The sequence below is a fragment of the Trachypithecus francoisi genome, unplaced genomic scaffold (assembly GCF_009764315.1).
Source record: "Trachypithecus francoisi isolate TF-2019V2 unplaced genomic scaffold, Tfra_2.0 Lachesis_group13, whole genome shotgun sequence".
Classification (NCBI taxonomy): Eukaryota; Metazoa; Chordata; class Mammalia; order Primates; family Cercopithecidae; genus Trachypithecus; species Trachypithecus francoisi.
Window position 1 is genome coordinate 16,829,753 of NW_022681458.1, and position 131,116 is coordinate 16,960,868.

General features: G+C 42.8%; 2 protein-coding genes across 5 annotated transcripts in view; one reads left to right on the top strand and one right to left on the bottom strand.

Annotated features, from left to right (window-relative positions):
• Positions 1 to 53,907: 53,907 nt before the first annotated feature.
• On the top strand, positions 53,908 to 118,587 carry SERPINE2 (serpin family E member 2). Of its 3 annotated transcripts, XM_033230055.1 has the most exons (10): positions 53,993 to 54,096; positions 57,235 to 57,357; positions 91,615 to 91,895; positions 95,180 to 95,407; positions 101,542 to 101,739; positions 108,819 to 109,017; positions 110,932 to 111,032; positions 113,315 to 113,401; positions 116,091 to 116,174; positions 117,807 to 118,587. In XM_033230055.1, exons 3-10 carry the CDS (start codon positions 91,637 to 91,639, stop codon positions 117,842 to 117,844), a joined length of 1,194 nt encoding a protein of 397 aa, XP_033085946.1. In that variant the 5' UTR covers positions 53,993 to 54,096; positions 57,235 to 57,357; positions 91,615 to 91,636; the 3' UTR covers positions 117,845 to 118,587. The 3 variants fall into 3 exon arrangements, with proteins under 3 accessions (XP_033085945.1, XP_033085946.1, XP_033085944.1); XM_033230054.1 differs by lacking the exon at positions 57,235 to 57,357 and having other exon boundaries at positions 53,908 to 54,096; XM_033230053.1 differs by lacking the exons at positions 53,993 to 54,096; positions 57,235 to 57,357 and adding an exon at positions 54,391 to 54,715.
• A 6,053-nt stretch (positions 118,588 to 124,640) lies between these two features.
• MRPL44 (mitochondrial ribosomal protein L44) overlaps positions 124,641 to 131,116 on the bottom strand; it is a 12,814-nt gene continuing 6,338 nt past the window's right edge. The window contains exons 3-5 of one of the 2 annotated variants that reach the window (XM_033230057.1): positions 130,571 to 130,749; positions 126,647 to 126,857; positions 124,641 to 124,866 (exon numbers count right to left, since the gene is read on the bottom strand). In XM_033230057.1, coding sequence (XP_033085948.1) covers positions 126,686 to 126,857; positions 130,571 to 130,749 — 351 coding nt within the window. In that variant the 3' untranslated portion in view covers positions 124,641 to 124,866; positions 126,647 to 126,685. Of the gene's footprint in view, positions 124,867 to 126,005; positions 126,858 to 130,570; positions 130,750 to 131,116 lie in introns of those variants that run through there. The other variant, XM_033230056.1, reaches the window with a different exon arrangement.

Below are 131,116 nucleotides of genomic sequence, written 5' to 3' on the forward strand. Positions count from 1 at the left end.
ATAAAAACTGTTATTGGAATTATTTTTTTTTGAGAGTTTGTTCTTTTTTTATTATTATACTTTAAGTTCTAGGGTACATGTGCACAACATGCAGGTTTGTTACATATGTATACCTGTGCCATGTTGGTGTGCTGCACCCATTAACTTGTCATTTACATTAGGTATATCTCCTAATGCTATCCCTCTCTCCCCCCTCCCCACAATAGGCCCCGGTGTGTGATGTTCCCCTTCCTGTGTCTTGGATTTATTTCTAAACAGAACTAACATGGGAATCATGTGAATCATCAGAAAAATCTATTTCGGAAAAATCAGATTCATCCAATGAATCTTCGGCCAGCAACTGTTCGAGAACGATGTTAACATCACTCGTAGGAATGCTAAGTTTTCTAGGATTTGACATTTTCAGTGACCGAGAATTACTATATTTTGTAAGTGGAAAAACCACTACTAAAAACAAAATGCTATGAATAGAATGATGCCTTTTGTTCCCAAAATTGATACACTAGAGCGATGTGAAAATAATAATGAAAGCGATATATTTTGTGACAAAGTTATCTCCAAATAAATGCTGTAGCCGCAAGTGCTACCGGTGAGTGTCCTTAAAAGCAGAGTGTTTTCACCAGTTCATTGCAGAAAAAGAAGTCAGAGATTCAGAACTGGGGAAGGATTGGATACACTCTTGCTAGCCTGAAGATGTTGAGAAGGCCATTTGGCAAAGAATGCAGGCAGCTTGTAGGAGCTGAGTGCAGCCCCTGGCTGAAAGCCCACAAGGAAATGAGACTTTAATACTACAACTCTAAGGGACTGACTCCCACCAGTAACCCGAATGAACTTGGTAGTTGATTCTTTTCCTGAAGCCCACAGACAAGAACTCAACTTGACTGACACCTTGACTTTGGCCTTTGTGACCCTGAGCAGAAAACCTAGCTACATCGTGCCTAGACTTTTGACCTGCAGAACTGCGACCTGATAAATGGGTATTGGTTGAAGCCACTAAGTTTGTGGTTATTTATTACATATCAATTGAAAACTAATACACAGATAATGGTTCTTTGGTTAACCAAAGTCAAGGTTTTGAAATAGAAATGGATGTCCTCAGCCTCAGAGTCCTACTCTCTGCTCCAGGGAGGGACGGGACATGCCAGCGCAATCCCCAAGCCTCCAGAAAGTCTTACATGTGTACAGTCCCAGGGTGGGATCTAAGATAGCCAGCTTGGTCTCAGACCACGAATTATTAGAAATACATTATTTAATGTTTATATTTTCCCCAGAATCTTTCTCCTTCCATTCACTGATACATGGGAAGGCTCCTCCCTCCCTTCCTCTCTCTCTCTCTCTCTCTCTCTCTCTCTCTCTTATTATTTTCCTCACTTATGAAATATTTTCTTAGGCATAAGAATTCAGGTGGCCGGGCGCGGTGGCTCAAGCCTGTAATCCCAGCACTTTGGGAGGCCAAGACGGGTGGATCGCAAGGTCAGGAGATCGAGACCATCCTGGCTAACACGGCGAAACCCCGTCTCTACTAAAAAATAGAAAAAACTAGCCGGGCGAGTTGGCGGGCGCCTGTAGTCCCAGCTACTCGGGAGGCTGAGGCAGGAGAATGGCGTAAACCCGGGAGGCGGAGCTTGCAGTGAGCTGAGATCCGGCCACTGCACTCCAGCCTGGGCGACTGCGAGACTCCGTCTCAAAAAAAAAAAAAAAAAAAAAAAGAATTCAGGCTGTGTTCCTTCTATGTGCACCTAATATAGGTGGATGGAATGAACAGATGATGGTGTACAAGAGAGAAGAGGAAACAAAGATCAGAGGAAAAGAGAAAGAAAAAAGAAGGAAGAGAAAGAAAATGAAAAGGAAGGAAGGAAAGAAAGAAGGAAGGAAAGAGGGAAAGCAGAATGAGAGAGAGGTGTTTCAGTTATCTATGTAACAAATCACTCTACAACTTGGAAGAGTTTGAGAAACAGCCGGGAGACCAATGAGTCTGGAATGTCCTGAGCTAAGAAGAAAGTGCAAGAGGTTGGACTCAGGAGAGGCTCAAGGGTTGGAGCAGGTTGTATGACACTTTGGAGATCATTGTAAGACCCTGAGTGGGGCACTGACATGATCTGGACTGAGTTTTAGAAGGATACCCCGGCTTTGTGTCAAGGAGCAAGGGTAGAAGGAGGTAAAACAACAGTTATTTTACTTTCTTCTGATTCTGTGGGTTGACTGGCCCAGCTGGATGGTTCTTCAACTCCATATGATATTAGCTGGGGCTACAGCCATTCAGGGATGTCACTTAGTGAAGCCACTTAGTGGTTTTACCTGGTGCAAGATGGCACACTCACATAGCTGAGGCAGTGTCAGCTGCTGTCTGGGAGCTCATGTGGACTGTCAACCACAGTCCCATGGCTCTTCTCCGTGTGGTGTCTCCATGTGCCTTGAGCTTCTCCCAGCATGACAGCTGTGTTTCAAAAGGCAGGAAGTGAAAATGTTTCATCTTCTTTAGATTGGGGCTCAGAAGTTCAAGAACATCATTTTCCCTGCATTCCCACGGTTGGAGCCCACCATAATAATAGCCAAGATTCCAGAGGAGGAAATAAGCTCCACCTCATGGTGTGAGAAGTGATATATGTGTACAAGTTGTCCTAAACCATCTTTGGAGACTCGCTGCCACAGGGTGAGAAAGAGAAGTGCACACCACCACCCCAACCTCTGCTTCTACCATTGCTCTCTGACATGAAGCCAGGGGGATCCTTCTAAAACAGACCAGATCAGGTCACCCCCCCACTCAGGATTTTACAATGATCCCCGAAGTGTCACACAACCTGCTCCAACCCTTGAGCCTCTCCTGAGTCCAATCTCCTGCACTCTCTCTGTCTCACTGCATTCCAGACTCACTGGTCTCTTGGCTGTTTCCCCAACTCCCCAAGCATATTCTTATCTCAGGGACTTTGCCTTTGCTCTTTTTTTAGTGTCTGAAACGTGTTCTCTGGTTATCTACAAGTTTCATTTCCTATTTTCTTTTAGCTCTCAGATCAAGTGTCAGGGAAGATCATCCTGACCATCCTACATAAAACAGTAACCTCCATCATCCCACTGCTATGGACTGAGTTGCATCCCCCTAAGTTCACATCTTCTTTAGATTGTTTAGATGCTCTTCACATCCATCCCCAGCCCTCCCCACCATGCTAGGACACAGAAAAAGGCAAGGAAGAGAGGAAGAGAGCCCTCAGAAGGAAACAAATTAGCCAGCACCCGGATCTTGGACTTTCCAGCCCCTAGAATTGTGAGAAAATAAATTTCTATTGTTTAGCCACCCAGCCTATGGTATTTGCTATGGCAACCCAAGCTGACTAATATATCTACCAACACCCTCTGCCTACCTAGTCTCCCTGTTTTTTTTACAGCCATTATCACCATCTGGATGATCATACATTTATTCGTTATTTGTGTGTTGTTAGTCTCTCTACCACCCCCCAGACTACATGCTCCATGAGGAGAGATGTTGTCTATTATAATCACCACCATCTTGTTAATACCTAAAAGAGGCTGCTCAAAGAAGTTGTTGATTAATATTTGATGAAAGATTTGAATGAATGGGAAAATAGGGATATTTTGTAGCACGAATAAAGGGAGGAGGAGCATTGTTTCTTTACCAGCTGAAAGCAGAATATTTCTCCTCTTTCCTAGCAAAGACAGCAGGTGTTTTCAAAAAGTAGCACAGATGAAATGCTGCAGAGATAACCCCTATTTAAATACAACAACAGAGTGGAACAGGAAATAGAAGGGTATGAGAATGGTAGATGATTCTGGACAGTGTCAGACAGCCCAGAATCTCTAATGCAGTGAGACCGCTCCATTTTCATATCTGTTTTCTCACCCACAGGGACCTGTTAGTGCAGCATAGGCTAGATAGACCTATCCATGGGGAAAAGGAGGTCCAGTTCTCATTATAGACCCATGATGTGTATTTTGAATCTGCAGCAACACTAAAGGTATATGTCAGAGCATCTTTTAAGAGCTCTGAGAGTTTGTTTCCATGGCAGGCTTGCTGATGGTGCCTACTGAGACGTTGCATCATAAGTCTGTGCCAGAAGAGTTTGCTGCCAGAGCATTAACCCTTTATGGGGACTATCACTAACTCTTTAACACCAAAGGATAAGTTTGCAACAACCTCTGAGAGAGGTGAATTGGGAAGCAGCTGTCATGTGCTCCTTAGGCTGAACATATCTCATTTTTTTTTTTTTTTTGTTAATGAAGATGATTCTCTCTTTCTGGCCAATGGCTGAATAAAGAAACTGGTGTTGCAGTCCTGGTTTACCAACCAGGGAACTGATATTGAATAAATTGTTTAAAGTCGGGTCACAAAGGAATTAAAAGGAGAATCAAGATGAAGAGTTGAGAAATTCAAGCTAATGGTCTGACTTTTAGTGTCATTTTCAACAATTCCATAGCAAGAATATAAAAACTACCAACTAAGAGCCCACATTAAGGGACCATTTCTAACTTCCAAACCAGAACGTCCAGCTCAGTTTCCTCTTATCAAACCATTTCTCTGCAAATGCACCATGAACTCCTAGGAGAAACCTGAGAGATACAGAAGGTGGATCCACAGAAACAAACTTGACAGGCACTCTGCATTAGTTGCTTCGGGTCGCCATAACAAACTGCCATGACTTGGTGGCCTAAGACAACAGAAATGTGTTCTTTCACAGTTCTGGAGGCCAGAAGTCCAAAATCAAGGCATCAACAAGATTGGTTTCTCCTGGAACTTCTGAGGGATAATTTGTTCTATATCTTTCTCCCAGCTCCTAGTGGCTCTGGCGGTCCTTGGTGTTCCTTGTCTTACAGACACATCACTCCAATATCTGCCTCTGTCTTCACAAGGCTTTGCTCTCTGTATCCATTTGTCTTCTCCTTTTCTATCTCTTACATGGACATTCATCATTTGGATTTAAGTGCCCATCCAGATCCAGGATGATCTCATCTAAGCCCCATACTTTCATTACATCTGCAAAGACCCTAATTCCAAATAAGGTTACATCTTGAGGTTCTAGGGATTAGGACTTGGGCATATTTTTTGGGGGGAGACACTTGAATCCACTATACATTCTTAACCCAAACTCTCAGCAGGCCCCCAGTCGCAGCCACAAATATTAGTCATTACTTGATTCTAAAGCACAGACAGAATGGAGAGCATTGAGCCCTCTCTAATCTGTAGTACCTCGACCCCTCTCTAAAGTACTATTTAATTTTTCTTCAAAGCTCTTCTTGACTTATATCTTCCCAAACACAATCCAATAATTTCTACAAATATCAGTCATCCCCTCCTAAAAACCCACTTGTTCTTCAGACATCTCCATTTCCATACATCTGTATGTAGTTACAGAGTATGTTGAAAAGCATATGGGCTTTAGATCCTGGCCCTGTCACATGCAGCACTCTCCCCATCACCATGAGAATGGGGTACCCACCCTCTCTCAGGCTCAGTCTCCTTATCTATGAAATGGGAGTTGCCACAAGAAGTAATGGAATTGCATGTAAAGCACCCAGCTCGGTGCCTTGCTCATAGATAGTAAGAGCTCAATCAATGCTGGCTAGTATTTTGTTCTTCCAGGAAAACATATTTCATCTGTGTGTTACTGAGTGCTTATTCTAGGTATGGCATGGTAACAGGCATTATGGGAGTTTTTCTGAGGCCAAAAAAGAAACATCGTTGCTCTCAGAGAACTCACAAATGGATTTTTTCCATTTTCTGAAATTCTTAGAGGAAGGTTTAGTAATGTCCTCAAATCAGAATGCATGGATCGTGATTCTTTCTGTCTCTACAAAGGCCTTAATGTTCTGCCATTACCAATAATGGGCATTTATCCTAATTTAACATCTCTAAAAAACGAATTACCTTTCAAAAACAACCATTTCTCTCCTTAATATCTGTTTTCTGTCACAGCTTCCTGGCTACTCCTGTGAACTAAACAAGCCCATCTCCTAGTTTTCTTTGTGATTACGGATTTTCAACCATTGGGCACTTTTTAGCAATCTTCTGTTGTTTTAAGTTGTGGCATTTTGATTTGGCCAGCAAATTCCACAGGTCTAACCTGACCATGGCAAACTCATTATTAGCACTTGTACTGTTCAACAAGAAATGTCCCTCTTTGAGTCTCTCTAGTGTAATGTGACTGTTGGTCAAAATAATGTCAGGCCTCTGAGCCCAAGCTAAGCCATCATATCCCCTGTGACCTGCACGTATACAACCAGATGGCCTGAGGTAACTGAAGAATCACAAAAGAAGTGAAAATGACTGGTCTCTGCCTTAACTGATGACATTACCTTGTGAAATTCCTTCTCCTGGCTCATCCTGGCTCAAAAGCTCCCCCACTGAGCACCTTGTGACCCCCGCCCCTGCCCGCCAGAGAACAACCCCCTTTGACTATAATTTTCTACTACACACCCAAATCTTATAAAAACAGCCCCACCCCTTCACTAACTCTCTTTTCAGACTCAGCCTGCTTGCACCCAGGTGATTAAAAAGCTTTATTGCTCACACAAAGCCTGCTTGGTGGTCTCTTCACAGGGACGCAAGTGAAAAAATAATGCCCCAGAAGCAGGGCTCCTCTAGAGTTCTCTGAACTATCAACCAAATCAATAATGATTAGGCTAGTTTGGATGATAAATATATTTCCTTCTCTGCTAAGTTCATAGGAATGGCAAATCCGCATATTGCTTGTAAGATAAAGCTCATGGATTGTAATCTTGAATCCTAAATCCTGACACTGTTATGCTCTTCCTCTGTTCCCTGATCCTACAAGGTAGCAGAACGGCACCATTTCCTAGGATCACTCTAGCTGCTATTGCTGAAATCATGCCTACACTTTTAAGGCTAACACAGAGCACATAGTCAGCCCATGTAATAATTCAGCTCACAAATGAATCTTACATGGATGATATAGTGTAATTTCTTTGTTTTGCTTTTAGGGGGTAGGTGGTCCCCAAATTGAAATGGTCCTTTCTACTACTTACTGTGTTTTTCTCAATGTATGCTATTGCCTGGTCCCTGAAGGCATAGGAATTGCATATCCTCTAGTGAAATATAACAATTTCACTAGCAGACGTGTGATAGTATTGGTTAATAGGCCCATTTAGTGTTACTAATAATTCTTTGTCTACTAGGCACACCCATGTAGAGCTGGCTTGGTCATCGTGACTCATGGGTTCACATTTCAAGCTTACTCAGACAGTTAATTGTCAGATTGTTTGATTCCAAAAACCGCATGCTAAATTTCACCGAGTTATGGCACTTTGGTATTTCCTAAGTTATGGCATTTTGGTATTTTGCTGTTAAAATGCTGGAAACAATATGCCTGAAATTTTCCCCTAGTAGAATATTTAATTTTTTAATTTAGCATTTTTATAATTTAAGCTGGCCCAATAAACCTCAGAACAGAGTTAAAAAAATGTACCCAGAAGCTTGAGTTTATGAGGCAGAACAAATACCAAACAGACTTACAAGTCTTTCTCACATGGAAAACTTGACCTACTCATGTTGAGTGAGTGTACCACAGAATAAACTTTCCTTGGTCGAATATTCTGGGAAAACTCTCTGATAAATATAGGTAAATACTCTTTTTTGTTGGTCTTTAGTATGCTCCAAGAAGAGCTACAGTACACATTACTTCCCAAATACATTTGTCTAGTCAAGTCTTTTTGTACAAAATATGAAGTCTTGTACAAAATATAAAGTCTTTTGTACAAAATATCTGTTCACTAGTATTATAAGGCACATGCTTTGAGAGAGGCTAATGGAAGCTGGTGAGCAGAAGGGGTGACAAACACTTAATAAACACTTAATCTTGGTGCCTGAGCTACCCCTAAACAACCATCAGCCCTTTTGAGCAAGTCTCACAACTGCTATGAGTTACTCTTCCTTCATTTAGAAAGTTAATAGGTTATATTCTCTTCCAGCTCAAATAGTTTCTGACTTGCCTCAGAGATTCATAATACTATATTCGGTCATTTTCACTAAATGATTAACGGAGACAAAGAAAAAGACTACTACTGTATTGAACAGAATTCTAGGACTTTCCAGGCCAACCTGATTTTGCAGAACTACAGTTAGTATTCCAAGGCAATACGGTAATAATTTCCCAAGACTCATGGCATTTTCTCTAAGAGGTGTTTCAAGTCGTGAAGTGTTAAGATCACTAAAAATGTCTGCTGTTGGCTGCTTTATTAATCCAAGATTTTTCAATGGAATTATCACCAGAACCCTTAGACAATCTCACTTGTAGTACAGAAACTGAGAGAGGATAAAGAATTTTATTATTCAGTTTCTTAACCTTGGTAGAAGTAGGTCTAAAGTTAGGACCCCCAGGGTTTCCAATTTATCCATATGGTTGGGTTTTCCTTCTTTACTGCAGTGAATGAGGATGGAAAAGGAGGTCACAGACCCATCTCCTCTCCTTCTGAGTCTTCACTTCCTAGGGTTTAAATCTAATGACTCATCTTCGGTATTAGCTTAAGTGGCCTGGCAACAACCAGAACACTATTTTCAACAGCAGTTTGTCTTTCAATGGCTCAGGAAGTGGGAGCATTTTGTACAAGTCACAAATACAGGCCACCGAGCTCCCCAGTTTATGACTTGTCTTTTTAAATTCAAGATATAGGAAAAAATATTCACTTGTTTATCAACCTAAGGAAAAATAGGTTTTCTTGTTATGAATAAGAACAAAGAGTTGGCTGAAAATACCACTTCTAATTAGGTAATGAAGTTGTAATAAAGTACATTGAAAATGAAAATTAATTTCCATTAAGCAACTCACTCTCAGCACTGTTTGTTCTTATTACAGATACAAACATATGCTTTGACTTTTCTTCTGGATAATAATCTGTGCTTGAAGAATGGAAAGTTTTCTGTTATATATTTGAGTCCAGAAAAACTACCTAACTGTCCTACATGAGAAATGGTCAATGTTTGGTGGTGGATGGAAAGCATACATGAATTGATATCTAATTTTTCCAACAAAGTTTGGTGGAAATGAATATGTGTGTGTATGTGTGTGTGTGTGTGTGTGTGTGTGTGTGTGTACACAAGAGATGGAAACAACTCAAATTAGCACTTAAGCAAAAAAAAAAAAAGTAATATATTGGCTGGGAAATCTGAAATGTGTGTCCAGTTTCAGTGTGATAAGATCTGGGCCCCAGTTTGTGATTACTGTACTCTCTCCTCCCTCTCTCTCCACATACCTCTGCTGTGTTTCAATCTTAGGCTCTCTCTCTGTCTATCAGCAAGATGTCTGCTCATAGCCCCAAGCCCACCTTGTCCTTATAACTCCCAGCCCTCAGAGAAGACAGAGACTCTCTTTCCGCTTTCACAGATCACATCTCAAGGCATGGTTTTGGTGGGCCTGTTTGAGTCATGTGCTAATGGCTGAGCCAATCACCACAGTCAGAGTAATGGGCTACTCTGATTGGCCAGTCTTGGGTCATGTGCCCACCCTAGTGTCAGGGCAAAACAGGGCCCTTAACCTACCAACATGGAGGGAGGGACAACTTTCCAAAGGGAGAGAGGCTGGGAGCCACACACAAGAGACAGCTAGTCCAAAATACACAAACTTTCTGGCAATCACAGCACCAGAATGCTGAATGTAACCTCCAAGCTCAGTTATTCTCTTTCCTACACAAAGTCCTACTGAGGCACACAGCACATTTCCAAACCTCTTCCCCCCACTGACTATTTCCCTTCTCTGAGGTGCTTGCTAATTGGAGATGGAAACCCAGACACTCAAAAATGTAATAGAAACAGAAAGAGTAGTGAGACAGTTTCTAGAATTCAAGAAAAGCAAAAAGCATTCTTTATTTATTGGGAAATTATGTTTTGCTTAGATATCAGGAATTTTCTTTCATTTTTTTTTTCTTTTTTCTTTTCTTGGCCTCTGGTTTGCAATAGTACAAAATAAGGATAAAGAAAAAAATTAAACATAGCATTCTACTATCCTATTCAAATGTTCCCCAGCCTACTAGTCAACTGGTTGGAGAACTATAAAACATAGTTTATAGTCCATAGTTCGTAGGTGCAGAGCTATAAAACAAAGAGATGAATAACTGAGCTTGGAGGTTACATGTTTGTTTATTTGCCACGCACACATATACACACGCACCCTCACATACACCCTCACGTATTCACTTCTACCAAACTTTGCTGGAAAACTTAGATGAGTGAGTACCAACTTCTGGAAAACATTTGCTGAAGACTCAGGTAGAATCTATGATTCGTGATTTTTTTCTTTTTCTTTTCTTTTTTCTTTTTTTTTTTTTTGAGACAGAGTGTCACTCTGTTGCCCAGGCTCTAGTGCAGTGGCACTGATCTCAGCTCACTGCAACCTCTGCCTCCTGGGTTCAAGCAGTTCTGTCATTCAGTCTCCCGAGTAGCTGGGATTACAGGCACTGGCCACCATGCTCAGATAATTTTTGTATTTTTAGTAAAGACAGGGTTTTGCCATGTTGGCCAGGCTAGTCTCGAACTCCTGACCTCAAGTGATCCCCCCGCCTCAGCCTCCCAAGGTGGTGGGATTACAGGTGTGAGCCACTGCACTCGGACTTTTTATTCATTTTTCTTTCAATTTTGGCTTGCCCTCTGAGTCATGGTTTTCCACACTTGCTGGTGGCCCCGTCTGGAACACCTGTTTTCCTGCCCACATGTGGCCTCTTCTATCCTCCATCTTCATGTCCACAGAGAAGCTCTTCTCCCCGGTCTATAATAATGACTCACTCATCGGTTTTACCAGTCGCAGAACCCCATTTGTTTCCCTCATGGAGAGAATCACAGTTGATTTGCCTATTTATTATTGGTCCTCGATTATAAGCCTCATGAAGGCAAAGTTCTGCTTAATTTGCCAATGCCCACCAGCAACTAGCATGATGCCTGGCACTCTATAGAGGGCAAAAACTGAAAATAAAGTATACCAGAAGAAAGAGGTAACTTAGGACTTCTTGGTCCTTAGCCAGGCTGAAAAAAAAAAAAAAAAAGCGGGCAGGCTTAACCTACTAGGCACAGATAGTTTCTTCCTGGCAGAAATTGGGAATGTAATGAGATAGAGTCAGTGTTGGGCAAGCGGGGCCAGAGCCTCTGCTTCAGGCACCGTCTGTGATTCTTCCCATCTTCTGTACCCATTTCAGTGTATGCTCCCCATTCTCCATCCTGGCGAAACTTGTTCTCAGGAAAGAGCAGATAAAACTCCTTCACTGTGTCGTATGTGACTAAAAACAGCTTAATATGGTAACCCATGCCAGGGCTTCTTGAATTTTCATACAGACCAAAGCCTTAAAATCTTATCAGTCAATTTCAGCCACAGGACTGGGGAGGATAGGAGATATAAGGGGTGTCCTTAGAGTCTGGAAAAGAAGGCAAATATGCATAAGGTTGTCTATGATATCCTCAATGTGTAAAGTAATGAAGTATTATCTGTGTTTCTATACTTCATGGACTTAATCCTATATTTCCCATTATGTACATATTTTCTAACATATATACAATATGTAATGTATATGAGAGGAGTGAATGTTTAAAACTCACACTTTTAGAAGGTTCTAGGGCTAAAATGAGAGAAAATGGATTCTTCTTGACCAGACATAAAGAAGGAGCAAGGCAAATAGCCTAGCACTCTGGAAAAAATGGTCATAAAATGCTGTGGGGTAAGACACCGGCAGAGAAATGGGAAGACACAAGGGGAGAATGAGAAGGACAAAAGCCCTCTTAATCTTAGACTTCTAAGAGTGAGATTGGAAATAAACATTTTTGCCTGGGATAGATGGACCAGGATCTAGAGTGTGTTTACTTACACGTAGGAACCTATTTTGTTGTTGTTTTTATCGGGGATTGAAGCTGAAGTCGGAATAAATCCATCCTTAACCACTGTAATTTGGCTGAAAAAACTGTCTAACCAACATTCGTGGAATTCAGGTTTCTAAAGAAAGATGCTTCTTCTGGGACACACCCTGTTGGATTACAGGTTTCTAATCTCTCTTGAAACAAAGAAGTGCATTTAATCTCTCTCTGGATGTGGAGCCAAACTGGTGGGTAAGGCCCCATCATAGTGTCCTGTTAATAAAGGCACTAGGTCACCATGGTCACGTAGACAAAGTCTTTGCATAGTGGCCTGACCATATCGTGTAAGAATTCATACTTCCAGACTGGTCATTCTCAGCTAACCAGGTCTTTTGAGTCCTTGCAGATGAGCTCACTTCCAACCTGTTACCTACCCCTGCACCTCAGCTGTTCAGTACTGTGAGTAGTATTTACACTACTATGTCAACAAAATACTTGAATCCAACTTACTTAAGAAAGTGTAAATAATGCTACTAACAATTATAGGTGCTGGGCTTTAAATAACGTAACTTGCTTTTGAGTTTTTCTTTCTGGAAGTCCCCACTAGAGACTTAAGGAGGATGAAATGAATAGTTGGGTACTAGCAAATATCTTAATGCCAGAAAAAACTTTTTGACACCACAGACACCCAGAAAATCAGACCAGATATGACGTGTGGTACGTATGAAAATGGCATCGACCTGTACAAAGGGACTGAGCCCAGTGTTCAACTGGTATCTCATGTCTGGGTCATAAGTTTCCTTAAGCCAAGATGACCATTTTTCTGTGGTTTTCTGCTAGGCCTTGGATTAAAGAACAAATATAATGGTAATTTTATGCCCTTGTCCCTGCCAGTGAGCCTGTCAAGAGGATTTCTCAAGTTTCAATACCTCTGTCCTTAGCATGAAAGAACAAGTTGATACCTCAGTCAATACTGTCATTTCTTCAAGCATTTGAAATATTTTGAATGGACCACAAAAGCTTTGGATTTCTTGTATCACTTGTAACCATTTCAAATGGACCCTAATGCTTAATTTAATTTGTATTGGGGATTTCTACACTGACTGATCATATTCTCTCTGTAAAGTGGTTTTGGAAATTGTGAATACTGGAATTTAATTACACAGACATATTTTTCCTATAAGGGCTTGTTCAATTTTGGTCATAGATATGCCTCGGGTCAAAACAAGCTGCTCTGTGAAAAATCAGGTACATAAACCAGTTAGAAAGAGAAACTCCTGGCGTGAGGCTACAGCACAGACTAATGCACTCACACAACTCCAGAATGTACACAGAAAGTTCTAGCTGCATAACCCTGGAATTAGAATGAACTCTTCTCAATTCCCATTTTATAGGCAAGACTAAGAGTTTGAAAGTCTTTTCCAGTCACAGGGTTGGTTAATGGCAGAGTAAGACTGAGCTCTGCACCATGACTTTAAAAAGGAAGCATTGCCTTTACCTTATGATCCTTTTTAAGTAAAACCTGTTAATTTTCTCAATCAACAGAAACATAATGACTCACTGATTACTAGGTTCCAGGTACTAAGATTTGGTTGTGAAATAGTGTAGACTGGGTCCCTGCCCCTGTGGAGCTCACATTCACATGAGTGAGGCAGACAAATGCATAAAGTAATAACACGCTGGGATATGTACCATAAAGGAAACACTCAGGGGGCTGAGAGAGAATAATAGGGAGTATCCGCTTTACCTACCTAACAGTAACTCCTGCCTTTTGACAGAAGGGGCATTTAAGCTCAGAAATCTGAAGGATGAAAAAGAGATAGCCATGGAAAAAGTTTGGATGGCATAAGAAGAAGATTCCAGGCATTCAGAGGTGTCTTCAATGATGGTGAACATGAAACCAGTCTAAACTGCCTTCTGAAAAGGGCATGCCTATTGTTTCCAAGGATGGACCAACTGCCTGACCTCCAGATATATTTAATACCTGGTCAATTCCTCCTTCAGTCCAAGACAATGCTTCTTATATCCATAAGAAGGGAGCTCCTCTTGCTATTTAGAATGAGATGCACACACTCTTCCATCTTCTCCCCACCTCTGCTATCTATCTGTAAAGTAAATGCACCTGACAGTGGTAACTTAAGCATAGCCTTCAAATGGCACCTTGTATGGCCGATGCACCTTGTATTAGTCTGTTCTCACACTGCTATAAAGAAATACCTGAAACTGGGTGATTTATAAAGGAAAGAGGTTTAATTGGTTCATGGTTCTGCAGGCTGTACAGGAAGCATGACTGAGGAGGCCTCAGGAAGCTTACAGTCTTGGAGGAAGGTGAAGAGAAAGGAGTCCCATCTTACATGGTCAGAATAGGCGGAAGACAGTGATGGTGGAGGTGCTACACACTTTTAAACAACCAGATCTTGTGAGAGCTCACTCACTGTCATGAGAAAAGCAAGGGCTGAAATCCATCCTCATGATCCAATCACCTCAAACATTGGGGATTACAAATCAACATGAGATTTGGGAAGGAACGCAACCCAAACCATATCACACCTGAATGTGTGTTTTGAGTTAGGGAATTGGGTGCTGGCAATCCAGAGATTTCTTCCTTGTCCATGAAGAATATCTGAGCCCTGGGCCTATCCCATGGAACACGGGCCATCCAGGGGATTGAGGCCCTGAGTCTGGGTTGGATGGAGGTTGCCAGGTGGAGGTGGTAAGGGGAGGGTGTGAAGTGAACTGCGACATAAACTGCATGCTGTTTGCAAGTGGTTGCAGTTCTTCTGCCTAGCCCGTTGCCACACCACTGGGCTATACAGTAATCTGGTTCAGCCTGCTGCCATTGAACTGTAGGTAAGGTGGATACCTTGTTCAGCTTTCTGTCACTGGATTCTCTTGCCTGTATGTAAGCCTCTAATAAAACCTCTTGTTTGCTGGCTCTGGGTCTCCTTTTCTGCCTCTTGAAACTGGGGCCTTCCCTATTGAGGTTAACAGGGGTTTGGCACAACAAGTAATTGATAAGGCAGGCAGGAGGTCGGAGAAAATCCTGAGAGCACCAAGACAATGGGATGAGAGAAGGGGAAATCGGTGGGGGAAATTCCAGGTTGGCCACCCACATCAACGTGGGGCCCAATAGCTGCTATCTTTGATGGATGGGGCCCACCACATGAGTACAGGATGCCCTGAAAATGCTGAAGGATCTTAAAGAACTGTTGCAGGGGGTGGATCTGACTGAGCATGGGTCAGATGCCTGAGCGGTGGCAGCCACGGTTGGCTGGCCACTTCTGACCACTCAGAGGCTGAGCTCCTGGCACAGGCGAGGAAGAGTTCATCTATTACAGAGTGAACTGTGATTACCACGAGGTGCCAGATACCGCCGAGACCCTGGCTTGTTGGTTGGCCCGTTTGAAGGGCCACCACCTTCCCCACACCCTCAGGGAGCAGACCCGCAAGATTTGTCCCTACCTGGAAGACAACAGCACAGCACAGTGCAGGACTGCACCACTGTGGAACTGGTGGAGCTGAGGAATAGGTTCATGCAGAAGGGGAGAGTCAGTCATGGGGTGGCTTCTCCATCTATGGGACATGGGGGTGGAGGGTTTTATACTCTCTGAACTAGAGATGAATAAAATGGCACAGTCCACCCCGCCCTCAGGCAGTGCTGCTGTGGCGCTGGTAATGGGGATCAAGCCATCCCCCTCAGCTGGGGGATGCCAGTGGTAAAGCAGCCTGGCTAAATGAAGGAGATGCCCCCACCTCCTTCACAAAAGCAGACTATGGAGGAATTGTGGGAAATCCTCCAGGAATAAAGGATGAAGTATGTTCTCTATGCTGAGCATTACCGAGGTCGTCATGATGAATGTCTCCCTGCTGGCATGAAAGATGCTATTTTGCAGTCTGTACTTGGATAGCGCACCCTTGACATAACTAACTACATTTTAGAAAGAGGCTTCATTTTATATTTCATAGCATACTTTGCCAACAAGATATTTTGCTTAATAAACAAATAAAAACATAAAGTCTGCATCCAACCAATAAAAACACAAACAAATTCACTCTTCCACCAGTTCTCACCAGAGGACTCCATGACTGTAAAAGAGCAAGCTTTCAGCTCAAAACGGCTGTCTTCACTGACATCATCTTGCAGCCACTCATAAGAATTAAGCATCTGCTGCCTAGGGCTCTGCCACATCAAAGACTCTTTCTTGCGAAACAGATAGCCTAGACCAGGACTCTTTTTGCCTTCTTTGCTCCCCTGGACTGGTTCATTAACTCTTTCTCCTATATCTTTTTCCTCTTGATGTTAAAAGTTACTTTGTTATGGAATACTTAATCTGTAACATTTATATTTTACACATACTATTATGTTTGGTTTGCAATATTGACTGGTGGAGTGGCTTGAGCCTGGTGCCCATGGCTCTGACCACTGAGTGAATGGGAAGTACTAAGAATTGCCTCCTTTGGAACTCCATGCGGTTCATGACTTTTGTGACTGAAATAGCATCAGTAAAGCCTGACACTGTGGAAAGACACAAATATGCACAGACCTGGTTATCTCTAACCTTGCAACACTCATGTCAGTACTCAATCAATGGTTTGGTGCACTAGTGTCTATCCTGAGCCTCCTGGTAGGACAACCATTGTCTCAGGTGGCCTTGGTGGCCACCAAATTAGGAAAAATGAAGAAACTTGTGTGGACAAGGGGTGCGTGTTGCTGGGATGAAAGACAAGGGATCCAAAGGGAAGGAGACAGCCAAGAGGCCTGTCGGAGTGACGTGCAGACAAATGTGATATAACCTGGTAGTAGCAGGGACACCTTTTTATTAAAAGGCTTAAACAGCCTAATGCTGTTCTAGGAGACAATGGCCAAAGCTCAAGCCAGAAAACAGTGCTTCACTAAAGAGCTTCAGGTTCAGCCAACTGCCCCTTGTGCAGAGGGAATGGCAGGTGCCAGCCCCTTTAGACTAGGATGAAGGCCAAGGCTCCAGAATTCCAATAAGAGAAATGGTGGCCAGGTGTCTGGGGACCAGAGGACACAGGTAGCACTAACTACATATTGGTTCCCTAAAATTAAACAGACTGTGCTGGATACTAGAACCGAACACACTCTCACATATGTTAACATTCATCAGTTCCAAGGGTCTCTAACAGCAATAGATTGGCAGGGCCATGAAGGTCAGACAGGCTGACTAGTGTGACAAGTTGGGAGACTGCCACCAAAACTCTATTTAGTATACGCAGCTCCCATCCCAGAATACATTTTGGGAATGGCTATATTATCATGCCTGACCCTCCAAACAACTGCTGGGGGATTCTGATTGAGAGTTGGGTGGTGAAGTATGTGATTGGGGGAATGAGAAATGGACACCAGGACAGTTGCCAGTCATCTTGTGTGACGACTGAAGGACAGTCTTTGACAGAGACCACTGGACTCTACAGGATCCCCCCTTCATACAGGAGGACAGGGCCCAATTCCTGACACACCTTTGCCCCAGCCTGGGCTCAAGGCAACCTCCTGTTGCCCTTATCACATGGCCTGCCCACCAGGGAGCACATCATTAAGTAGCCGCAGAAATAGCAAACCAGCTCCTACCAGTTCAGTTTTCTTACCCCATGGTGGAAAGGCCTAGAACAAGTGATATAGGTCACACCTATTTTGTACTCTACTCCCACTCTGGGATGGTGAGTCCCCTCATGCAGGAGGCTAATCATCCTCTCATTGTGGAACCTGCAGTGTCCCAGTATCTTGCTCTGGCCTTCCACCACGTGTCAAAGAGGGGGAACAATCCATCTGGACAATAAACCAGGCATCAGGCCAGGGATGATGTTCTCTCGGAAAGACATAATGATATGGTTTGGCTGTGTCCCCACCCAAATCTCGTCTTGAATTGTAATAATCCTCACGTGTCAAGGGTGGGGCCAGGTGGAGATAACTGAATCATGGGGGTGTTTTTCCCCATACTGTTCTCATGGTAGTAAGTCTCACAAGATCTGATGGTTTTATAAATGGGAGTTCCCCTGCAGAAGCTCACTCTTGCTTGCTGCCGTGTAAGACGTGCCTTTACTCCTCCTTGCCTTCTGCCATAGTTGTGAGGCTTCCCCAGCCATGTGGAACTGTGAGTCAGTTAAACCTTTTTTCTTTATACCCAGTATTGGATATGTCTTTATTATCAGTGTGAGAACAAACGAATACACACAACTTCTTGTGTCTTGCTAAATGGCCATGTTTCTGGTACCCACTAAACTTCTCACCTTCCACCCATTGATGATGTGCAGCAAACCTCCTTGCCAGCTGGTCACAGATGATGGCCTCTCTTGAGAACAAAACTGAATATTGGGCCTGCAGAGAGCTGCCCCCTCCTCCTCCACAGGCCTGCTATGGCGCATCCAAGATCGACACCCTGGTGCTTGGAGGAGCTTCGTCATTATTGTGTTTGTTGTTCTTTTTGTATTTGTAGTTTGTATTGCTGCTGCTGGCACCTGGCTGCAATGCTCCTCAGCATACCTGGCCCGAGGAAAGTTGCAGAAAAATGGCATGATAAGAATGTGAGAGTCATGCAAAGGTATGGTGGATTGGAATGTAGGGTAAACTTCACCTGATGGCAATGACTTGAGCATGGCCTTGGAATGATGCTGTATGGCTGATTCACCTGAACATGTGTTCCAAGCTGGGGAATCCAGGAGTGGCCAGCCCGAAGATTCCTTCCTTGTCTCTGAGAAGTATCTGAGTCCCCAGCCTGTCCTGATGGACAGGGGATGGAGGCCCTGAGTTTTGGGTTGGATGAAGTTTGCTTAGGTTTCCACTACATGCCCTGCGTAAGGAGTCTTGACTCCTTCCTGATTTAATTGAGGACCCATCTTCCTGGCAGGAAAAATATATATATATGCAACAAAACATAGGATTTGAGAAATTATTCAAATAGTTTCTGAGTTGAAGAAAATTCCACTTGCCCTCATCAGTTATATTTACAACACAGTGAGCTCGTTCTCCTTATTTTACAGACTAAACTGACGTGTAACTGAAAAATGATGTTCAGAAAGTACTGTTGCATTGGGCCTGCTGATTTGATGACATGGAAAGTCCTGACCACATCCAAATCCATTGCCCTTCTTCAGATCTGTCTCATAAAAATGTCCTAGGGCCCATGAGGCTCATCTCTATTTAAATATTTTGTTGTTCCTTTGGGACATAAATAGGAAAGGTTTCTCAAAGTTTCAGCTGACCGGCCGGGCGTGGTGGCTCAAGCCTGTAATCCCAGCGCTTTGGGAGTCCAAGGCAGGCGGATCACGAGGTCAGGAGATCGAGACCATCCTGGCTAACATGGTGAAACCCCGTCTCTACTAAAAATATAAAAAACTTAGCCGGGCGTCGTGGCGGGCACCTGTAGTCCCAGCTACTTGGGAGGCTGAGGCAGGAGAATGGCGTGAACCCGGGAAGTGGAGCTCGCAGTGAGCCGAGATCGTGCCACTGTACTCGAGCCTGGGCGACAGAGCAAGACTCTGTCTCAAAAAAAAAAAAAAAAAAAGTTTCAGCCGACCACACTCAGATCCCCTCATGCCAGACCTCACATACTATGATGTAGTGTTTTGTAGATAACATGGACAGACACCCACCCTGTCTGCCTGATATAATAAATAACTTTATCCATCCGCTGATCTTGGATTTGACTGCTGATGCCTGCCTGAAGCCTGGGTACTCTCTAGCCAGTTGGTTCAGCTGGGATGATACTAATGAAGCTGTAGCTACAAACTCAGTTCCACTGGGGACTCATTAGCTTTAGCAGAAAAAAAAAGTTCCAAATTTTCCTCATAGCCCCAGCCATCTATTTTGGAAGCACACCCACTGGGGAACAAGGGGCATTCTACATCATTCTCCCTCTATGTAATCCCTCTTCTTCCCAATAAAGCTTCTTGCATGAGAGGTTTAGACTCGCCAAGCCACCTTATCTCTCAGTTATTTCTTAACTGTCTGGATTTCTTCCTCTTTCCAACATCATTGAAACAATTCCTACCAAAACCATCAGCAATCGGCTAACTGCCCTGAAATAAGGACTCTTCAGGGCCAACCCATTTCTCCAGAGAGGAAAGAAGAAAAGACAAACATAGTTCCTTCACAGAAGATAAATGAGCCCTAATGGATGCTATGCAGCCAGAGCCCTCCCAGCTGCTGGGACATCTGGGAGCTGAAAGCTGTCAGCTGAGTTGGTCTTTGGCATTTGTGTCAGCTAAGGAATTTGTTGCCGTCTTGCCCAGTTTTTTGCCTTTCTTGGGACAGCCAGCATCCAATAACTGGTTGTTGTGGCATGGGTATAAAGTCCAGCCCTCTTGCCTTAAATCATGACAACTCTGAAGGGCCATTCTTGCTCCCAAGCTCCCTGTAGGATCAACCGAAAACTTTATCATTACTGCCCTGATATGACATCATCCCTTGAGGAGACTGGCCATATAGTGACAGTGTGAGTATATTGGTCCCTGTAGGACATGAGTCCTATATAACATCACATTGGATCAAAGAGCATTATTATGGTATCTCTGGGTCCCATTACTTACCATACTTTTCATCAGCTAGAGGCCTGATAGAGCAATAGCATGGACTTTTGAAGGTGCAATTAAGGTGTCGACTTGGAGATTATACCCTGCAAAGGTGCCCCCTCCCCCAAGATTCAACATACATTCTAAATCAGTTACGATTCTATAATGTTGGGTCTCCAATATGCAGAATACACATATCCAGAACCAAGGGATGGAAAGAGAAGTGCTCTGGCCACCCTTGTGCCCAGCAATGTACATAAGTCTAGTTTCTGTGGATTAAAAGGTCCTAGTTCCCAGGGTGGAAACACCTGCACCAAAAGGCAAAGCAAGAGTCCCATTAAACTTTAAGCTACTGGGCTGTCCGAAGGCATTTCAGGTTTCTCATGCCGAGAGACAAGAAAGCAAAGCGGGTTGTCCCCATCCTGGGAGGAGTGCTGGATTCTGATCCTCAAGAGGCAGTAAGGCTGCACAGTGGGAAGAAGGAAGAATATGGTCAGCACCCAGGTGACCCACTAGAGTGTCTCTTCACACTTCCTTGCTCGATTTTGACAGCAAATGGATACATGCAGCAGCCACAGCCTGAGAAGGGCATATTGAGCAGTGTTCAGACCCCTCGGGGTTGAGAGTCTGGGTCATTTACTAAGCGAACCACCTAAACCAGCAGAAGAGACAGCTGAGGGTGAGATACACCTAGCATGGGCAGATCAGGTGTGGCTTCAAGACCACCTACAGTGATGAAGCTTGTCATTCATCCCATTCACCTTTTTCTTGTAAGTTTTCTCAGAGAAAAAGATCAACCAGAATTCTGAGGGAGTTGTTCCCACAACTTGTTATATGAAAAAATCGGATCCCAGCAGCATAGGGGGCGGACTGGAAAGCATGTTTTAATGAAGCACCTAGATCCTCCCTCTCAGGGTGGCCACCCATTCACTAATTGGAGTGGTGGAAGCTGAAGACTTTCAGTTCAGTAGCCCTCCAGAAATTATCCTATGTTAAGTAGAGCAACCCCACACCAGGGAATGCTGTCTTCTCACTTGCAGTGCATGTCCAATGACTACTTCATCCTAGGAGGGTATAAAGAACCAGTTCCTCTAAGCTGGGCGAGGTTGCTCATGCCTGTAATCCTAGCACTTTAGAAGGCCAAGGCAGGCAGATAACTAAGGCCAGGAGTTTGAAACTAGTCTGGCCAACGTGGTGAAACCCGGTATCTACTAAAAGTGCAAAAATTACCTGGGTGTGATGGTGATTGCCTGTAATCCCAGCCACTCCGGAGGCTGAGGCATGAGAATCACTTGAACTCAGGAGGTAGAGGTTGCAGTGAGCCAAGATTGCACCACTGCACTCCTGCGGGCAGTATCAAAAAGAAACAAAACAACAAAACAAACAGCCCCTTTGCCTCAAGATGTGACAACTCTGAAAGGCCATCCCAGTTTCTGAGCTCCCCATGGAATGGGACAAAGCCTTTGTCACTGTACCACAGTCCAACTCCTCCCTCTGATCAACCCTGCTTTCGTCACTCCCCTCTGAGTATTGATATTGGCCACACTCCCCAAAGAACTTTTTACACACCAATCTCTTAGAGTCTGTTTCCTAGGGAACCTAAGACTGGAGTTTTAATATTGGAAGATGCTACAATATAGTGCTCAGGGGCATTGATTTTGAAGTCTCATAGAGCTAGTTCAAATCCCAGCTTTCTGTTGTTTTAAGCTACCAAGTTTGTGGTAATTTTTATGACACTTTGTCATAAACTACAAATCTGTGAACGCTTAAGCTTAAAGAATGCTTTATTTTCTAAGCTTCTGTTTCTGCATCTATAAAATGACAATAATGTGGGTCTCAAAGGGCTATTGTTAATGAGCAAATTAGATACAATGAATTTCTTAGCACAATGCTTGGCCATAATACTCCAGAAATGGAAGCACATATATTTAAGTGCATCTCCTGTGGCGTTCCCTCTGGAGCATACCCTGTGCCAAGTATTGAGTGCAGGTAGTTTATTGCAGAGGTGATCTCAGGAAGCATCCATAGTGGAGAAGGGAAGTGAGATGCAGAAAGGAAGGAAGCCAAGACTGAGTACATTAATGTGAAAGTTACTGCTGTGGGCAGTTAAAGTTCGGTCCCACTAGGGACCTCTGAAAGACTGAATAGAACTTGCTTTTCTCAAGTGGAACCACCGAAGTAAGAATCTAAGGTATTGGCCCCCAACTTCTATTCTACATCTTTTCCCTGTGGCATTAACACTTTGATATTTTTAGTCGACCTCACCTGCCCCCAGGCCAAACACAATGCAGCAAGCAGAGAAAGCCCTTAAGCAGACAGCGAAAGGTGCATACAGGTAGAAGCCATTGGTGTGCATGAGAGTGGTGAGTGCTGAGGGTATATGGATAGGATGATGACAGCATTTGCTGTGACATGTGTCTGCACATATTATATAATACCAGAAACCTCATAGCTTTCACTGTATTTATTAACTTTCCTCTTCTCTTGGTTCCTTCACTGTCTTATATTTTGGGGGTGTAGTGAGTTGGATGATGTCTCCCCCAAAAGATATGTTCATGTCCTAACCCCTGGAACCTGTGAATGTGAACTTATTTGGAGAAAGAGTCTTTGCAGATGTCATTAACTTAAGGATCCTGAGATAAAATCATCTAGATGGACCCTAAATCCAATGACAAATGTCCTTATTAAAAGAGAGAGGCAGTGGGAGTTTTGAGACAGAAGAGGAGACGCAGTGTGACCACAGAGGCAGAGTTTGGAGTGATGTGGCCGAAAGCCAAGGAAGTCTTGGAGCTACCGGAAGCTGCAGGGGAGAATATTCTGCTGGAGCCTTCAGAGAGGACCTGCCAAGTCAGACGTCTCACTTCCAGAACTGGGAGAGAATGGATTTCTGTTGTTTTAAGCTACCCAATTTGTGGTAATTTTTATGACAGTCCTGGAAAACTAATACAGGGAGTTTCCGGGAACTTGTTTCTGACCCTTCTTCAGAGTGCCAGCAGCCTTTATAGCAATTGAGCTTTCAGGGAGTGGCTTGCACACAGACTGTCTCTCCAGTCATAACCAAGTTTTTTGCTTGGGGGACCTGCACCAACTGTATTTCCCAGAAGTACTTTAGGAGTTGAGATCCAGGAGGTTCTAGACCCTGGGCCCCGGGCTCCGGGCTATAGGTGTAGCCCTTCTGTGAAGTTCACTGTACATTTCAGAGAAGCCAGAGGACACAAGGTCTCTTCTATACTAAGAAAGCTTGAAAAAAATGAGTTAAATTAAAGCTAATCAATGAAGCTGATTATTCAAAAACACTTCAAAATTTTTCTTCAAAATGATGCACAAATTGGATACTTATTCTACAAACACTTACCCGCTTCTGCAGAATGCCAAGAATATTGCTGGGTGCTAATATCTCACAGGCAGGAATCCCCAAGGAAAAGTAATCATGACTTTATTAAATACACAGGTACTGAGGCTCATATTTCTACTCCAGGCAAAGGCTATGCCTGTGGTACGTCAGGGTGGAGAAGGTCTACTGTGGCTCTCTTCAGAGAGTTCCAGCTGTCTGTCCCTTTACTTGGTGTTCCTGATGTTCCTGAAATCCATCTGGTTCTGGATGGGCCGTCTGAGATGTACTGGGAAAGCACTGTCTCCAGGCGACATTGGATGCAGAGGCCACAATGCCCCCAGAGCCCCACTCACATTTTAGAGGATGGCATCTCCATACTTGAAATAGAAGAAAAATATGACCCTTCTCACCCGTCCTTTCTGGACCGTCTAGTACAGCCTCCTCCAAAATGCTTCCCAGACTTTTTGGACCCAGTTAATCCATCCACCTGTGGTACTCTGAGCTGAACTATCAATGCTGAACATTTAGATTGTTTCCTAACTGCTTTGTTAACTGTTATCTGCCCAAGACAGTTGATGAGCACCTGGAAAGCAAGAACATTGTCCTAGCTCACTTGAATACTAATAGTTATCCAATAATTTGTTTGAATGAGTATTGAATGAAATTCACTCAACAGTTGAAAAAAAATGAATGAATCTTGACACTTCTCTGCTCTAAGCCTCCCACTGTTTCCCTTCACACCCACAGGAAAAGCCAAGGTCAAGGTCATTACAGCTGCCCACAGGGCCCGCTGTGACCCAGCCACCTGCTCCCATCAGGACCTCACCTCCTATCAGTCTTCCTCTTGCTCATTCTCTGGCCTTCTTGCTGTTCCTTGAACACACCAAGCACACCCTTTCCTCAAGACCTGGTGAGGGTTGCTAGATACAGCAAACCAAAATACAGCACTCCTGGTTCAAGCAGAATTTTAGATAAACTGACTTAATGTATATCTTATGCAACATTTGTGATATACTTACACTAAAAAATACTTGCTTTTTATTTGAACCAGCATCTTGCATTTTATCTGGCAGCCCTATTTTCTGGTTCCTCTGCAGGGAACACTCTTTTACTAGATGACCACGTGGCTCAGTCCCTAACTTCCTTCTGATACCACCTTAGTGCAGAGACCCACCCTTTGCAGCATGTCTAAAAGGGCACACCACCATCACCAGCTCTATCCCTCTTCATCCCTGTTTCCAGACTTAGTCTTCTTAGCACTATGAAAACTGGACAGTATATTTCTATAGGCTCTTGTCTGTTTTGCTTCACTCTCAAGTCAACCCCATATGAGCAGGGACTTGTGTCATTTACTGATGTATTCAGTAAACACCTGGGACAGTCTGGCACAGTGAGCCCTTAGTGACTACCTATTGAATGGCTTTAAATTTGAATGGCTTTTAATTTTCTTTAAAAAGTTAATTCCTTGGTTATTAAAAAGTCAGATAGTGGCAAGGTGGCAGAGAAAAGAAAACTTATTTCATTTTATTTTACTTTAAGTTCCAAGATACTTGTGCAGGATGTGCAGGTTTGTTACATAGGTAAACATGTGCCATGGTGGTTGGCTGCACCTATCAACCCATCACCTAGGTATTAAGCCCAGCATGCATTAGTTATTTGTCCTGATGCCCTCCCTCCCCACGCCCAACAGGCCCCAGTGTGTGTCATTCCCCTCCCTGTGTCCTTGTGTTCTCATTGTTCAGCTCCCACTTATGAGTGAGAACATGTGGTATTTGGTTTTCTCTTCCTGCATTAGTTTGGTGAGGATGATGGCTTCCAGTTTCATCCACGTTCCTGCAAAGGACATGATCTCATTTCTTGAGAAAAGGAAATATTTATGCACTGCCAGTGGGAGTGTATATTAGTTTAGTCATTGTGGGAAGCAGTGTGGTGATTCTTCAAAGAACTTAAAACGGAATTACCATTCAACCCAGCAATCCCATTATTGGGTATACACCCAAAGGAATAGAAATCATTCTACCACAAGGACACATGAATGCAATTGTTCACTGAAGCACTGTTCACAATAGCAAAGACATGGAATCAACCTAAATGCCCATCGACAGTTGACTGGATAAAGAAAATGTGGGACATTTACACCATGGAATTTTATGCAGCCATAAAAATGAATGAGATCAGGTCCTTTGAAGCAACATGGATGGAGCTGGAGGCCATTATCCTTAGCAAACTAACACAGGAACAGAAAACCAAACACTTCATGTTCTCATTTATAAGTGGGAGCTAAACAACAAGAACACATAGACATTAAGAGGGGAACAACACACACTGGGTCCTACTTGAGGGTGGAGCAGGGAGGAGAGAGAGGATCAGAGAAAATATCTATTGGGTACTATGCTTATTATTTGAGTGATGAAATAACCTGTACAACGAACCCCTGCGACACGCAATTTACCTATATAACAAACCTACGCATGCACCCTCAAACCTAAAATAAAAGTTAAAAACCAAAAAATAAACCAAAAACATGTTAATTCTTATAGAGACTTTTGGCAGGGAAATTTCCAAGTTTAAAATGTTAGTATGATTCCCCCTTTAAGAGAATGGTTCCCTCTCAGTCTCCCCTTCATCCAGCCTGACAGACCTTCTCAATAAGAAAACATCTCAAGTGAAAATGGAATGGGCCTTGCCTCGTGGGCTTCTTCTGTGCAGTCTTTTCCCTCCTTTGTTCTATGCTGAACTCCAGCTTGAAAACATAGATATTGCTTATTTAGAAGTCACAGGAAAACATTTAAGTTCTCATCCTTTAGTTGGCAGAAAAGTCCACCGATACTTGAATCAGAAGACGTGTTGGACTTTGAGTTTTCCCTGCGATGTTGTGTGAGCCAATCTATCTGTAATTGACCATCTGAAGAAGGCAATGATGAACATTAGTGATTGAGGGGATGACCATGCTATTCCATCCCCCATGTCCCACTTTTCTACTTGGCCCTTGCCCACAGATACGAAGAGAAACTCTTCTCTGTTTCATTACAGAGTTCAGCTTTAAAGGAAATTTTAGCTATTATAACAAGCTGCCAGATGAGGCACACTATTCTCATTTCTGTTTCTTAAACATTTGAAGGATGAGGCATTGCTTGTAAGCATCTAACAGGCAATACTCTGGCTTTGGAGAAGTTGACAATAAGGAGAGGCAATCTCAGCTCACCCTGCCAGTATCCAACAGAGGACCTTTTGCCTTCTGAATCTTTGCCCAAAGCATATGCATGAGCCAGAATTGTGTTGGCTCAATCTGTACAAAATGGGCTTAGAACCTACAGCTCTCTGATACTCTAATAGTAAAGTCTTTGAGATTTTCTTCTGCCCCTACCACCACCATCACCACCACCACCACCACCACCACTACCTCCATATTAGGCCAGGTTTCATCACCATATGCTTGACATCCTGCCAATCCACACATGATTCCAGGCTCTGAAACTAATCATGATTGATCTGACTTGTTCAACAATCGTTAGTTTGTGGTACTCTAGGTTTCCGCCCCATCGGGAGTCTTCTGCCTGGCTTTCAAACCCACCATCATCTACCTTCTACTTACCTGATCAGCCCCTACCCCCATCTCTCTAATTTTTAGCTTCTTTTCTAGTCTATATTCACCTCCAGGTATCTTTCAGAGTGTTTCTTTTGCCACCTTTATACACTGAAAACCTGTCTAGCTTTCAGGATGTACTTCAGCCTTTACTTATCTCTCCTTGCCCTAAAACTCCACATTTATCATTTGAGTAGATACTTGCTGCATTTTAATGTTTTCTGTTCCTTTTCTCCCCAGCTAAATTGTAAGTGTTTTAAGATCTGGAATAAAGATATGAAAAAATGAAAACTATATCTGATTATTGATTAATTTCCAAATGGCCCCAATGGCACAGTTAGCACCACACCTAAGTTGATAGCTATGCCTTTGGTTCTCTCCTACAAACAATAAGTAAAGGAAATGTCATTGTGGGTTCAATGGCTTCCTGACACGGGACTTTAAACAAGCTTATGTGAACATTTGGAGAATCCAAAGCAACTTGACCCCAGCACAATAAAAGCTGGTCTATAGCCTCTTTGGAGGAGTCTAAACATTTACGTGATCGACACTGATTATACATCATCCTAAATTCTTGTAATAATCTTGAATTGTTAACAAAAGGATTGTTATTTCACTCTAAGGTTAAAAACAAGCTTAGACAGGTCAGAAAATGTGTCCAAGTTCACATAGTTGGTCAAGGGTGAAGTGTGGATTTGAAGACATGGTGGGCTAACTTTCGAGCCCTTAAGCTGTGGCTTCCAAGGCACCTTCCATTCATACCACAGGTATTCCAGATTTCAAGCACCAACATCATCAGGGTAGAAATGAGTAAACAGAAGTGTGGACTCAGAGCAGCTATCTGCCAAATGCTGAAACACACTGGCAGCATTGTACGCCTAAGAGCTAGTCAACAACATTATTTCTTTACATTTCCATGGATGTTTGAAAAATCTCAATTCACAAAGCCTTCAGAGAACACTGGATTTCCTCAAAATTTTGACATGCTGAACTTGATAGTGCTCAGGAAATATTAAACATCTAAATATGATTGATTGTTCTCCTGAGGAAGGAAAAAAATCAATGTTTTACTTTTCCTCTAGTTTGGTAGAGTTTTCTTTTTTCAAGGCCTTCTTTTAGATGTCTAAATGCTTAATACAAATAAGTCCTAGAAACCTATATAACTCTCTCACAGTTGTGTTAAAAAAAATAGGTGGTTCAGGCCAAGTGCGGTAGCTCGTACCTGTAATCCTAGCACTTTGGGAGGCCAAGGCAGGTGGATCACTTGAGGTCAGGAGTTCGAAACCAGCCTGGCCAACAGGGTGAAACTCTGTCTCTACTAAAAATACAAAAAAGTTAGCTGGGTGAGGTGGTGTGTGCCTGTAGTCCCAGCTACTCGGGAGGCTGAGGCAGGAGAACCTGTAGGCAGAGGTTGCAGCGAGCCGAGATCACGCCACTGCACTGGTCAACAGAGCAAGAATCTGTCTCAAATATATGTGTATATGTGATTCGGTAGTCAAAAAGTAACTTAATGGAAATTCTACTCTTTGCTTGCATGTCTCAGAGAATATCAGCAGGGATCAAATTGCTAAACCACGGCCTCTCATCCCCATTTCTTCTCTATACTGAAGTTGCACCAAAGCCTCTCATTTGCCACATCCCCAAAATTCTTTCTGACGTTCAACCCACAGCAATTCTCTCTGTTCCAGTTCTCTCCTCTCTAGTTGAGTATCCCTCTCCACCCATTCCTCTAGTCTGGCTTCACAAAACAACAACAATCAAAACCAGACTAGCAGAGTTGTTATATTCCCACCTACGGGAAATTAATAATGGCATCCATTTTGCATGCCTCTGTCTATCCACACCGTTTGCAATGTGATTTTGTAGCGCCTCCTGACAAGGGGTGGAAATGACTCCGTGCTTGCTCTGAGCTCAGACCTCAGGAGGCCTTGCATACTTCCTTTTCCTTTCTCTCTCTCTTCTGCCCTTCCTCTTTCTCTCCCTTCTCTTTCTCCGTCTCCCTAATAACCTGATATCGCTATCGAAGATAAGTAGAGGACAGCCTACTTGTCCCAGCTGAAAACATCCCAGACCAACAACCAACCAACCAACCCAAACACACGAGAGTGTGCCAGCTGTCAGCTGGTCCACTAGTTCATCACAGATGCATGAGCAGGTCCAGCCAAGAACAGAAGCAGCACCAGGCCAATCCACAGTTTCATGAGCTAATTAATGTTTAAGCTGGTTTAAGCCATTCCTTTATGGAGTGGTTTGTTACACTGCGCTAGAAAACTGATATATTTGTAAAAGAGGAGACAAATCAGAGCTAGGAGAGAGGGGAAATAGGGAATTCTTGCCTGTGAATAAATTGTGTTTGCATTGAGTGGAAGCTGATATTTATCAGTGAGAGTTTCTAACAGCAACACTAGGGTTCAGTGTTATGTTTTCTTCTTTTAGTGTCACCTACCAAACTAATTCTGGTAGAACTAATGTAAATGTAAAAACTATCCATAGACTTCCTATTGCAAATGTGGAATTTTTTCTAGCCCTTAGTTGACCATAATAATTTAATCTGCAATCTTCTCTATAATCCAAAGCAAAGGTCTTTTTCCACCACTCATGTGGCTTTTGGTCAGAGTCCATTGCTTAAGGATTTTGCTGAAAGCAATGCCTACTCTATCAAAGAAGCATTTATCACAATCTGTGAAAGGTTTATGTGTAAGCAACAGCAATGTGTATGTCACTGGGTCCTGACAGAGCTGTAATAAAATCTACATATTGGCTGTATCCACTTAGGATATAGTTCCCTTCTGAGAATATTTGTTTGCTTTCAGATATTTTGGACATAAATTGTTCTGAAGTTAGGGAATACACTTTTGAGGCATTGCCAAACAAGCTGCTTTCATTACATCCAAATTCTATCTGCATAAAAAATGTCTATAGCTAAGTTTTTAAAAAGTAGAGCTACAACATAATGATGATGATAAAACATTTTCTCAAGATTTAACAAACACACAAACTTCAAGATAAATTGGATTAGGAAATTCTATGTAATGTCACCATCTGGTTACTCCTGCAAAATGTTACAACTATCTCGATGCCAATAATCAACATTTTATTAATGCCTTAAAGCAAGAAAAGATCATTTTTTTAAAGGACCTAAGAGAATTGTTTTTGCAGTCTTTGATAGTCTCATGAAGGACAACATATTGAAGTATCTTTGGGGATGCTTTGCTTCCAACACAGAAATCAACTGTAACTAAATTAAGAAAAAGAAAAACTTATTGAAAGGATACAGGCTCTCATAATCATAAAAGGAAAAGTTTGAAACACACACACACACACACACACACACACACACACAAGCAGATTTCAGAAAGGGTAAGGAACAGAGCAGCTCCAGGTACGAAAGTGTCAGAAACTATTTAATGTGTCACCTCAGATTGCGATTGTCATGATGAACAATCTCCAGCTGTTTTCCATCTTCTTGTGCCATATTGCTTAAGATTCCAATTGCATGAGGAGAGTATCTACTTGGCCTAACTTGTGTCAGTTACTCAATCTTGCCCAAGGGAGGGCTGGGTCACCTTGATTGGCAGTCCCCCCAGGACTGCTTCCAATGGAATCAAGTGTCTGGCAGAGAAGGCGGTAGTTCCCTAAGGCAACATCAAGGTTCTGTAACTCGAAGAATGAAAAATGAGCACAGGAAAATGAAGCAATAGACGCCTACCACAGAAGCCCATGCTCAAAAGACTGGCAAATGGAATACAACTTGAAGTCAAGACTCCATCTCCCATTCCTCTACCGTCTTCCACTCTATGTGGAGACTTGTAAATAGCCTTAAAAAATACTCCATGGACAGTGCCTGGTGTGGAAGTGGGGGATAAAATATTTTAATGGCAATTTAAAAGAAAAGAGGGTATTAATTTTCGACTTAATTGGACACTAACTCTCATTATCATCACAGAAGCAGAGTGAAAAAGAAAATAGAGATTATGGTGAAGTGAAAGTGAACACAATGCAAGGCAAAGAAGAAAGAAAGAAAGTCGTTATCAGAAAAAAAAAACATGATAATTATTACTTCCCTATGAAACTACACAGAGTAGATAGACTCAGAATGGGTGTTTGCCAGTGTTAATGTCACTGCATTCTATGCCTTAAATGTACTTTCAAGGATCCCTAGGACAATCCCAATTTTTGTTTCTTTTGGGCTGGGTCTATTTGGACTATCTCTACACTCTCTTCTTTGTATCTAACTTGAGTCTTTCCTCTTATAACTTATTTAATTTATTCTTGTGCTGTTATTGGAAATGGTGGAGAATAACATGGCACAAAACTTTCTATAAATATCTTCTCATATGCTTATAGTTCCTAATCCTATTCTCAATCCTGCTATGAACCAAGCAGCATGATTCAACAACCTTCTCCCATCAGTCCTATGTACTGAGCCTTTAACAAGGTTTTGAGAAAAAAGAGGTGTCCATTTCACTGTGTTCCCAAAAGAGACAGGGGTCTGTTTGCTCTCCATTCAGAGTGGAAATAATAAAAAGAGGAAGAATCTCAGTGAACTGACTTGGGCGTTGATCACCAACCCTCCCTTAAAAATGTGTACATGTGAATGTCCTTTCACACAAATGCAATCACAGAATTTCCCTGGAGCACATTAGACCTGGAGATATGTTAGACTCTCAGCATCCCAGATTGGTGGGAAAAAGGCTAAAGTCATAACAAAAAGGAGCCAGGGCAAGGCCAGGGACAGCTCCTATCCCAGTTAACCACTTATGAAGCATACCAATATGAGAAAATAGTTAGATGTGCTGGACCTTATGCCAAGTGTTATATATGAATGATCTCATCTAATTCTCTTATCCACTTTTGCTTTAGAGTTATTTTTCTTACCTACAGATGAAGAAACTAGAGCTCATAAGGTGAAGAAATGCATTCAGGGTTACACTTGTAGGAAGTATCAGAGCCAGAATTGCCACCAGGTCATCTGGTTCCAAGGCTTAGGCTGGAAAAAGCACCATATTCTCAAGGGCCATGATACTCAATGCTGGAGCTGGAGAGGGAGTGCCCAGTCTCCTAGGGGATCTGGAGGAAGGTGGAAGGCCAGTACTCCAGGAGGGGATGGGGGGTCCCAGTTTAGTCTGTCAGGGCTTGGGCCGGCCTCACATCTCAGCAGGAAACTATATGCCAAGCAGTGTCAGAGCCTGACTGCCTCAGGCATGCCCATTGTAAAGACTGGAGACCAGTTACCCGCTGGGCCAATTCAGGCAGAGTTTGCCAGCCAATGAGAGGCAAGCCTGGCAACCCATCCACAGCTCCCAAACCCTAGGGCCCTGCTCAGTATCTGGCCCAGAGCCTAGATTAAAAAAAAAAAATTACCAAAGAGTCCCTGAGCCTGCTGTGTACTTCCTACACGAGCTACAGTGCCACTCACAACCAACACTACGTCCCAATCACTACATCCAGCCAGGTTCCTAATGAGTCCTCCATTTCCTGCTGGACCAAAACCCTAAAAATATCCCCAGCATCTTCCTACCCGTCTCCCTCTCCAGTGAGCTGAATCCTGGCCCTCAACCCAGCAGTCATTTGTCAGTAATACTGGTTCATTCCAAATGCACCTTCCCGTGATTCAAAATAGTACTTTCCATTGATGCTGTCTGCCATGACCACTCAGAGATCTTATTACCCTTAGCCATCAAACTGGACCACTTGGTTGCTATTATCAGCCCAGATTAAATCCCATCTCACTCGGTGATTAAGGTGACTGGCTACCTCCCCTGGGCAGGCTCCCTGAAAAGGTCACTCCCAATTCTATCAGTCCCAGTGACCCCAGTCCAATCTGACTCAGTTTACTCCCCCTCTCTACCAGTCCGTTGGTTTGGGAGTTTCCAAATGCCTGAAGGCCAAGCTCAAACATGTCATCATAACACAGGAAACAAAGCAGTGTGCAGTTTTATTGACTGGCTCTACATAGGATGGGGCAGGCTATCGTGAGCAGCCACACAGGTTCACAGTAGTTACCTGCATGACTGGTCATTGGCAGATAGGCTGGCATGAGCTGCAAGAGAAGGCCACCTGACTCTTGCTAGCAGAGCTAAGGATCACAAGAACTAACGTGCCTCACTCCCTATTGCACACCCTCCCACTTCTCAGCGTCTATACTGGATGTTTGCTTATGGAGGACCTGCCTCCCCTTGCCTCTGCCCCAGGTGATACGGTTTGACTGTGCCCCCACCCAAGTCTCACCTTGAATTGTAGCTCCCATAATTCCCATGTGTTGTGGGAGGGACCCAGTGGGAGGTAATTGAATCATGGGGGCAGGTCTTTCCCATGCAATTCTTGTGATAGTGAATAAACCTCACGAGATCTGATGGTTTTATAAAGGGGAGTTTCCCTGCACAAGTTCTCTTCTCTTGTGTGCCGCTATGTGAGACATGCCTTTCACCTTCCACCATGATTGTGAGACCTCCCCAGCCATGTGGAACTGTGAATCCATTAAACCTCTTTCTTTTGTAAATTGTCCAGTCTTGGATATGTCTTTATCAGCAGCATGAAAATACACAAGGTTTCCCCTGAATATCCACTAGCTTTTCCCATTTTGAAGCTGCATCTCTTCTCTGCTCTTGTTTTTGGAAAATACAGTTATAAAAGCCTTTTTTGTGGCTGTCCCCATGGACCATCTCTGTGTGGGTGGCACTGCTCCATTCAAGCACCAGGCTGTTAAAACTAATGGCTTCACTCATTCTGGGCAACACTGGACTACTCCAGGCAACCCTCACAGTCTCAACCTGGCTGCTGCCCAGTAGCTCTCAGAAACTTGAAAAAGAGGTCTATCGTTCATTATTCCAGAGGCCTATGATGATTTCTCTAGAGTCAAGGCTATGAACCTCAGGACTGAAAAAGGGCCTCAGGAGTCTATAGACAAGAGTCACCTGTACTAGTAAAATAATTTTTGGATGTGCATTTTTCTGTAAAGAGGCTGCATAGCTATGAGGATATTTTCTCTCTCACCCGCTCTTCCTAAGTCCTAGCAGTATTATTCCCTGGGATATTTTGCCACTGGCATTCCTCCATCATCATTCTTATCCAAACTCTGAGAACTGCTACCACAGCTTCCCAGTGGCCTTCTGACCTATGTTCTTGCCTGCCCCCTACAATCAGACTCAGACACTACAGGCAGAAGGCAAATAAAAACGCAAACTTGATTGGGAAGGCCTGTTAACTTGAGTGTATTCTTGTCTTCCACATCCATCCATCCATCCACTAAAATATTTTGCTTTTGCTGCCTAATTTCCTCCCCTTTGCTCTGCCCTCTAATGCAGTTCTGCTTTTCCGGCCCAGTTCCTGTGATTGTTGTGATACTGAATCAAGATGAATGTACGGAGAGGTGGTACAGAGAGATGTGAGGAAAAGGGGAGGCAATGGTAGAGCAGTGGCCATTCAGTCTGAAAGCTGGGAAAATACTAAAGGTGAAAGAGGGACAGGGGAATGAAGTGAGAGTCATACAGCTGCCATGGGGTTCTGAGAGGAGAAAAATGGTGTTTTTAAAGCAGCACTGCTATGTGTTATAAATCTGGGGTACCCAACCCTTGGGCTGCAGGCTGGTACTGGTCCGTGGCCTGTTAGGAACTGAGATGCACAGCAGGAAGAGAGTGGTGAGAAAACCAGCATGACCACCTGAGCTCTACCTCCTGTCAGATCAGCAGCGGCATTCAGTTCTCACAGAAGCAAGAACACTATTGTGAAATGTGCATGCGAGGGATCTAGGCTGTGAGCTCTTTATGAGAACCTGAGCTCTAAGATCACCATGCCTGATGACCTGAGGTGGAAATTTCATCCTGAGACCATTCCCCTCCTCCTCCACTCCATGGAAAAATGTATTCCACAAAACAGGTCCCTGATGCCAAAAAGGTTGGGGACTGCTGTTATATCCTGTATTAGTCATTGTAGTAGGTAGAATAGTGTCCCCTCTGGAATGCATGTCCACCTAGAACTTCAGAATGTGATCTCATTTGGAAATAGAGTCTTTGCAGATCCAATTACTTAAGTGAAAATAAAGTCATACTGGATCAGGGTGGGCCCTTAATCCAATTGCTATGGTTTGGGTATTTGTCCCCTCCAAACCTCATGTTGAAATTTGATCCCCAGTGTTGGAGATGGAGCCTAATGGGAGGTGTTTGGGTCATGGGCATGGATTTTCCTCATGAATAGATTAGTGTCCTCCCTAGGGGATGAGTGAGTTCTCACTCTACTAGTTCCTGAGGGGACTGGTTATTAAAGAATAACTTGGCACCTCACTCCTCTCTCTCTTGCTTCCTCTTTCACCAGATGATCTCTGCACATGTTGGGTCTTTTTCTGCCTTTGGCCATGAGTGGAAACAGCCTGAGGCCCTCACCAGATGTAGATGCCCAATCTTGAACTTTTCAGCCATCAGAATCATGAACCAAATAAACTTTTTTTTCTTTATAAAGTACCCAGCCTCAGGTATTCCTTTATAGCAGCACAAAGTGGACTAAGACACCAATACTAGTGTCCTTATAAGGCCATCTGAGCACACAGACATACACAGAGCAGGCTTTGTAAAGATGGATGCAAGATTGAAGTAAAGAAGCTACAAGTTAAGGAACACCAAGGATTGCCAATAACTGCTAGAAGCTTGGAAGAAGGAGGGAAGGATTCTTCCTTCCACCCTTCAGAGGGATCATGGCCCCAGTGATACCTTGATTTCAGACTCCTAACCTCCAGAACTGTGAGAGAACACAGTTATGGACAGTATAATGACTTTTAGGTCAAAAACAGACCACATATATGACAGAAATCCTGTAAGATTAAAATGGAACTGAAAAAATCCTATCACCTAGTGATGTCATAGCCATCATACATCATAGCCTAATCATTTTATTTTTAAGTAAATTTTGTGTAGCCTAAGTGTATAGCAGGTCCTCAAATAACATCATTTTGTTCAAAGTCATTTTGTTATAACATTGACGAGAAAAAAATAAAGTCTATTCCCAGTTCAGGCCAGTGTCTGTGCGGAGTTCCCACATTCTCCCCAGGTCTGCATGGGTTTTCTCCGGGTACCCCAGTTTCTTCTCACATCCCAAAGATATGCATGTTTGGTGAAGTGGTGTGTCTAAATGGTTCCAATAAAGTCTACAGTCATGTAGAGTTGTGTCTTAAAAGCCATCGTATTCATTTGCCACTTACTTAGTGACTCACCCAAAGCAACTTCCAGTCCTGCAAGCTCCATTTGTGGTAAGTGCCCTATATAGGTGCGCCATTTTTTAATCTTTTATACCATATGTTAGTGTGCTTTTTCTATGTTTAGATATAGTTAGATACACAAATACTTACAATTGTGTTACAACTGTCTACAGTATTCAGTGCAGTGATATGCTGTACAGGTTCATATCCTAGGAGTAACAGGCTATGCCACATAGCCTGGGTGCATAATAAGCTATACCATCCAGGTTTGTGTAAGCACACTCCATGATGTTTGCACAATGAAATCGCCTAATGATGCGTTTTTCAGAATATATTCTCATTGTTAAGTGATGCATGACTGTAAATTTCTGTTGCCACCCAGTTTGTGGTAATTTGTTACAGCAGCCCTGGGAAGCTAGTATAGTCATGTTACACTGCAGTGACAAACGTGGTGAAAACTCAGGACCTTAAAAGGGGTATTTTCTTGGGCATGTGGGGAATAACCCTTCTCCAGCTTTCAGTGTGAACTGAGAAAGGGAAACCCTGCCTTTGGAGAAGCTGGGATCTTCCCAGCACCAGAAACTTCTGCAGGCCCCGACTGACTCACGGCTAACCTTTGGGTGGGACTGGAGTTTCCTGAACAGGGAACAAGGGAGCCTTCCGCAGAGCTCTAACAGGCAGGCCTCTGAGGGCCTGTGCTGTGTGCTGTTAGGATAGCTTGGTGTTGTCTATACCCCATTATAAAGTTCTGTCTTAGTGTGTCCTCGCTGTTCATTGTCTAATTTGGTAACATTTATTTTGGTCCTGACCCCTTCTGCTGCTGCTGGGTTTGAGCTTCAGTGCAGGTGGAATGACATTCAAATAAAGAAACACTTTCTATCAAAAAAAAAAAAGGGAGGGGATTTTATTTCTGATTCACTGAAGTCTGCTGCACATCACCAGCCATCTTACACCTTGAAGAGATGCCACTTGGAAAGATGGCCTCCAACATCACTGTGGCAGATGGAGCAAGGGCCACAGCATCATACAGAATATTTTTAAGAAAGAGACCTGGAAATGGCTTACATCATTGCCACCAGAACCCAGTCCCATGATCCCAACAAAACTGCAAGGAAGGCTGGAAAACGTAGAGAGGCACGTAGATATTGGGTGAGCTCTGATATGCTTTGGCTGTGTCCCTACCCAAATCTCATCTTGAATTGTAGCTCCCATAATTCCCAAGTGTTGTGGAAGGGACTAGGTGGAACATAATTGAATCATGGGGACGACTTCCCCCATACTGTTCTCATGGCACTGAATAAGCCTCAGAAAATCTGATGATTTCATAAGGGGTTTCCCCTTTCACTTGGCTCTCATTCTCTCTTGTCTGCCGCCATGATTGTGAGGCCTCTTCAGCTACATGGAATTGTGCATCCATTAAACTTCTCTTTCTGTATAAATTACCCAGTCTCGTGTATGTCTTTATCAGCAGTGTGAAAACAGACTAATGCAAGTTTTAATATTCTCTGCCCTTTAAAAGGCACAAATAATAAGAACTATCTTTGATTGCATTTCTCAATCCAATGAGAGTGTTTTGCATTTGAATACAATATTATGGCAAGACTGAGTCTTAAGGTACTCAGAGGGTACCTTAGAATATATTAGATCATATAATCCTATCTTTCTCAGATTAGAGCACTTCCTTGTATTTCCTTTTTCTTCTAGGACAGAGAGAACAATCCTTACTATGGTCTCCAAGGTCTATCCTATGTCATCTGAACCTTGCCAACCTCTTCAGTGTTAGATGTGCTACTCCTCTCTCTGTCTTTCTCCTCCTGTCCCATAGCTCTTCTTCAGGTTCCTCCAGGGCACCACGCTACTTCCCACATGGAAGCTTTGCACACGCTGCTGCCCCACACTATTGCAAGGACACTTTCCTCCTTCTCCCTTCCTTCACTTTCTGATGTCAGTTCATTCATTGCTTACAAAGTGAAGTCTTACCTTAACAGGGCCTCTTCCCAAGCTAAATTCTATCCTTCAGTTGTTCTCATAACGTTTCTTATATTTTTTGTTCTTCTTACCGATCATACTTTGTCATATGTACGTGTGATTATTTGATCAATGTCTCTATCTTTTACTCCCATATTTGGGTAAATATTTGTTTAAAATGAATGAATGAATGAATGAATTCTAGAAAGGGCCTAGGATCTAAATATATTTGGTGACTGCCTTAAAATATTTTAAAGTAGTATGTGTTCATTAAGATGCTTTTGGCTGCAAGTAAGGGAAATAATAACTAAAAATTGCCAAGACAACAAGGAATATTTATCTTATCTAACAAGGGGGACCTTGGTAGGAGGCCACCTGGGTTGGTTATTTCAGCAGCTCAGTGACACCATCAAAGACCCAGAATCTTTCTATCTTTTGTCTCTTCCACCCTTAGTATGTTGCCTTAATTCCTCTCATGGTCACAAGATGGCTGTTGTGGGTCTGGGCATCAAGTTGAAGAATGGATCTCCTTTTTGCTTGAATTTTTTAAAAAATCCTCAACACAACCTTTCTCAGAAGCTCTCCCACCAATTGACCATCATATACATAATTGGCTAAAATTAGGTCACATTTCCACCCCTAAGCCAAACATTTGGCAAAGAGAATGAAATGATCATGATTGGTCAAGATTAACCAGGATTTTCTTTTAAGGCAATTAGCAGATGGATAGATGGATAAATGCCTCAACAAAATCCAGATTCTGCAAGCAGAAAATGGGATGGTATTTACAGATAAACAACCCTATCTCCTACACACTACTATAATCAGTGTTATGGAATAAAATAAGCCTTCCATGAATGTATTGCCAGGTTTTTATCTGAGTATATAATTTATTATGTGGATACCCATCTTGATGTGTTAAAAGGTATCAGCTAGAATGCTATATTGAGCTAATTGTCTTGATGTGGTCTGGCACTTTTTCATGACTAAGAGGCAGGAAGCATAAAATATTACCAAGCTATATGTACTGACACACATAAAAACCTCTTCACATGAGTCAATCAGAGTAAGCATTCAGAACAATGGAGACACAGGGATAAAGAGGGACCAAGTGGATTATTTCATACCTATGCTCATGACGTGTGCACCAAAACCTTGACATTCAGAAGTGTGCCTCAGTGGCAGCAAACATACATAGGACCCAGATCTTGGTTTCTAAATTACTTTTCTCCAATAAAAGTAGCCCGGGCTCCTTGGAGAAATGTCTGATTCTAGGGCTAAGGTAGAGAAAATACAAGCTAAGCCTGGAACATCTTCTAGTTCCAGAAAGCAAAAAGTGGTCAAAACACAAAAGAATATTCTGTAAAAGTTAATGGATTCACAACATTTAACTTAAAAAAAAAAAAAAGACAAAGAATGAGGGCACATCAAAGGGACACAAGAAGGGCTCCCAGTGGCCAATGCTGGAAAAATTTGAGCAATAAATGAATAGCGTGGTATTCTATTACAGCTCATAAAATAGAATAAACATAAATGAGCCCACATTTATATAAAAATATAATTCAATTAAATAAATGAATAGGGGAGAGGATACAAGTCTTTCCTACAAAAGAATTCCATCTAATATAAGTAGACAGTAGCTATTCCCACCTCCAGAAGGCAGAACGAAACCTCCCTGTGTGTGAGCTGGACTTAGTGACATGCAGCCAAAGAACAGAATATGGAAAGGGGCAAAATAGTAACTTTACAGTAGAGAAACATGACAAACACTACCTCAACCAAATTGATCAAGGTTAACTCCACCGCTGATGAGTCGTATTGATATCATGTGCCCTTGATTTGATGTGATGAGGACACTTCACCTGTCTGGTAGCCTTCCCCAGGACTCATAACCCCAATCAAATCATGAGAAAACATCAAACAAACAGGTATTAAGGGATATTGTGCAGAACACTTGACCAGTACACCTCAGAGCTGTCAAGGCCATGAAAAACTAGAATGAGAAACTGTCACAGACCAGAAGAGACTAAGGAGACATGACGACTAAATGCAATGAGTATTCTTCATGGAATTCTGAAACAGAAGAGGACATTGGGGGAAAAACTGTTGAAGTCCAAATAAAAGCTGGAGTTTACCTAGTGATAAGGTGCCAGTGTTAATTTCCAAGCTGTGAGAAGTATAAGAGAGATTCTCCATATTATCTTTACAACATTTATGTTCATGTAAAATTACCTCAAAGTAAAAAGATTTACTTTTTTTTAAGATTAGTTTTTAAAAAAAATAGGTTGACAACCACTGCTCTAAAAAATCTGTCCTCGGATTAGGCAACCACATCAATGTGGTTGGTTGCCTAGGTGCATGAAATAAATGATATTGCTACTCTGCCTCCACTCTCTCCATTACAGCATTTTCTGATTGTGCTTTGGTATAATGTAATGCCATCATTAGAGACAAATCTGCAACCCACCTCCAGGAGTTTCAGGACTTCAGACACAAACCTGTGTACCATCCTCATTCCTAGCTTCATGTCACTATCTTCTCTTTGTTCAGATTTCCATATATATCCCTGTAGTCAAAGGAGGAATAAAAGATAAATCCATATACAGGAATTGGGTCATTCATCTCTGGGCCCATAGTACACAGCTCAGCTTTAGGCTCACAGTAGCAACAACTCAGACACCACTTATTCTGAGCCAGGCACTCTTCACTCACCAAATATGCATGCCTTTCCACTTTATAACAACATGATAAAGTAGCTACTGTTCTCAACCCAATTTTACAAGGAAGGAAACTAAGGCCCAGGGAGGTTAAGCAACTTGTCCACATAACAGAGAAAGTAAATGACAGAGTGTGGATTTGAACCCAGGAAGTCTGACTCCAAAGTCTGTGTTCTTAACCTTATAATGTCAAATGGTTTGCAAAATGAGAGAGATGGAGAGAAAAAGGAAAAGAAGGTAGGGAGAGGAATAGATAGAGTGTGGGTCTCTAGAGACCATTTTGATGGAAGATGGTGCTGGCTGCTGCTCGCAGTCACAGGATTTGAGGAGTGCTAAAAGATTCCCATTGTCACTCCACTCAAATACATCTGTACCATTGAATGATACATTACTCACTCTTTGGGGGTCTGAGATAAGAAAAGTTGTCACTGAAATGCAAATATTTTAACCAAGGAGGTGAAAGAGCTCTACAATGAAAACAAATGAAAAAACACTGATGAAGGAAATTGAATAAAGCAGAAAAAAAAAAAATGGAAAGACATCTCATGATCATGGATTAGAAGAATTAATATTGTTGAAATGGTCAGACTGCCCACAGCGACCTACAGATTCAATGCAATTCCTATCTTAATACTAATGACATTCTTTATAGAGATAGAGAAAACAATCCTAAAATTTGCATGGAACCACAAAAAAACACAAATAGTCAAAGCAACCCTGAGCAAAATGAACAAAACTGAAGACATCACATTACCTGACTTCAAATTACACTAGAAAATTAGTTATACTATTAACCAAAAGAGCATTGTATCAGTATTAAAAACAGACACATAGACCAATAGAACAGAATAGAGAACCCAGAAACAAATCCATGTATTTACAACTAACTGATTTTTTTTTCACAAAGTCTCCAAGAACATACATTGGGGAAGGATAGTCTCTTCAATAAGTGATGCTGGGAAAACTGGATATCCATATGCAGAAGAATGAAAGTAGTCCCCTATCACTCACCATATGTGTATAAAGATCAATTCAAAATGGATTAAGGACTGAAATGTAAGCCCCAAAACTAACTGCTAAAAGAAAACAGAGAGAAAATGCTTCAGGGCATTGGTCTAGACAAAGATTTTATGGCTAAGACTTCAAAGCCACATGCAACAAAAATAAAAATAGATAAATAGGACTAAATCAAACTAAAAAGCTTCTACATAGCAAAGGAAACAATCAATAAAGTGAAGAGACAATTTGTAGAATGGTAGAAAACATTTGCAAACTATACATCTGACAAGGAACTAATATCCAGAATATACAAAGAACTCAGATAACTCAACAGCAAAATATCTAATCCGATTAGAAAATGGGAAAAGGATCTGATGGATATTTCTTAAAAAAACAAAAACAAAAAAACAAACATCCAATAAATGTATGAAAAATGCTCAACATCACTAACCATTGGGGAAATGCAAATCAAGATCACAGTGAGATATCATCTCACCCTAGTTAGAATGGCTGTGGTCAAAATGACACAAAAAATAAACACTGGTAACAAGGTGGAGAAAAGAGAACTTTTATACACCGTTGGTGGGAACACAAATTAATACAACCATTATAGAAAATAGTATGGAGATTTCTCAAAAAACTAAAAATACAACTACCATATAATCCAGCAATCCCACTACTAGGTATTTATTTAAAGGGAAGAAAGTCAGTATATGGAAGAGATATCTGCATTTTTAAATGTATTGCGGTACTATTCACACTAGCTGAGATAGAATCGTTCTAAATGTCCATCAACAGATGAATGGATAAAGAAAATGTGGTACACATACACAATGGAATACAACTCGGCCATAAAAAAGAATGAAAGCCTGTCATTAGTGGCAACAAGGATGAGTCTGGAGGACAATTAAGTTATGTGAAATAAGTTAGGCACAGAAAGGTGTGTACATGCAAGTTCTCATTTGTCTATGGGAGCTGAAACATCGAACTCATGGAAGGAGAGAGTAGAATAGTTGTTACTAGAGGCAGGGAGGGGGAGGAGAGGGTGGCTAGGGAGAGGTTGGTTAATGGATACAAAATTACAGCCAGACAGGAGAAATGAGTTCTAGTGCTCTACAGTGCTGTAGGATGAACACAGTTAATGATAATTTATTGCATATTTTCAGTAAGCGGCAAGAGAGGATTTTGAATGTTCCAAACACAAAGAAATAATCAATCTTTGAGATGATGGATGTGCTAATTACCTTGATTTCATTATTACACATTAATACATGTATCAAAATATCACATTGCACCCCATAAATAAGTACAATTATTACAAGTCACCTAAGAATAAAAGAAAAAAAACACTCTGTCACAGAAAAATGCAAATATTATTCGAAAGGAAGTAAAGCCAGTGTTAAAATTGATTAACTAGCCAGTCCTGTAAAATGAGGCAAGGGGCAGGTAACTTTTTTTTTTTTTTTTGAGACAGGATCTCACTCTGTTGCACAGGCTCAGTGGCACAAACACAGCTCACTATAGCCTTCACCTCCTCAGTGCAAGTGATCCTCATGCCTCAGCCTCCACCTGTGTTGCTGGGACCGCAGGTGCATGCCAGCACACCTGGCTAATTTTTTGTTTTTTTGAAAAGATAGGAGTCTCACTATATTGCCAAGGCTGGTCTCAAACTCCTGGGCTCAAACTATCCTCCTGTGTTGGCCTCCCAAAGTGCTGAGATTACAAGTGTGAGGCACAGGTGACTCTTGATATGTGGAAGAAAGGCCCAGAATTTGTGGGGCTTCCCAGGAGACAGGAAGAGGTAGAGTCCCACTTTGGAAGGCTGTGAGAAGCCTGCATGAGAACACTGAGGGGGCAAAGGGAGGCAAGCACTCAGAGGTGAGAGGAAAGAGGGTGGGGAGAAGCCCCAGAAAGCTGTGGCGGAAAGTGTGGGCAAAAGCCTCACCCACCTGGACATTCCTCCAGTGGTTGGTTGGTTCTGCAGGTCTTCATGGACAAACCAAGCCAGAAAGAGTCAGGCAAGCAAATATCTGCAATCTCACAGCCATACAGTTTTCTGTTCACTTTCCTCTGGAAGCCCCTCTTCCTTGTCCTCATTCTTACAAACCATAAAATCTAAATTAGATATAACACTAGTCTCAGAAAGACCAAATGTATCTAAGTACACTATTTCCCATTTCTTCTAGGCTACATGGGATGCTTATGAAGCAGCACAGAATGTGGACATCTAAGTTAGAATAATGATTCTAACAGCTGATTATTGAGAGTTCTCTAGGTGCTTTCTACCTACTTTTCATTTTAACTTCTCAATGAGCCTCTGAAGCAGCATTGCTACTCCTTTAATAGAAAGTAACTTGAACCCTAGAGGTATTCAGGGAATTACCAAGATTTTAGGCTGGCAAAGATGACAGCCTGGATTCTTGCACTGGCCTGTATAATTGTAAGCACAGGCTCTTACCCAGTGTTTCACGGGCTCCTCATTTACCTATGCAACCTTGGGCAAGTCATTCGGGTTCTTGGACCCCAGCTGCCTTGTATATTAGATAAGCAAGTTAACTCAGTTTTTAAAACTTTCACGTTCATATGACTTCACTGGGGATCTTATTAAAAGCTGCCAGGCTGGGCATGGTGGCTCACACCTGTAATCCCAATACTTTGAGAGACTGAGGCAGGAAGATCGCTTGATCCCAGGAGTTCAAGACCAACCTGGGCAACATATAGTGAGCCAAACACTATAGGAAGTGTCTCAGTTTGCTTGGGCTGCTATAACAAAATACCTTAGACGAAGTGGCTTACAAATAACACAAATGTATTTCTCACAGTTCTGGAAGCTGGGAAGTTCAACATCCAGGCACCAGCAGATCCAGTGTCTGGTGAGGGTCTGTTTCCTACTTTCAAGAGATCAATCTTCTTGCTGTGTCCTCACATGGCAGGGGGGGTGGGGTAAGGATCATTCTTGGGTGTCTTTTATAAGGGCTCTAATCCCAATTATGAAGACCCTGTCCTCATGACTTAATCATCCCCCAATGCCACCCATGGATGATTAAGTTTCAACACAGGAATGTTGAGGGGACACAAACATTTAGACCACAGCAGTTTGCATAAGGCAGAACCAGCAAGGAACTAAATTGGACCAATGAAGATCAAATGTGTGCTTCAGAATTAATAATAGCAGTAATCTGTGAAGGTTTTTAGACTTTACAAAGTACTTCACCTATCTTATATTCTCTCAATAGCCCTATAGTATTCAATTATCTATCTATCTATTTATTTATTTGACAGACATGAGGAAACTGAGCCTCAGAGAACTCAAATGACTTGCCCAAGATCACAATTAAGAGGCGGTGGAAACTGGATAAAAACCCGGGTTTTCCAGCTCCCAGTGTTCCGTTTTCTGAGTTCTTCCCATCATGCAATGCTCTAAGAGTTGGAAGAGGTAGGGAATGTGGGACGCATAAGGAGGAACAGAAGCTTGCAAACTGCCCAGGCACCAATTAGAATAGTAAAATTAATTGCATTTTTTGTTCATTCCACAAATATTTATTATGGACTTCTCTGTGCAAGGCACTGTATGAAAACATGAAAATATACAAGACATGGCCCATTGCCCTGAGGTTGGAACCTAAACCAAATGCTTACATCCAAGGCCGGATGTGGTTTTGTGGAATATTTAGCCCACACTCAGAACCACAAGAGCATGGTGTAAGGGGAAATCGACAGTGGCTAGGCTGAGAGGGGAAAACTGTGAAGAATGAAAATGATTTCAGTGGCAAAGAGTGGTGGCAGATTATGTCCAAAAATGGCCAAAGTAATCCCACTCCTCCCGCATGCCTTTTTGAAATGTGATTTCACCGCTCCTCTTATTATGAACTAAATTGTGCCCCCCCAAATTCATATGTTGACGCCCCAACCCCCTAATGTGACTGTATTTGAAGGTAGGGTCTTTAAGGAAGTAATTAAGGTTAAATGAGATCATAAGGGTGGGGTCCTAATCCAATAAGACTGGTGTCCTTTTAAGAAGGGAAAGAGACAGCAGAGGCTGAGCTCCATGGTTCACACCTGGAATCCCAGCACTTTGGGAGGGCAAGGTGGGTGGATCACGAGGTCAGGAGTTCGAGACCAGCCTGGCCAACATGGTGAAACCCTATTTCTACTAAAAATAAAAAAATTAGCTGGGTGTGGTGGCATAAGCCTATAGTCCCAGCTACTCAGGAGGCTGAGGCAGGAGAATCACTTGAGCCTGGGTGGTGGAGGTTGCAGTGAGCCGAGATCGCGCCACTGCACTCCAGCCTGGAGTGAGTGAGAAGAGTGAGACTCCATTTCAAAAAAAAAAAAAAAGAAAGAAAAAAAAAAAGAAAGAAAGAGAGACAGCAGCAAAGATCTCTCTCTATATATATATATATGAAAAAAAAAAAAAAAAAAACTGAAGCCACAGTGAGAAGGTAGCCATCTGCAAGCCAGGAAGAGAGGCCTCACCGGAAACCAACTCTTCTGGCACTTTGATCTCCAGCCTACAAAACTGTGAGAAAATAAACATCTATTGTTTAAGTTACCCAGCCTGCAGTATCTACTTACTACAGCCCGAGCTGTCTAATACACCTCTCATCAAGAGGTAGAGTCTACTTCTTGAATCTGAGATAGCCCTGTGACCTGCTCTGAATTGTGACAGCAGAGTGATATTGTACCAAATCCAAGGCTAGTCCTTAATAGAACTTGAGGCTTCTGTCTTCCCCACCTTGGAGTCCTGAGCTATCCTATAAAGCCTCACTACTGCTGGAAAAACCATGTAGGAAAGCCTTAGAGCTTGAAATCCAACAAGGTGAAAAAGGCCCGTGAAGATGAAAAACTAGAGAGAAGACTGAGGGTTCCAGTCCTTCTCTCTGAGAGTCCACATGTATGAGTGTGGCCATCTTGAGTCCTGCAGCTGCACGAATGAGGTCAGACAACAGGAGGTGGAGCAGAGATGAACTATCCCAGCCAAACCATGCCCATTCAACCCAATCAGTCACAAACAAATAAAATGCTTGTTATTTTAAGCCATTAAAATTTGTGATAGTTAGGGCCAGGCACAGTGGCTCCTGTCTATAATCCCAGCACTTTTGGAGGTGGAGGCAGGCAGATCACCTGAGGTCAGGAGTTTCAGGCCAGCCTGGCCAACACAGCAAAACCAATTCTCTACTAAAAATACAAAAATTAGCTGGGTGTGGTGGCATGTGCCTGTAATCCCAGCTACTCAGGAGGCTGAGGCAGGAGAATCACTCGAACCTGGGAATGTGGAGGTTGCAGTGAGCTCAGATTGCGCCATTGCACTCCAGCCTGGGTAACAAGAGTGAAACTCTGTCTCAAAAAAAAAAAAAAAAAAAGATAGTTTGTAATGCAACACTAGATAACTGATACAGGTGGAGTAAGAAAAGGGTATTCAGGTTGGAGAGAATGGTTTAAACAATGGCATGATGATGGAAAAACACAATCTTGATATAGGTGAGTAATTCTGATTGGGAAAGCCTTTAAAAACAGAAAATGAAAAGATAATGCAAGAAAGGTGGGTTGGGGTTAAATTGTAGAGAGCTTTCATTGTAGTAAATTTTTATTAAGCATTTACTGTGTGTCAAATACTCAGTTCTTTTTATGAATTAACTACACAATCCTCACATAGCCCTATGAGTGGGTTATTCTATTATTATCCCCCATTTTACAAAATGGACACTGAGGCTCACAGGTTAAATTATTTGAAAAAAAAATTACATAGTGGTGAAACTGGGATTTGAACACAGGCAATCTAACTTCAGAGCCTATGCTCATAACCTCTACAGAAGACTGACAAAACCAAGGAATCGGAACCTTTGTGATAAACGGTGGAATTATTTTAAGCTGGGGAATGGCATGACCGAAACAGCACTTTAGAAAGACTAAGCTGGCAGTTACAGATACAATCTGGAAGCTGAGAGAACAGTTAGGGTGCTTTTGGAGTGGTAAAAGTTTGAACTGACTTGCCAAAATGGAAAAGGGGTGACTCAGAGGGACTTGGGGGAAAAAATTTAAAAACTACTAACAGCACCCAAGGAATGGCTAGAAATGGGAGGAATAAAAAGAAGAAAAGGGGCTGAGTGTGGTGGCTCACACCTGTAATCCCAGCACTTTGGGAGGCTGAGGCGGGTGGATTGCCTGAGGTCAGGAGTTTGAGACCAGTCTGGCCAACATGGTGAAACCCCCTCTCTACTAAAAATACAAAAAATTAGCCAGGCATGGTGGCACACGCCTGTAATCCCAGTTACTTGGGAGGGTGAGGCAGGAGAATCACTTGAACCCAGGAGGCGTAGGTTGCCGTGAGCTGAGACCATGCCACTGCACTCCAGCCTGGGTGACAAGAGTGACACTCTGTCTCAAAAAAAAAGAAAGAAAGGAAGGCAGGAAAGAAAGAAAAAGAGAGAGGGAGGGAGGGAGGGGGAGCGAGAGAGAGAGAAAGAAAGAAAGAAGGAAGGAAGGAAGGAAGGAGGGAGGGAGGGAGGGAAAGAAAGAGAAAGAAAGAAAGAAAGAGAAAGAGAGAAAGAGAGAGAGAGAAAGAAAGAAAAAGAAAGAAAGAAAGAAAGAAAGAAAGAAAGAAAGAAAGAAAGAAAGAAAGAAAGAAAGAAAAGAAAGAAAGCGAAAGAAAGAGAAAGTCACAATTCCCATCTTTGTGCTTTGGTGACTGAGATGGAAGTCATGTCTGTAAAACACAAGGAACACAGGAGGAAGAACTGGTTTGGGGATGAAGATAATAAGTGGGTTTGACTTGTTAGGTGGGAGGTGATGGTGGGATATTAAGTGGAGGTGTTTGCCAGGCACTTGGAGATAGATGAGTGGTACCTTGGGATGGTGGCCAAGGCCATCTGTAGATACAGGCTTAGAATTCATCCAGAACTAAGAAAAGTTACATACATTTAAGATATGTCAGTTAGGCGTCCCAGGTTGCTAGCAACAGAAACCGAATCTGGCTAACAGTAGAAAACTCTCACAGAAACAGAGTTCACTGTGGACCTCTGCTCAGACGGGACAGGGTCTAGGGCAGCTCTGAGGTCCAGATAGGAAGAACTCACAAATTCATCATTCATCAAGCTGAAATGAGTCAGCGGCAACTACTTTTTCATTCTTTTCAAGATTCAAAGAACTGGGAGGGAATCCAGTGAGCTTGGTCATACACCCATCCCCTGGTTAGTGAAAGTAAGGATACCTTGATTTCCTTCCTAATAAAATGCTGCATAAAATAGCAGAGGTGTTTCCACTATCAAAAGGCGAGGAGGGGAACAGGTGTTGGTGGCCACAGATAAATCAATGTTCATTCCATTAGGAGAGAGTGTGGAGAAAAGAGGAGGGAGCTGAGGACAGTCAACTGCATGGTGCCCACCTGTTGGAAGATCTGATGAAAAAAGGAAAAAGGCAAGTTAAGGCATCGGAAGAGAGAAAATAGGCAAAGGAGTTTCCAAAAAATGGGCACACACATGAGGGTGAAATCCTGCCAAGGACTCAAAGGTGATAAAGAATGTTGAAAAACTACTGGGTTTGCCATTGGAAGCTATTGGTAACCTTTGGGAGAGAAGGAGGGCCCGAGGAAGTGAGGGAGAAAAGGAGGGGAGCCCGATGACGGGGTAAGAAGATACACGGAAGAGACCCATGGAAATAAGGATACTGTTTGGTGGTAAAAGGAAAGAGAGGAGCGGGGTTGTTGTTTGAAGGGGTCAGTATCACAATGACTCTCAGAACCTGGCTGTTACATCCTATTTAGTCACATATTACTAGAAAATAATACCCAGCCCAGGGCCAGGCGTGGTGGCTCACGCTTGTAATCCCAGCACTTTGGGAGGCCAAGGCGGGCGGATCATGAGGTCAGGAGATCAAGACCATCCTAGCTAACACGGTGAAACCCCGTCTCTACTAAAAATACAAAAAATTAGCCAGGCGTGCTGGCGGGCGCCTGTAGTACCAGCTACAGGCTGAGGCAGGAGGACGGCGTGAACCTGGGAGACGGAGCTTGCAGTGAGCCAAGATCATGCCACTGCACTCCAGCCTGGGCGACACAGCGAGACTCCATTTAAAAAAAAAAAAAAAAAAAAAAAGCAAAGAAAGGAAAGAAAAGAAAACGGCAATTAATACCCAGCCCAGCACTTAGTAATATCTTTTCTCTGAAGCTCTTGGTGAAAACTAGTGACGACAATAGCAAAGTGCAAATTGATGCTCTGGTTTAATCTGTTTCAGAAGTTACAGAAAGAGGAAATTGAATTTATTAGAAAGCCAACTTTAAAGGGAAATAAAAAGACAAATGCCTTTTCTAAGCTAAAGAAAAAAAAAAAAAAACCAAAGCAATGCAACAGTTTCAGAAACTAATTGTATAAGTGTACTGTTATTACCAGTCTCTTTTCCCCTGGTTGAAACAATCTTCCATAACAACATTTGCAACTATAATATTGTGTAACAAGCACTGTTACGGTGTAATGTCTTTTAAATAGGGGTTAAATTGGAGAGAAGTGAGTATCCATTATCTTACTATCATAACATCCGTCAGTCTTCCAGACAAAACACCATCATCCCACTGGGAGCTAAGGACAGTTTTTACTTAAACACAAGGTCATACTGTTTGGGTGCATGGGACAGCAGTGGAGGTGGGGTGGGGGATTTTCATTTATTCCAAGGCACTCAACACTGGACTTCTTCCAAGAGAGGAAACAAGACTAAATAGATCATTTGTTTTATTCTATTTGGGCATTTCTTGCGTTTCTCCCAACTGTGGCTTATGGACACAAAGCCAAACTCAGAGCCTGGCTGGAGCTGGCTAAACTCCAGGTCAAAGGAATAAACAATCTCAAGCTCTATTTGCAGATGAAGGCAAGCCACACAATTGCAGGACAAAATGAAATTCCGCTGTGAATGTGAAGTCGCAAAGAAAACAGCCAGGTAGAAGTGTTAAATGATTTGGATTTCTCAAACAAAACTGAAGTAGAGGTAGGAAGGAAACGTCGATTGGAAGTAACCATCTATGAGAAACGCATCTCAAAAAGGGTCAAATATTGGAGAATACTGGAGGAGGAACCTGCTGCTTGTGGGAACCAACTGAGGTAGGAACACAACATCTTTGGAACAGCCCCTCATGGTGAGTGTCAAAGAGCCTGGCCATTTGAGTGTAATGGAAAGTGTAGTTTGGGTTATTACTTCCGTTTCCTCTTGCTGGCATCAGGAAGGTCGGCCAACACCAGTCATGCACACTCAGTAACAAGTATAGTTGGTATTCCCAGCATATCCCACTGGCAGAATGGGTCTTTGTCTTGAATCACTTTCCTTTGGGAGACCTCATGGTCGGCCTCATCGCATGTCTAGCGAGAGAGAAAGGAACATTAGTGGCTAGGCTTAGCTTAGCATATTAGTTAGCACTGCATCCTGTCTGATTTCGGAATTGACAAGTCATGTACAGTATTGCTCAAAATGTTCCTTCGACAGTACAGGAAAGAAAAGGAAGTGAATGTCAGTCATTAAAATGTAACTCAAAGAGGTAAGTCCCAAGGACTTCCAATCTCTTTCATAGATGAAGAATTTGGACCCTATTTATACTCTAATTGGAAAAACAAAAAAGGTTTTTTTTTTTCTTGAAAAACATTTGCTCCTTCAAGACAAGAGACTGAAACTCTTCAAAATAGCTATTTTGTGCATTTCTCTCACTGATTTAACTTTTGAGTAACTTTACTAAAAATTTAAAGTTACACATAATTAACCAAAGTGTGTGAGACAGGAATCAATGTATCAATGTTAATATCCTGATTGTGATATTATACAATGGTTTTGCAAAATGTTACCATTGAGGAAGACTTGGCAAAGTGTAAAAGAGACCTCTCTGAATCATTTCTTAACAACTGCCTGCCAGCCTACAATTATCTATATTACAAATTTTAATTTAGAAACGTGATTGAGACAGAAATGGATGCAGGGATTCTGGCACATTTTCATAATAATCTGGCTTTGCCCACATTTCCCAGTTATTTCTCCAGTAGTTTCTTGAATGACTCCCTTCCATTTGGAAGAGGATACACCCAGCTTTTCAACCACACTGAGCAAGTTCATTCACACCTGTGGGCTTTTCCCCTCCTTTGAATTGTTCTCAGCTCCAGCCCACCCCACCCTAACCGGACCAAGCACAATACTGTCACTGGAACTGTTCTTAGCATGTCTAAAAGTCACTTGGCTAGTAGTTTATCCACTCATCAACAAAATTTACTAACTGCTATAAGTGTGGTATGGCTCTAGGCAATAGGGATAGAGTGAGTTGGAAACAATATTGAGATTAGTTTCTCTTCCCTGGTCTCTGGGAGTATATTCCAATGAAAGAGAGTAGAAGAAAACTAGCAAGAAACAAGGTAAAAAAAAAAAAAAAAAAATCAATTCATGATGAGGGCCATGAAGGAAGTCATAGGTTAGAGGGGATGAAGCGACTTTATCTCAAGTGGCTAGGGAAGGCTTCCTAGGGGAGAGGACATTTGAGTTGTGATCTAAAGTGTAAGGATGCAGACAGACATAGAAGATTCTGGGACAAAAAGCATTTCAGGCACAGAGAACAAGAAAGGATGTATACCGTGCCTTGTAACTGAATATAAATATTTGGTATGACTGTAAAATAATTAAACATGCTCATTTTGTAGGCTGTTTGCTCCTTATTTTAGGACCAAGCCTCCCATAACCTGTTTCCCTCTATGAGAGACTGAGAACACTGTTAGGCTGGTCCAGATTTTACACTTTAAGAGCAACCCCTTCCCCAACACACAAGTGCACACTCTAGCACGGCCACCTACATGCCAAGGCGTGACTGCAGGCTGATCTTCCAAGTGACTCTCATCAGTAGCTGTACCCTTAATTAAGGGCTGTGTATAGGGAGATTTACATTTCTTCCTCGCTGTTGGGGCCATCTGCCAGCTAGCGAGGATTCTACACTAACGGCAACATAAATTATTGTCATTAAAGTTGGGTCCTTGGGTCCCCAGAAACCTAACTAGCCGCAAAGGAGGAACCAACTAAGAGAGATCCAGGTAACAGAGCCCGGAGCGGGACGGTCATTTGTTGCAGGCCCCTGGGGTATGCGCTTGTCTACCGCGCACCGGGTCCCAGCAGCCGTGGTTACTGGCTGAGAAGGGCTGAGTTCCCAGGACGCTGCGGGTACCTCATACTGTCACCATAGCCAGGAATCCAGTTTTCTGGATCTCTTCGTCTGTATTTGCCTAAGGCGACCTGCCGCCGCTCCTCTGTCCCCTAGGCAGGGAGAAGTCAGCTCTAGGACACCCTGCAAAACGACTCGAGGGGTTATCTGCCCCTTCCCGGCCGCGTCCTGGCACCGTTTTCCCCATCACCCGGAGGAGTGAGCACTGTCTCAGGGCGCCCTCTGTCTCTTCCAGGGGGCAGCCAAGACGACATGCCCTGGGTCTCAGGGACGCGGTACGAGCCCCGGTATCCCCCCGCCACCTCACACACCCCCATCCGGGAGACCCACGTGCAGCCGGGCCCGGGCTGGCGCGGCACCTCGGGGTCTGTGCGTCTCCCCGGCGCGTTCCGGGCGCAGCCCCGCGACAGGGACCCCTGGGGGAGCGGCATCCGAGAGGTCGCGGGCGGAGAGGGGGCGTCCCGGAGGCCGGGCGCGGGGACGCTGAGGCCCGCGGCCACACAAAGGAGGCGGCGGGAAGGCGGGGCGAGGCGGGCCGGGGGCGGGGGCGGCAGGAAGGGGCGGGGGCCCGCGCGGCGCCGCCGATAAAGCCCCCGCCGCCGCGGCAGCCAGCTCGCGCTGTGGGGCTGCCCGGGCTGCGCGGCGTCTGCAGGCGCCACCGCTGCCTCTTTCCGGCTGTGACCCTCCTCGCCGCCGCTTCGCTCCGTCCTCTGACTCCCCGCGCCGCCGAGACCAAGCTCCCGCTCCGGTTGCGGCCGCACCGCCCTCCGCGGCCGCCCCCTGGGGATCCAGCGAGCGCGGTGAGTACAGGCTGCGCCGTGACTCCCGGGCGCGGCCGGCGCTGCCCTCGGCGGGGGACGCTCCCCGGGGCTCCGCGCGCCGCCGGCCCCGCGCCCCGACCTTGCCTCCGGCCGGGAAGCTGCCGGGCCTGCGGGGCCAGCGGCACCCAGGGGTGCCGACGTCGAGGAGGAGTGAACTTTCTCAGCCTCCCGCGGGCTGCCTTGGCCGGGGCTGGGTGCGCGCCGGGCATCCCGGTCCCGCCCGCGGGGAGCCCCGAGCGGGACCCGGGCAGGGCAAGGCGGGGCCGCCCCGGAGTGGCTTCCAGAGGTACCCGCAGTGGGGGGCCCCGGGGCCGGCGTGGCTCCTGCGCGCCCATCCAAGCCGGCCCTGACCCTGAACCTGAGGTTTCCAGCTGCTTGCCGGCGTCCCCCTACCCCGGACTTAGGCTGCGCGCCGCCGGATGGGGAGAGACTGGCGCACTCTTACTTGTTACCTCTGCCTGTGCAGGGGGAGGTGACGCGTGGTGTGGGGAAAGCCTTTAACTTGGCCTCTGGCAGCCGGTTTAACCCGAGCGAGCAGGTCTTTGCTATTTTCATCATCTGTAGAAACGGGAGTTGCGAGGCGGATGAGTGACTGCAGGTAAAGTGAAAGTATGGTACTCAGAAATTCTGGAAGGAATTAGGCGTTTAATGTGTCCACAAACTGAGCGGCGAAGGAAGGCTTCTATTACATAAGACAGCACTCCACCTTCAGGTATTATGGAAGATGCTATTGAAGGTTTTAGTGTTTTAATGAACGAAACACATTCTTTGTGTGTGTGTGTGTGTGTGTGTGTGTGTGTCTGGAGAAATCTCGAATTCTGCTGTCTTGCTTTGACTACTTTGCAGGAGACGTTCTTATATTTAGCATCAGCATAAAAAGGTGTTCGAAGGTGTGAGATTTCCTCTTTCAAGCCAAGAAGCCGTTTCCTTGCCTGAACTGTTGTGGAACAATATATGTGATAAGTGTGTACTTTGAAGATTTTATATCAGAACTTGAGCACAGATAACTGGAAGAAATGTCTACATTGCTAATTTATATATCCTAAACCACACTTCAAAAATTGAAGGCAGTTTCAACACTATCTAAAGGTCTAAATCAGTAACTGTTTGCTATTTGCAGTATTTCAATAGAAAAAATTTTGGCTATGCAAAAGAAGGTACTAACCTAAGTAAGCTAAGGTTTCTTTTAACCCCCAAATTTTGATTCTTTGTTAAAGTAATGTTTGAAAATATTGTACCATGCAGGGCAATTACTGAAGGTCATGAAAATGTCATCGTGTTTTATTCTAAAACAAAAATGAATCTATGCAGAAAATTTCTGTGTCCCATGAACTTCATATTAGTTTAATTTTAAAATTACTGTCTCCAAAAGAAACTAATTTTCACTTCCACACAAGGGTGATTAAATACCAGTGAGAGATTGTTTGAGGTGATAGAGTTGGAAATGAGATGTGGCCAGTGGTGACCTGGCCACATCTCTGGGTGCATCTCCGCCTTGCTGTCCTCTTCCAGCCAGTTCCTTTCCCATTGCATGGGGACTTTGGCTCTTGGGCTATTTCTCCACCTCTAGACCTAAAGTCCATGCGGGGGACGCTCTAGATGTGCACTTCCTTGACTGACTCAAATCCAGTGTCTTCCATGTACTCCAGCTACTAAGTCCTCTAAGTACCTCCGAGTCTTGCCCTCTCTGAGATGCTCAACTTCTGAAAACTCTTAGTGCCTCCATCCCGCAAGCTCTTTCCTTCTGGGTTGCAAACCGGACTCCCACTGTAATCTTCCATGCATCGATCTCCAATCCTTTTCCTCCTGCGGGTTTGGCAGATGACTTTGTAGCCCATTCTACCAAGAAAATAGAGGACATAAGGGTCTCCTCACGTCCTCCCCCATCTCCCCTGTACAGACTTTTCTGTGTTTACCCAGTCATCCAATAAATCTTCTTAAGCTTCTACTGTGTCTCGGTACTTTGCTGGATACTCATAGGTGGTAAATAGAGCAGATCCTTGCTCGCTTGAAGCTGTCATTCTTGTGGGAGAAAACCAACTAAAAGCAAACACAACATACTGTAAATGTATGATAAACGAATAGGGTAGAATTATAAAGAAAAATCAAGTTAGACTGAGAACTTAGAGCAATTTAGAGAGATGACATCCTTGGGGCAGTGACTAATGTCTCCAGCTGTGTCCTGAATCCCAACTCCCAATGCCTCTCTCTCCTTGTGAATGTTACTGCTTTCCTTACTTTTATCTTCAGTCTCTCCCTATGAGCTTTTTTCTTTTTTAGTAGTATTTTAAGAATGCCTTAACCTCCCTTGTCCCTGCATCCTCAGCTCACCTGTAATGACCACCACGTCTCTCTAGGCTTCTTAAACTGGTCTCCCCTTCCCATCCAGCAATTTGCAAGCCGGCCAGAGTCTCCTCACAGTTCAAGGCCCATGACTTCCTGAACAAGCAATCTTTTTTTATTTTTATTTTTATTATTATACTTTAAGCTCTGGGGTATATGTGCAGAATGTGCAGGTTTGTTACATAGGTATACATGTGCCATGGTGGTTTGCTGCACCCATCAACCTGTCACGTTAGGTATCTCTTCTAATGTTATCCCTCCCCAACACCCCCCTGCCCTGGCCATAGGCCCTGGTGTGTGATATTTCTCTCTCTGTGTCCATGTGTTCTCGTCTGAACAAGCAATCTTATGGATGCCCACTAGGCTTCTCCGTGGCATTTGATGAGGTTCTTCCATTCCTTTCCGATGGTTTTTTTTTTTTTTTTTCACCCCTGGTTGCCACCTTCTGGTTTTCCTTCTTCCTCCCTGGCATCTCTGCTACCTCTTGAGGTTACCCAGGGTTCACTGTCATCCCTCTTGTGCCCTGTGTATTTGGGTGAACCATGTTCCCACAGCTTCAACTGTCACCAATATGAAGTGAGTCCTAGATTGGCATGTAAGCTAGCTTGAGCATGCTCCTGTGTTCCAATCAGTTACCTGCAGTCTGGTGCACTTACCCATGCCCTTTAGACCAAAAAAACACCCCACAGTAAATCCAAAATTGATTTTAGTTTTCACCACCCACCCCATATTTGTTTCATCATTAGCCAAGATTTGTCCGTTTTTTTTTGGCAGTGGCGCCACCATTCATGGAGGTGTTGGAGCAGGAGCCTCACAGTGATGCCGGGTTCCTGCACTGCCCACATCCAGGCCGTCACCAGATCCTGTTGCTTCTCTATGCTGTGAAATTCCACAAAGGTCCGCTCTAGTCACGCTGGCCTTGCCTTGCTTTGGAGTCCAAAAGTGGCAAAATGGTGGCCGGTGTGCCACTTCCAGCAGTAGGCAGCGGTGTTGTTGGCCTGAACAAAGCATATACAACTTGAGTTAATATTTAGACATCTGGAGATGCCACTTGGATGTATAGCGTCTCTTAAAAGCTAGAAGACCTGGATTAGGCAGAGCGCAGTGGTTCACACCTGTAATCCCAGCGCTGTGGGAGGCTGAAGCAGGCGGATCACTTGAGGTCAGGAGTTCAAGACCAGCCTGGTCAACATGGTGAAACCGCGTCTCTACTAAAAATACAAAAATTAGCCGGGCGTGGTGGTGTGCGCCTGTAATTCCAACTACTTGGGAGGCTGAGGCAGGAGAATTGCTTGAACCCAGGAGGCAGAGGTTGCAGTGAGCTGAGATGGCGCCACTGTACTCCAGCCTGGGTGACAGAGTGAGACTCTGTCTAAAAAAAAAAAAAAAAAAAAACCTGGAATAGGATGCTTACATTTCCATGTGGCAACACTCAGCTGCTGCTGGCTTTCCAGTGCCTGTCTACACTGGAGGTCAGTTGCTTTCTGGTTCCCCTGGACCTGTGACCCTTGCTTATAGTAGTGTTCTGACTCCCATGGGCTTCAGAGCTAGAGACCCTAGGCTGAGATGACCATCGACGGCCTGGGAATGTCTAGTGCTTACTGCACAGTGTCGTGCACCTCCTGTTGCATCCCTTCTAACTCTCTTCCATGTTGTTGCTGGTGTGACTTTCCTCCTGCTGCCCCAAATCCAAGTCTTCTTGGGTCCCTCCTACTAAAATTTGATGGCTCTCTCTTGCCTGAGCTTAAACCCCTGACTCTAAAGAAGTGGCCGTGTCATATCACAAGTTGGGTATCTCAGATTAAAAGATGAGCTCTCCGCTATCTTGATACAGTGACCTGTACCTGAGTTTCTGAAGATGCTTTTGAGCTTCTGTAGGGTAATTAATACAGAGTTCTAGTGTTGATGGCAGTCCCTACTGTTTAGAAACCATTTCTACAAACCTGACTACTGCCCCACTTTCTTGCAGCCCCCCCTGGGTGGAGATAGGGCAGCGTCGATTCTACATCCCAAACAGCAGTGGGGAGTCTGTAAATATGGAGGCACAGGCCATCCCAGGGAGTCCCCAACCCTTGGAACATGGGGAACCTTGTTTTACGTGTGGTACCCAGAGTAATACAGTGTGTTCCCAAGGTCATTTAGATGTCTTAGAGTAGAGTCCTGACCCAGAACTCAGTTCCTGTCAGCATGCAGCCAGGGAACTTTCCACAGTGCTCCATGGGCTCACCAGGCTGCTGGCCATTTGTAATGACCCAACAGAGTGAAAGCTTTCTTCACTCCCTTCCCATCTCCCTGCCTTGCCCTCTGCCTGAAACATTCTTTTCTTGCAAAACTGCACCTCCTGTAAACTCCACTGGTACTGCCCAATGCTTTTCTGCCTTTGTTCCTTCTGTACCTCTGCCTGGAATTCTCTTTCTCCTCTGTTCATTGTCTGGCTGATTTCTCCTTTTCAAGACTCAGGTTCAAAAAGGCCTTGCTGGCAGTCACCACCCCAACCCTCTGTGGCACATGAGCGTGTACACCCCTCCCCGGGCGTACCTCAATGATGGCAGTTTTGTGTTGTAGCAACATGCCCTATCCAGGAGACTCTCAGCTCCAGAAAGACGTGCTTGTGTTTTAGTTTTATTTGCACCAGCAGCGGTGTGTGGCCCAAAGGCAATTACCAGATGTCTGAACTAAACCATATTCATATTTTTTGTAAGTTTACTGCATGCTTTATGGAAGAGTGTTTGTATTCCAGACTCAAAGGGGAGCTCTCCCTGCCAGACCGCCAGCCCTCATTTTGGTACTCGCAAATTTAATATACATCCTCAGACATTTTACATTTTTGATTAACCTTGTCTTTTGAGATAAAACATTACTAAGAGAAAAGCGGAAGTCTAATACAGAAGCGCTTCTCTGCCTGTGTTCACTTCAGTTATCCTCATCTGAACCTTCCTTTGGCATGGTTCTGCCCTCCTTGAGGTCTGTTGGGTGGGTTGCACTCTGCATTTCATGGTTTTACAGGGTAGGAGGATGTATTTTGGTTTATTTCTGTTAACCTTGGTGATGGTGATAAATGACCTCTTGGTGACTTTTTTTTTTTTTTTTTTGGCTGATATCTTCAATCAAATTAGGTAGAAAGAGCAGGCTGGGAGAGGATATGGGCCGCACTACCAATAGAGTATGTAGGTTACCATCTAGAACTCAATTTCTTTGTCTATATATTGGGTATGTTGAAATAAATGATCTCAAAGGCGTCTTATTTTTAAAACCTATAAATTATTGGCTCCCTTTCCTTTTGATGTGGCTTTCTCATAAATGTCAAGTCTAGATAAAATTTTTTCACAAAAGCATTATCCTGTGCTTATATACCTTAAAGTTCTTGTCTCTCACTTTTTTAAGCCTATAAAATCATTCAGCATTAGTATTCAGAAAGAGCATCATGGGCCAAAGTGAAGATTTAGTTTGTATTCCTTAGAGCATTTATAAAGTTTTAAATAAATTAGGTCCCGTATACTTGAATCTTGTCAACCTGTTCTCCACACATAAATGTGCCCATCTTCTCTTTTCAAACCATCTTTCCTCATGAGTAGATTGCATGCCTAATCTGAAAACCAATGTTGGGTTTTTTAAAAATACCCTTAGGTACAGAATGGAGTCAAATGCAATAAACTACCTTTTTAGGTTATCTCTTGTCTCCAAGTTCCCAATTTAAGAATACTGAACGATTAGTACGATTTTATTTCTCTTTTGAGAAATACCACCTCCCATCCAACAGGCCAAGTCTATTTCTACAGTCAGTGAGTCTTGTCTTTATTCTGTTGTTAGATTTCTAGGTCTGGATGTAAGCCCAGTCCAGGAAAGTCGGCATCCCTTCTGGGATGCTTTCTGTGCATGAGGATGGCCACTGAGCCCAAGCAATCCTCTATTTGTAATTCCACTCATATGTTTTGACAAACATGTCCTGGGATTCCTCCAAAGGTTGGGGTGGGCACCCTAGTTCAAGATTAGATCAGGAACACCCAGGCTTTTGCCACAGTTTGACCTAAGACATTATCCTTTGCTTCAGAAGATCGTTTGAGAATTGGAATTTACATCCATTGTGCCTTTCCATTTTTCTTATTTAATTCTTTGAAGAATAATACGAGGAGACTTTAATATAAAAGAAAAAACTCCCATCAAGAGTCAGAAAGGATTTCCTGTTAGGGCTGCAAATCTTGGTAAACTCACTTTGTTTTTGTAAACCATGCCCTACCCCCAACCCCTAGTGAGAACTCTGGTAACCTGGGGAATTTCTCTTGAGAGCATACCAAAATTAGCATAAGTGCCTTCTCTTACCCCTACCCCAACTTTCGCCCTCCATGTAGTGCCAGCAAATATAGCTATAGAAAAAATAACCACTTGTTTTTATCCTAAGTTTTTATGGGCCAAATCTTGAAGGTGGATGTGGGTATGTGAAAGAGTTTAATGCCAAATACAAAGCCCACTCGGAAATGAATAAGGTGACTACAAATGAAAACGGATGTTTCTTTCTTCCTTTCGTGAAAGTGCTATGTAAATAAAGGCAGTGTTTGCTTCCTCTACAAAAATTTATTTCTTCAGTTTTTAAATAAGAAATTCACTCAAGAAGTTATTCTTACTGAGGATTTGGTCACTGTTAAGATTATAGAAACTATTAACTACTGCATTATCTTTTGCTTACAAGAGCACAAACCCAAATCAAAATAACTTGGAAACAAGGTGGAGCTGTTGGCTGACAGTGCCCACTCTCAAGCATGGGAGAGGTGGCTCTGGCCCTGAAGTTGGCTGGAACCAAAGACTGAGGACTTGGAGGCTTTCTTCTCTCTCTCCTTGCCTCTCATCTCTGCTTCTGTCTGCTGATTGTGGTTGTCCTCTCCGGGACCATGACTGTAGGTAGCTCCAGGCTTACCTCCCTACAGCCTCTTGAGACAGGAAGAAAGAGGGGCTTTTCTGCCAGTTCCAGCCGCTGGGGGGGGGGGGGGGCAGAATCCTAGGGAGGAATTCTGATTGGTTCAGTTTCAGTCACATGCCCTTCTCTGTACCAATGACTGGGCAGAGGAATGAGGTCCTATGATTGGCTGATGCTAAGTCACATGGTCAAATGCTCTTCCCTGTACCAATGGCTGTGGACAGAGGAGTGAGGTCCTGTGATTGGCTGATGCTAAGTCACATGGTCAAATGCCCTTCCCTGTACCAATGGCTGTGGGAAGAGAAGTGAGTCCTATGATTGGCTGATGCTAAGTCACATGGTCAAATGCTCTTCCCTGTACCAATGGCTGTGGACAGAGGAGTGAGGTCCTGTGATTGGCTGATGCTAAGTCACATGGTCACATGCCCTTCCCTGTACCAATGGCTGTGGGAAGAGAAGTGAGTCCTATGATTGGCTGATGCTAAGTCACACAGTCAGATGCTCTTACCTGTACCAATGGCTGTGGACAGAGAAGTGAGGTCCTATGAATGGCTGATGCTAAGTCACGTGGTCACATGCCCTTCCCTGTACCAATGGCTGTGGGCAGAGGAGTGAGGGCCTATGATTGGCTGAATTCCAAGTAGCATGGTCGATCTTTGGTTAGGAGGAAAGGGAGTGTGGAGAGGACCGTGCTGGCTGGCGTTCCCCAGCTGCCTTTCCTTAGGTTTCCCACCCAGCAGAGGCTCTGTGTGGTCTCCTAGAGCCTCGTGCCTTCCTCTCGGCTAGATGCTGATATCATTCCCACTCATGTAGTTGGGAAGGAAGGGTGTGGCAGAGATAAAGGGTCCACAGTCACACAGTGTGTGGGGATCACACAGCCTGTATGCCAGGGTCCCGCACCCTGCATATATGTAGGGTCGCACAGCCTTTATGTGTCAATGCCGGAGCCTGGACCCGGGTCTGTAGATGTGTGAACTGTGAGCTGATACCATGGATTTTCAAAGATTTACATCCCATCAATGTTTATACCTTCTTGAAAAGAAATTCGTGTCAAAGCACACTCCTCCTTTCAAGACTACCTGCTCGCCGTACTGCATAATATCCCTAGAATCACAACCAAAACACATGAGACAGAAAGAGGCTGGTATCTCTGTGGTACGTTTGAATCATGGTTTTATGCCTTTGGCCCCCTAGTTCCTTCCTTAGACACTTGTTTTTTTCTGGGACTGAAATCTAAAATTAGTACTGACCTTTGGATTGAGAAGGTAGAGAGATTTACACAGAGTCCAAGCGGATAACTGAAGCTGAGCTGGATGAAACTCAGCAGAACCACAGAACAAGTGTGCCATGACTTTTCAAAGATGCCTAATTGAATTCCGTTTGGGATTTAACTTCTTTTTCCAAGGTGTAGAGTTACCTTTAGTTCTTTTTTTTTTTTTTTTTTTTTTGAGGCGGAGTCTCGCTCTGTCGCCCGGACTGGAGTGCAGTGGCCGGATCTCAGCTCACTGCAAGCTCCGCCTCCCGGGTTTACGCCATTCTCCTGCCTCAGCCTCCCGAGTAGCCGGGACTACAGGCGCCCGCCACCTCGCCCGGCTAGTTTTTGTATTTTTAGTAGAGACGGGGCTTCACCGTGTTAGCCGGGATGGTCTCGATCTCCTGACCTCGTGATCCACCCGTCTCGGCCTCCCAAAGTGCTGGGATTACAGGCTTGAGCCACCGCGCCCGGCCAGTTACCTTTATTTCAAAATTTGTCATTTTAAAATACCTTTTTCCTCCTCTTCCTCCACAGTATAGTAATTAAGAGTGTGGAGGATTTGGAGGCCAGCGGGCTTTGGTTTGAATCTAGAGGCTAGATCTTGGAGGCCATGAGCCAAAGCCAAATTTCTAAACATCTCTAAGCCCATCCGTGAGTTGGGTTAGTGAGGTGTTTAGGCTTAAGGGCCACCCCTTAAGTGTTGTGAGGATGAAGTGAAGAGTATATCTTAGGCGCTAAGCACAGTGGCAGGAATGGAGCTGACTTTCGGGACACAAGGTGGCTGTGGTTGTGACACTGGGTAATATTTGTCACACAAGTACAGGTGAGCACTTCTCCGAGACTCATGTCTTCCTTGTGTGTTTGACCTGATGAATGAGAGACTTGCTCTGTGTCTTTGCATGCTTCGTTTCCAGACCCCTTTCCTGCAGCACTCTCAGTGGGCAGTACTCCCCAATGGTCACCTGGTCATCTGTCCTGCCTGCAGTCTTCAGGCTCTTGTGCGTTAGCTATGAGGCAAAGGAAGGCTGATGCATGAAATAACCTCCTTCTGACTCCACCCTTGCATTTGTGAGATGTAAACAGCCATGTTACCAAGAGATCTTCCAGGGAGTACGTTGCAGGTAGCCCTGTCATGCTGGCTGCTTTTTTCCATTAGGTTAGTTGTGAATAACGAATAAATGTCTATGCAGGGCCAGGCATGCTGGCTCACGCCTGTAATCTCAGCAGTTTGGGAGGCTGAGGTGGGCAGATCACTTGAGACCGGGAATTCAAAAACAGCCTGAACATAGTGAAACCCTGTCTGTACTAAAAATACAAAAAATTAGCTGAGCATGGTGATACACGCCTGTAATCCCAGCTACTTGGGAGGCTGAGGCATGAGGATCACTTGAACCCCGGAGGCAGAAGTTGGAGTAAGTGGAATTGTGCCACTGCACTCCAGCCTGGGTAACAGAGGGAGGCTCTGTCTCAAAATAAAACAAAACAAAAAATGTCTATGCAGTAGGAAAAATAATCTATTTGGTTTAATATTTAGGTCTCTGCAAGGGTAGCATCCAGAGGCTTCTCTTTTCATTCTTGTTTTTCTGACTGTGAACAAATCATTCTGCTGTGTCCAGTGATGTCCAGATACCAAGAAATAACTTATTTTAAACATGTGGTGAATATTTTTAAAGCACATGATGATGGTCATTTAATTGTGATTTGATTCCATCAATATGCAAAAGAGTTCTAAGAATGTTGGATTAACCTTAGCAAGCACTCCCAGATAAGAAATGTGTTTTCTGCTTCCATTGATAGGATTTTTTTAAGGATTTTTCTGGCAGCTAACCACTTTGGACTTCATACAGCAGTCTGAGTATATGCCAGCACCTGAATTGTTGCTCTCACAGTGAGATTGGGGGATGCCAGGAAGAGTCTGTGTGATGACTTAATTGTAAGGGAGAGCTTTCTGTCTAAAGGTGTGGATTTTTGTCTTTGAAATTTATATACTAAAAGACTCCTATTATCTTATGCCAAACCTGTGCTAATTTCTTTTTTTTTTTTTTTTTTTTTTGAGACGGAGTCTCGCTCTGCCGCCCAGGCTGGAGTGCAGTGGCCGGGTCTCAGCTCACTGCAAGCTCCGCCTCCTGGGTTTACGCCATTCTCCTGCCTCAGCCTCCCAAGCAGCTGGGACCACAGGCGCCCGGCTAGTTTTTTGTATTTTTTAGTAGAGACGGGGTTTCACCATGTTAGCCAGGATGGTCTCGATCTCCTGACCTCGTGATCCGCCCGTCTCGGCCTCCCAAAGTGCTGGGATTACAGGCTTGAGCCACCGCGCCCGGCCAGCCTGTGCTAATTTCTTAATGGCATGTTAAAATAACAATTTGGAGGATTGGCTAAGGATGCCACAGTATTCCTAATAAACCTGTTCTTGTGCAGCAAGGTGGTAAATCATGAATATCAAAGTGCTGATCATACTAATTTGAATTAATGTAGCATAGTGGAAAGTATGAAGACGTAGTTTTTCCAATGCGTATGTCACTTTTTAGCCTAAAATTTCAATGAGTGGGATAAGTACATTTTTTACATGTACAGTGGCAAAATTATGCTTATGTACTACTCTCTACCTTGTGTTCTGTTTCTGCATGTGTTTTCTCTGCCATGTTAGGAACCTCCAAGTGGGGTATTTTATTCTTTTGGGCTCCTTCCACCAAACCTGGCGTAGAGGAGCCCAAAAAGTGCTTCAAAGGGGAGAGGGAAGTGGAAAATTATGCATCATGAGTGTGTCAAGTACTATTAGGTATATTTTATACATGATCTTGTTGAGTCCTAACAACTCTTGTAAGGTAGAAATCATTCCTAGTTTATAGGCAAAAAAAATGAGATTCAGATGTGTAGAACACCCTGCTCCGATTCCCACTGATGGGTTATAGACTCCAGGTCTGTGTCTCTCTGGGGTGGAGACTTTGGATCCTGAAACACTATCTTTAGTAATGATTGAGGCTAAGCCATGTGGCTGAACAATGATACACGGCCCCACAGATTGAAGGTCAGAGCATTGCTGGGCAGAGGATGAGTTGATAGAGGTCAAATAAATTTGGTTTCAAACCCCAGGTCCACACTTAGTAGTGTGTGTCCTTAGGCAAAATACTTCCCTCTCTGTGCTTTATTTCTGTGGCTAGAGAATAGAGAATGATGAGGATATTACCCTCCTTGCAGAAAAAGATCAGTGTCCCCAATTAACAAGCAGGGAAGTAGGAAATACAGTGACTCAAGTCACTTGGCAAAGTCAGGGCTGTGGCAGGTTGAGAATTCACGTCTCTGACTCCTGTCACCTGTTACCTCTCCAGATGTCAAGTCTGGGTACAGTTTGATGACAGAACTGCCATCACCTGCCACTCACCCTTGATTAGCTCTTAGCAGCCCCCATAACTTGGTGGCTCTTACAACCCGATCCTAGAGCCCCATGGCTGATTCATGCTCTTTTTCTCTATTGTGTCTTTTCTGTATTCACTCCTATGTTCTCGAGGAAGATTCATTCCAGAGGGTAAAAGAGATTCCCCAAGACTTATTCTTTTTTTTTTTTTTTTTTTTTTTTTTTTGAGATGGGGTCTCGCTCTGTCGCCTGGGCTGGAGTGCAGTGGCCGGATCTCAGCTCACTGCAAGCTCCGCCTCCCGGGTTTACGCCATTCTCCTGCCTCAGCCTCCCGAGTAGCTGGGACTACAGGCGCCCCCCACCTCGCCCGGCTAGTTTTTTTTTGTATTTTTTAGTAGAGACGGGGTTTCACAGTGTTAGCCAGGATGGTCTCGATCTCCTGACCTCGTGATCCGCCCGTCTCGGCCTCCCAAAGTGCTGGGATTACAGGCTTGAGCCACCGCGCCCGGCCGACTTGTTCTTAATGTGTACACCCCACACAGGACATGAAGGAAGTTGAAGGCAGCGTGCTGTTGTATTTGGGTGGTGTGCAGCTGAAGAGCTAGTTTTTTAGCACTTACTACTCTGTAATAGGTGCTTAGAGGGACACAGAATTATCTGCAAAACAGGCCAATCTTTGAGGGATTTATCTATTTAGGTAGAAAGGGCACATCTATGATACCTAATAACAATTCGAGATCATCTAGAACAGTGGCATATGGCGTGAGGGAGGGGGAGGCAATCAGGGTGCATTGTCTATGGAAGATCTGAAAGCAATAATGAAATTACCTCAGATGATTTGCTTTTTATTATCATCATGCACCATGGTGATAAAATATTCCTCCACCAGAGCCAGCCACTTCTACCACTCCCACCTTCTCCCTAAGTCCTGCACTGGATCAATAATCAGCTGCCAAAATGAGTTGATACTAGTGACATGTTTGGGAGGTCAAGCTGGCAGTGGTCAGTGTGGACTGAACTGTTGGGGAAGGCTGCATGGAAGTCCCCTCCCCTCCCTCTCAGTTAGGACAGGACATCAGGAGAGCAGTCTGTGACCCTGAAGACTGGAGCAGTCCCTGATGCCTGTGTGAGCCATAGGTCAGGAAAGTGCTCTCTGTGCATTGCCTTACCGTGTGAGAGGCTGGTAGCCCAAGATGGTTCTGTAGCTGAGGAATCTGGGTGAGTGGTAGGTGTCCTCCTATGTGAGATTAGGGGAGTAATGCCCAGCTTTCAGACAGCCAACAGGGGGGCTCAGTAGTGCTAATGCCAAGCCCTTTATGCAGAGAAGGTGTCTTAAGTGTCAGACACTACTTTGTGCCAGAGGTAAATCTCTCTGCAGAGGGAAATGTTGGCACATAGCTGATAAACACCAGTGTCTAGATAGCCCTCCTGGGCACAACAGTCCTCATTTTTTCTTTTACTTGACTCTCCACAAAATCCTTTTTGCCTGAAACTTTGTAGAATTGGTATTTATTGATTTCTATCAGCTGAGAGTTGGCTGTTTAGTCTCTCACGTGCTCTTTATGGCCAGAGAAAAACAGGTAACTCCTTCACAGAGGAGAGATTAATTCCCTTAAAAGGAAGATAGAAGTTTTAATGGACAACTTTGGAAAGGTATGAAACATTAAATATGACAGCAAGACATGGGAATACACAAGCCTGCATTAAGACCTGATCCCTTCTGGGCTAGGCACATAAGCTGAAAATGGTACCTGAGCAATTTCTGAATGCATCATGAAAAGGCACTGAAATACAGAATTTTCTCTATGAAAAATGAGTGTCCCGGCTTGTGTGCCTGAACATGAAGCAAAAAATTTGCTCAAAATTGTTCTGCAAAAAGGGAGTTGCTATCTAGTAGGGTCCTTACGAAATCATTAGAGTTCACACACAAAAAAGCTAGATAGATGAGATCCATGACAGAATGACTGAGAACAGATGGGGAAGGCACATTCCCCTGAAATTCTCTCAATCAATGCATATAATGAATGCTTATCAAGATTGCTTCATGAAAGGGGGTTAAGTTTTAAAAAGAGAAGCAGAGAAATTGAATGCAGATTTAGTACTTGTTCCTGAGGTTATAACTTCAGAGTTGCCAGATATTGAACATTGTATTAGTTAATATAGTGCTAGTTGTTACAACAAATAAACCCATATATGTACCGTGACTCAAACATGAGGGAAGATTATTTTCCACTTGTATAAAGCCCAAAGCGGGCATATTTATGTGAAACCTGGTGATTTGGCAACCCAGCCTCTTCCTGTCTGTGGTTCCACTTTATTTAACAGACACTTGCTAAGGTCACTGTACCGGTCAGCATCGAGCTGGTGGAAGCAGAAAGATCACCGAGGACTTCATATGGGAGCTTTTGATAGGCCAGGCCTGGGAGTGGAATGTGTCACTTCTACTCCTATTTCATTAAGTACAGTTCAGCCTTATGGTCACACCCACCTACCTTGGAGGCTAGGAAATGTAGCCCAGCTCTGTGGTTGGCAAGAAGAGGAAATGGGTTTCCTGAGGAGCTAGCTGCCCTCTGTCATTTGAAATTTTGTTAAGACCATTAAAGGTCACTTTAAAAGTAACACCATCACTCATATGCTGTGCGGATCATGAATGTGTTTTTACCTCTGAGGGCAACTTCCTTGACGCACCCTGAAGGGCTTCTGATGGCCTAGGGTGGGCGTTTCAGTGGCAGTGTCGCACATCGTTTTGAAAAGTGCTGTATCATAGGCAACTTGGAAGGTAAGGAGGTGCTGTGCTTAGAAGAACGGTTAGACAACTCAAAAATTGAGGACAGGCGTATGGACACTACCTGGGAAGACTGTGAGCTAAATTGCTTCATGGAAGGTGGACATAGAATGAAAAGTACTATTTCTGACTCATAGTGTGTATGATTTCATGTGTGAGTCATAAAGTTTATTCAGGCAGATTGACCAAAACTTGTAGGGAGTAGGGATTTTCTCATTGGGAAAAGAAGAGGGCTGTCTTATCTGGGGGATGCCCTATATCCTAGCACACATGGGAATTAGAAGCTGATCAAAGAAATAAAGAATTAATGCTGGAGGAGGGAAGCCTCCCTCTTACAACGTGGGAGAAATTGGTCAGATGTGCTGGAAACATACTTCTGCATCTGGGAGGAAAAGAGAGGTAAAAGCTGGGGAATGGGGTTAGTGCCAATCCTGCAGTCTGAGGTAATGAAAAGAGACCCAGGGGATTGGGCAGGGGGAAGGCAGGTGACCTGTCCCTGGGATAAGCCCCTGGCAGTGCCAGTCTCTTGGTGGTGGGCACCCCCGTGTGCTCTTTTTTTCTACGTGATGTGGGCAGGTTTCCCAACCTCTCTGCATCTCTGTGTGTAAGAGTCTGTGAGATGATGTGTTCACAGAGCTGTGCACATAGTAGGGGCTTCATGAAAGTTTCCTCTCCTGTCTTCTGTGCAGCTACTCACCAGCCCCATTGTTGGGGATCGTTGTCTCCATAATTGGCTATGAGTAACTGGGGAGATGTTCTTCCCTATAAAATGCAACTTCATGACAAAAAGAAGCTCAGCCCCCTTCATCCCTAAAGATTCATTGGTGCAGTTTCTTATACTAGAGGTTAGATAAAACTGAGAAAGAGAACTTCCATTGTCATTGACTTTTAATTCTAGAAGTTCTTGTTCTCCTACCTTAGCTTTGGATGTTGGGCAGTGGGGCAGCAGGCTGGTCTTGTGAAGAAAAGTTCTGTGGTACCTAAGAGTTATTGACTTGTTCTTCAGCATCGCATTTCATGAGATCCTCCTAGCAGCTCTCTGAAGTTCAGGGTGGGGAAGGCGGCTTGTCACTGGTCTTATAGATGAGGAAACGGAGTCACAGATCAGGTACATGACCTACCCATTGCAGGCAGGCCCAGGACTAGACAACAGGCCTGTTCCACAGTAGTGTTAAATGGGCATAGGTTTCTTCTGGGAAATAGCTAATGTCCCCTGGCCCTTAAATCCCTTCACAAGGAGTTAGCATCAGCTGTAGCAAAGGAAATGGAGTCAGATTATAGGAAGAAGTTCAGTAGCTGAGTGACTAAAGCCCAGGTTCGGAACCGTGTTTCCCATCACTTAACATGGTTTCTGAGCTTTGAAGAACTTTTTTTGTTTGATAGGTGCTTGCTTGGCAGGAAGAGGGGGACAGTGATGACCTTTTTAAAAAAATTTTTTGAGATTTTCTTTGCAAACTCTTTGTACTGAAGGAAGAAAGCAAAAGGAGCAAAGAGTTGGAGATAAAAGCACAGGAACCTTTCTTAAAGTGGAAGTTGTCTTCTCATATCTTCCCCATCCCTCATTCCCTTTTCCTGCTTTAGAAGTATTTCTACATCCTGTGCCTATAGATACATATATTTTTATTTACTTACTATATTTTGGAAAATGGCTCATATAATTTTTCCCCAGAAGTCAAAATGTGGGAATCAGGGACCACCCACCTCTTGTACCCAGTTCGGACTCTTTCTGGGTCACTGTTTTTCATGTAATTCATGCCAAAAAGTTACACTGAAGGGTATGGATGGACCAAAGCTGTATGGGTTTCTTACAACAGGCCTGGGTAGAGAGGCTTGGTATAAGAAACCCACCTTGATTACAAGAGCCAGAATGGAAAACTGAAAAAGGAAAGAATGTCTGCCCAGTGTCACAGAATTACTTTTGTGGGTGCCAAAACATATCTCAAAGTAGCCCTTTAGTCACCTAATAAAAGATGGACAATATTTATTCCACGTGTACTGCTGGAATCCATGTATTTTAATATGACACCTTTGATATATTTGGAGGGAGAGTAGGAAAGATGTTCTCTGTTTTATTTCTATTGAACCTTTTAAAAAGTTTCTGAACTGCTTAAATGAACCTACTTGTAGACTAAGTTTGTAAGGAAGCTGATTTAGCTACATTGAGCTCTTCCTTTCCCTTACTTCCTCCTCAGGTTCTAGAATACAAGTTCAGTACTTTCCTGCCTTCCCTCTATTGCCCTGGGAAAGATAGTAAGTAAATAGTGTCTGTTGCCAAAGGGATAAGAATAAACATAGGCTGGATCACCAAATGGTGCTGCATTTTATTTGTATGGTGTCAGAGACACTGGCTGCTTAGATGGCATCGCTGAGGGAGATCCCCAGCATGAAGCAGAGAAGACAACTTGGAGTTTGTCGGGATACCCAGGGTCATTGCAGGTCAGAGAGACTGACTAACAATTACCAGACTCAGACAGATAAATAACAAGAGGGTCTTCTGACCAATAAGGACTTTCCCCACCTTAACAAAATCTTCATGGGAAGTCCACATGTTATAGGAGGCTTGATTGGTGTATTAGTCTGTTCTCACCTTTCTATAAGGAAATACCTGAGACTGGATCATTTATTAAGGAAAGAGGTTTAATTGACTCGTAGTTCTGCAGGGCTTGGGGGGGTGCCTCAGGAAACTTACAATCATGGTGGAAGGCAAAGGAGAAGCAGGCACCTTCTTCACAGGGTGACAGGACAGAGTGAGTGCCAGCAGGGGAAATGCTAGACACTTATAAAATGATCAGATCTCATGAGATTCACTCATTATCAGGAGAACAGCATGGGGGAAACCGCCCCCATGATCCAGTCACCTCCCACCAGGTCCTGCTCTTGGCACGTGGGGATTATGGAGATTATAATTCAAGACAAGGTTTTGAGTGGGGACACAGCCAGGCCATATCAGTTGGTAAGTACCATGTGAAAGCAAGTTAATGGCCCATGTCAGAGAGCTAAAACCATTTGTTTTAGTTCTGTGTGGCCTGTAGCGAATCTCCTAGTCAGTCAGCACAAGAGATTTAGTGGTTCAGCAAAGTTCCACATACCAGGGCCCTTCATTTCCAGATATTGGGAGTGTCTAAAGGACAAATTTTGTAATGTCAGATAATGTAAGAGAATAGCCTCTGGTGACAGGTGATTGAAATAGATAATTTCTGAGTCCTTTCATTATTTCCTATCTGTTTCTTAATTTGTGAAATAAAAGTCAAGGGTTATCTAAGGAAGAACACTAAGTTATGACTAGTACTTTCATTTGTTGAATAAATACATGTCTGGTGTTCATTATGTCATTTAACTTTATTTTATTTTATTTTTTTTTTGAGATAGGGTCTCAGTCTATCACCCAGGTTGGAGCACAGTGGTATGATCTCAGCTCACTGCAACCTCTGTCTCCCGGGTTCAAGTGATTCTCCCACCTCAGCCTCCTGAGTAGCTGGTACTACAGATGTCAGCCGCCACACCCGGCTAGTTTTTGTATTTTTAGTAGAGACTGGGTTTTGCCATGTTGGCCAGGCTGGCCTCGAACTCCTGACCTCAAGTGATCCACCTGCCTTGGCCTCTTAAAGTTGGGATTACAGGTGTGAGTCACTGCACCCAGCATTAACTTTAAATGTGGATACTTTTAATTCTTTGGTTATGGTTTGTTAGGTGCTGCCACTGTGGGTCACTGTCTTATCCTTCCCAGTAGGGAGAGAGAGGTATGGCTGCTCTTCTGATTTTCACCTCCTCTTACTAATTTACCCTGTGGTGGGACACACATAAACTGATAGTGTTGTTTCATGTTAAATAAAAGCAAATAGCCAACTTCCTCGTTTGACTGAAACTCAACGTGTCACTTTCTACCTCTTTTCTTAGTCCTTAAGGGCCTCTGTTATCTGTTAGTCTGCAGGCTCTTAAGGTCGGACTCTGTCTTCCCTTCATCTTTGAAGTTTCTACTGTTGTGCTTCCCTCTTGACGTAGGCCCTGAATCACTGTTTCATTGACTAGGAGAGCATATGAACTGTTTGTGCAACCTCTCAAGCTCTGTTAGAAATGGAAGATGATCATACATCTTGTGGCACCCCTTTTTCCCAGATCCCAAGCTTCTGGGCACCCTTTCTTTCTTCACCTCCACAGATGAATGTCGAGGGCATTTCTAACGCCAGGGCAACAGCTACGAGCACTTACGAGACCATGGGTTTGACTCCTGAATGAAGGATGTCCTTATCCATGGTCTCTCTTTCCTGGCAGGCATCTTATTGCTATTTTGGAAATTTTTCTCAGCCATAGAAGTTTGAACCAGTCATGTCTAGGAGTGTTTGTTTTCTCAGGAAAAGCAGCCCTGTTAAAGCCATTGTTTTAAAAAGTCACTTGGAGCGTTAAAAACCTTCGAACATCCATTCATCGTGCTAAAATTTAGGAGTGGTTGGGGCTTCAGGCAAGCAATATTGACTTAAATGTGTGGAGCACTTTAAGACAGCATTTGATTGTACATTTAAAATAGGGAATGCAAATCAAAATTCCTCCTGGGTGCTTTAAATCATACATTATATGTGCAGTATTTTCAATTAGCTGCAGAAAAAATTATGTTCGGCGTGGCTCTATTTTTACAGCTGGGAATTGCTCAGAGAACACAATTGACTATTTCATGCATGTGAGATTTATTTAAATGACTCGTGGGGCATTTGCAGTTTAGCCAATAATTGAAAATATTGTTGCAGTGTGGCAGGTAAAACTAGGAAATCATTTTGCATTCCTGAAGAGGTGTTCCAAGCTCAGCAGCATATTATATTAATTGAAGAGAGGCAAACAGGGAGTGAGATCAGTGTTGAGTCTTAGTCTTTCACGTTTCATTCCTGGGTTTTGCCCCACCATGGAAATATATGGGATGGTGCTTTCCAGAAGGATCCAAAACACGAAGGTGTTATCTTGTTTCTATTCTGTTTTTCTATGCCAAACACAAATGAATGGTCAGACCAGATATGAAAAGACTCATCCATCCCCCAACTCTCTTCTGACTCCTACACCTTTCCCTCCATTCTTCATACCATTTCACTTCAGATGTCACCTAGAATACTGATGCAGAAGGCTAAGCTGAGACTCTCAGGATAGACAATTCAACCTTTCCATGGTGGTTCATAAATATCACTAGGGATTTGGAATGCATGCTCCCACTAAAATGATGTTGTAAATGGTAGTTAGGTGATACCATATTAAAATGGATCATTACTTGTGTGATTCAGACAAAGTATGGGTTAACTAGGCATTTTGAAGGCAGAATTAAAATGCTAACCACCAGTTACTAACCTTCCTCTGTAATAGTGGTTCCCAACCAGGGATGGTCCTTCCTGTCTCCCTCAAGGACATTTGTCAGTGTCTCCAGACATTTGGTTGGCACATCTGGGTGGGGTGCTATTAGCATGTCTTGGGTAAAGGCCAGGAATACTGCTAAACATTCTGCAATACACAGGACAGCCCCCTACAATGAATAATTATCTAGACCCACATGTAAAGAGTGACAAGGTCGTGAAACTTTGCTCTAGAAATAAGTATGCATTCTTTTTTTTTTTTTTTTTAAAGACTTCCCCAAATATTTTAGACCGTACCTGCTTATAAGATGGTGGCTACTGTAATTGACCTTAATACCTGATGGCAATCAACAGATCATCGAAAGCTTTCCTTTTCCTCAATACCTCCATTATATATCGAGCACTTCAGTGTCCATGTGCCATGCTGGAGGCTGGGGTGCCATAGTGAACAGGACGGACAAGGTCCCCAGTGGGCTCACAGGCACAGAGACAAGGGAAGATGACAGTGATCCAGTCAGAGGGAACATAGGCATGAAGGCCTGAGGCTGGGAAGAACCAGGCATGTTCTGTGATCTGCAAGGACGACAGAGCACTGTAGTCCCCACCTTATTGGTGGCCTAAGTTACCTGCAGTCTGAAAATTGGTACATGCAGTACAGTAAGATGTTTTCAGAGAGAGATCACATTCCAATAACGTTTATTACAGCATATTATCCATGTGTATAATATATATATAACAATATGTTTTTATTATTATACTATTTTATTGTTGTTCGTCTCTTATTATGCCTAATTTATAAATTCAGCTTTATCATAGGTACTTATGAACAGGAAAAAACATAGTGTATATAGGGTTCCACATATTCCATGGTTTTAGGCATCCACTGAGGGTCTTAGAACGTATCTCCTGCGGTTGAGGGGGGCCTGCTGTCTGTGGAAAAGGAAGCCAAATCCAGACCAGGCAGGCCGACTCAGAGGCTATGGAGAGAGGGTGCTGAATTTTCTTCAAGAGCGTAGAGAAGTCATCGGAGGGATTGACTCAGGTTTTGGAGTCACTGGGGCAGTGCAGGCAGAGAGTTGGGTCTAGGAGACCAGTGTCCTCCTCCAGAGATGTTGGTGGCTTGGGCTGGGGATAGAGGAACTGGAGAGGGGTGGATCATTCAAACGATAGAGAGCTTTTTGCTTGTTGATGGTTCTGTGGGATAAGGGAAAGGATGAAGGACAGTTTCCAGACTTTGGCTTAGGTTCTTGGATGGATGGTTGGTGGTGTCACTTAGGAAGATGTGGAGCCTGGGAGAACAGCAGGGTTGAAGTGAGGAGTACTTTTTCCTCTCATCGTAGTTTTCTATGATAAAGGGACCTCTATATATCTTTCTATCCTTTTTTGGAGAAGCACTGTGTTTTAGAGTCTGCTTGCAAAAATGGAAGATTTTCCTCCTGGATTACCTCACCTTCCAGTTACCATTGTAATAGGCTTTCCAACGGAGCTCAGATCTATTTCTAAATGATCTCTTTGAGCAATGATCAAGCATTTTCTATATGAGGTATTTCATTCATCTAAACAAAACTGTGATGAGAGTTGGCCTAAACTCTAGACTTCTATCATGGAGTCTGTTGACCACTGAGGCAGGGCTGGTCTGGCTTTGACACACTAAAACTTCTTTAAAAATTATGTTAATGTAATCCCACCCTATTTCAGTTTCAGACTGGTAGGAAAACACTTCCTTATTCATGAGGTTGGCAGCCTTGGAAAGAACACAAGGAAAATCGCCAGAGCCTGACGCCCATTTCCTCAGTCGCCAGTGACCATCAATCATTTCTTGAGCCCATCACCAGGGTTGTCGATGGAGTGACAGGGCTGAGCTGCTTCCCCCGGGGAGGGCAAGGCCTCTCAAGTCACCTTCCCTGAGGACCTGTGACCAGATGTGAAAGCCTGATAAAGTCATATACTAGAGATCCTTGACTGCCTCTAATAGCAAAGAAATAAAGGAAATTGAAAAAAGACCAAAAGTCTTAAAGACAGCTTTAAACATTCGTTTTGATTTTTAGAAATTATAATATTTGAACATTTTGCATTTGAGGAAATGTTAAGCTAGACTGTAGCATAGACCTTCAGAGGCTGAAGAGAGGACCCCAGGCCTTCATGATGATGGTGGTAAATGGGGTAACAGCAGAGGCCAGCTTTGAGTGGGGCCTCAAGAATGTCCTAAGAACCTGAGATGTAGTACTTTTCAAAATCGTCATAACAACTCTTAAAGTAAGAACTACTATTACACCAATTTTCAGATGGAGGAGCTGAGGCACATTGAAGGCAAGCACTTGTCAAAAGTCATACAGTTAATTGGCAGTGGAGGTGACATCTGAACTTGGGTAGTTTGTCTTAGGAACCTGCAGGGACCATGTATAGTGTCCTAAATCCTTTTGTTAATTTTTTATAGAATAAGAATTAATACTGTTACAAGTCAAATAATTATGAAAATGTACAGTTATGCAAGCACACTAAAACTGTAGCTATTCTTTTTAAAAGGACCAAAAATATTACATTTTTGCATAATTGTACATTTGCAGTACAGGGAAAAGTAAGAAATAAAAAGATCTGTCTTAAGGTACATTGGCATTTGTTTGCTGACTAAAATTTTACAGTAGGGCTTTTTTTTGTTGTCATTTTGAAATAGTTATATATATTCACATGCAGTTGTAAAAAAATATAGTAATTCAGAGAGCTCCCATATACCCTTTACCTGGTTTCCTGCAAAGGCATTGTCTTGCATAACTGTAGTACAGTACCACAACCAGGAAACTGACATCACACAATCCACCCACCCTATTCAGATTTCCAGGTTTACATGTACTCACTGGGGTGTATGTATTTACTTCTATGCAGTTTTATCACATGTGTGGACTTGTATGGGCACCACCACAGGCAAGATACAGAACAGTTCCACCACAGGGACCCCTCATGCCTCCCTTTTACCGCCACACCCACCCCTTCCCTCTCTTGTTCTCTAACTTCTGGTGACTACTGATCTGTTCTCCATCTCTGCACCTTTGTTATTTCAACAGTGGTATATACATGGAATTACACAGTATGCATCTGTTTGAAGCTTTTCCATTCAGCATAATTCTTTGAAATCCAGCCAAGTTGTTCAGTGTATCAGTAGTTTATTTCTCTTTATTACTGAGCAGTAGTCTGTGGTATGAATGTACCGCAATTTGTTTAACCATTCACCCACTGAAGAACATCTGGGCTGTTTCCACTTTGGGGCTATTGGAAAATAAAGTTGCTGCGAACATTGGTATACAGGTTTTTATGTGGAATGATTTTCATTTCTCTCTAATAAATGTCCAGGGTTGCTGGATTATATAGTTAAGTGCATGTTTAGTTTTGTAAGAAATGGCCAAACTTACATTAAAAATAAATAAATAAATAATAAACAGAAACTACCAAACCAATTTTTTTTTTTTTTTTTTGAGATGGAGTTTCACTCTTGTCACCCAGGCTGGAGTGCAATAGCGCAACCTTGGCTCACTGCAACCTCCATCTCCTGGGTTCAAGCGATTCTCCTGAGTAGCTGGGATTATAGACACCTGCCACCGCACCTGGCTAATTTTTATATTTTTAGTAGAGACAGAATTTCACCATGTTGGTGAGGCTGGTCTTGAACTCCTGACCTCGGGCTCAGGTGATCCACCTGTCTTGGCCTCCCAAAGTGCTGGGATTACAGGCGCGAGCCACCTGACCTACCACCTGACCTACCAAACTGTTTTCTAGAGTGGCTGTGCCATTTTATATTCCCACCAGCAATGTGTGAGTGATCCAGTTTCTCTGTATCCTCACCAGCAGCTGGTGTTGTCACTAGTGTTAGCCATTCTTCTGGACATGTAGTGACATATCATTGTGGTTTTAATTTGCGTTTCCCCAATGGCTAATGATGTTGAACATCTTTTCATGGACGTATTTGCCATCTATACATCCTCTTTAATGGACTATCTGTCCATGTCTTTTATTTCCTAAGATGATTTTTTTATAGTTGGGGTTTAAGAGTTTTCCATGTAATCTAGATACTAGTCCCTTGACAGATATGTGATTGGAGAGTATTTTCTCTTAGTCTCTTCGTCATCTTTGCAGGGTCTTTTGCAGAGTAAAACTTTTCATTTTGATGAGGTTCAATTGATCAGTTTTATAGTTTATCAGCTTTTCCTTTTATGAAGCTCAGGCTTTTAATGTCAACTCTAAGAAAAATTAGAGTTTTGATTCCTGCCTGTTGTCATGCACAGTGCTGGATGTTGAGAAAGAGAGCCATGGGACAAGATAGACACTGGAGTGTGAATGATTTTTCCAACTTCTGTCCGGTTGGGTTCTGTGGTATGTCTTGATGAGCTGCGTATTTGTTGGGGTCATGGACACAGGGTCGCCCTTGTCTTGCAAAGGCTGTAAGGTGATGATGGTATGAAAAGAAAAATATTTCCAGAATAATCCATGGCACCTCCCAACACAAGGTTTGTTTGCACTTGAGAGCCTCTATCTGAAACACTCTTCCCTGCCTCCATCTCTCCACGCCTTTGTCCAGTCACATCCAGCCCATCCTCCAGTGTCCGCTCACGTGGCCCTTCCTGGGAGCGCTTCCCTGGCCACTGCCTCTCACCCTGGCCCACGTGTGCCTCTGCTTCCATTCTTACACACTCTCCTCAAGTTTAGAGCATTTGTAAAGTAAATATGTGAAAATGAAAGTAAATATCAATTAAGTAATCAGATGATTTGATTAAGGTCTGTTTCCCTCTATACCAGGCTTCCCCAACCTTGGCACTACTGACATTTCGCTGGGTAACTTTTTGTTGCAGGCGGCTGCCCTGTGCATTGTGGGTGCTGCTTGGTCCCTGGCCTTCTCCCCTCCAAATGCCATGGCACCACCCTCCCTGGCCCCCACCTACCAAATACCATAGCACCACCCTCCCTGGCCCCCACTCAGTGGTGAAAACCAAAAAAAGTCTTCAGATATTGACAAATGCTCCCTGAGGGACAGAGTCACCCAGGTGGAGAACTATGCCTTGAGACTCTGAGAGGTGGGAGGGCAGGTGCCAAGTGCCTTTTCATGCCTGTTCTCTCCCTAGCATCCCAGCACTGGGCCTGGCACCGTGGTGCTTCATTAATATTTGTAGGATAAATGAAGGGATAAACCAACTTAATAGGGTACACTTGTTTACACGGCAACCTTGGAAATACTACCCTGACTTCAAAGGAACACAGTGGGTTTTTTTGGGCACTTGGGCCCCAGGAATCTTGAGTCTTCTGTATGCTGTTGGGTGTGGGTTTCCTTGCCCTTCTGCCTGGCTCACTGAAATAGGAACGCAGGAGCTGCTGAGTTCCTGCCTGATAAAACCCGACATCCTCCATGAACACTGCCAAAGCGGGGTTCTCACAGCCCAGAAAAGGCGTCTCTGTTTATCCACAAGGCATGGACTCCCCTTGTGAGAAAAAGAGGGCCGCCCAGCGGACAGGACAGGCCCTCCTTCAGGTGGCCTTTCTGGGGTGATTTGCACAGGGTGGTTTGGAGACCTAATGCAGCGTTCACTTGCTGATTCTCCTTTCCCTCTAGCTGGGCCTTACTCCCTTTTCACAAGGGACAGGAGGGAAGTAGGGGTTTGGGCTCCGTTTTGCCTAGCTAAGCAGGTAACTGGGTAGAACTGGTTTAGAAAGCTCCCAGGGAGTAAGAACAGTGGTTGTAAGAATAATTTAGGTTATATGTGAATGTTTCAGGTTTTTCTCTCAGTGCCTGGCTGTTCTGTTTCCTGAACCTGAGTGATAGAGCTGGCTTTGGCTTAATAAGAAAAAGGCAGCCTGTAAGGAGTGACCAGGCGGTGGGTGGGGAGGACTGATAATGCCATCCACGGTTCCCTACTGCTGCTTTGTAGGTTTCAGGAGGTGCACTGCGTCAGGAGGCTGGGGCTCCTGTATTCCTGCAGTGGAACAGCTGCCCAGTTACTCAACCTGGGGTTCACACCTTCCCCAGTGCTTCTTGCAGGAGGCTCAGTGTGCTATGTGCATGTCCACCTCTAGCTGCCAAACTTCTCAACAGGCTGTAGATGAACCTGGGTTGACAAATTGGATAAGGTGGACTGGCAGGACAAAGCTTCAGTTACCGGTACCACATCCTTTCCCTTTTAAGATGCACAAAAGTAACTGCCTTCATTCCTTCCTCTCCCAAACAGAGAAGGCTTGACTTGAAAATTCCTGGGAGTGGCCACGTCAGGTGACTCACCCCTGTAATCCTAGTACTTTGGGAAGCCAAGGTGGGTGGATCACTTGAGGTCAGGAGTTCAAGACCAGCCTGGCCAATATGGTGAAACCCCATCTCTACTAAAAATACAAAAATTAGCCATGTGTGGTGGTGCACACCTGTAGTCCCAGCTACTTGGGAGGCTGAGGCAGTAGAATCACTAGAACCAAGGAGGCGGAGGTTGAAGTGAGCCAAGATCACACCACTGCACTCCAGCCTGGGCAACAGATCAAGACACTGTCTCAAAAAAAAAGAAGAAGAAGAAGAAGAAGAAGAAGAAGGAGGAGGAGGAGGAGGGGGAGGAGGAGGAGGAGGAGGAGGAGGAGGAGGAGGAGGAGGGGGGGGGGGGGGGGGGGAGGAGGAGGAGGAGGAGAGGAGGAGGAGGAGGAAAAGAAGAAGAAAATTCCATGGAGAACCACTGTGTAAATTGGTACCAATGCAGTCATTGATTTAATGAGAAACAGTCTAGGACTTCAGACGGAGACTTTGGTTTTAAACTAAGGAAAATCAGAGGTATCAGTGTGTGGCACCTGCGGGGAGAGTGGGAATGTGTGTTCTCTTGTGCCCTGGAGCAGGCTTTCTTTATCTTGGCACTACTGACTAACTCTTTAGTGTGGGGGCTGTCTTGGGTACTGGAGAAAGTTTAGCAGCATCCCTGACCTCCATCCACTAGATGCCAGTAGCACCTCCTTCCCAGGTGTGCAACCAAAAACGTCTCCAGACATTGCCACATCTACTCTGGGGGCAGAGGGGCAACGTCACCCACCACCACCAGTTGAGAACCACTAGAGTAACAAACATTATGTTCAATTCTAGTGCCTTGTAAAACTAGTCACTTGTTTACTTTGAGTTCTTGATGATTTAAGCAAAGGACAGAGAGGTAGAAGGAAGACAGTGTTTCTTCACCTTTTTTTCAGTTGACCCTTTAAACTGTCACAGGATGCAGTGTGGCATACAGAGCACTGGCTTTTAGGCATCAGGTCTTTTTACCATGTACCATTTATACAGTCTTGCCGGAGTCTTTAATTTTTCTGGGCCCTGGTTTTTATTATCTATAAAATATAAATACTAATGCCTACTTCTTAAGTTGAGGGTTAAACTGGATATTGAAAAGGAAGCTCCAGGTACAGTGTCTGTCATATAGTAGGTGTCTTATTCTGTTTTAGTCTGTAACAGAATACCACAGACCAGGGAGTCTATAAAAAACCAGTTTATTTCTCACTGTTCTGGAGGCTGGGAAGTCTAAGATCAAGGCAGCAGCAGGTTCAGTGTTTGGTGAGAGCCTGCTTTCTGGTTCACAGACGTTACTGTGTCCTCACACAGTACTGGTTCCCACTGTGTCCTCACACGGTGGACGGGACTAGCTAGCCTTCTGAGACCTCTGTTATAAGAGCACTAATTCCATTCATGAGGCTTCACCCTCATGATCTAATTACCTCCAAAACACCCAGCTTCTAATACCATGGGTTAGGATTTCAACAAATGAATTTTGGAAGGACACAGTTATTCATACCACAGCAGCAGGCATTCAATAAATGATGGCTATTATTCTTAGAGGGCTTAAGAAGGTATTCCACAAATTTTAAGCAAACTGGAATTTTTTAAAAGTTAGCAATAACAGTTGCTGCTGATACCTAAAATAGTAATGAAACAGTTACTTTCCATGGAATTACAATTTATTTCATAAACCTATATTGAGTTACTACTATAGACTAGGTACTATGCTAAACACAGAGAATAAAAAAATTAAGTCATAATCCCTACCATTAAATATCTAATATGTAGATTTGGCCACATAAATAGGTCAAATCATGTTCACCAGAATAGCACCATGATTTACTGAAACAACTCAACATGAAATGGTCTGTGGGTTGTAACATTCATCTTAGTGTATATAAAAAGATTCCACTCTATTATTTTTCAACTATTTCTCCTTTTCCAATAAATACTATTTTTATTAAAGTTTTATGATCCTTTGATTTAGCCACTGTTGTGCTCCATAACCTCCTCTCCTCCCGTTTAGAACACATTTCAGCTATTCCAGAATATAAGTTCCTGCTAAAAGGAAAAGGGATCCTTGTTGTATGTGGCAATTTCATTACAGAAATTTTGAAGGATACATAACAGTATACAGAATAATAAATAATATTCATATTCCCACCACCAGAAATAACTATATAGATATTTTAATATCTGTCCTGTTAGTCTTTTTTGTGCCTGTGTATAATTTTTACGTAGTTAATTATACCGTAGATTTTTTCCAATTAAGATACATCCAGAATATATTACCATGTCTTTAAGTTTTCTTCAGAGATAGGTTCTTCACAGCCAAAGAATATTGTGTTGGATGGATGTCATTAAGTGTCCATTATTGTTGGACATTTTAGGTTATGTTCTTCCAGAAGCAATCCCTGAGCCAAGGGATTCATTAAGGAAATGCTCCCAGGTGAAACAGTAAGGGAAGGGGAAAAGTGGGAATTAGACAGGGAAGAAACCAAGCAAGCAATATCAGGCAGAGTCCCACATTCAGAGCTCACGGGGAGCTCTGGAGAGTCAGTGAACAACCAGACCAGTAGTCAATGGCTGTTAGTCCTCAAGAAGGGAATGGTGTTTGTGAACTCTCGACCACTTAAGGCCAACGAAGAAAGTGGCCTTTGGCTGGGCGTGGTGGCTCAAGCCTGTAATCCCAGCACTTTGGGAGGCCGAGACGGGCGGATCACAAGGTCAGGAGATCGAGACCATCCTGGCTAACACGGTGAAACCCCGTCTCTACTAAAAATACAAAAAAACTAGCCGGGCGAGGTGGCGGGCGCCTGTAGTCCCAGCTACTCGGGAGGCTGAGGCAGGAGAATGGCGTAAACCCGGGAGGCGGAGCTTGCAGTGAGCTGAGATCCAGCCACTGCACTCTAGCCCGGGCAACAGAGCAAGACTCCGTCTCAAAAAAAAAAAAAAAAAAGAAAAGAAAATGTGGCAGATGTTTGGAAAATGGACATTATTTCAGTATTGCTTATACAGGTTTGAGAGACAGAGACCATATGTGAGGCTTAACCCCGATTACTTGTACATTAACAATTACTGTCAACTTACAGAGACAGCCTTAATCTCCAAGGGTCACCTCCTGAAGAGTCTCTAGAATGCCTCTTGCCAAACACCCTTAAGAGTGTTGGCAAAGTACTGTTGAGAAACATTTGGTCCGAATGCTGGACAGCACGATTCCACTTAAGGCCATTCAGAAGTCTCAGTTTGGCAGCCCCAAACCTTTCCTGTACATTTTTATTTATTCATTTGTTTATTTTTGAGACAGAGTCTCACTCTGTCACCTGGGCCAGAGTGCAGTGGCACCATCTCAGCTCACTGCAGCCTCTGCCTCCCGGGTTCAAGAGATTCACATGCCTCAGCCTCCCAAATAGCTGGCATTACAGGCATGTGCTGCCACACCCGACTGATTTTTGTATTTCTAGTAGAGACAGGGTTATGCCATGTTAGCCAGGCTGGTTTCAAACTCCTGGCCTCAAGCACGCTGCTCACCTCGGCCTTCCAAAGTGCTGGGATTACAGACGTGAGCCACTGTGCCCGGCCTGTACATTTATTTCTCCGGGAAGCTGTGACAGGAAAAGCTGTTGAGGGATGTCATGATTTGGACACAACATGCCTGCTGTTTTTCTCTACCTGCTCTAGCCCATGTGGATTAATAAGCGGTCTTAGGTTCCAAGAACCAGGATCCTAGCAACACGAGGCTAGAAGGATAGCAAGACTTTCCCAGGGCTTGAGAAGGTGTCAGCTTTCACTGAGGGGCAGGGAGGGGAGAGGCTGAGATAAATGCGGGGACTCTCCTTGCTGGGCTGTGTGTCAGTTGTTTATCGTTGGCATCTGCACTGTTAGGATTCCATTTTTAGGCTGGGCTTGATTCAGGAGACTCTCTGCTGTCACACGAGGGCAATCCACTTTGATTCTGCCAGCCCAGCTTTTAATGCTCAGCAGACTCCTTTTTCTCGTCATGATCCAGCGAGCCTCCCTCCATCTAGATGGCCATGGGAGGCAAACCGATTCAGTGTCAGCAGCTGGTCTTTCATAATTTGATTTTCCAGTGATGTGTGAGCCGTCAGTGTAAAACAGTGTCAGCAGTCTGGCTTTCATAATTTGAATTTCAGTATTTGGATATAGTCCAGAGAGTGGTGCAAATGGACTTTGGATTTTCCTTATCACTGTTGCTCAGCATTTCCACAGTTAATTTAGAGTTTATTAGATAAGGGTGCTCAGTGCTACTGTTTCTCACTAAAAGGAACCAGAGCTCCCTAGAGAAGTGGCTGATTCCATCTGGAACAGAAGATACATAAAATGAGCCTAAACCTCTAGTCAAACTGGAAAGCAAGGAGGCTAACAAGACTTTAGGGTTGTATCAGAAGGTTTAAGAACCAGTGTGAAGAGGTTCATTTTGAGCATCAATAAGAATAATATTTGCAGTGGATCAAGACCCTTAAAGTCTATTGAAAAACATGAGTTTATGTGATACAGAAAACAAAACAAAACCCTCTGGTCAATCAACCTATTTTGAATTATTTTGAAAACTGTTAGATATGGGAAATGAATAAAGAATTTATCCTGCCCTTGTAACACAAAATAAACCTCAGGGCAACCAAGTACTTGACTATGGAAAACTTCTTTTTATATAAATATTCTAATTAATAAGTAAGGAAGGAAAGTTAGAATTGTAACAGCATCCACGTTTGGTAACTTTTAATAAAACAGTGCACTTAGGCGGTCATCATGAGCAGCTGCTAACACCGTAAAAAGAGACAGTCAGCTACTGTCTACTGATTTCACCACCCTCGACAGCACCTCTACAAAATATGCTTGCAAAAAGAGAAAATTGACTTGAATCTGATCAGTCCCTACGGTTGGGGTCAGCAGGCTTTTCACGTAGAGGGCCACATGATAACTGTTTTTGGCTTTGCAGGCTATACCGTCTCTGTTGCAGCCAGGCACCTCTGCTCGGCTCCCTATCATAGCACAAATGCACCCATAGACAAAACAAAAAGTGTGGCCAGATCTGGCCCATGGGCCGTAGCTTGCAGACTCCTGCTCTAGCTCTAACAGTTTACAGGAGGGATAGAAGACAGAGGAACTTGTTGAACAGCATCACATTAATGCAGTTAGTAAAATCTACCCTGGGGAAACTCTACAGGGCAAATAACCTGGTTTCTTCAACACAAAAATTCCAAGGGAAAAAAAAAATGAAGCAAGTAGGAGATGAAAAACAAAACAAAACAAAGGCAGGAGATGTAACCAGTTGCAATGTATGGAGCTCACTTAGATCCTAATTCAAATATACTATAAGAAAAAGAAGACAATTAGAAAAAACATGAACCTGGACTAGATATTTAACATGTTAAGGAGTTATTTTGTGGTGTGATAATGATGTTATGGATATATATATTTGAAATCCTTAGGCTTAGACTATATTTTGAAATTATTTTGAATTATATGATGTCTACAGTTAACTTCAAAATCATCTTTGATTTGAGTAGAAATAAACCAAGGCATGAGTTGATAATTCCTTTTTCTGTATGTTGAATATGGGCGGAGTATTAAATATTTGCATGTATTTGATAACTCCCATGATATAATGTTTTTAAAAATACACATTTTATAAAACATGATCACTTTAAACCTTTTATAGACAGTGAGAGGGGATGGAGAACTTTTCCTTCATTAGATGCTTCTTTGTCCTCCCAAAATAGGTGTGCACCCTCCAGCTATGAATGGACCCAGAAGAGTCTTTCCAGTGGTTTTTCCTACCAAACTGTCTGCCTACAACTTATTTATTTTGCTACATAGAGCAGACTAGTGTTATATTATTTATCATTTGTTCATGTACTATATGTAAACTATTTTAGTTCATAAAAAGGAGAATTTGTTAGGTCGAAAATGAGCTTCATGTTTTGTGACTGTCTGTCCTGGTCTCCACTGTTCAGTTGTTCAGCACCGGTTCCAGGCTAAGGGGTCTGGTCACAGGTGCTCAAGCAGCCTGGAGAGGTGATGGCAGTGGCGGCTATGGTGGGGTGTGAAGCAGCAGGGAGCAGCGGGAGCGAGGCACGCTGGGAAGTGGGTGCCCAGCCCATAAGGGGTAGCGGCTGTGCAGAACATTTGCGGTAGGGGGTGAGGGCCCAGTAGTACCAGAACTTTCATTCCTTTTCATTTTTCCTGAGAATAACCCTAATCTAGACTTGTGACTTTTTTGACTTTTAGTTGCTAAAATTATTTTTAGAACACTCTGTATTGCACAGCAAACACTTTTGGATTAGTCCCACAGGTCAACCTCTGATTTTGTGTCTACCAATGAATGGTAAGGCCCTAAGCTGACCCTGTGGGCACCAGGATTCTAAAGTCCCTGCTTTCCGTGAGTTTCCAGTCTACTTGGGAGGAAAGAAAACACACTTGGAAAACAACCAAAATGAGGCATGCAAATGGGAAATGCTATAGGAATTCAAAGAAGGGAATAAAGAACCCCATCTTTAACAATCAGGAAAAGTATCACACACACCGTGGAAGGAGTTGGGTAGAAGTGTGACGGTTGCTAAGTGGGGGCTAAGGGAGAGAAGCAGAGGTGCAGGCTTGGGTAAGCAAGCTCTATCAGCAGAAACTATGACTCTTGAAAAAGAGAAGATTTGGTAGATTTTTGGAGACTAGTGCCCCTCCCCACCAGTGGATAATTTTTCTGAACAATGAATTGAAAACAGGTAGTGAACTGTTGAAAAGCATAGCACTGAAATTCAGCAGAGAGTTTGAGGATTTGAGCTGCATATTTGAGCATCACCTGTGTAGAAGAGAGGGTGGACGCCATTGGGTCTATAGAGAGTGGGTTCCTCTAATGTCTGCAATTGGCATGTGGTCTGTTTATAAATGTTAGGGATATATTTTGAGTCTGGCATTTGCAAAACTACCATCCTATTATTTACTACATTAAATCATGGTTAAAGCTCAAAGCAGTGCCCAACTGTGTCATAAACATTCCCCATACTGGAAAGGAGAAAGGTTTGAAGTAAGAGAAACTAGAAGAACATAGGGAAGGAGATACCTGACATTTGGAAGGATATGCCTGTGGCGATGGCTCTATTGATGGGCTTATGATCGTCCCTCCCATGATGGCCTAGAGACTTACTTTTACTGTTGTGAAAACAATATTCAAGCAAACGATAATCTTCCATTTTGTTGCTATGCAGTACATTTGGGCAGCACTCATTTCTCTCTGAAAGTTTAAAAGTGTAATTTCTCTTAAAAAGGAAAATAAACAGGAGGTTTCTATGTACTTTCCATTATGGCATCTGCTTGTTCCAGAGATCAAGCATTTCAAAGCTTGAGAACTCCAACTTACTTCATGTAAGTGACTGTATTTACACATGGGTGTGTTTCATTGTTAGGAATTATGCAGGCCTAAAGTAATTTATAGATCAACACCCCATCTCCTGGCTACTGAACTTTGGAGAAAAATGAAAGCTTATTCTTAGACACGTATATAAGCCAGGTGAGTTTAGACGAGTGAGCATTTGGTCAAGGAGAAGTTGTACTCAGCACATCAATCAAAAATAGCTCTGATTCCAAGTTCTGCATAGCTCTAACACTGTCCCAGTGCACTTTTATGAAATTGTACATAGACAGCTCTCAAAAACTTCCCAAGTCCGAGAAACCCAGAAAAACACCCATAACAGCTTTCTTCCATGTCATAGTAAAACTGTTCTTTTAGCAAAAATTTATAACCAAGCAGAAGTCTTCTAAATAAGTTAGCTATTTATTTGGGAGACTGTCCTTGTGACTTTAAGACATTGGAGCTGTTAGATTTCTCATTGTCACTGATCCTTTCACCCTGTTTTTACAATGTTCTCTCTCTCTCTAGACAGATAGATAGACAGATAGATAGATAGATAGATAGATAGATAGATAGATATGGGTATATATATAGAAAATATATATCTGTAGTATTTGAGAGATATATATATAGTAAATGTATATCTATATATATAGAACAGATATATATATGTGTGTATATATATCTGTAGTATTTGAGTCTATCAACTTTAAGCTACCAGAGGCAAAACCAGTTTAATGTTCATGTCTTGTGAATCCAAATTCTGATATTTATTCAAGTATTCACTAATCTAGGAGGATTTCTTTGGGGAGGCTTCAGGAATACAGATTAAAGCGGGCTGAATGTAGACACCAGAATAGACTATAATGCAAGAGTCAACAATTGAGATGGATGAAGTTGGTCACTGGATTTGGCCATTTGTAACAAAGATTATATACAATGTTTTATACTTGTGATGACTTTGTGCTATATTAAATTTTAAAGAGGATATTTATTGCCCAAAAGAAAGAAAAAGCAAGAGGGAAGAAGGAAGGGGAGAACACAATTTCTAGTTTTTAGATGAAATGAATAAAGCTTCCACGGTCATGATTTGGATGCTCTCCAAAGTCCAATAGGCTCCAGGAAACTCAAGGGATTGTCGTGGCATTAGAGCCAGTCCTAGGTGCCAAAGTCAAAATAGGCCACGCCGGCCAGTTGAGCCCAAGCGGGAGCAGCGTATGTAGGTCACTTACATGTTTTGAATTTAGACAGGCTGAGTTTTTACAATTGTTGTACAATTAAGCTCTGGAGAAACACGCCACATTCTAAATCTTTAGAAAAGCGCTTGTTTCACAACACATAAGAAACTTGCAACGTCAAGTGGAATGATGGCCTCAGTGGTTCACGGTGGGGCCCTCTGTGCCGGGGAGCCGGGCAGGGAGTTCTATGTGAACCCACAGTCCTTCCTCAATGTAGTCATGGCTCTTCCCTCAGAGAGTGTCTTGAGCTGACCGTGAGGATCAGAATTAAACACAAGCATTTTCTTAGCCACACTCCATAAACACTATTTTGATGCAGTGAGAAATTAATTAATAAAAATAGAAAGTATTTACGAGCCATCGGATCAATCTCACAAGAGTTTATTGAACATCTCCTACTCCCGAGGGTGGGATGCACAGAAAGTGCATAGAAAGGAAGGCAAGGAGACACCAAATAGGGAACCAGTTCTGCCTAACACTGTGGTTGTGCCCGTGCCTTCCCCCAGAGCACACAGAGACACGATTTCCCCCTCCCTCCAGGTCACCTGTCTCTTAGAAGGCTCCCCTCTGTTTTATTCTCTGCAGTCACCCCCAACCTCCCACACGTAACAACAGAGAGGGACACATTGACTCCACGGGAGACTTGTGCTCAGCAGGAGCTCGGGCCTCTCAGGGAAGAACTGAATTAGCAACATCACGAATGCTGCTTTTGTTTTACCAGCTGCCACTGCTAAGTTCTTACTTAATGAAAGTATTTGCTTTTCCATAAATACATGTAAATTTCCCACCTCTTGCTTGTCATAGCCAGAGAAAGCTTTGTGAGTGGTAATTAAGGAGGGAAGCTTCTTTAAAACAAATGACTGTAGTTGAGAACATCCATGTAAGCAACACCATCCTCAAAATTGATGAACTTACCAATTGTCCTACCCTATTGTAACTTGAAAGCAGTCGCTTAAGTTTATTTTAATTAATCATTCTTTAATTTTAAAAGCAGTGTGCTTATGGTAAAAGAATCAAGCACATGTGGTTATAAGATAATCATAGCAAGCCGAGGGATTCACTCCCGTGTTTGAAATCTTCCAGGGGTTTCTTGTGACCCTTGGAATGAAATCCCAGTGCCTTTCCAGGCTCTACAGGACCTTCCCAGATCTGAACTCTCCTTCAGCTTCACCCACCTGTCTCCCTTCTGTACTCCACGACCTTGACTTCACATCCACACTGGTCTCTAATACACCAAGTTTATTCCCATTTCAGGGCCTCAGCCCTGCTCTCCCTCTGCCCAGCGTACTGTTTACCCATCAGAGTGTGGCTGGCTCCTTCCCCCATTCAGGTCTCATCACCCACGTTCCTGCCATAGAGGTGGCTTCCTGACCACCCTATCTAATGACCACCTCCCGACCCCTCCAGCCCTTCATCCACTCACATCCCTGTATTTTATATTGTGCTTTTTATCCTTTTCTGAAAATGCTTTATTGCTTGCTGGCTTATTTTCTGTCTCCCTTCTAGATTGTAAGCTTGGTGAGGGTGGGAGTCTTGTCCATTTAGTTACGTCATATGCCTAGCACTTAGAAAAGGGCCCAACACACAGTGGGCCCTCAGTAAATATTGGTTTAATTGGATGAAGGGCACTTACGAGAATTAAATGATTAGACCAAGCATGGTGGCTCACTCCTTTAATCCCAGCACTGTGGGAGGCCGGATCACTTGAGGCAAGATATTCGAGACTAGCCTGGCAAACATGGTGAAACCTCGTCTCTACTAAAAAAAAAAAAAAAAAAATTGCCAGGCGAGTTGGCGCACACTTGTAATCCCAGATACTCAGGAAGCTGAGACGTGAGAATCACTTGAACCCTGGAGGCGGAGGTTGCAGTGAGCCAAGATTGCACCACTGCACTCCAGCCCGGGCAACAGAGTGAGACTGTCTCAAAAAAAATAAAAATAAAATAACCAAGAATTAAATACTGATTAGTATAGGACCAAGAGATGGAAGTTTGCTTCCTTTCCCTCTCCACCTCCCCAGGGTGTGTTTTGAAAACTGATTTAATTACACTGTTCTGTCTTAAATGTATTCACATGGCATTCAGTTATGCTGAGTACAGTCAAGCATACCTAGGTGAGTACAAAATGGTCTCCTAGGCCAAGTACAGTGGCTCATGCCTGTAATCCCAGCACTTTGAGAGGCTGAGGCAGGCAGATCACTTGAGGTCAGGAGTTTGAGACCAGCCTGGCCAGCATGGTGAAATCTCATCTGTACTAATTAATTGAGATGGATGAAGTTGGTCACTGGATTTGGCCATTTGTAACAAAGATTATATACAATGTTTTATACTTGTGATGACTTTGTGCTATATTAAATTTTAAAGGGGATATTTATTGCCCAAAAGAAAGAAAAATTAGCCAGTCATGGTGGTTCACGCCTGTAATTCCAGCTACTCAGGGGGCTGAGGCACGAGAATTGCTTGAACCCGGGAGGCGGAGGTTGCAGTGAGCCGAGATGGCACCGCTGCACTCCAGCCTGGGCAAAAGAACGAGTCTCCATCTGGAAAAAAAAGAAAAAAAGAAAAAAAACAGAAACAAAAAAGTAGTAAAGTACCCATTTAAATATAATTTAAATTTTTTTTAACTTACTTTTTCAGGTCGTCCTTGGTGGAAGGAACCATGAACTGGCATCTCACCCTCTTCCTCTTGGCCTCTGTGACGCTGCCCTCCATCTGCTCCCATTTCAACCCTCTGTCTCTCGAGGAACTAGGCTCCAACACGGGGATCCAGGTTTTCAATCAGATTGTCAAGTCGAGGCCTCATGACAACATTGTGATCTCTCCCCATGGGATTGCATCAGTCCTGGGGATGCTTCAGCTGGGGGCAGACGGCAGGACCAAGAAGCAGCTTGCCATGGTGATGAGATACAGCGTAAATGGTGCGTGTGCACGATTGCTCACTGGCGGGGCCTTTGCCTGAGTCTTGTGACCAGATGGTTTATGGCTTGGTTTTTGCTGACAGCCCCAAGAAGCAGAGCAGCCAGAAGAGGTTTTGCTGGTGCCACTTAGGGCTTGGGGTCAGTCTTTTCTAAAGAACTAATAGCGTGGTGCTGGCAGTTAGGAGAACTAGACTCTGGTCCCTTTTCTGTACTTTTGGAGCTTGGGGTCTGTCACTAGGTCTCCCTTCCCAACGCTCCAGTCCTCATCCCTGCAGGGGACACTTCCTGGCTCACCACCTTCATGGTGCCCAGGGCTGAGTTGCACTGTGGTTGTAGGTGTGCTGGTAAAGCATGTGAGAGGAGCTGGGAAGGGGTGGCTGTGGGGGGCCCAGGGGTCTTGTGGTGGTGGAGCCATCCTGGGTCCTGATTGTGGCGGTGGCCACACAAATCTACACAGACCCCCCTCCCCAAGCCTACAACAGGAGTATATGGAAAATGAGTGAAGTCTGAATGCACCCCGTGGACTGACCTGATGGAAATTTCCTGATGCAACGCCAGTACCATTGGGAAGACTGGGTGAAAGGCACGTGGGACTTCCCTGCATATTGTTTTGCCATTTCCTATAAATCTATAATTATTTCAAAATATAAAGCTAAGCAAAGACTTGGAACCAACCCACATGCCCGTCAATGATAGATGGGATAAAGAAAATATGGCACATATACATGGTGGAATACTATGCAGCCATAAAAAAGAGTGAGTTCATGTCCTTTGCAGGGACATGGATGAAGCTGGAAACCATCATTCTCAGCAAAGTAACACAAGAACAGAAAACCAAACACCGCGTGTTATCATTCATAAGTGGGAGTTGACCAATGAGAACGCATGAACACAGGGAGGGGAACATCACGCACCGGGGCCTGTCGAGGGATGGGGGGCAAGGGGAGGGAAAGCATTAGAACAAATACCTAATGCATGCGGGGCTTAAAACCTAGATGACAGGTTGATGGGTGCAGCAGAGCACCATGGCACATGTATATCTATGTAACAAACCCGCACATTCTGCACATGTATGCCAGAGCTTAAAGAAAAAATATAGATAGATAGATAGATAGATAGATAGATATGTAGCGAGAGAGAGAGCTAAAAAATTGTTTTAAAGTAAGACCCAATGAAAAAGGTTTAGTTTGATTTAACGAAAAACCTTTCTTAAATGACCCGTTTAACTGCACGAGCTTCATCCTCTGGCACTGTTTTGCTTCAGCTCAGGGGTCTTGCCCAGAGGCGTGTCCTGCCTGCTGTCTCCCTGACTGCAGCACACAGTGGAGCAGGACTGGCTCCCCCGCTCTTCCGGGCCACCAACACCCTCTGCGACCTTGCAAAAGTCACATTCACATCTAGGTCTGCTTATTTCATTGGAAACAAGGGAGTCTTCCTTCCCGTGTTCTTCCACCCAGGCTGGCCCGAAAGTTCTGAGAATCTTGACTGCACTGGCATCGTCAGCTGGAGAGTAAGATCAGGGAGGTGGCGATTTGTGTCCTTCAGTGCCTCCCTCTGCACACACCTCCGACTCTGCTCAGCGTGGCCTCCAGGGCTGCCAGCACCAAATGCCTAATCTCACCGCTCTGTTGATGCACTTCACACTTCTGCATGAGTTTGCAGTTTGTTCACCTGTTGGAAGCATAGAAGGACTAAATACTTGGAACACACTGTTCTGCCCCTTGCTTGGAAGTTCAGAAAACTCTTGATGATTTATAACTTTGTGGCGAATCGCTGCTAAAATGTATGGCCTTTCCTAGTGTGATCCAGGCCGTGTCAGCCGAGACAATTCCAAAATAGCAACTGGACTTTTGTTGTTTGTTTTAATGCTGAGCCACACGATGTTAAGCCATTATTTCTGAAGTTCTAACAATATTGGCCTGTTGGCCATCCACCAGTGCCTCACCCCTACTCCAAAAGGGCCAGGAGCTGGCAGTTGGCCTTGGAAATGTCTTTCAGCCTCTAAAGCCTGCTGTTTTCTTACTTGTAGAATGGGCCTGCACCATAGAACAATTGTAAGGTGTGGTCATGAGCGTCTAAGAGAGGGCCATGCACTTTGTAAAGGCCTACACGCGCCCCTCTTTGTGGGCCCTGAGAAGACTGCCACACCCTGTGTAAAGGGTCTGAAGAGCATGTACATTCAGAGTGACCAATCGGCTCTTTAGGGGACCATCAAGGTGCCTCTGGCAGGATGTTTTAGGACAGTGTCATTTTGAAGAGACAAGCGATGAAGAAGGATCTGTAATTGGAGCTCTCTGTAGAAACACATTGCATCCTTATAACTTACTGGCCTCTTTTTCACCCTCTCAAACTAAATGGAGCATGTATGAATGGCTCATGTAAAATAAAGCTTATATTGCCATAAAATTAATCTCCTTACTCTTTGAGCTTGATACCGAGTAAAAACCACATTGTTCTGGATGGTGGCACATGGTAATTTTTTATAGTCTTTCTAACGCTTATTTTACTCATTTTTTTTTCCAAAATAGAAAAAACGAAATTACCTTGTTAAATCTTTGGCAAGAAAGGAAGTAGCGCTTAATAATGTTAGACAAGAAAGAGAGAAAGAATTAGGAAGTTCGCTTTGATTTATTCCCCCTTGGCTATAGAACTGAGGACTGTACCAGCGTTCATACTGATCTGGTGCCCAGAAAGGCTACCATGAGAATGAGATCTGCATTGGGAAGGTGGCGAGAACACCTGGAATATCCCTGTTTTGATGCAGAAGCACAATTGATTTTTGAGAGCTTCAGTGGTTAGACTTTAACCCCATTCTCTCCTTTTCTTAAGAAATAGGCCCCTGAGAGGACAGAGACTTAGTTTCTTGCTACTCATAGCTATCCTGTTTGTACTGTTCTTTTATTTTTATTTTTGAGACAAGGTCTTACTTAGTCACCCAGGGTGCATGCAGGGGCGCGATCATGGCTTACTGCAGCCTTGACTTCCTGGGCTCCAGTGATCTTTCCACCTCAGCCTCCTCAAGTAGTTGGTATCACAGGTGTGCTACCATGTCCAGTTAATTTTGTATTTTTGGTAGAGACAGGGTTTTGTTATATTACCCAGGTTGGTCTTAAACTCCTGAGCTCAAGCAATCCATCCACCTCAGCCTCTTAAATTGCTGGGATTACAGGTGTGAGCCACTGCATCTGGCCTGTACTGTTCTTACTTGCTGCAGTATAAAAGATTTTTAAAACTTTTCTAGATTCTTATGGAAATACTGCTGTATTTTCTGGTTTCTCTTTTAGGAGTTGGTAAAATATTAAAGAAGATCAACAAGGCCATCGTCTCCAAGAAGAATAAAGACATTGTGACGGTGGCTAACGCCGTGTTTGTGAAGAATGCTTCTGAAATCGAAGTGCCTTTTATTACAAGGAACAAAGATGTGTTCCAGTGTGAGGTCCAGAATGTGAACTTTGAGGATCCAGCCTCTGCCTGTGATTCCATCAATGCATGGGTTAAAAACGAAACTAGGGGTGAGTGGCCACCATATGTCATATGATTGCATAGTTTGTGAATGAAAGCATGAGTTAGACTCCAGGGTTCAAAGTGGTGTCTGCAAGTCCAATCCAATGGCCTGTCGGTTGAGAAACTCCTGGACCCAGGGAAGCTCTGTTTGGTCTCCCACCTTCCCCTTCAATCTGCCATCGCTCACTGTGCTCCTGGGAGGTTTTTCTCCTGTAGTTTGGGCAACAGAACAGAATCCAGCCCCTCCACTGTCTCCTCTCCTTGCCATGTCAGGTCTCCAGCGTCCTTGCCCACAGGCTCTTGTCAATTTGGAAGGTTTTCTTGCTCATTCCTTCCTGTTTTTGCATCTGCCTCTCCCTTTACCTGGAATGTCCTCCTCATCCTTCCAGATTGATTGATCCCTTTGCCTTTCAGGCCTCTTGCTTCTGCCATTGCCAAAGACATGGCTACCCTGTTGTCCGTTAATGATTGGCACACGATTACAACTTTTACACACCCCTTCATTACAGCCCTTTCCACATCTCAAAATGATTACGCATTTGTAGGTGTCTCTTCTCCCATTAAATAAAGTACAGTCTAATGTTGGTGTTTTAAAACTTAATTTGTAGGCCAGGCACAGCGGCTTATGCCAGTAATCCCAGCACTTTGTGAGGCCGAGGTGGGTGGATCACCTGAGGTCAGGAGTTCGAGACCAGCCCAGCCAACATGGTTTATCCCATTTCTACTAAAAATACGACAATAAGCCAGACATGGTAGCGGGCACCTGTAATCCCAGCTACTTGGGAGGCTGAGGCAGGAGAATCACTTGAACCGGGGAGGCGGAGATTGCAATGAGCTGAGATTGCACCCCTGCACTCCAGCCTAGGCAACAGAATGAGACTCTGTCTAAAACAACAACAACAAAAACAAACAAACAAAAACCTTAATTTGTAACCTGGAGGTCCAGGTGGAGACATGCAGGAGGAGCTGTAGGTCTGAAACAACAGGAGAATGTGAAGCCTGGGAGTACAGACTTGGGACCCTTTTTCCTTTTTTTTTTTGGAGACAGGGTCTCGCTCTATCTCTTATGCCAGAGCGCAATGATGCAATCATAGCTCACTGCAGCCTTAACCTCCTGGGCTCAAGTAATCCTCCCACCTCAGCCTTTCCAGTAGCTGGAACTACAGGTGTGCACCACCACGCCTGGCTAATTTTTTTTTATTTTTTGAAGAGATAGGGTATCACTGTGTTGCCCATGCTGGTCTCGAACTCTTGGGTTCAAGCGGTCCTCTAGCCTCAGCCTCCCAGAGTGCTGGGATTACAGGCATGAGCCCCCGTGCCTGGCCATAGAGCCTTTTTTCATAGAAGAGAGAGAGTCCACAGGGAGAAGAAGCCCAAAGACGAAACCTAGGGAAACTGTGGCCTTTCAGGGTGTGTTTCTTAAAGTGTGGTTACTGGTGTCCCTGCAGCAGAATTATCTGGGCTGTGTGTTGAGAAGGCAGATCCCTGGAGCCCAGCCCACTGCATTGGAATCTCCGAGAGAGTGGCTGGCAACTCCCAGTCTGCCTCTGCCTCCCATCACCATTCTTACACACCCAAATGTTGGAGACTCATTAGCCGAACTAGTGAAGGGGTGGACAAAGAAGGCTCAGGGAGGGTGGAGGAGACCCCAGGTGACTTGGGTAAATTTGTGGCGTCCCTTCTTAATGGGGCCTGGACCATGCAGTCTAGGTGCCCTTCCTAAAACCATAAACCATCAGGAGGCCAGCTCATATGAGGGTGTTCAGTGGAGTTTCCAGGTGTCTGGCATCTGTAGGCTTGTGAAGAGTGGTCGGAAGCAGACACCCTCAGGACTGGTTCTTGGTCCCGACTCTGTGGCTGGAGCTGTGTGACTGTGACATGTCATTTTGTCCTCTTAGCCACTGCCTTGATCTGTAGAATGGTAACATTAAACCACATTAGTTAGACCATGTGACAGTCTTCAGAGCACCTGGAGAAAACCCCCACATGGGCTGGGAAGAAGCATGGAGACTCCTGCAGTGCTTTGCAGCCCTGTCAGCCCTAACTCCCCTGTTTGTAACAAATATTTTTAATAATCTCTTTACTATTCTGAAATGAAATTCATACATCATATTACCCTATGCGCACACACACATTTTTAAAAATTTGAGACAGTGCCAAACTGGAATACAAAGGAAAACAAAAGAAATGTATATATGTAGTTCAATAGGTAAACCCTTGGGTACAACTACACTCAAATACAAAATAAAGTAGTCAGAGTCTCAGAATAATTGTGAATTGACAGCTATAATTGTGAATTGACAGACAGAGACAGGCATGTTGTACTGGTGACTCATAAACATGAACTTTGTTGCTATTGCTGATGCAGTTTTTTCTGTAACTGTGCAAGACTCTTGATAAATTTCCGAACAAAACAAAGCACAAGCTCTGCTTGATTTGCATGGGAGTCGCATTCCTGGCAAATTCAGCATACATGAAAAGGATGCCAAAAAAAAAAAAAAAAAAAAAACCCACCCTGTGTTTACACACGAAAAAGAACAAGGTTCTGGGCTCGGATAATTATAAGTAGGTGTCCTACCAATGCAGAGATCCGGTGGGGTATTTAAAAGCCATGGGAGAAGCAGCACAATTCTTCACTGGATGGGACTCTTTTGAACATTGCAGGACAGATAGCATTTCTGGCCACTGGCCACTGCCCACTCAATTAAAAACATCCCTGCCGATTTCCAAACTGCCTTTACCTGGGAGTGAACTGCCCCCACTGAAAGGTACATGACCACATGGTAGAGCTCAGAAGCGACTTGGAGCTCAACTGTCTGTGTCCAGAAGATTGCTGGGTCTGTCTCATGGAAATGATAGTTCCTTCCCTACAGAGAGTGGGAGAGCCCAACACACAGGCCTTTTGCAGTACATTAGGGATGGGTCTGGCCTGTTGGCCTCTGCAGCCTCAGCGTCTCATCCTTGTACTCTATGTTGCAGCCACACATGCCTCTTCCCAGTCCCCTTACTCACCATCCTGTCTCCTGTTGGAGAACCCCACACATACAGTCCTGCTGCCTACAGTGCTTTCTCTCCCTCTTCCCTGGTTAAGGTTGACTCGTTTCTCTACCATCCCACGAGTGGCAGGCATGAACATTTAAAGCACACATTCTGAATTTGAATCTCAGTTCTGCCACATACTACCTGTATAACCTTGGGCAAGTTATTTAACCTTCCTATGCATCAGCATTCTCATCTGTAAAATGGAGAGATGTAATAGTGATACCTATTAGAATAATTCTAACAATATTAAGGCTGGTGTGATGACATGAATAATACATATAAAGCATTTAGCAAAGGGCCCTGCACTTAGTAAATGTTCAACCAGTGTGAGCTATTTTTATAGCCGTTATCTGAAGTCCCATCCATCTCAGACCTCGCCGACTAGGTCAGGTCACCCTCTTCTTATCCCTCCATAGCCTTGAGTAATTCCACTTTAAGGTATGTATTAAAATTGCAGCTGTATACTTTTCCAAGTTATTTTATGTCAGCCTGCACCTCTCTCCAATTCATAGCTTTTGAGGCCAGATTTTCTTCTCGGTTTCTTATTTAAGAGAGTACCAGGCACGTGGTAGGTAGGTAGGTATCCAAGGACAGACAGACGGATGGATGGATGGATGGATGGATGGATGGATGGATGGATGAAAGGATGGATGGATGGATGATAGATGTCTATCTGTGGCACTTACTGATGGCAGGTTTCCATGTGCCTCTTTGCCTCTAAACTATGCATTTTCTTTTTATTTCTTCATGTCCCCATATTCTATCTTAGTCCTCCCAGGGGCAATTGGAGGCATTATTTGTCTCTGTAAAAAGGGGCTAAGAACATTTCTTCAGACACTTATTGAGCACTGCCTGTATGCTCAGTGTAGTGCTAGGAGTAAGCAAAAAGTGAACGCAGAGTCTCGTTCAGGTCTCAGTGTAGTTGGGGGAGACAGACACATTAAAATTGGCTAGAATAAAATACTGCAGGTGTCATGGTGGGGCCAGGCACGGGGCTTTACAGAAATCGAGAGCAGAGGCATCTCTTAGGAGGTGACGAGGATGATCAGACAAGATTTAGAAGTCCAGGGGACCATTGAGCTATGTGTTAAGGGCAAGTAGGAATTGAACTTGGTAATGTTCCCAGCAGAGGCAAGAAACAACATTCACTATTGGGAAGTCAATTACGAGCTTGCTAGTGGGATGTCATAAAGTTCTAACTTCGTTCCCACAGGACAGAGTGTGTTTGCAGCCAGCCTTGTGCTGAGTTGAATGATGGCTGTTTATGGCTTAGGTATTTTCCTTCCTTGTCCTGACTTAAGGCAGCATTGGTGCCCCCTTGTGGAAGTAGTGAGTGGTAATGAAACTGTCTTAGCAGCACACTGTGGGAAACGTCAGTGTTTATTTACCATGACTTATGTAAACACTTGTTTATTGTACATCAGAATCCTCTTGAGTTTCATTTAAAAGGACTTAATGCTCTCACCCCTGAATTAGATATTCTCGCTTCTTCAAAAGCTGTTGGTTTTACTCTCACCGTGTAAAGTAGTATAACTTGCATTTATAGTATGCATTTATACACATACACACACGCACACATATATATTTGAGCTAATAATGCAGTGAACTAAGTTTTAATAGCTTTGGGCATCAGTGATCCCTATTTAAAAACACACACACATACAGACCCATACTTACACAACTGAACCTTCAAAGACCTCAGAATAATTGTGAAGCTACCTGTATAATAACTGTACAATAAAAGGAAGCTAACTGGAAGACTAAACCTTCAGCCACAGGTAGCATTTTGGAAGACTCTTTCAGCCACGGGTAGCATTTTGGAAGCATCCTGAAATGATAAGAGTTGTGTTCACTCCTTCACTTCTGATACAAGTAAAATGGACCATTCCCAACGTCTTGTAAAGAGCATTTTCCTTTAAAAGTAGGAGTTCTAGGACAGGCCTTATTTTTTCCTGTCTTTTTAAAGATATACTTTATTTTATTTTGTGTTTTTTTAGAGACAGGGTCTCATTCTGTCACCCAGGCTGGAGTACAGTGGTGCAATCATAACTCAACACAGCCTCAAACTCCTGGGCTCAGGCGACCCTCCCACCTCAGCCTCACAAGTAGCTGGGATTACAGGTGCATGCCACCATACCCAGCTGGCTAATATGTTTTTAATTTTTATTTTTTGTAGAGATGGGGTCTAGTTCTGTTTCCCAGGCTGGTCTCAAACTCCTAACCTCAAGTGATCCTCCCTCCTTGGCCTCCCAAAGTGCTGGGATTACAGGCATAAACCACTGTGCCTGGGCTTTATTTTATTTTTCATTGACCTGTAACAATTGTACATATATGGTGTACAGTGGTAATGCTTTGATACATGTATACAATGTGTAATGATGAAATTAGAGTAACATTTCAATTACCTCAAACATTTCTCATTTCTTTCTGGTGAGAACATTCAAAATCCTCTCTTCTGTTGCCTGTAATATTAGCACTTTGCTTCATGTCTGATCCATAAACAAAGACACTGATTTTTTGTTTCCATTCTTCTTTAAGCAGTTATGAGGCCTTGTGATATCCAGAGATTCCAAAATAATGTTTGATGTTTCTAAAATCTTAAGAGAAATGAAGCATTCACCCTTAATAACATACAGGCTGAAGTGTTTATTTTTGACTGGGATTGAATTAAACCAAGTGGAGCAAAACAGAACAAAATTGCTTATCTTGTACTGACCAGAAACGCTTACTACCATTTATTGGCAAAAAAAAGAAACAATTCATTAGTAAATATAGCTTATTTGTATGAGTAAGATTTTTTTAAAAGGATGGACTTGCAGGGAATTGATAATAAAAGAATTCCTTGATGAAAAGTTTCGTAACCCCTAGCTAGGGATTTCTAAAGTCTTTTCTGTTTCTCTTTTAACTTCTTTTTAACTTTAATATTTAGTGGGGGAGGAGGAACCTAGAAAGTACAAAAGGGTAGTTTTAGAAGATTCTCTTTAACATTCCTTAAAAATCCTTTGATTTTTCATTCTACTTGATGACAGCTGCCATTTGCCCTCAAGCCGGCCACCAGTCCTGAGGTTATTTTTCCCTTGTTTGTTCTTTGACTTCACAGATATGATTGACAATCTGCTGTCCCCAGATCTTATTGATGGTGTGCTCACCAGACTGGTCCTCGTCAATGCAGTGTATTTCAAGGGTCTGTGGAAATCACGGTTCCAACCTGAGAACACAAAGAAACGCACTTTCGTGGCAGCCGACGGGAAATCCTATCAAGTGCCAATGCTGGCCCAGCTCTCCGTGTTCCGGTGTGGTGAGTTCATGCTCGGCGAGGCCTGTTCTAGGATACGCTGGCGGCAGAAAGGCCCTTGAGTGCTTTAACTTAATTCAAGAGCAAATCTAACTTTTCATCTTTTAAAAAAGTGGGAAACAGAGCAGGATGCTGAGAGGCAGGATTTTTATAAAGCTCACGTAAATCTGTGTTATGTACAAAGGTTACTATGCATAGCATAATATGCATAATGTATGCATATGTTATATAAAAAAAGTATTAATGCATGGCATGTGTAGGCTTTTTGGTTGAAAACTTAAAGATGAAAGGACAATTCATGAAATAAGTATAAGTGAGCGGTAAACATATGAAGGCATCAGCAACTCATTAGCAGTCTTACATTACCAAATTAAAAACTGGATTTCTTTTTTACTTAGCAGATTGGCAAAAATTAGAAAGATTGATAAAATCCCTTGGTGGCTTTGTTGGGGAGGAAGCAGGACCCTTGGGCACTGTTTGTGGCAGGGATCTGTGGTCTGAGGACTTCCTTGGGGTCCTGGCTCCGGCAGTCCCACTCCAGGGAATCTATACTCTGAACATAAGCACACATTGACAGATAAATATAAGCCAAATACAAATATACAGTGGAACATATATGTGATCATGAGACTTAGATTTATATAAGTGGAAGGATTATGCAATATATGGTTGATTTCAGAAAACGAGATATAGAACAGCAGATGTCAATCTCACTTATGTAAAATTCTTTCTTTATATTCACATATCTATAGAGATAGGTCTCAGAGGATGTTCAGTAAAAAATGTTAATGGTAGGATTTCAGAAAAATTGTTTCTGAATTTGAAAGAAAAAGTTGTTTGAGATAGAGTCTCACTGTGTCACCCAGCTAGACTATGGTGGCACAAACATGGCTCACCGCAGCCTTGACCTCTTGGACTCAAGCAGTCCTCCCACCTGAGCCTCTCATGTAGCTGGCACCACAGGCATGCACCACCACGGCCAGCTACTTTGTTTACTTTTTGTACAAATGGGGTTTTGCCGTGTTGCCCAGGCTAGTCTTGAACTCCTGGGCCTAAGTGATCCACCTGCCTTTGCCTCTCAAACTGCTGGGATTACAGGCATGAGCCACTGCGCCAGGCTCAAATGAACTTCTAAAATCACTTTGCTTGGCATATGAGCAGGTGGCCATGCTAGCGTTTCAATGAAGTGATTTTATTTTAGGTCAATCTTTTGTACACACTTTACAGTCCATAAAAAAATAAAATAAAAAGTGAGGGGGCCCTCATTTACTGTATGTTTCTCTTGCTGGAAAAAAAAAACAAGTTAATAGTTCAAGATTAAAATGCAAGGATTCCATTAACATTCCTATGGAAGATTTCAAAATGTGTGTTTTTACAGAAATGTAACATGCATTTCTTGAGTAGACAGGCTATTCCCAGAGAGTTACATGTCATGGTAGCTCTTCGTTTGGAAGCTGATTTGCCTAGGATACATGTGTGTTTTATAGAAAATAATGCACAAATACATTCTTATTGTCAAAGATTTAAACCCTACAGAACCCTCACAGTGTGTTGGTATCTTCCCTCCACTTTCCCTGATTCATGCCTCGCTTCTTCACCCGCTTCCACCCTGCCCTGGGCCCCCTTGCTCGCTGGCTTCTTGCTGGGTTGGCTGGTGGGAGCCGGCAGGCGATAGGAAGGACAGAGGAGAAAGGAGTCAGGGTATTTACTTCCCAGGCCTCCACTTACGGAGTCATGGGCCAGCTGCATTCCTCTACCAAAGGTTTCAGCTTCTGCCAGGGGATGTGCCCAAGAGCTGTTTCTCATTGGGTCACCTCCCCCTCTTCCTTCCTCCCAGCCCAAGGCTAACCATGGTGCCCACCGTTTCTTGTCCAGGGTACTGTCCATCATGTTTCTCTGTATCCTGTCTATGCTTTACAAGTGGTCCTTCATCACATGCTGCCTAAATGGCCCAATTTGATGCCTTATCTGTTTACTCTCTGCCCTGACGGATCTGTACCTAATTTGGACCAGAATAAGAAAGTCCCCTGCTCACTCCTGTTCTCATTCCCTCACAAGTAAACACGGTAGATGGCTTAGCTCACCCTTCTCAACCTCCTTTCCATGCCTGTCATCGGGTTTCACTGAGGAACCTGGAACTGGACGCGACTCTGTTCTGGGCCATGCAGCAGAGCGTGAGAGTGTCGTAAGTTCCCTGTTTTCTTGCTTTGGCCAAAACCCAGCTTATCATGAGAAGACAGGGAAGGATTGTCTTAACAGGGCTGTGAAGAAAGTACTACCGTTTACGGTGGCTCCAGGTGGCTGTTCGTTTCCATTTCCACAGACCGTCCATCATTTTCTGCCTGTTTCCTCACTCTGACCTACAGGAGTGGCCTGGCTCGAACTGCTTTGTCCAGACTCACAGGGCCCAGGGTGCTACCTGTCGGATGCTTCCTGGGCCTCAGCCATGCCTCACTATTCTGGGTCACTTTGCCAAAACATTGTCATTCAGTTTATCTGCCTTCTTGACTGTTTTCCCCAAGATATCATCAAGGGCTCTGAGAATATTTGCTTGATCACAAAAGGAGAGTGAAAACTAAGAAGAAAACCTTTCTGATTTATGCTCCATAAAGTAGAAGCACTTCAAGGGTAGAAACTTTTCTATTAAAAAAAAAAAAAAAAGAAGCCTTAAAATCATTTTTAGTAGAATTCTATTTCATGCTCATTGCAAAATCCTCAGTATACCTCAATATATAATATATGTGGCAGAAAGTAAAAGTTCCCCTAAAATCCTGTTTCCTTGGATAAAAATTCCTATTAAGTATCAAGTATATCATTTGAGAACCTTTCTAGGGATATGTAAAATATGTCTATGAAACTTTTTGCATACATAGGATTGTACTGTAATTTCTATTCTATAATAGGCTTTCATTAGACAGTGGACAACTTTTTGTGCCAATTCATAAGAATTTACTTGATTCCTTTATCAGCCACGTAATATTCCATAATATAAATGTATCATAATATCCTATGGAAGGCCATTTGCTTTTTTTCTATAATAGCACTGCAGTGAGTATTCTTGTACTTGCATTAGTAAATTTCTACAGGTAATTTCCTGGAATAGGAATGAATGACATAGGAATCTCCATGTCAGTTGTTACAAATGTTTTATGGTTATGAATTTAGACATTTGATACTTTATTTTGGAAAAAAGCCCACAGAGAATAACATTTATAGTTCCATCTTCTTTTCTCCTGAGTTTCCAGCTCATACCTGTCTGTTCACATTACGTCTTAACTTGCTTGCCTACTGAATTCTAGTTGCATAGATGAAACTCATTTATGCCAGGCACCGTGGCACACACCTGTAATTCCAGCACTTTGGGAAGCTGAGGCAGGAGGATCACTTGAACCCGGGAGTTCAAGATGAGCCTCAGCAACAGAGTGAGACCTTGTCTCTACAAAAAAATGTTTAAAAATTAGCCAGGCATGGTGGTGCTCACCTGTGGTCCCAGCTGCTCAGGAGTGTGAGGTGGGGGGATCACTTGAGCCCAGAATGTTGAGGTGGCAGTGAGCCCTGATCACATCACTGCTTTCCAGCCTGGGGAACAGAGCAAGACCCTGTCTCAATAAATAAACATATGTATTGCCCTTGCCCATTTAGTTCTCAACCCACAGTTCCTTAGCAGCAAATGGCACCAATACTCACCCAGTTGCTTACGCCACCCCTCCTTCCCCAGCTACACTCCCCAAACTCCCTTTGGACTCCAGCCTAGAATGTAGAGTGCTGCACATGGCAGGGCATTTTGCTGTTGTTTTTCCAAAATGTCCATTTCAATTTCTACTAAAGTACAGTCTAAAAAGTTTCTTAAGTTCTCAGGAAATCCATATTTACTTGTAGTAGAAGGTAATTAGAGGGACTTTCATCTATGAAGGTTTTCTGATATTAAATATTTAAGATACCCTCCCTGATTTTAGAGGCTGAGTTCCTAACATTTCAGTGAGCCTAGTTACGTCTTCCCTAGTAGCACTTAAAGTGGAAATCGGATTACTTCAGGGGCTTTCTGGAAAAACTGGGTCACCCAAAACACCACTTAGAGAAAGTTCTAAATCTCCTCCACATTTTTAATACTTGATTCTTCACTTATTATCTCCCACCATTCATCTAAGAGAAAATCCTTATTTTCTCTTTTTCATCTCTGCTCCTTTTCAGAGTTAATCAACATATTATACTTGCGTTTTTATACACTGCAGAAATGATCCTTGTTAAAGAATACTCAGTCTGCCTTCCAGAGGTTAAAGAATAGAGAGCATTGGGTAGGGGATTTTAAAGGGAAAAACTCTGGGACGACGAGAGGCTCCATGCTCCGACACAAGGCTCCCAAGTCCCCTTCCTTACTTGATTCATTCTGCTTGGGAGTTATGCTTTTATCAGCTACGTAATATTCCACGTGGTTTACCTGGGTGGGCCAATTTTGTGTTTAGACTGTGAGTAGGGACCTCGCATTGCAAGAAGCGAGGTATTTTACACAGCTTCTTACATCAATAGATGGCAGTTTTTGCTGTGGCCCAGCTTATGCTGAGTTCTTTGTATGTGTTGTCTCATTGAATGTTCCCAGCTCTGTAAAGTAGGTGCCATTAGTATAGCTTTTTACAGATAAAGAAACTAAGACTTGGAGTCAAGGAACTTGCCAAAGTCTCAGAGCTAGTGTGCTGCAGGTGCAGGATTTGAACAGGTCTTATAACCCCAGATCTCATGGCCTTGGCACGTGCCCTCTATAAAAGGATGCAGTACTTGAGTGACCAGGCAGACAGAAAAGGTGTTATTTTATCTACCAGCTCCTCAAGGCACCAAATAAAGGTAAGCCTGGATATGTCTGATGCACCCTGGCTACCACTGGTCATCAGCTTCTGTGGTCAGAAGCAGAAGGAGTAGGGGGAACTCAGTCATCAAGCAGAGGTGACTGGATGCAGAATGGTTCATGGTTATTAGTGTTACTCGTCAGTTAATGATGGATCCAGCCAAGGATGGATTAACTGGTGAAGCTAGATATCTCTCCTCCCTCAAACACATTCTAGCTCATAAAAAATAATGAAAAGTTTTCATTATTCATTACTTCGATCCTTCTTAACAGAATAGTAAACATTTCTAGAAGCAGTTAACACCTCCAGGTCCTTATTTCATGCCCTGGAGCAATCACTTACTAACCACTTCCCAAATTTCACAGTTTCAGAAAATTAGCTCTGCCAGAATAGGGACTTAATGTTTTCTTCAAGGATTAAAGAGCTCATTAGGAAGTTATTTTTTTCTCACTTTCCCATTGATTTTTCTGTTTCTACTGAGACCATTTTGTTATGCAGGCTAAGAGTAAAGACGAAGAATCCTCTCTTTCATTCTTAGGTTGCTGCAAGACAGAAGCCAGGCTCGGGTGAGAGTTCGAAGCACATGGGAGCTGAGGTGGGCCGCACCTGGGTTACTGAACAGCCCTGCAGGAAATGCAGTGTGCTAGGACCAGGAGAGCCCCAGTTCCTCTGCCAGTTGTCTATGTTGTTTCTTCCTTAGGGAAAAACTGTAGTGTCATCCTGTAGTGCCATATATTCTAATAACCTCACTATTTTTATCATATTTCAGTGTTCATCAAGTTCACTCTCTTTCCCTCCCTTGGTGTCTTTCTCTTCATCTCTCCCTCTGTCCATCCCTCCCAACCCTGTTCTGTGGAGAACTGGCATATTGAAGTTCCCTGTCTTAAAAGGCAGTGATTGGCACATGTCGTCTCCAAAGAAAAGATCAGTGAAAATCATGCAGGAAACTTGCTTTCTCTCTTCTTGTTTGCTGAACTCCCTAGGATGTGGAATCTGTTTTGTCTGTAGAGCTTGTCTTGTAGGTAGACTGCTCTCCAAATAACATTTGAGAAATGCTGGCTTACATTATTCTTGGGTTTTCATTATTAAGTAGAAGTACCATAAAATATCTAAAACCCCAATGGTGATTCCTGGAATGGGAGAAGAGTGAATAGGGCGGGGTGGTGAAGTAGGAGGAAGACAATCCTTGCTCTCTAAACCTCCACATGAGCATCAGCTCTTTATGGTACTGAAGGGACTTTTTGACATATGTCATTGTATTTAAAAGACTGAAAATACATCTGTGTCATCGTAGTATGGATGAAAGTATAGTGAAGTTTAATAGAACTCGATGTGCTTTCATAAGGAGCTTCATTTTAGTTATTTATTTATTTAGCTAGAAGTTCATGAAGACCAAGGCAGCCAGTTTTTCTGTTATACCCTAAGAGTTAGACTCTCCTGGCTCCTCACTTCTTAGCCATGCATCCTTTGGAGGTTACTTCATTTCTCTAAAGGTGGCTTCCTCAATTGCAAAATAGCACTTCTTATGCCTACCCCACAAGGTGCTGTAGATCCTCAGCCTGTTGCAGGGTTGAGATGGGCCTGGCACAGAGTGGGCCCTGTGGATGCTGTGTATCCCTCTCTCTCTTCACGTGCACATGTAGGCTTATCCAAAATGAGGACTATAGAAAATAAAATTGCACCATGTTGGGATTCCTGCTCAATGAGTAAATTTTAGCTGGTCTTGTCCCCAAAACAGCAAAATGGGTAATTATGTGAGATAATGGATATGTTAATTTGCTTTACCATAGTAACTATTTTACTATCTATACGTATCCCATAACGTCATATTGTGTACCTTAATATACACAATACAGTTTATTAAAAAAAAAACAAAAAACTAAAAACAAAAAGGAATGATTCTAAGGCAGCTTGAATGTATTCTTTTATTCATGTAAGGGTCAACTTCTTGCAAAGCACTGAATGTTAAGCACTTTATGATTTAGTTAAATCTCCTCAACAGAATTAAAGTGATTTCAGTGATACCCAAAGGCATTCTGTCTAGACCGAAGAAAGGAGAATTCTTCACCGGGAAAGGAAGAAATAATTGTCCTTATCTTTATCCTTCTAAGGAAGCTATTTGTGGAAAAGGAAAGTTCTCCAACTGAGTTGCTCTCTGAAGCTATCCCGGTGACCAGCAAGCACTCATGCCGCTTCTAGAAGTCAACAAGGATACACTGAACCTGCTTCTGATTTCTTTAGGGTCGACAAGTGCCCCCAATGATTTATGGTACAACTTCATTGAACTGCCCTACCACGGGGAAAGCATCAGCATGCTGATTGCACTGCCGACCGAGAGCTCCACTCCGCTGTCTGCCATCATCCCACACATCAGCACCAAGACCATAGACAGCTGGATGAGCATCATGGTGCCCAAGAGGGTGCAGGTGATCCTGCCCAAGTAAGTGGCCCCTTCCCCTCAAAGAAAACAGTGGCATTGTTCAATCAGCAGCTGTTATGTCGGACACCAGACAACATGAGGTGAAAATATGGCACATCATGAAGCCTTTTCTGTTCTGCAGAAATTTCATGGTGAGATTACGAGGCCGTGCTTTTCTGAATGCCTTTATTCAATGCCTGTGCTTCCTGTATGGTAAGATGTAGATCATAAGAAAGGAGAGAGGGCAATCTTGGTCACTAAACCTCCACATGAGCATAAGCTCTTCAGGGTACTGCAGGGGCTTTTTGACATATCTCATTGTATTTAAAAGACTGAAAATATATGTGTCATCATAGTATGGATGAAAGTTCAGTGAAGTTTAATAGAACTCCATGTGCTTTCATAAGGAGCTTCGTTTTAGTTATTTATTCAGCTAGAAGTTCATGAAGACCACGGCAGCCAGTTTTTCTGTTATACCCTAAGAGTAAGACAGAGATGGAATTTGAGCTGTTATGACTTGAAGCCATAGGAAAAGTAACCCCAAATCCTGTATGAATCTTCGTGTTCTAATAGGTCAGAGAATGCTTTGTCCACAACTGTGAAGAAGCAATGAACGTTGTTCCGTTTCTATGAGCTTTTCCACATTGCTGCCTTCCCACCATCCAGAGCTTTTAACAACCCAGGTCTTGGTGGTAGTGGAGAGTTCTAACAGCTTTTGATTCTTTGGTCACCGAGTTAAGTAATCAGAGTAACACATTCACAATAAGTGTTACTAATCCTCTCAAGATTTTTATTTTTATTTTTTTGGTAAAATAAGCCTTCAGATAGGCAATGCTTGATATAAATAAATAAATAAGATGGTGGCATCATAGGTCTCAATGGGTGAAGAACAGGTTCTTAACCATTATAGCCCATCTGTGGTGAGAATCTGCCCACCTCTCCTTGGTCCTCTTCCACAGGATGAGATCAAATCTGATAAAGCATCCTCTGATGATAGCAACTGACATTTACACATCTATATCCATATATCCCCAAGGCCAGGTAGTTCACAAATATTCAGGAAACCTATGTTATACCCAAATATAATACCATGTCACCTATGCCTAATCTTTGCTCCTGTTTTAATAGTAAAATACTTTCAGAATCTCAAAAGGGGCTGGCCACGGTGGCTCACGCCTGTAATCCCAACACTTTGGGAGGCTGAGGCAGGCGAATCACGAGGTCAGGAGTTCGAGACTAGCCTGGCCAACGTGGAAAAACCCTGTCTCTACTAAAAATACAAAAAATTAGCTGGGCATGGTGGTGGGTGCCTGTAATCCCAGCTACTTGGGAGGCTAAGGCAGGAGAATTGCTTGAACCCAGGAGGCAGAGGTTGTAGTGGGCCAAGATCGCACCATTGCCCTCCAGCCTGGGCGACAGAGCAAGACTCTGTCTCAAAAAAAAGAATCCCAAAATGAACTATCAGGAATGTTTCTCCTCTCTTTTGACCATCTCCAATCCCAATAAGGATGACAGGTCTTAGAGCAGCCAAGATGAATATGGAGAAACTTTAGCTGGAAATGGGGAAGAATGAGATAGATCTTCCAGAGTACTAGGAACTTGTTAACACTCATCCTCCACGTCAGTATAAAAGAAGTATGTTTCTGTTTGTAGATCTTCCTAAGTATTGGAACAGGGGGCCCATTACACCTGAGGGTGGGAGTGCCCATTCTTGCCGTTAGCATGTACAACTCATTTTGCCAACCAAGTATTTGAGAGATGAGGTGTCCTTTACTTATCTGGTATTTAAATTTGGAATTCAAATTTAAGATGCAATTCAGATCGGTATTCAGATATTACTTCAAAAGAATCAGTTTGTAAACATGCACCGACTCTTATCATGTTGCAGCATTTATAGCCTCGTGACTTTTTTCTCCATTTCTGCTTTCATGCTAGGTTCACAGCTGTAGCACAAACAGATTTGAAGGAGCCGCTGAAAGTCCTTGGCATTACCGACATGTTTGATTCATCAAAGGCAAATTTTGCAAAAATAACAAGTATGTTCAATTTGAAATGTATTTGTATACTTGAAGAAAGTGTTACAAACTGAGACTGATTTGTTCAGAGAAAAAAGGATCAGAATTAGGAATGTGTTGCCCTAAAACTGTACAAGGTTTCATTTGATATATTGCCAAATGATGCTATTGACCTTCGTTTATTTATTGACCTTCATTTATTTATTTTTTTCTTTTATCTTTTTATTTCAATAGTTTTGGGGGTACAAGTGGTTTTTGGTTACATGGATCAATTATATAGTGATGAAGTCTGAGATTTTAGTGCACCCCTCCCCCAAGTAGTGCACATTGTACCCAATATTTATTAGTAGATTTTTAGCTCCTCACCAACCCACCCTCCTCCTTCTGAGTCTCTATAGTCCATTATACCACTCTCTATGCCTTTGCATACCCATAGCTTGTCTCCCATTTATAAGTGACAACATACAGTATTTGGTTTTCCATTCTTGAGTTACTTCGTTTAGAATAATGGCCTCCAGCTCCATTCAAGTTGCTGCAAAAGACATTATTTCATTCTTTTTATGACTGAGTAGTATTCCATGGTATATACATACCTCATTTTCTTTATAGGGTCATTGCTCTCGACCTTCATTTAAGTCATCGTCCTTACATTTTGCACGTACGTTTCATGGGAAGCCCCAGTGACTACATAAAGGAGTATTTCATGTATTGCTTTTATTAATATTGGCTCTGACTTAGATATTGTCGCTCTGTTTTCAGATGCCAACTTTTTCCTTTTGCTTGAAAAAAATCAAGACTGCAGGCATACACTATACCCAGATATATATTTTGGCATTTCATGCTCATTAATCTGAAACAATATAAATTCAAATGAATCTGATGAAAACTTTTCTTTGCCAAAGCAATTAAGGCATACTTTTCATTTGCCAGCAGTGTATGTACCTTTCTCTAGAGTTATGTTTGAATGGTCAGTCCTTTGTTCTTTAAATTTAGAACATAGCAGTCTTTCCAAGGAAGAGTCATGGCTTGAACATGATTTGCACTCCAGTTTGCAAATAACCTTGAATGGTAAGAAATTAGCTCATGACTAGCTTCAGTTGCATACTAGTAAACACCTAGCACCTGTTCTGGGGACAAACATGACTGCCCTGGTGAACCTGCAGCTCCGTGGATATTCTCATAGCCGTTAATCCCTCATGACTCAAACTCAGGCCTCCAGCCCAGCAGCATTAGCATCACCCGGGAGCTGGTTTGAAATGCACAGTCTTGGGGGTAACCCAGACCCACTGAACCAGAATCCATTTTAACACAGTCCCTCAGCCCACCAAAGACTGAGAAGCACCATTTTCATCTGCACGTTCCCCTTCGAGGTTATTCATAGCAGCTGAAATGCTAAATAGGGGGTAGTCACAGGAAGAACCAGGTGCCCCAAATTCTCCTGGAGAGTCCTCTTTAACACTGCATGTAACTTGGGCCCTGTAAATGTGCATCTCAGTCACAATTTGGTCATATTAGAGCTGGGCATTGGTGCAGATAGTTCAAAAGCAGATGACACAAAAAGCACATTTTCCCTTTGCATCCAGACCTGTGTCCCATCCAGACTAATGTCAACTTCAGTTTGCATTCTCTGTGAAAGCTATACCCAGTGGGTGCTGCTGGAATGGTCAGAATTTGCTGAGAAGTAAAGTGAGTTCACCAGAAGGTCCCTAAGACACAACTGCATTTATGCCTCGGCCCTTCCAGGAGAATCTAAACTCTTCTCTTGTTTGACACTCTTCTCTCACTCGCATACCCGTGAGATGAGTGGCTGTTGTGAAGAGCCCGGACTGACTCTGCCACTAACTAGCCCTGTGATTGCAGGGAAGATTACTTAACATTCTAGGGCTCAGTTTCCCCATCTGTCAGTGCTGTCTGAAATCCCTTTTGCATCTGCATTCTGTAACTGAAAAATAATCTTGTTGCCTTGCTGCTTCCAGAAAACTGGGCTTCCTTTTTATAGCTCTGCTCTTTTCATTTTTTAAATACAATTCTAGTGATCAGAATTGAACTGATAGAGGCACTAAATCATTTAAGAGCCTGGGCCCCTCTCCAGAAGTGAGTATCACAGTTCACTTAGCAGGGACTGAAATTCACAAGTAACAGCTGTCTGCAGCCTTCAACACCAGGACTGTCAGAGGTCATGTCTTCTGACACTTTAAAAATTGGAATTTGCCATGGCTTTGAGCTTTGAGGTTACTTCCCCAACCAACCAATGGCCTGCCGATCCAAACAAATGCTGATACTGTTTTATTTTCTGGAAACAGGGTCAGAAAACCTCCATGTTTCTCATATCTTGCAAAAAGCAAAAATTGAAGTCAGTGAAGATGGAACCAAAGCTTCAGCAGCAACAAGTAAGTACTGGGTCACGTGGCAGGACTTCCTCTAGCAGGGGAGCAGACACACTCCTGTATACTCATTGGTCGAGCAAATATGTAATACACCCTCTTTCCAGCCAGGCACTGTGTGTGGGTTGACCCTCGGGAGACAGCAGTGAGTACAGACAGATTGAAGACCTGTAACCACAAAGCTCAGAATCTGTTTCACTAAAGAAAAGCATTTCAGTGAGAGAAATTCCTCTGGGACAGGAGTCAGCAAACTTCTATAAAGAGCCAGGAAGTATGTATTTCAGATTTGTGTGTCATACCGTCTCCATCACAGCTTCTTAGCTCTGCCATTGTAGCATGAAAACAGCCAACAACAATACAAGTAAACAGATGTGGCTGTGTTCCAATAAAACTTTATTTATAAAAACAGGATTTGGCCTGGTAGACTTGCCTTGAGGACAGTGGTTTGCTGACCCCTGCTCTCGGAGGATAAAACATGGTCTGGCTTCTTACTGGCAAAAAAAGACCAATCTTCAGATTTAAACATAAAATAAACAACAAATACTTAAAGGAAAATAGGCAATCAGGTCTATCCAGGATAAACTGAAGAATTCGCCACCATCTGTTGAATTGCGGCAGGATTGCTTTACAGCCTTCCTTGATAATTAGAACATCCACATCTGCTTCCTCCTCAGTGGTTTACATAATGAAGGAGAAAACAGAACAATCTTAAGTCAGTTTTTTCACCCCTCGTTATCTGTAGGAAATTAGATGAATAGATTTGGCCAACTCTGTGAGCCCATAAAGTGAAAATCTTAGCTACGCTTGCAGCTGGGTCAAAGATCTCTGGTTATTGAAACATACCAGTTATACTCAACAATGGATGTGTTATTACCTTTCTCGAATAAACATTTTAAAAATTCCTTTGAAGTAGCATTTAAAACAAAGACCCTGGAATAAGAGGGTTGGAAATTTTAAGATGCTTTTTGTCTTTTCTAGGTAATTTTAAGTAGTAACATCTAAAAGTCATTAACCAATTTTGCCGAGTGTAACTATCAGGACCAGCTACATAGTTTGTGGGGTCCTGTGCAAAATGAAAATATGGAGCCCCTTGTTCAAAATGTATTAAGAGTTTCAAGATAGCAACAGCAGAGTATTAAACCCAGTGCAAGGCCCCATGTAACTGCCCAGGTCCTCCTGTCTTAGTCTGCCTGGGCTGCCATGACAAAATACCATTGACTGGGTGGTTTAAACAACAGAACTCGCACTTCTGGAGACTGGGAGTTCAAGATCAAGGTGTTGGTGTTGGCAGGTTGGTTTCTCCTGAGATCTCTGGATCTCCAGAGGTTGCCCCCTCCCTGTGTCCTCACATGGTCTTTTCTCCATGTGACACATCCCTGGTGTCTCTCCCGCTTCAAATAAGGACAATAGTCCTATTAGAATAGAACCCTACTTAACCTTCATTGCCTCCTCAAAGGCATTATCTCCAAATACAGTCACATTAGGGCTTTGGGGCTTCAGCATATGAATTTGTAGGGAGACACAGTTCAGTCCATAACACCTGCTATTTAATACTTGTTTTTAATAACCCTGGGTAAAAGGCCTTGCTCCAGCATAACTGCAGGTGTTTCCTTTATAACATCAAGCCCAAGTGTTCAACACTTTATGGGGTTTGAGCAAGAGGACTGAGCCATTGCAACAGGCATGTGGTAGTAATGCCACACGCCTACCCTTCCTTGAGGCCCTGGCTCAGGCTTATTAAGTGGAAGCAAGCCTGACAGACAAGGAATGGCCAAGACCCATGAGCCTAAAGAAGTTTGCTTTCCTAGTCAGATGCCTATACCTGGGGAGTTGAACAGCAGAGGTAGTTGGTCCTGGATGAGTGGTCTACATTCCAGTGCAAAGGAAACCTAAATAGTGTGCCAAAGGAGAAGGCACAGACACAAAAGCTAAGAATTGGGCTGGGCCTTTATATATAGAAAAGATTTAGAGAAGCTAAACAGGACCAGGGGCCGGGCGCGGTGGCTCATGCCTGTAATCGCAGCACTTTGGGAGGCTGAGGCGGGTGGATTACTTGAGGTCAGGAGTTCGAAACCAGCGTAACCAACATAGTGAAACCCCGTCTCTACTAAAAATACAAAAATTAGCCAGGCGTGGTGGTGCATGCCTGTAGTCCCAGCTACTCAGGAGGCTGAGGCAGGAGAATCGCTTGAACCCGGGAGGTGGAGGTTGCAGTGCGCCAAGATCGCACCACTGCACTCCAGCCTGGGTGACAGACTGAGACTCCATCTCAAAAAAAAAAAAAAAAAAAAGGACCAGGGACTTTATCAGCAAAGCAGATGGTGTGAATAAAAAAATAGCTAATAATAACAATGAATATGCATTAGGTGTGTTTAGTGGCAAACACTGTTCCAAGAGCTATAGTATATCTTATGTCATTTAATTCTCATCAAAACTCTATGAGGAGTAAGTATGTTTATCAGAGATGGTGCTTATGTAGAAGAGATGAGACAGTAATGTAAAGGGCCTGGCCCAAGGTAGGCTTAGTAAATGGTGACCATTGAGCCTGTTGTAACATGGTCAGCCTATGGGACAAACATTAAGTGTGTCTTCAGACACCAGCCTCTGAGGGTCCTTGAAGCTAGCTAACTTGCTGGCCTTATGCTTACATGGCCTCATGTAATGTGCACAACATATTTTCCTTTTCTTCCCATAGCTGCAATTTTAATTGCAAGATCATCACCTCCCTGGTTTATAGTAGACAGACCTTTTCTGTTTTTCATCCGACATAATCCTACAGGTAAGTGACTCTCCTCTTCCATCATTCCTTCTTTGTTAGAATTTCAAAAGGTATCTTGCACTCTTCATTATATCCAACAGTGGTGCCCATAATCCATTTCCCTAATGTCAGTAGTTGCAAACGCTTTGAATATAACCACCCATGTTAAAGAGATAGGAAAACAAAGGCTGTGTTTACAGGTGTGATGGAATCTTTTACACACTGACAAGATTCTAGGTTTTGCAGATTGTTGTTTTTAACAGAGAGGCTCAGCATCCCTTAGGAACACTTTTGACATCTATTGACTTTTCCATATTTATATAAATGTGGTCGTTCAATTTTGCTAGAAGCTATATAACTTCAGCTTTTGTGTATTAGCCTGTTCTCACGCTGTTATGAAGAAATACCCTAGAGTGGGTAATTTATAAGGAAAAGAGGTTTAATTGACTCACAGTTTCACATGGCTAGGAAAGCCTCAGGAAACTTACAATTATGGTGAAAGGCACTGCTTCACAGGGTGGCAGGAGAGAAAATGAGAGCCGAGCAAAGTGGGAAACCCCTTAAGAAACCATCAGATCTCGTGAGAACTCACTCACTATCACGAGAACAGTATGGGGGAAACTGCTCCTATGTTTCAGTTATCTCCACCTGGTCCTGCCCCTGATAAATGGGGATTATTACAATTCAAGGCAAGATTTGGGTGGGGACACATAGCCAAATCATATCACTTTGTAAGCCCACTCTATTGAAATACCTTGGGACCTGTTAATACAGTTGATTTTTGCTCTGGGAGTCATGCATGGTTCAAACTAGGCTCTGGCCTTAAGCCTCATTTTTAAAATGAGGACAACAGTAGTGCTGACTGCTTATTACAATTATGAAGTATAAGTTTATCTTTGTAGAGAGGTTGGCTTCTTGTTGGTACAAGAGTAGGCACTAATATATATATTTTAGCTTTTACTATTTCATGTAATCAGTAATACAAGATAGTTCCTTATGTTCTTATCTCATTGCATCTGTGATGTTCTAATTGGCATGCTCCAGAACTGAGCCAGCCAATGAGGGAGCTTCTGGCCACATGTGGCTACTTAACATTAACTTTAGAAATTCAATTTCTGGCCAGGTGCGGTGGCTCATGCCTGTAATCCCAGCACTTTGGGAGGCCAAGGCGGGTAGATCACCTGAGGTCAGGAGTTCGAGACCAGCCTGGCCAACATGGCAAAACCCCATCTCTGTTAAAAATACAAAATATTGGCTGGCCATGGTGGTGGGTGCCTGTAATCCCAGTTTGTTGGGAGGCTGAGGCAGGAGAATTGCTTCAACTTGGGAGGCGGAAATTGCAGTGAGCCAAGATTACGCTATTGCACTCCACCCTGGGTGAGAGAGCAAGACTCTGTCTCAGGAAATAAAAAATAAAATTAAAATTCAATTTCTTAGTCACACTAGCCACATTTTAAGCACTCTCTGGCCACATGTGACTAGTGGCTACCATGCTGGACAACAAAGATATAGACCATATCTACCACTGCAGAAAGTTCTGCTGGGCAACACTATTGAGCGAGAGGTCAAACATGATTGTTTCCCTTCCCTTGTTTCTTATTTTAAGGATTAGTAAATTACAGAGTCATGGATTGTTTTCTTTTAATTCTGTAGGTGCTGTGTTATTCATGGGGCAGATAAACAAACCCTGAAGAGTACACAAAAGAAACCATGCAAAGCAACGACTACTTTGCTACAAAGAAAGACTCCTTTCCTGCATCTTTCATAGTTCTGTTAAATATTTTTGTACATCGCTTCTTTTTCAAAACTAGTTCTTAGGAACAGACTCAATGATGCAAGCGTTTCTGTTCTGGGAGGTATTAGAGGGAAAAAACAAGCAGGATGGCTGGAACACTGTACTGAGGAATGACTAGAAAGGCTTCGAAATGTCTAAAAGATTCTTTAAACTACTGAACTGTTACCTAGGTTAACAACCCTCTTGAGTATTTGCTGTTTGTCCAGTTCAGGAATTTTTGTTTTGTTTTGTCTATATGTGCAGCTTTTCAGAAGAAATTTAATCAGTGTGACAGAAAAAAAAAATGTTTTATGGTAGCTTTTACTTTTTATGAAAAAAATATTATTTGCCTTTTAAATTCTTTTCCCCCATCCCCCTCCAAAGTCTTGATAGCAAGCATTATTTTGGGGGTAGAAACGGTGAAATCTCTAGCCTCTTTGTGTTTTTGTTGTTGTTGTTGTTGTTGTTTTATATAATGCATGTATTCACTAAAATAAAGTTTAAAAAACTCATGTCTTGCTAGACAAGGTTGCTGTTGTGCAGTGTGCCTGTCACTACTGGTCTGTACTCCTTGGATTTGCATTTTTGTATTTTGTACAAAGTAAAAATAAACTGTTATGAGTAGTAAAAATAAAGCTATTTCTCTGCTATTTGAAAATACAATAGAAGAAACTGAGCCTTTTAAACATAGGTCAGCGTCTTCTAATAAACCTTTGTACTTATGTAAACATCAGGAAATTCAAAGCCCGGAAACTTTTCCTATCCTTTTCCTCTAGACCTGACAATCAAACATTTTTACCCGCTTCAACACGCCTCATTTTATAGATCACTGCAACAGAGTAACTACTATAGTAATCCTAGTTCTAATCTTAGCTACATTCACTCCAGCAATGGCTAAGAATTGTCAGCAAAGAAACGGATTTTGTAGCAAGTGCAGAATGAAGTTGCTGGGTACCATGTATTTTGGAAATCTCGGGAAACGGACTATTTCGTTTTTGGTGATTGGTGATAGGCAGGAGTTTTTTGAAATGATGGGTTTTTTGTTTGTTTGTTTGTTTGTTTGAGGTAACTTTCCAAGTTGAACTCAAACATCAAAAATCTTTTTTTTTCCTTTTTCTTTTTATAGAGATGTACCTTGCCATCTTGCCCAGGCTAGTCTTAAACTCCTGACCCCAAGTGACCCACCTACCTCAGCCCCACAAAGTGCTGGGATTACAGGCATGAGCCACACTGCGTTCAACCTACAAACATCATAATTCTGATGTTACCATTTGCCTGCTTTTTAAAAAACTAATTTCTTACAGATTTATGCAGTCTAACCTAAATCAGAATTTAAGTTTAAAAATATTTATCAAAACTTAAAAACATTTTTTCTTTTTAGCCCTTGAGTCCTACTTGCCTTTATACATGAAAACCTCACATTCGGCACTCCATCAGTTTGCCATTTGGAATTATTTGTCAAGTGGGCTGAGCTTTGCTGTTCACAACTATGTATGTGTACTTTGTTTTTTTCTGTTTTTCTTTTTTGAGACGGAGTCTTGCTCTGTCACCCAGGCTAGAATGCAGTGGCGTGATCTCGACTGGCTGCAACTTCCACTTCCCGGGTTCAAGCAATTCTCCTGCCTCAGCCTCCCCAGTAGCTGGGAGTACAGGCATGCACCACTGCGCCTGGCTAATTTTGTATTTTTAGTAGAGACAGGGTTTCACCGTGTTGGCCAGACTGGTCTCAAACTCCTGACCTCAGGTATCTGCCTGCCTCAGCCTCCCAAAGTGCTGGGATAACAGGCGTGAGCTACCGCGCCCAGCTTACATTTTGATATCTTTAAGTCAATGGTCTGTAGGCCTTGTCTTACTTCAAAATGATCAAATTTATGGAAACTCCTTTCCCTGAGGGAAACTGAAATAAATTTAGACTTGGAGACTGCCACAAAAAGTACAGGCCTGTGATAGGTTATTTTTGCTGTGTAGACGTCGTCTTTTTTTTTTTCTTAAAACTTTTTCTGGGAATTTTAAAATTCCATTTCCATGTTGCTATCTAATAATTGTTTTTGTTTAGAGATAGGGTCTCAGTATGTTGCTTATGTTACCCAGGCTGGTCTCAAACCCTTGGGCCTCCCAAAGTATTGGGATTACAGGAGTGAGTCACTGCACCAGGCCCCTAATAATAATGTTATCTGCAAACATTAACAGTGTACTTGGTGTGATGAAGAACAGTGATTTCTCATTTTGCAAAGTTCTCATTTACACCATCACTCCAAGATTTCTTAGTTGCCCAGGCTGTAATGCTGTGGTGTGATCATGGCTCATGCAGTGAACTCCTTGAACTCCTGTGCTCAAGCAGCCCTTCTGCCTCAGCCTCCCGAAAAGCTAGGACTTACAGGCATGCATTGCCACACCTGGTAATTTTTTTAAAAAATTTTTTTTGTAGAGATGGGGGTCTTTGCTGTGTTGCCCAGGCTGCTCTCAAATTTTCTGGCCTCAAGCAGTCCTCCAGCCTCAGTATATAGACATGTTTGAGCAAATAATTTATCATATAGATTAGATGTCACACTGAGTTTGAACAAGAGACAGGCTGCAGTTTTCCTAAAGTAACAAAATGATAGACCTTTGTTAAAACTGAGACAAACCATCAGTGTAGTCATTCTTTTGACAGGTCCTGAGATGGGTACTTCCGATTCTGCCTTGGACACCGTGGAGGAAGAGAGTAGGTACTGACACAAATACACTGAAAGCTCCGACTTTACTGGCCTTTGACGCTGTCCTAAAAAGGAGATATGACAGGAAATTTTGAAGCAAAAGAAAATCCCAATCATAACAGAAGTTTACAAAGAGGCCCAAGGGAATGGCCTTTGTACCGGGAGTGCTGTTTTCTGAAAATGAAAAACTGAATAATACATGAGCTTCACATGCAGAGGGAGTAAGAAAGAGCAGGAATGCAGGCGTTTCCCCTGGGCCAGCAGATGAGCAATTGCCCACTTCCTAAGAGTGATCAGTGGTGACAGCTGGGAGAGAGGTGAGAGCTGGGTAAGCTGGGAGGTGACTTCTATGTCCTCGACCTCCTGTGAACATTGAAAGACACTGTGTCATTTGCCTACTGAGAGTCTGCTTTGGGAGGCCAGAGTGGAAGACACTACTAGCTTTAGAGCCCCATTTCTCTGGGGATTCCCAAACTGTGCCTTTGACCATCTCTTAAATCTTGAAGAAAAAGAGACAGAGATGTGATTTAAATGAGAAATTTGCAAAATGAGAAACAGCTGTTCTTCATCACGCCAAATGCATCGTTAGTGTTTTCAGATAAAAGTATGGTTAGGTAGCAAAATGGAAGTGAGATTTTTAATTTCTTAGTGCCATACCTCCTTCATCTAAGTTTATGATCCCATCTTGACCTTCTCTTGAATCTTGAAGATAAAAATAGAGATGGTGTGATTTAAATGAGAAATCTGCAAAATCAGAAATCACCGTTCTTCATCACACCAAGTACATTGTTAATGTTTGCAGATAAAATTATTATTAGGGGCCTGGTGCAGTGGCTCACTCCTATAATCTCAATACTTTGGGAGGCCCAAGGGTTTGAGACCAGCCTGGGCAACCTACTGAGACCCCATCTCTAAAACAAACAAAAAAAATTACTAGGTGGCAAAATGAAAATGAAATTTTAAATTTCCCCCTTCATCTGAAGTTTATAATCTCTTGCCAAAGGTCAAGAGAAGCGTGGCAGGCCTCCATGGGTATCCTTCCTAGACAAAAAAAAGTAAAAAATCCCAGGACCAAGAACAGAGTCCTGGTGGTGGACGGCCAGGAACCCGAACATCACTGTCAAGTCAGTTCATCTGAAGATGGTCAGCTGATGTTTTAAAATTAGATTTGTCTTATTAACTGTGTACGTCTATTGCTAAAAGTCTCCTGGCCCTTACTGATACGTCTTCGTGTGAAAATGCTGACATCAATAGTTCATGCACAGGAAGCATCGTCAGAAAGTCAAACTCTTCCCCTCTCGGAAATATTCTTCCAATGACCTCTTTACTCACGTCTTCTGCAAAAAAAGAGGATCAGAATAGAGCAAATTGAGTTCATTTGAAATTTTTAAAATTTTAAAAATAAAATAAAATAAGGACAGGGTCTTGCTATGCTGCACAGCTGGTCTCACTCCTGAGCTCAAGCAATCCTCTTACCTTGGCCTCCCAAAGTGCTGAGGTTACCTGCAAATGAGCCTCTGTGCCAGGCCTTCGTTTGCGATTTTAATATGCAACAGCTCAGATGAAAAGATACTCTGAATAATCAAATAATGTAGTTAGTTCTTCCTCAATTGAAGAAGGAATCAGTTCATGTTTTTAATTTCCCCAATTGTTTTTGTCCCAGAAAGTTTTCTTAAACCATTAGTCTTCTGCAGTTCGCAAACACTCACAGGCAGGCAGATAAATGGACAAGTAAGTATTCATGGAAAGCACAACCACCACCAATGCCAAAACATCTTTCTTTTTTCAGGAGCATGTGTGATTGTGATTTTTGATTGCATAAGTTCCAGGAAAAATTGTGATTAGTGTGCATGATGGGATTAGATCTAGTAATCATTCTTGGTATTATACAGAGAGAAACATGGCTTTCAAGTAAGTGCTCTGATACCCAACCAAAGTTAAGAGCCTCTAGGTCCCAGAGGAAATGATTGAGGAACTTTGCAAACGAAGACTGGGGGAGATGGAACAGGGATGAACTGAAGGGAAAGAAAACAAAGTGGGCTTAGGATGGAGAACTTGGGCAGCATGCCAGCAGCTGAGCATCCTCAGTGCATACCCCTCTGCTGAGGGATGCTGTGAGCCGGCCGCCCTGATGGGAAGACTGTCTATGTCTGGCTTCAGGAACTGTCCCGATGGACGCAGAATTCCCTTGCCTCCGCAGTGCATCTTCTCCTATCAACAAAAGGAAGTAGGAAGAAAGAAACAGCAAGAAGAGACCTGCAAAAAAGTCTTTTAAAAGTTTTTCTTTACAAATCAAAGAAAAAAAATAAAAATAAAAATAAAAGTTTTATGTATGGCAGCCCTGCAGTCTTCCTTCTTTTCAGTGAATAGAAAAGAGCTCAAAAATCCATACCTTCACATCAGAGGTGCATTGTTCATACATCAAATTCTTGTAACATCCAAAGGCGAGAGAAGAACAAGGTGAGCTGGCTCCTGAAGAAGTATTCATGGAACATTAGAGCCGAAAGGGGCCTTGAAAAGTCATATTTCATGGTAATCCCGTGCCATATAGACATAATCTTTCCTGTATCGGTAGAAAATAGATTCTCCATAATGGCCCGTCACATACTGAATTGTGCAATAGGATTACAGCACCATCTTGTGGCCAAAATCAGTACAGCGCTGAACACAAAAAGCTCCCATTTGTTCCATTCTTTCTTGGAGTTTAGTATTAGTTTCTAGTTTACTTTCCTGTGACCACATGCAACATTTTGAGAAAAATATTCCTCATTATACATATGCATACAATAAAGTGTATGAATTTAAAAGAATAGGGGTTATGTAATTAAGTTTGTAGACATTAATGTTGCATTTTTGGCTAGGGGATTTTTTTTGGTACAATTATACTTTGGGCACAGGGAACTAGAGAGTGGGAAAAGGTGGAAAAAGTCAGAATTTCAAAATAAATGACTAATGTCTTTCTCTGGTGTGAACCTAAATTCAAATGTCAGTGCTTCCTTCCAGTCTTATGACTGTCTTCTCAACATGGATGAGGCATTAGTCAAAAAGCTAGTCCTTCACATGGTCACTGAATGCTCTTGGTCACATGCACCATTTGACGACACCCTTGTACTCACATGTTCCTTCTGCCTACATATCATATTTATGCAGTTAGGCTCATAGGACAAATAGCTACTCACAGACTGGTTCCAAATTTCAAGCTATATTTGATACACAATTGAAACTGTATGTCAATTTTTCTAAATTTTCTACATTTCTACCCTATTTTAGTGGGTGCTTTTAAAAAGTACAACTTAAGTTCAAAGAAGCCTTTACTTAGAAATATGTTGAAATTACATTCTACAAGAGGCATATGGATCTCTACTTGCAAAGTAGTTTTATCAACTAGAGCTAGACTTGTCTCACATGTAAATTTGGAAGCATTCAAGGTTTAAAAGCTTGAAAACCTAAAAGGATAGTTCCCCTCCAAGAGTGTAGGTTAAGGTCCTGCAAACTCCCCTGAGCAGGCGAAATTTGGGAATGCACAATCAGCACTATTTAGCTGGGGTGAAAAAGGATTACTGGGTTTGCAAATGAATTCTCTAGACTTTCTTAATGTTTACCGTAAAAAAAATTAGAATCGTACTACAGCTAGATTCTGTCATCTCACAGACGCTGAATAAGTGGTCATAAGACGTCTTTTGCTTTCCAGAAAAGTTCGTCATATAATCTCCTTTCTCCTACAGTACCAATGAGATGCTTATCGAATCATGTTTACTTGTAACACACATAAATGGCATTTTACCACTGGTTTTGGCCCTCTATCCTTGTGTTTCATTACTAGGATTTGAAGTTAACTCTGAAAAAAGGGTAAAATATAGTTGACCCTTGAACAATGCAGGGATTAGGGATATTGACCCCTCATGTAGCAGTAAATCTGTATATAACTTTTGACTTCCCAAAAACTTAACTCCTAATAGCCTATGGCTAACTGAAAGCCTTACTGATGATATATTAATAAACAATCAACACATTTTGTTATACATATTATAAACTTTATTCTTACAACAAAGTAAGCTAAAAAATATTAAGGAAATCAAAGGAAGAGAAAATATATTTACGACTCATTAAGTGGACATGGATGATCAAAAAGCTCTTCATCTTTGTCTTCACGTTGAGTAGGCTGAAGAGGAGGAGGAAAAGAGGATGGTCTTGCTGTCTCAGGGTGGCAAAAACAGAAGAAAATCCGCGTATACATAGTGATCTGTAATATTTAAACCCACGTTGTTCAAGGGTCAACTTTAACTTACTTTTAACCTACCAATTCAGTCAACTAGTTATTTTTCAAATGTTCCCCTCCAAAAACAGTCTCTGCTTTACCTTTGGGAGCTATAAACCCTGTAATATAACTCAAGTTCCACTTTCCTAGCCAGTCTCAGGAAAGGCGCTTCAAAGTTCCTTTATCTTTCTTTATTAAAAAATGTCAGGCCGGGCGCAGTGGCTCATGCCTGTAATCCCAGCACTTTGGGAGGCCGAGGTGGGCGGATCACGAGGTCAAGAGATTGAGACCATCCTGGCCAACATGGTGAAACCCCGTCTCTACTAAAACACAAAAAATTAGCTGGGCATGGTAGCATGCACCTGTAGTCCCAGCTACTCGGGTGGCTGAGGCAGGGGAATCCCTTGAACTCAGGAGGCGGAGGTTGCAGTGGGCTAAGATCTCACCACTGCACTCCAGCTTGGGCAACAGAGCGAGACTCCGTCTAAAAAATAAATTAATTAATTCATGGTAAAAGTGCTGTTGGTTTTAACATTTTACCTCTTTTCTATTTTCAACTCGTAGGTCCTGCTATTCTTGTTAACCCCTGGGAGTGACTACTGGAAGACTCAAACTAAAAATAACGGTTGCCGAAAAGTTTTTAAAAAATGATAAATCAAAAGGAATTTGCAGTTAGGGGATTATTGAACTGACCACAAAGGATTAGAATACCAAAACCTCTCTACTGAATTAAATGTGTTCCAATACTTAGAAGAGTGCTTGATACATACTATTATGACTAGAATACTAAATTGAACTGAAATATATGCTTTATTTTCCCTTCACCATTAACATTTTAAGCTGTTTTTGAGTTTCAACTTCTTAGAAAAGGCAATTTCTGAGAAACGTAACATTTGCCTTTTCCTGCTATTTATAATAGAAACTGAATAAGAAACATACTAGAAGTATACAGAATTTTAAACTTAGAATTTAGGGATCATGTAAATAGCTGCCTACTTATAATCTATACTATGCATTTCCCAAAGAGTTTTAACATTACTATTTCAGTTCAAATTGTATTACAGAAGCAAAGTTCATCAACCTCCTGCCATTACTGGGTATATCAAATTAAAATGCAATGTAACGTGGAGAAAAAAGTTATTGGTATTACAGCAAAAAATTCACATAAGATACATAAATTATGATACCTCAAAGCTAGAGGCAAATAAAATACACCTAATTATACAAATTCTATACAATTAAATCAAGAACTTTAGGAAAATTTCTTGTAAAAATGTCAAGAAAAGATTTGATCTGGTTGGGCACAGTAGCTCATGCCTGTAATCCCAGCACTTTGGGAGGCCAAGGCAGGCGGATCACCTGAGGTCAGGAGTTCAAGACCAGCCTGACCAACATGGAGAAACCCCATCTCTACCAAAAATACAAAAATTAGCCGGGTATGGTGGCATATGCCTGTAATCCCAGCTACTAGGGAGGCTGAGGCACAAGAATCGCTTAAACCTGTGAGATGGAGGTTGCAGTGAGCCAAGATTGCACCACTACAGTCCAGCCTGGGTGACAGAGTAAGGATCTCAAGGAAAAAAAAAAAAAAAAAAGATTTGATCACACCAAGATTTTAGAAAAACAAAATCAAAAACACTGTGACTTGATTAACATTTATTTAATTTTGGAAACACAGTAGAAAAGAAAAACAAACCAAAAAAACACCTATTTCTTCACAATTTTGAAAATGTCTCGCTTGAAACACCTTTGACATTTATCTCACTTTCAGTCTCAAGTTTCAGGCTGCCACATTCATGGCTGGCTAGCTGGCAGTGATGCTCTTTTCTGCTCTCAAGGTTTCTTTGGGCTTGGAATAGTTCCAAGGCCGTCTATTCTCTGTGAATCCATAAAGTTTTCTAAGTGCCACTCGAGCAGCCTCTTCTTCTGCAACCAATACTGTTTCCCCAGGTCCTTCTGCAATCAATTTTTTATCACTAGAAAAAGAACAAATAATAGTCTTAAATTACATGGAATATTATAAGACAGTATACAAAGTAGTTATAAAGCAATTATGCCTTCTACATCTTATTTCAGTAACACACATTAGAAGTAACACAATAGCTTTGATAGATCATCTTTTGGATTTTTTTTTTTTTTTTTTTTTTTTTTTGAGGCGGAGTCTCGCTCTGTTGCCCGGACTGGAGTGCAGTGGCCGGATCTCAGCTCACTACAAGCTCCGCCTCCCGGGTTTACGCCATTCTCCTGCCTCAGCCTCCCGAGTAGCTGGGACTACAGGCGCCCGCCATCTCGCCCGGCTAGTTTTTGTATTTTTAGTAGAGACGGGGTTTCACTGTGTTAGCCAGGATGGTCTCGATCTCCTGACCTCGCGATCCGCCCGTCTCGGCCTCCCAAAGTGCTGGGATTACAGGCTTGAGCCACCGCGCCCGGCCATCTTTTGGATTTTAACTAGATTTGTTGCAAGTTCATTACATATGGTAATTAGACAAAGATACACTCATGTTTCATTAGAAATATATACAACTCTATCAAGTCAAAAAAGCAAGTAGTATCTATGTTTTCAATTGTTGATGACAGAATTGGAAGAATATGTAAATAAATATCTCCTTACAAAACCCTGAAACTAGTAAAACTATTATCAGGAATTATGACTATTTTTATTTTTAATGTGTGATATAACTTGGCAAAAGATTCTATTGAAAAAATTATGCCTTTTGAGTTTGTTATCTAAACTTTAACACAAATGAGAAACCAGTTCTATATTTCAAATTAAGAACTTTAGGCTGGGCGTGATGGCTCACACATTTTTTTTTTTTTTTTTTTTTTTTGAGAAAGAGTCTTGCTCTGTCGCCCAGGCTGGAGTGCAGTGGTGCGATCTCAGCTCACTGCAAGCTCTGCCTCCCAGGTTCATGCCATTCTTCCACCTTAGCCTCCCAAGTAGCTGGGACTACAACAGGTGCCCGCCACCACACCAGGCTAGCTTTTTGTATTTTTAGCAGAGATGGGCGTTTCACTGTGTTAGCCAGGATGCTCTCCATCTCCTAACTTTGTGATCCGCCCGCCTTGGCCACCCCATGGCTCACACCTTTAACACCAACACTTTGGGAGACCAAAGCAGGCGGATTGCTTGAGCCCAGGAGTTCGAGATCAGACTGCACAACATAGTGAGACCTCCAAAAAAAAAAAAAATAGTAAATGAAAAAAAAAAAAAGTTAGAGCTTCAAAACAGGCTCAGATTTTAAAATTATTTCATATATGTCTAATCCACTCTAATTTATTTCCAAGTGAGGTAACACTCAATGTTGGCTATGAGTATCCTATTGATAAATCTAAGGTAGGAGTCCTTTGCTTTATTGGTATTTCTATATCATAACGATTTATCTTCTTAAAAAATGTGAAATGTTCCTTCAAGGGAGCAAAGAATGTAGAATGTGCACATCAAATAACTATAATCTTTTTTGTTTTGCTACTTCTGAAATATATTTAACTACTTTCTGGAAATTTTCTGACCTAAAATTTCATCTGTGCAATTAAAAGAAGCATCTCCAGCCGGGCGCGGTGGCTCAAGCCTGTAATCCCAGCACTTTGGGAGGCCGAGACGGGTGGATCACGAGGTCAGGAGATCGAGACCATCCTGGCTAACACGGTGAAACCCCGTCTCTACTAAAAAATATAAAAAACTAGCCGGGCGAGGAGGCGGGCGCCTGTAGTCCCAGCTACTCGGGAGGCTGAGGCAGGAGAATGGCATAAACCCGGGAGGCGGAGCTTGCAGTGAGCTGAGATCCGGCCACTGCACTCCAGCCTGGGCGACAGAGCGAAACTCCGTCTCAAAAAAAAAAAAAAAGAAGCATCTCCAGAAAGTTTCATGCACAGCAACTGCATTTACTAAATCAGATTCAATATAAGCTGATTTGAAAGTGAAGACTGAAGCCAAATTAAAGAAAAACTAGTGAAGCTACACAAATAAAAGAACAACAATATGGAATAAATTTGCTAAAAACATCTGTTATGACAATAATTGGAAATGAAACAGGTTATATAAGTTAAACTTTATAATAATAAACACAAATGTGCACAAATCTTGAGAAACAGAAAAAGTCATCTTAAAGTGAATAACAAGCATAGAATTTTGTTTTTAGTCTAATGTTGGTTTTATCATTGATCATGTTTTAAAAACTCATTATGTAAAACCTACAAAAACACTACTACTCAACAGTAATCACTGTAGTGATATGGCAAATGACTTCTTACTTTTTTTTTAGATAAAAGATCATTCTCTAAAATGTCCCAATCTCATTAAAAATTCTTTTAAAATGTTGCCTGTAATAGCTGTACTACATATTACATCATGTACATGTATCATTTCCCTCTTGTGGAATATCAAATTTATTTCTAATTGCTTTTCAGTTCAACAACTATTTACTGACCACCACGTCCCAGCAACTGTTCAATGTATGGAGCATAAAGAGGTAAACAACAAATGTCTTTGTTCACAAAATTTGTCTGCAAATTTAAGGCAAACAACCAAAAGTTGAAATACCAAAATCAAAGAACACAAAGAATTTTAAGATGCTTGGCATTTCGTCAAAATTATTCACAGAAATATGGTACATTTTTTTCCTATCAGCAGTGTATAAACTGATGATAAAAGATATGTTTAAAAGGTTTGCCAATCAGATAAGTAACAAAGAGTAGCTCATTGTTTTTGCATTTCAATAAATAAAACTTTTTACAACACTATCCATTTTCCCCATATGGTAACTTCTATTTCTTTTATACTTATAAAATCTTTCGTGATACAAGGATTTGAAAAATATTTACCCAAATCTTAATCTAGCTATTTTAAATATTCAGTATTCACATTTAACACTTTAATCTTAACATCTGAGATTAATTTGGGGCAGGTCAACTTTTTACTACCAAAACTAAAAAGCTCTCAACATGGGTTGATTTATACATTTTGATGGATAACTAAGGCCCTTCCTTTTCCAGATCTAGGCTCAGTTGAAGCTACTCACAAGAATGGATTAAGGTTCAATCTGTAACATGAACAAGTCAACATTTGTACTTTTACACAGAAAAATTTAAGATAACATACTGAAAGTCTATAGCAAATATTGTTGGCTGACAAAAGCCACCATTAGCAAAATTCAGATTCTTCCCCTAAGCATAACTAGCGGGAAGGGAAGTAGTAAATAATAACACGGGGAAGAGATTTTTTAAAAAATATTTTAATGCAATTAGAAGTTACCTTAAGGAATTTGAAGAGGTTATGTTAACATTCCTTATGGAATGTGAAGAGTCTTTTTTTTTTTTTTTTTTTGAGACGGAGTCTCGCTCTGTCACCCAGGCTGGAGTGCAGTGGCCGGATCTCAGCTCACTGCAAGCTCCGCCTCCCGGGTTTACGCCATTCTCCTGCCTCAGCCTCCCGAGTAGCTGGGACTACAGGCGCCCGCCACCTCGCCCGGCTAGTTTTTGGTATTTTTTAGTAGAGACGGGGTTTCACCGTGTTAGCCAGGATGGTCTCGATCTCCTGACCTCGTGATCCACCCGTCTCGGCCTCCCAAAGTGCTGGGATTACAGGCTTGAGCCACCGCGCCCGGCCAAGAGTCTGTTTTTAAGGCTTTGTGAGGAGTCTGTTTTCAGGATTTCCTCAAAGTTATAAAGTTATGATTAAAATTTCACTAACCAGTATAAGCCAACAAAATACAAAGGCAAAGCTGTGGTGCCACCAGACTGCCTTGTAAGTCTTGATTCAGGGGCTGAAATATTCCTTTTCTTCAGTTCTTCTACCAATAGCCCCATGGGATCTATTATCTTCCACATCTCAAAGAGCTCTTTTCCAGTCATTTGAGTAATTAAGAAGTCCTACATATAAAAATACAATTTACACATTTTAATTAGTAGAAAGAATATTAGGACCACAATTCAAAATATATTCTTTACACTTTTTAAATTAGAGAAGCCAGAGAGTACATTTTTAACAGAAATTTAAAACTTAATGGGAAACGAAAGACAAAAATGTACTATTCTTTTTCATTCCCCCAGTTTTTACATACATTTTATTACAAAAATCATAGTTGGATTAAAAAAACTTGAAAGCCCAAGAAACCTATTTCAAGCACTATGATCTACCAAAGTTCCACAGAAGGTAGAATCCTGTAATTTTTCTTTTCTTTTTGAGACAGGGCTTCACTCTGTTGCCTAGGCTACAGTGCAAAGGTGTGATCACAAG

Coding starts and splice junctions, on each gene's coding strand:
- SERPINE2 (XM_033230053.1), top strand. Junction 91,896..95,179: donor GATGAGATACAGCGTAAATG/GTGCGTGTGCAC, acceptor TTTCTCTTTTAG/GAGTTGGTAAAATATTAAAG. Junction 111,033..113,314: donor AAATTTTGCAAAAATAACAA/GTATGTTCAATT, acceptor TTCTGGAAACAG/GGTCAGAAAACCTCCATGTT.